At 39.8% G+C, this 109,807-nt stretch overlaps 2 protein-coding genes across 2 annotated transcripts; both read left to right on the top strand.

Moving 5' to 3' along the window:
• The first annotated feature begins 25,057 nt into the window (after window positions 1–25,057).
• eif2b3 (eukaryotic translation initiation factor 2B, subunit 3 gamma) lies at window positions 25,058–72,004 on the top strand. The gene is made up of 12 exons (XM_053479358.1): window positions 25,058–25,294; window positions 25,687–25,843; window positions 38,217–38,374; window positions 47,380–47,539; window positions 48,146–48,257; window positions 61,262–61,351; window positions 63,339–63,472; window positions 64,571–64,761; window positions 65,079–65,141; window positions 65,932–66,080; window positions 69,501–69,604; window positions 71,838–72,004. Exons 2-12 carry the CDS (start codon window positions 25,690–25,692, stop codon window positions 71,888–71,890), a joined length of 1,368 nt encoding a protein of 455 aa, XP_053335333.1. The 5' UTR covers window positions 25,058–25,294; window positions 25,687–25,689; the 3' UTR covers window positions 71,891–72,004.
• An 8,067-nt stretch (window positions 72,005–80,071) lies between these two features.
• ptch2 (patched 2) lies at window positions 80,072–104,876 on the top strand. Its single transcript, XM_053479055.1, has 22 exons — window positions 80,072–80,608; window positions 82,240–82,432; window positions 89,844–90,033; window positions 90,143–90,212; window positions 90,326–90,417; window positions 92,522–92,717; window positions 92,811–92,932; window positions 93,045–93,192; window positions 93,863–93,994; window positions 94,112–94,267; window positions 94,381–94,473; window positions 94,636–94,761; window positions 95,501–95,619; window positions 95,755–96,506; window positions 97,231–97,373; window positions 97,476–97,656; window positions 97,763–98,043; window positions 98,491–98,628; window positions 98,757–98,899; window positions 101,801–102,191; window positions 102,312–102,834; window positions 102,954–104,876. Exons 1-22 carry the CDS (start codon window positions 80,390–80,392, stop codon window positions 102,986–102,988), a joined length of 4,443 nt encoding a protein of 1,480 aa, XP_053335030.1. The 5' UTR covers window positions 80,072–80,389; the 3' UTR covers window positions 102,989–104,876.
• Window positions 104,877–109,807: the final 4,931 nt, after the last annotated feature.

The following is a 109,807-nucleotide window of genomic DNA, read 5'->3' as shown; positions in this document are numbered from 1 at the left end:
GTTATTTTAAAATGAATGAATTTGGAATTTGAAAGACAGCCTATTAAATAGGACTTAAAAACCAGATAATTTTAGGCATTTTTTGAATTATAATGTTTAATACATACTGTATAAACTGTATATATGGGTCAGGTTGGTGAAATATAGAGTGACATATCATTTTTTTCAGCACAACCTAGGCAATATGAGGAAAGAAATTTTATTCCAATTTAATCTAAAAAAATGGGAACATAACTGAGAAAAAATATATAAAAATATCTCTCACAGGCAACAAAATTTCAATGACACATGTGATCATGTGATTTTAACGTTGTTTTTGTTTCTTTCTGTTTCTTTCATTTCCAATCAAAATACTGTAATACGAGCATTCTGTGAGTTCAACATTTTTGTGACATCATTTTTATATTCTGGTAGCAGTAAAAAAAAAAAAAAAAAACAGCACACACTGCAGGATTTCTGTTTTATTAGTTTTATTTTTTTATTTTTTTTAATCGTTCATTAACCGGTGCTGTGTTCCTGGCACGGATCTGTAGAATTTGAGTTTTACGGATTAAATATTAGCGTTTATGTAACATTTCCCTTCATTAGCCTATAGCTGTGTTCATGTTAAACATTATCAACATTACCTCTATGTAAAGACAACTTAACATCCCTTACAGCACTGAGGAGGCTGTGCAATCAGCTACGAATTATCATAAGATGAAACTAAATACGAATGAAACTCTTATTCATTAATGGTATGTTCATGTTGGCGGCTAGATCAGGTTTACTCAAGAAATCAGTGCTGTCAGAAACCCGGGACTGGAAATCACCATCTTCTTCTGTTTTTCAATCAGGAGGTGGGAAACAGTTCATGACAAAGGCAGCACAGTGGTAATGTTGGAAAGGGCCATATAAAGCTCATTAACTCTGAACAGCTCATCTGGATTTGTCTGAACTCTAAAGCAGCTGCTGTATAAACTGAAGGCCAGAAATGTATAATAATAATAATTCCTTTTGCAATAAAAAAAAAACGCCGCTGTGTTATGTGGGAGTCGGCTGTGCTCGGGACTTGCAGTGTGCAGTGTGGTCTTTTAGGCTAATGAAAGAAACAACACACTGGGCATCTCAGAGAGCAGCTACAGGGTGGTCCTTTAGTGTGGCATGGGCACGGGAGCAGAGCCAGGGAGAAACCAGGGGTTGGTTAGCATGCAGGGGAGAGAGAGAGAGAGAGAGAGAGAGAGAGAGAGAGAGACTGGCACTCAGCAGAGACATTGTTTAGTATACCAAGCCCAGACTGGCATAACTGAGAAAAAAAATAAATCCGTCAATCTGTGGGTTGCATTTTTAGGATATTTTTAGATTTTTCGTTATTTTCTCTGCAATAAGCATGATAACAGACTCAAGATCATGAGAAATGATGTATAACACACCAGTAGCAGTCCAAGAGTTACATCATTCAGTTATGGAAAATGTATCCCCTTAAACCCACAACCTATTATAAAGTTATTCTTTATAAGTCTATGGAAACACTTTTTTTTTTTTATGAATCAGTTACTATATAATTGGTTATTATATAGTATTGATTTGGCGCATTTATATTTGAAATTAAATACTTGTTCAAAGTACAAATCAAATTTGCAAATCACAAAAGCTTCTTCTTTTCTTACTCATCCAAAAACAGCTGCGGCCAAAAGTGAAATTCAATGTTTTAATGACATTCTCAATCTTTGAATAATGAAAATAAAGATTATGAGAATAATTTGTTCTTTTTACGATAATCAATATTAAGAATGTAGTCCTTTATTCTTCATAACTTGCTGGATCCGGCTGGGCGTGGAGTCAAAGAGACGTCTGCAGTACTCTGGTGTCACTCGCGCAATCCGTGCCTGCTAGATTGCTTCCTGAAAACCGTGTACAGAAGACGGATTGTTGACTGCTACTGCGTTCTTCACCGGTGTCCAACAGTTTTCTATGGGGTTTAGGTCTGGAGATGATCCAGGCCATGGCTCCAGAAGCTGAATACCATTGTCACATAGCCAGGTTTTCAGTAGATTTTCTGTTACTAAGCACAACTCTTCAGCCAGATTGGCTAGAAATAATAAGGTGACATCACCCGTTTTGTACACAGGGAGAAGTACAGTATAATACATAGCATATGTTATTTTAATACTTTTGGTGACCCCTGTCAATTTGTCAGCTTCTTCCTTTTTCACTTTGAGGATTAGCACCCTGGCTCTACCTGTGTTTCAACATGATGGAGTAACCAATGACTGGAATGAAATGACCCATCTCAAGCGCATCTCTGGACGAAATGGATTCTGTTTAATATGAGGTTCGATTTCAGTTTAGCAGCACAGTGGTGTAGTGGTTAGCACTGTGGCCTCAAACCTTCAGGGTCAGGGTTCGATTCCCACCTCGGGTCTGTATGCATGGAGTTGGCATGTTCTTCCCGTGCCTGGTGGATTTCCTCCTAGAGTCCAAAGACATACAGATTAGATTCAAATTGACTCTGTACGCAGGATAAAGCGGGATTTAAATGAAAATGATTTTATTTAGTATTATAAAAAACATTATCAAATCATATATGTATAAAAACAAATTAAACACAATTCAGTCACATGGATCCGATGTAGGCATTTGAATTAAGTGCATTCAGTTACCTTTTTGACAGTGTATTTAGTTTTTTTTAAAAAAAGGATTGAGTCTTAAAACAGGATCTGGGACTAACGGATTAAATGCACTTGTTGTGAGGATTGCTACAGTGTCGTGTACATTAAATAAATGTAAAAATAAAAATTCACCCTCCAAATTTTAGAGGTTATTTTAGTTGGAAGACAACCTGCTTTTTGTGTCTTGCAGCATAAATTCAATTCAATTTAATTTGTATAGTAATGTAAAAAATACTATGTGTTAGGCAGCTGGAAGTTGAGTATAACAGGAGATGTGTTTAAGTTAAAATACTGTATAGTCTAGTACGTTTTTGGTGGCTCAGGTAGACTGTGAGAAATTCCAGTCCTGAACTATCGTGTGACTGCAGTCACAAGTCCTCAGAGAACAGCTGTCTGCATCAGGACCGTCTTCCTGGTAAAATGGAACCCGTCCCCAGTCACCACATGCATATATACAGTATGTGTTTAAATAACATAACATTTAATAACATTGACCTCATGGAATAAAGTTTTATTTATTTTGGCATGATATATACTGTACGTAACTGTATACCTATTTCAGTTTTTTTTTTTTTTTTTACTTTACCGCCAAACATTATATTGTTATATTGTAGCCTCATGAGACATGACTGTCCTTATATGAAGACATATTGTATATACTGTACATATATAATAATAATAACAGACTTATAATAATTCTTGTGCTGAAATATCATGTCTAACATATTGCTTATACAGTATGTACAGGAGGTTAAAATGGTGCATACTTTTGTGATTGTTTGGATTATAAACCAGGACCTGGCAAAGATTTTTTTCTATTTTTATTCATTGTTGGATTTTAAAAAGGTAACATAATACAGTATGACCGCAGCTTTCAAACAACAGCTTTTAAAGAATAACAGGCTTTGGTAGCTCCTAAACACAGTTTAGCCATTTTTTGTTTTGCAGTTCTTGTTTGTTTTTTTTTTCAGCACAACGTGGGCAATATGATAAACTGAATTTTAGTACATTCATATGACCGAAAAAATATTAATAATATGCCCAGTTTGAGAGTTCATTACAGAGTTCATTACAGAATTCATTACATCTTCGCGGCATCATTCCAATATTCTGGTGGCGGTAAAATGTACAAGTTCCGTGAGTAATAATAATTTTCATTCTACCTGACATACTGAAAAAACCCAATATGATGTCTGAAGCCTCCCACGTAACACAGCAAGGCTTTAATTTATATTCTGTATATATAAAAACTCACTGACCAATAACAGGGAGAACATGCAAACTCCATGCACACAGAGATGGGAATCAAAACCGTATCATGGAGGTGCAAGGCAACAGGGCTAACCACTAAGCCACCGGGCCCGATGTTTATCATGTCTGCATAATAATGTACAAAATCATTTAGTGTTTCCATATAAAGCTTAAAAATTAATAAATAAATTACATTACAGGAGATTATATGCATGGCTGTAAAGAAAAAAATTTAGTACAAGACAGACCAGTTTTTAAATGGAAACAAAAAACCTAATGTACGCTCCTGGGATTTGCAAAAAAATAGAAAGGAGCGAGTGTGAAAGTCACAAGAAGTCACAAGATGAACTCATATTCTCCAGCACCTAGACTTTTGCACAGTATATATATTTTATTATTATTATTATTATTATTATTATTATTATTATATTTATTTTATTATTATTATTTATTTATTTATTTATTTATTTAATTAATTATTTAATTAATTATTATTATTATTATTATTATTATTATTATTACTATTATTATTATTATTACTATTACTTTTATTTGGTCTTTTTGGTTTTTTAACATCACCTTTTTGTTATTGTCATTGACCCATGCTGTGTTGCCAGCATGTATCTGCGTGGCCTGAGTCTTATATTTAGTCTTGAGGAGCATGCTTGTATGCGCCCACTGCCCTCATCACATTTACGTCACATTTATTCCAAACTATATTATGAATATTTCTTGTAAGATAGTCCAATAGTTATGAGCTCCTGATAAACGGAAACAGTTAAAAGAAATTACAAGGCATGTGACATTGGAGTTTGGGAATCAAGTGGGAAAATCTTGTCATCTAAAACAAGGCCAATAATCTCAATAATGTAAATACTGTACAGAACTGACACGATAAAATGTCAAGCACATGTAAGGGGGCGAACGTACAGTATTAACTTCTCTGTGTCCTTAATTCAGCAAGATGGTAGAGCAGAAGGTGGGTGTGTTTATACGTATGTATGTGTGTGTGTGTGTGTGTGTGTGTGTGTGTACCTCAGCATGAACTGTAAGGATGATGGCAAGCTTTTGAAAACTACTAAAAATGTCTTCACCAATGTAACGTACATGTTATTTATCCCTTATGTGTGGGACTGTACCTTTGTCAGAGAGTGAGTGAGAGAGAGAGAGAGAGAGAGAGAGAGCATCTGGAGTAGTCTTTTCCCTCCCTGTTTCTGTGAATTACTTCTGCACAGGAGGGGAATATTGTCCCAGGGAGTAGAGTAAAAGATGGATCCAGCTGTGCACACAATCTCTAACACACACACACACACACACAAATCTGTAAGGCATGCCATACATGGGCACTCTGAGCGCACACTAAAGCACATACACAAAATCCGCTCAGAGTGATTAAGGCCTCTAGACATACACAGCTATGCACACACACACACACACACACACACAGACATGCACATATACACCACATGTGGTGTGCGAGGGGGCTAGTTAAGCATGATTTATCTGCACTCAGGGATTCACAGGATGGCTTCGGTTCAACCGATTTCCCAGAGCAAGCGGAAGCGGCTACCAGCCGTATCAGGCAGGAATTCTCATCCCTAAGCCCTCCTGGGTGAGAAGCCACATGAACTAAAGTAGAACCTAAAGAAATGTGCTAATCCTCGACATCCATGTCTGTTACTCATCACCCAGGTATTCGAAATGAGTTGGAGTTCATAACCTGACCACCAGGAGGCGCAGCACAAACAGGAAATCAGCAAAAACTCACACACATATATACACAAGACCATGACTGGGAAAAGTCTGAAAAGCAAGAACTCATGTCTAATTAGTGTTGCTGGAAAGAGAGCCATTTTAAGAAAATCTGAAGTAGAATCCATTCTGATGTGGTTTCATGGGAACGATGTTATTTTTCCGGCTAAGCAAATATGTATTCTTATAATGCAATACAGACAGACATCAAAGAGTGTCTGCAAATTCTTAAACAAATACTTAATTTGTTTAAAACTACTTATTAGGGCCAAAGCATGAGACATGTTTTGTTCTAAATTTTATACAATAGTGACAAGGAATTCTGATTCCAGACAGATATTATTATTATGATTATGATTATGATTATCATAAGTAACAAGAAATTTCTGGAATTATGACCGACACGCTGCATAACCTAAACCTACCATTAAACAGATGTGCTGTTAAAGTGTTATAACAAAGAAAAAGTGTATCAGTAATTTTTACAGGTGAGTTTTTTTGTAAGATGTTTATTCTGGAAGGAGTCTCCAGTGTCAGAGCTTTATACCTGTCAAAGGTAAAACAAATGTAAATCCGAAAAGTTTAAGAAGGAGGAAACATTATGGTTACTCAGTAACAAGCTGCCTTGTTTAGTCTCGTGAAATTGAAAAGAAAGTAAAAGAACAATTGTTTATAGCTGCTGTAATGTAAGTGATAACAGGAGCTTGCTTGCCTAGCAGACATTCCACAAGATCAAACGGAATGATAAACTCATGTAAAGCATTATGCCTCTTCTTTTTAATAAACACAAATTGAATTCATTAGCAACGTAAAGTGTTTGAAATGCTATCGCGTATGCATGAGATACAATTTGGTTCCATGTTTTGATTAACAAGATAATTGTTTATTGAGAGTCTGTTATTTTTTGCACATGATGTACAATTCATTTCTGTATGTAAGTATTTTCTGTGCATGTTTTTCTAGTTTATGCGCAGAATTTTGTAAAATGAGCAAATGAACTAAAAATAAAAATAAAAAACCCTGTAAGCAATAAAACACTTGGAACTGTTGGAAATAATCAGCTTCAGGAGGGTTTCAGTGCATCGGCTTTGTGTTTTTTTTGGGTTTTTTTTGTTGAATTAAATTTCTTTATGAACATGTCAATATGCATGATGGCTTTTAGTTAGCTTTGTAGTATGTGCTGGTGCTTGAGCCCTGTGATGGGTTGGCACCCCGTCGAGGGTCACCCAATGACCCTTCACAGAGGTTCAAGTTTAAAATGGCATAAACAGTTGTTTTCAGAAACTTCAGTAACGTGGATTTCACACATTTCCTGTTGCGCTTTTACAGCCTATAGCGTTACGACTTATAGCACACAGGTATAGAAGAGGTTTATTTATGGTCACACTATCTGGTATCACCCAAATAATGACGATAGGTTCCCTTTCAAGACTGGTTTCAAGTGTCTTCCTTATGTCATTTCAGGGGAGTTTCCTTGTCATCTTTGCCTCCAACTTGATTTTTAGGAAAGCTGTTAAATCTATAAGTTTGTACTTTATTATTATTATTATTATTATTATTATTATTATTATCGAACTTTTATTTCTGCAAAGCTGCTTTTGTGACAATCTCTGTATGTATATAACAATAGACTCGTCAAACACCAGTTCCACAGTGCAAAGACATGCTCAAAATGAGTGTGTGTGTGTGTGTGTGTGTGAATTGAATTGAATTGAATTGAATTGAATTGAATTGAATTGAATTTAGCATTGTCCCCTTGCACCTCCAGGGTCTGGGTTCATTTCCAAGCCAGGCTTGATTCCCGTCTCTGTGTGGATGCATGTTTTCTCTGTGCTTGGTGGGTTTCCTCTGGGTGCTCCGGTTTCCCCCTACAGTCCAAAAATATGCAGATTAGGCTGCAATTCCTGTTCCCAAATTGCCCGTAATGTGTGAATGAATGTGTGTGTGTTTTCCCTGCGATGGATTGGCACCGTGTCCAGGGTGTACCCTGCCTCGTGCCCTAAGCCTCCGGGGACAGGCTCCAGGTCCCCGTGACCCTGAATACAGGATAAAGCGGTATAGAAGATGAGTGAGTGAATTGAATTAAATGGAATTGAATTGAAGGCTAATAACAGGTTAGAACTTAATTTCAACATTTCTACAAAGTTCGACTTACATAAACCTTTAATTACAAATAATTACAAACACAAAAACATAAATGTAGTACTGTAGGTGTAAATGCTACTGTGTCTTGTGTATTTCTGCTCTAGCTCTGGCCGTATTGCCAAAATGTAGCACTATCCAACCACGACGCTATTGGCTAGTGAACTCACACGCTCGTGCAAAGTACTCATTTCCTTTCTAACAGTTTTTCTTTGTGACATGAGATCTAACCTTTTCTGACACGTGTTATTATAAGAAATCTTCTATCCAACATTAGATTAGCTTTTGGGAAACACCCGACATGGTGGGCCACCTTACACCAGGCCACATGTCTCTCTATTCTCACTGTCTCGCCTTTTCTCGCTCTTTTTTGGAGGTTACATTTAATAAAGTCTTCTTTATACATCCAACTGTTTCCACGGATTTTTATAATGTTTGCAGTTACAGTCTCAGAGGAAGTATTCTCTTTCCTGTGTGGCTACCTGGCCAACTGACCATGCGGAATAAATCTCTATTACTGATATCTCTCCAGCTGAGATTCTAGCATCGATATCTGCAATGAGAGCACAAATCAACTGCAGCGAAGCCTTGGATACTCCATGTTTTCATTTTCTCGTCTATACCCAGCTGACCGTTTGAAATATTTTGAAGACACATTGAGAAAAAAAAAAAAAAACTGGTGTTGAGCTTTTCAACAGATGGATCCTTATTGTAAGGAAACAGTCCGAACCTCATTTTGTAATATTGTCTTCGAATAGTAAAGGCTGTCAGGCTGCCAGCTTTGCTCAGGCCCCGGACATTTTCCCTTAAACACTGTACATATAAATATATTATGAAGATTTATGGCTTCATGGTTTAATGTCGCTTTTGGGACAGAAGTAAACTTCAGACTACACACAGCTGCACGCACAGACGCAGGCGCTTCCACAGCACACGCAGGTAAACCGAGCAGTGCACACACAAGACGCACACCTTTACAAGACATCGCCCCGTACTAGGTGCTGACAGGACCACACATATGGTCTCGTACAAAATGGCTGGAATGCTATAAACATTTATTTCAGCAGCGACCTTCATGGCTCCTTTTCAAACAGTCCTAGGGAAACATGCAAGTCTACCTGAGCACAATAATAAACACTGAAAGGCCGGATTCACACGAGAAAAAAAACAGACAAATATTTCTGGGGGGCCTTCGTTATGGCGTGCAGATGAATAGTTCATGATGCACAAGGGATTTTGGCTTTCACGTGCTTTAAATTCGTGGTATTGAAATAGGAATTAGCACCAATTAGTGTCTGGTTGAGTGAGAGTGAGTCAAGTGAAAGTATATAAAAAAAATATAAACCTTTTTTTCTTCATTAAAAAAAGAAGAAGAAAAAGAAGAAGAAAAAAAATATATATAAATTTTCTATATTAAAAAGTTTTAATTTGAAAATGTTTATAACATGTTATATGTTTATGTAACTATTTTATATGTTGTATGTTTTTAAGTAAAATTGAAAAAAATTTTTTTTTTACTAAATTACATTTTTATAAAAAAAAAGGTTTTAACCACTTCCAAGATTTATTATTTCACATTTTTATCATTTTTATTTTAAAAAATGGTTTATGATTCATTGTTTTGCTTTTACCAGAGTAAATTGTAATCTGAATCTATTATTATTATTATTATTATTATTATTATTATTATTATTATTGTTTTTGTTGTGGATTCTTAAACATTTTTGCTGCTTGTCTTGGCCAGGACACTCTTGAGAAAAAAAGTTATTTTCAATCAAAATAAGTAAAAAAACACATATATATATATATATATATATATATATATATATATATATACATATATATATATATATTATATAGCTATTGCCCAATGGGGAATTGTGTAGCATCTCAATGCACTTAAACATTTTTTTATTACTCTATTAAACTAAATAAATAAACTATATAATAATATATAATTTTAAAAATATATAATTTTAATTTAAATCTAATCTAATCTAAAAATATATAATTTGTTGTTTTTGATAAATATTCATATTTAGTATATACAGTATATATTACCATATGGCAATAGCTAGGTTATTGAAATTATTTAAGTTAAAATAATATATTTTTTAAGAGTGTCATGGCCAATGTTTAAATCATCTTTACATACAAATTATGCATTATGCGTGAAGGTCATGATGAGTTTCTAATGACCATGTTGAAAATAAAAACATTCATTTTCATTTTTTACTCATTATTTACTTTTACATAAATAACAATTCTATATTTTATTTTCTTATTAAATACAACCATTTCATTGTAGACTCATTTTAACTTGTACTTACTGTACGTATCATTTGGGTAGCTACAAATATTATTTATCTAGTAAAATAGGTTGAAATATTAAACTATTAAAGTATATAATACAGTAAAGTATATAATAATGTATTTACGGCATGTTTGTCTTTGTCACCTCTTGGCGTTTAGCTACAGTAAGATAATAAAGAAATCTGAAATGAGTGTACTGTTTCTTCGTCCAGGCAGGAAATATGCACAGATTAGCCATCTTTAAAACCAGATTTAAAACATTTTTATTCTCTTGGTGCTTTTGATTAAATCCTTATGCTACACACTGCACTCGGTTAAGTTTCCTTTGCTCATCTCTTCATTTCTGTGTAAAACACAACATGCATGAAATATCCTTTACCCATAAACATGGCTTTTGTAAAAGACTTGTTTTAAACAGCGCAGCCTGCTTTTTAAAGATCAAGCAAATTATTTTAAAATCATAAGAAACGTTTGATTGTTAAAAAAATTAAAAATAACGAAACATGTTTAAGCATTTATCTTTATCGTATATATGTATTGTATATGAAATTAAATGTTATCAGCCTTCATAATGCGAAAAGATAAAACGACACAATGTGACAAACTGGAAAGCACAACACTAGACTTATCATAATGTGAAGAGAATGAAATTTACGACTTTAATCGGCTTTTTGGGGTTCGTAGTTTTGGATTCCACTCTATTTAGTATCCATAGACCTAAAAACATTTAAAAGCTGATCAAGGATAACAAACGCCTCAAGCACTGACATGAAACATAACTCAAGACTATTATAAATAAAAGTGCCAGAGATGAGTCTTCTGCTCACACTCCTAATTAAATGAGAAATTAGGCAGAGGGAGATAACTGTGATGTTTAGAGGCAAAGCGTAAATTGCATTGAGTAAAAAGCATTGAGTTAAGACATGAGTGTGTCTGGGCCCTGCCTTCATTAGCCTACTAAACGCTAGTGTGGTTTGTGTGTGTGTGCTGGAAGTGTGTGTCTGTGTGTGGTGAGCGGTCCCACCCATGTTTGTTCTGCCAGCAGTCTGCTCTTGCTGCGAAGTCGGACCTCACACAGCGCTCAGCTCCTCTGAGCCACCAGACTCACACTGAGATCAGCATCTGCCGAACACGGCCTTTGCGTGTTAACCCTCATGTCCTGTTCGCTAGTTAGCAAAAGACGTCCCTAGAACAATAGAACAGGTCGTGTTCTAACCTGACGGGAAGATCATCTCTGTAATCCAAAGTGTTAACCGTATAAATAATTACTTTTTTGCTATTGAGTGCAAAGAAATGACATGTAAGAAATTCCAATATTGTATTGTACTTAAGGAAAAAAAAACATTCTTTTGAGTGGAACAAGAACATTCTGACCTTGCAGTCTGGGATTAGCATGTGTTGTCCATATTGCGCTAATGATTATGACATGATCATGGAATCAAAAGATCCATGGAGATCAGACAAAGACACGAGGGAGCTAAAATGAAAAACCATTATTCATGTAAAAGTACAATTTTTAGTCAACAAATTCTTGGGAAACAGTTAAAGTACAGCTTAAATTTGCCGAACGTCTGGAATTGGTGAATGTCTCAAATGTTTAGCTACAATAGCATACTAGAGCCGCTAATGAGATGGGAAATAAATTTATATGTTAAAAATGAAGATAATGAATAAAATAAAATGACTGTAAACAAAGTTGTATAAAAATTGAAATAATTGAACACAGAGAAGGCTGATTCTTTGTACATGCCCATCTTTGGCAGACGCTAATGAATATTAATGAAGATGCAAATACAATGGTCACATGACAAGGTGTCAAAGCAAATAAAATTTCATCACGTGATGTCAGTGACATGGAAGGGAGGTAGGGCCTAATTAGCATACTAAAAGTACAGGCTGCATAAAACATTTTTCATTATTTTTTTCATAGGCCAGGACAATAATGATATCACTCATAATTTTTATAAATATTCTTCTTATTTATTGTGTACTAGTATAGTCTTAATTAATCTTTAATAGAACATCTTCTATACCGCTTTATCCTGTATTCAGGGTCGCGGGGAACCTGGAGCCTATCCCAGGAGGCTAAGGGCACAAGGCGGGGTACACCCTGCACAGGGTGCCAATCCATCGCAGGGCACACACACATACACACACTACGGGCAATTTGGGAACGCCAATCATATCTTTGGACTGTGGGAGGAAACCGGAGTACCCTGAGGAAACCCACCAAGCATGGGGAGAACATGCAAACTCCATGCACACAGAGACGGGAATCAAGCCTGGCTGGGATTTGAACCCAGACCCTGGAGGTGCAAGGCGACAGTGCTAACCATCATTTTTGATATTAGATTTGTTTAGTTTTAAGTTAGGTTTAAGGTGGCACGGTAGCGTAGTGGTTAGCACTGTCAAGCCTGCACCTCCAGGGTTCGGGTTTGATTCATAAAACCCCGGTGCGATTCACCTTGGGGTATGTGTGTGTGGAGTTCGCATGATTGTTTTCCCTGCGCTTGGTGTTTTTCATCCGGGTTTCTTCTCACAGTCCAAAGACATGTAGATTAGGCTAACTGGTGTTCCCCGAATTGAACATGTGTGCCCTATGTCCCTTGGGATAGGCTCCAGGCCCCCCACGACCCTGTATACAGAATAAAGCTGTATAGGCGATGACTGAGTGAGTAAATTAGGTTTAGATTAGTTACAAATTGAGCTGCTTGATGTTAATCTATCACTTTAGAAATTTACGATTATGGGCAAATGTAGTGGTCCAGTTTAATCTAGTGAAAAAAACTGGAGTAAAAACAAGTAGAGATTTTTCTTTTGAAATGCACTTAGTAAATGCCAAAGGTACTGTAAAATAAAAAACAGATTTAACTACAAACAAAGTAGTGATTTGTGTCATTATTCTGTACCCACCTCTGCTTGTGGTTTCAGTGACACAAAGTATAACAAGTCCTTTGGTCTATTTATAAAGATATCGACCCAGGACTTAGTCCTTAAACACAATCACGGCAATACTGTAATTACTGAAGGACGGGGCATCATTACGGATGTCCGCATCGCTTTTAGCCTTCTTTCATCTCCAGAAGAGAAAGGAATGGAACGCCACATGGTGTTCGCTCCTGTTGCTTCGTCTTTCCGTTAATCATTTTATGCTGTTTAAATAAAACACAGCGCGCTCGCTCTTGTTGGGTTTGACAGGCATCGGTGTAGGAAGTACCTTTTCCTTAGCAGTACAGCGATGGTGGCTCTCTTACAGAGGGTTTTACACACATTAAATTTGATTCTAATCCAAACTGACACTACAGCAGGTTGCTCTATTGATACAATAAGATATGAATCACCCACCAAGCACTGATTCTGAAGCCACACAGGCATACCGTGAGTGAGGTTTGGCACAGACTCTGCGAGCTATTCCTTTCCTTGTCGACCGGGGATAAATCAAATCTTTATAAATCTGTTTAAGGATTTTTATATTTCCCTTTTTGGCTCCAAGCCTGGATTTCGGTCACTCTACTAGGCGGACCGGGGCCAGCTGGACGGCACTCTAGCAGCACCGCAGGGACAGACATGCTGCATAAGTCCTATCATTACAAATAAATATACACACTCATCACTCCAAGCTAGAAAACGTAGTCTTTGAAGGTTGAGGGCGAAGAAATTATATATTCTTTTAAATGAAAATTTCCTAACCATAAACAAGTTTTCGTAGGCCTACAGGTAGCACACATCTGCATCCAGAAAAATCCCAGAAAATTAATAAGAGTGTGGAAGTGATGAGTGCCCAAGGACAGACTCCCCACAGAGACAGACAGCATAAGCGTGAGACAGACAGAAAGACAACACAAGCTTTTTTTTTTTTTTTTTTTGTAGCAGCCAGGGGTCTAACCAGAGTGTGTGTGTGTGTGTGTGTGTGTGTGTGTGTGTGTGTGTGGTTAGAAGACCTCACAGTCAGATGGGTTTGGGGCAAACAGTCGGCACAGACACACACAAAGATCACAAGAACCAACCAACGTACGTACGTGTGTGTGTGTGTGTGGCATGCATGTAACCATTTTGTGCACTCCTGCGGCTTATCCTTCAGAATTCTCCAAAACACACTTTAGTCTCGGCAGTAAAACGGACAAACTTTCACACCTGTACGCCGTGCTGTGCGGATGTTCTTGCTGAATTAAAAGGAGTCCAGTATTCACGCTTTAATGCAAATGAGTGCCAGGAAATTAGCACACAGCAAACTGGAATGAGTGCAATGTTCTTGTTTAGGCGCTACAATAAGAAAAAGAAAGAAAGAAAGAATAAAAGAAGGAAAGAAACCACAACATAACTCCCATTTTCCACTCTCACAGCCATGTTTAGACGGATTTGTACTCAAACACCAGATACTACCTCCGGGCCGTTCTCCTCACTCTCTCGCTCTCTCGTTTACTTTACCATCTTTTCTATTTCATTATCCAATTTCTGGCCCAATATGCCCACTTGAATCTCTGCCACCATGCAAGTTATGGCAATCATTAACTAGGGGAGAGATGAGGAAAGCTAGGCTGAGCATGCGAAGCAGCCAGAGGCTGGGTTTGCAGAAGCACATACGCAGAGTATTGAGCGTCCATGTCTCCTGTCCAAGTGCGGCAAGGTCTACCGGTCTGCCTTTACAAGGCCACGAGCGAGTTTTATGAAGTGTCACCCTACAAAGCCTGTGTTTAAAGCTACAGGGGAGTAAATGGGAACTCTCAGAGCAGTTATCACAAATTACAAACCTCGAGGGGGCACGTTGGGTCTCCGCCCCCAACGCCAGCGCTGGTCAAGTCTCTAAAGCACTTCGGCTGCCTGACAAATGCAATCGGATTAAAAGTGTCTCTGAACGTTAGTGAGAAAAAAGAGATGGTTGTGAGAAATGCTGCATGAAGTTAATTTGTACACGAGTTTGCTGTTTCGTGAGATACATGGGCAAGGCTGGGCTTTAGTGTTGAGAAGGAAACATACTTCTAGGTCTCACAAGTTGGTTGCCAGGCATCTGTTCTTATGTGTGTAGTAAATCAAGTGCAAGAAAAATTGGCATGCATTAAAATAGAAAGGAGTAGGCCAATCTGTCTTTGTTTTGCATCTTAAATGGAGCAGAGAAAGGCAGGAAAATGAAAAATATTATGCATGTTATGCACTATTGAAGTATTCATGTGATCTAACTTGATGGAGCAACAAAATACTACGACGTACTGTATTCGCTTACTGGGAACTGAAAACTTGGAACTGGAGAATATTACTCAAGAATGATTGCAAATAAGCTGAACTGAATTTTCCAAATTTTTCTTTGATCTTCAGGGGTCCAAGCACCGCCAACATACTGGCAAATGATAACCGTTGGGATATCATAAGCCTGTAGTATGTTGCTGATAGATTAAAACTTTTAGAATTTTTGCATTACTCTGCATATTTTTAGGTAGATACAAAGTAGATCAAAGACATTAAATACTTGCATATCTTCATGCACAGAAAACACACTATATAATATGTTTCATTCGTCTTTATTATCCACTCCATCTTGGTCAGGGTCACAGTGCCTATCCCGGAGTTTTTGTTGTGAGGAAGGAAACCACCCTGGATCAAAAGCCAGTAGATCAAAAGCACTATGTGGAATTCATCCTCATCTAGGGGCATTTTACTATAGCCAGTTTGGACTCTCTACATTCTTTCTTATATACGATAACGGTAAACTTAATTCCTACATAGGTTTGCAGGAGAGCTTTATAAATTGATAAGATGATGATGATAGATAGATGGATAAATAGATAGATAGATAGATAGATAGATAGATAGATAGATAGATGCTCCTATAATCAGGATTGTGACAGATGGATATCACAGGCCAAGCTAAAATATTAATTTCCCATCACATACCTATTGGAAATCACGTCATCATGTCACTAGTAGAAATAAGACCTACATGATATATGCTGTAAGTGGTGAGATGGTAGCCTAGTGATTAGCAATGCTGCCTTGCACCTCCAGGTCTGGGGTTCGAGTCCCACGTCATGTCTGTGTGCATGGAGTTCGCATGTTCTCCCTGTGCTTGATGGGTTTCCTCTGGTTTCTTAAGAAATGCAAGTTAGGCTAATTAGTGTTCTCAAATTGCCTGTAGTGTGTGAATGTGCGTGTGAATGTTGACCAGAGGTCCTACCACGGTCGTAAAAACGGGAATAAATACAAAGGTCCTTATTGGCCTCCACGGTCCCTAGTTGGACTACAGATGTTCTTAGATGGGTAAATGAATGGATTTAAGTAGAAAATAAAAAGAATCATGCAACTCTAATGACACATATAGATCTAATCTCTAAATGCATTATAGTATGTTAAAAATCGTTTGGGAAATTGTGCATTTATGTGGATCAAACTTGAACGTGGTAACAATAACTTTGTGTATTGTGAATCAGTGAACAACTAGATCACTTTGCAGCTGGCAAATCATAAAACTCTGATGTATGAGACACACTGTTCTCTCTCTTAGACATTCACATACACACAATGTGTGTGACTCTGGCCAAGTGAATGTTGATGGGCTATTAAAAAAAAAAAAAAATTCTAATTGCTTGATTCATAAAACTAGGTCATAAATACTTTCCCATCCACACAAGACAGTTATTCAGCACTATTAGCCCTGAAGCTCTTCTCCATCATAACCTGATGACACTGAACACCTCCTCCATTACACGGTTTTGCCATTTAGGACGTTTATAAACAGAACAGTTGTGTGGTCTTGATTTATGCCTCTTTATCAGTTGCTAATGGCACTGCGAATGTGTATTCTTACAGCTCAGCCTTCATGTCAATGAACACTCACTGGGGGAGACCTGCCTTAATGGAAACCATGTGCTAAAACCTAGCCTAATTCCTTTTCCTTTCTCCTCCATGTAGGCGGAAACGCATCGGCTCTTCCTTCTTCTCGTTTTTCAAATATCCGACCTCTTGTGTAAGCAATGCTAAATCACTCTAAAACACTCGCGCTCGTTCTCCCCTTTCCGCAGACATTATTATGGGTATTTTTTTTATTCTGAATGAATTTTGTATGTCATAATTAAAAGTTCTTTATAAAAGCGTTTTCCGGATAAAAAGGTTAAACAGTTAGTTGCATCATCCAAATCTCTTAAAGATCGAACGAAGAAACGAACGAAGCCTACATTTTTAGATTGTTATGTGTTTGTCCTTGTGATTTTGACTATGACGTGAAAAAAAATTAAAGTAAGAAAATGAAAGAAATAACGTTTGTTTATTTGTTTCATGCTTATCCAACAACCGGTTTAATTCTCATAGAGACAATGCATTTAGTGAGATAGGAATCTACACTCTATCATCTACAGTTGGGAATGACAGTTCAAAGGATAGTGAGTCAGCAAAAACCAGTAGTGAGTCAGCAAAAAAACATCAAAAGGAGGTTTTCAAAGATGTTCATTACAAATGGTTTCAGTATATTGTAATTAAAACAAGTCTATTTGCATGAGGAGTGGGAGGCTTTGTTTTAGAAAACAAATGCTTTAATCCGGATATTGGGAGTTATTCCTTTTGACTCTGAGGAATCCAAAGTGCTTCATGTATTTCGTTACTGTTATGCTGCGTACAGTATGCAAACTTCTCTCTTCTACCGGGAATTTTTCGACGTCCTCATATTTTTCTTATACTTAATAGCTAAATTCTGAATGTAGTACATTATGAAATTGCCTTGATGTTTTTGTATCTTTAGCTTGGATGCTTTATCTGCATTTTGTGTATTAGCTACTGTAAATGAAACACTATTAATACAGTATAACTTTTACTCCTTTATAATAAAAATGAAGCTACGGTTAATAAAGGAATCTTATAAAAACAAAAAATATATATAAGAATTGTTTGTTTTTATATTATTTTGTTATTAACAAAGCACAAAATTAAGGTTTCTTTACTAGCAGCGGCTTAATTTTTCTTTTAAATGAGTCCTAGTTATACAAAACAGTGTTTAAATTAATAAGTTTATATATTATAAAAAAATATATACACATTAATCAATATATAAGTTTATATATTATAAAAACTAATTAAAAGAAAATAATATACCTAATTATTATACTGTAATGTAAATATATATATATATATATATATATATATATATATATATATATATATATATATATCTTGGGATCTTTTAACTAGTGCTACTAGTGCGCTGTTACTGTACATAAATGAACGAAACTTGGCTAAAGCCTGTTAAAGAGTAATGAAAGTGACATTTGTTCGCAGAGAATCTGCTTTAGCTGGCATGCCTTATGAAAGGAGCGATCCGTAAATCTTTGTAGAGTGGATTTGATCAGCTGTAGCTCTTTGATGCTTGACTTTGATTAGACGTTATTGCTAGCATTAAGGACATAGCCTATATCCGTGGAGCCATGTTAATGCCTGATATCATTTTCCACTTTTAGATAAAGTAAAAAGGAGTGTTTCGAGACATAGGAGGGCGTGTAGTCCTGCAGAGTTTGGTGTGTTTATCTATGTCACAGTCTATCAGCGGCTGACCGTGAATAAGGAGTGGGGGGGAGCTGTTTTTGTTTCCATGGCCCCCACTTTTCTGTCTCTTTCTCTATTTCCTTCACACACACACACACACACACACACACACACACAAACAAACCACACGAAGCATGTTGTGCTCTCGGCGGTCAGAGGGCTCCCTGTGGGTGGTCTGGCCCCGGCGCATGTTTATGATCTAAACCGACCTAATCCGGGTGGCTTGTTTAAGGGAATTGAGAATGATTTATAAGAGCTGCTTGGGCCAAGGCATAGGAAATCAGAAGGAAATCGAGCCCTGTGGTAGCTGTGCAACTTCTGTGGCTTGGTCCTTCCATCTCACTTTCCTGCTCTCCATCATGACAGTTGTACTGGCTTCCTTTCAAACTTATGCTTTTAGTGAATTTGTTACGGGTGCATTGGTCCACGTTTGCATAGTTATAATCATATTTCAGACTAGATTGGAGCAGTGGGAGATTTTGTAATGCCGAGCAAAAAGAAAAAAAAGGATTAGTAACTTGGACGTTCGGGTTCTGTGCAAATGACTGAGAAAATTGTGAGTGGAAATTCTAACACCGTCAAAGAGCCACTGTTTGGCCCCCTAAGCAAAGTCTAAAAGGTTTCTTTGGATAAAAAGCACCTGCGAAATAGAAAATGTAAACTGCCAGATATAATATAATCTTCCACACACACCACACAACTAGCATCCTACTGTATACACTGAAATGCACTTAAAAACTCAGGCATGTGTGTATCCAGCCAGACCTACTGCATAGGCTTTTTTTTTTTTTTTTTCAAAGACATTTGTCTAAATTAGGGACTAGTGCAAAAGACCGGCACAATCCCCCATGTTAGTGGTTCTCTTTAGACACTTCAGAGACTCTGGTTCATATTCCAGCACCTGGAGCACATTTCCTCCCCACGCCCCCACTGTTGCATGTCGTCATTAAGAGAATCAACGAGAACTTGTGTCTTTCTTTTCCTCCTGAGTCCTGCAGAGCATGTTGTGGCCACGGGGGTGAGTGTTTTAAAAGTGCAGCTAATCAGTGCAGGAGTGTCAGTGGCATGTGCTGACTTTTATGATGGCCCTGCTTCGAATCACAGTCCACCTTTAAATGGTCAAAAATGATGGCACCTGGTCAATAAAGAAGAATCGGAGGATATTCGAACACAAAGATTCTTATTGCGTGGTTGCACAGATGATGGTTGCCAGAACCGCAAGGCCTCACAAGCAGGGGTCAGTTTTTATTTAAAACCCACTTCTTCTTCTCCTGTTTTTATTCCAGACATTTTTTTAATTCTTTTCCTCACTAAAGTTTCCTAAAGAACACAGTTCCCGAAGGAGTCTTATGTATCAGTGAAGAAATAAAGATGTAATACAAGGGTTTTTTTTTTTGGTTTCTCTGTAATGTGACAAGTTGCATTTTTGTCTCATTAGCTTTAAAAGAGATTGAAAGTGAAAAATATAAGGTAAAGGCATAACTATATCTTTTATGTTTTTATGCAAATGAACATGAGCTTAGTTTTGTGGATGTTCCAGAACACTGAAACAACGTTAAATGTAAATATAAATGGATAAAAGTTATCGTTAGTCTTTCGCCTGCTTCTTTTGAGGGGTCACCAGAGCAGACCATCCGATCTGCACAATAATTTAGGACAGGTATTTATGCAGGAAGCACTTCCTGTTGCAACCCCCTATTTTATCCAGGCTTGGGACTGGCATGGCATCCAGTGGCTGGGGTTTGGGCATTGGATGAGAACTGAACCCAGGCCTTCCGCATCGCAGACAAGAAACTTACCACTGAGCCACCAAAGCCCATATGCACAAAAGTAATAATGCGGTTGTTTTTAACACTTATAAAGATTCTATATACTACTATTATTACTATGATTGCTGCAATTTTACTACTAGCTGCAGCTTCGACTACTACTGTAAAGCTAAAGCAAGTGAAATAATGGAGCTAAAGTCATTCGACAAGGAACAACTGTGACACGATCAGAGTATGACATCATCATCAGTATGTGTCACTTCCCAGTCACTCAATACAAGAGAGAAAGAGATCATAAGATGTTATGTTCTGATTGTTATTTGAGTGTTCACAAAGAATGTAATATGATGTGTTTGCTAAATGGTTTATGGAATACGGTAGTACATGTTAAGCTTATTTAAATAATTTTGTTGTATTGTTTATGTTTTATTTAAATAATGTTTATTAGAAGTAGTGTTTGAGCTATTATTTATTAGAAGTAATGATTTACCTATTATTTATCAGAAATAGTGGTGTACCTTTTTTGTGTGGTTTTTTTTTTTTCGTTTAAGATTATTGAACACTTAGTTGAATTTACTTTGAACAATTGTTGTGTAACCTGCAAAGCTGTCAGGCACAAGAATTAAAAAGTGATTCCAGGGTTGATCCTCATATCCCTTGTGGTGCTTTTTTCGAGTTTAAAGCAGAAGCTGATGTGAAAATTCCCAAATAATTAGACAATTACTACTATCACGATTACTATTACTACTGCTACTACTTTTAATTCCAGTATTCCTGTAGCTGCTACTTTTATAGTACTCCTGCTATTTGTTACTCTTACTACATAATAATAATAATAATAATAATAATAATAATAATAATAATAATAATAAAAAAAGAAGAAAAACTCAAAACAGGTCGAAAGAAATGTTCAATGAACTATATGAGCTATATGGCGGCATGGTGACTTAGTGGTTAACACTGTCGCCTTGCGGTTCCAGGTTCAATTCCCACCTCGGGTCTGTGTGCATGGAGATTGTATGTTTTTCCCATTATTAGTGGGTTTCCTCCCATAGTCCATACAGATTAAGCTGACTGGTGTTCCCAAAATGGTCCGTAGTGTGTGTGTGTATGTGTGTGCCCTGTGGTGGATTGGCACCCTGTCCAGGGTGTACCCCGCCTTAGGCCCAAAGTCTCCTGGGATAGGCTCCAGACCACCTGTGACCCTGCATACAGGATAAAGCGATATAAACGATGAGTGAATGAGTATAATCAATATGCACCTAAATCTAAAAAAACTATAGATCTATAAATATATATAATTATGCAAATGAGTTCCCAGTCTATGTGCTTCTGCCTTTAAATATTTTAACCTTATTCAACACAAACCACAGATAAACACAAGTTTAATTCAGTTCATGTGTGCCGTCAGAGATCAAACATTAGTCAAATGTCTGTAGCATGCAGGATTTAGGCCGTGACCAATATCACCCTAGGCAGCTAACCTGATAAATGCTTCCAGTTATTCTCCATTCATTTGTGTTTCGTCCAAAACCATACAGCTTATTCAGCAACACCTCTAACTGAACTCATATGTACTGTAGCTTTCCGCGAAATTTCTATTTATCCAATTCTAAACAATGCAATGATGTTCCTTAAGGCGACGCACCTCAATCAAGTAAAGTGACAAGGGAATTACATGTAATTGATGGAAGTGTAGCAAGTCATGACTGTGGCGTTAATGTGCCGTTAAAGTCCTGCTTGTTTTTGTGTACTACTACAGGATATTTTTGAACATGTGCATATCTGAACACTCGCCCTAACCGGTACACTTTCGCCTTCAGAACTATAGATAACATCTTGTATATTTTCAGTTCAAACTAGTACATTAGACTGTTTATTGTTTTTGGCTTGTCGACACGCACTCTGTTTGTAAAGACATACACCCAGCAGGCCGCCGCACACGTATCCGTAAACCCCTCGTGTGAGGTTTAATCTGATGCACGTCCTCGACATCATTTAACATCATTACCTTTGCATGGTTAAATGAAAAGCAAATTTATGTGTCAAGCTGGATATAACATGTAAATGATAGCTGTGCTTGTTTTTTTCCCCCCCATCCTCTCTCTTTGCTTACAATTATTAAATGCAATTCTACCGGCGAGATGTCTCTCGGCTACCCGTGGCGTGCATGTAACAGGCGCAGTGTGTTCCGTAAACTGTGGTTGCGACATCGTTGCAGGATTTTCCGGGTGGTCCAGAACGACTCTCACCGCAAACACACTGTTTTGTCTGTTCAAAGGAAGGAATGTCAAGGTGACCAAATAAACCTTTAGAAAGGCTGCTTTTCAGAAAGCGCGTCCTGCGTGTTATGGAAACACACACAAAGATACATGTTTGCACAACATATTGGACGGAGAATCCAAATGCTTTTCAGACTCTTCGTAAGCTCTATTCACGATCTTTTGACTTAATCTTTCAGTGTGGCTTAGCGTCTTTTTACAAAGGGGGTGCTGCAGCCTGCCCTGTTATTCCAGGGTTCCCTCTGCAGGCAGCGACCAACGAAGCTCATCTCCCGTCCAGAGAAAACAAAGCCGAGCCACATTCCCAGAGTTCAATTTGCTGTTACATTGGAGGGCTGTGGATTGGGGTTTGAGCCATGTCTGTTGACTGAAGGAGAGCTGTGTGAAGGGCGATGTGCAGAAGTTTCTCCTGCAATACCCACCATTTGCAATAAACCTAATGTAATATAGAAATGTTTTAAGAAGCCAAATAAATGGTTTTCTCTGCCACATATTAAATTTCTGAAACTTTATCCCATGACTATTGCTTTGCTACAAGTTAATGGTCTTGAAGGCATTAAAGACGAGCTGTCACGTATGCTCTTTTTTTTGCTGTACAATAACATCAACAATAAAAACAACATAATGCTATCACTATGAACACCAACATAACCAACAATAATGTAATTCAACATTTTGATTATGTTGTATTTTTCACCCTTTAACATGTTAATATATTGCATAATAATGATTACAAGTCTTGTCATTAACAATAGCAGTAATTGCGTCTTTGCTTTTAAGTCAATAGAGTTCACTGTTCAGAGTTCAATATTACACTTATAAGTGTATTATTATTATTAATTATTATTATTATAACAATGAAATAACCATCATGCATATGTATCACCTTTATGTATATGGCTTTAATCCGTTAATTCTGTTAATTGCTGATTTCTGAGGCTGGTAACTCTAATTGAACTTCTCTTCTGCAGCAGAGTTTTGGTCTCTCTTTCCTGGGAAGGTCACCATGAGAGCCAGTTTCATCATGGTGCTTGATGGGTTTTGCAAATGCACTTGACAATACTGTTCTTGCAAGAACTATTCCAGAAGGCTGACCTCAGTGTCTTAAAATAACAACTTAATGTTGTTGTTGTTGTTATTACATAATTATGTAATTCCACATGTGTTATTTCATAGTTTTGAAATCCCCAGTATTGTTGTAGAATGTAGAAAATAAATCACAAAACAAATAAAAAGAAATTTGAAAGTGATCCCAAACTTTTGAGCGGTATGCACAAATACACTAGAATTTCTTTTTTTTCTTGAAGTGTGCATATACTTATTTGGCTAACTTTGAACATGGTCTGTGTGCATGGAAGTTGCATGTTCTCCCAGTGCTTGGTGGGTTTCCTCCAACAGTCCAAAGACCTGCAGGTTGGACTGATTGCCATTCCCAAATTGGCCATAGTGTGTGAATAGTGTGTGAATGATGGAGTGGCACTCCTGGGATAGGCTCCAAGCCCCCCCGTGACCCTAAATACAGGATAAAGTGGTATAGAAGATGAGTAAGTGGTTTTATATATATAACCACTTACTCATCTTCTTTACCACTTTATATACACACACACTTTCTTTCAAATTTCTTTTTTTTTTGTTTATTGATTTATTTTTTATATTTTACAACAATACTGGGGATTTCAAAACTATAAAATAACACATATGGGATTAGTTAATTACGTAACAACAAGAAAAACAAAGAGAAGTTGTTATTTTAAGACACAGAGGTCAGCCCTTCTGTAATAGTTCTTGCAAGAACAGTATTGTCAAGTGCATTTGCAAAATCCGTCAAGCACCATAATGAAACTGGCTCTCATAAAGACCATCCCAGGATGGCGAGACCAAAACCTACCTCTGCCGCAGACGAGAAGTTCATTTGGAGTTATTAGCCTGAAAATTTACCAATTAACAGCACCTCAGATTAGAGGCATTATGAAGTCTTTACAGAGCATAAGTAGCAGACACATCTCAACATTAACTGTTCAAAGGAGATTAATGCATTTTTTGGACGCCTTCAGCATTCCTTTACAATGTAGAAAGAAATAAAAGAGTTAGAAAGTGACCCCAAACTTTTGAACGGTAGTGTGTGTATATATATGGTGTGAGTATATGTGTATGTGTATGTGTGTGTGTGTGTTTGATAAGTGTTACTTTAAATAATACATCATTGTTGCTATCTGTTACTTTAAAACTCTAAAAAAAAAAAATGTAATCACTCAAAAAAAAAATCACAAGACAAATATGTGACTGTTACCAGTAAAGCTCGCATATCGAGTCCTTTTTGTATCTAGGAACCAAAGTATCTGGTTGAAGTTTCCTTCCGGACTGTTTGAAAATAACGGCACTGGTGTCATCATGTTAGCAACTTGGCTAGCTAGTGAGATTTTCTGAACCTGCAAAAAAAAAAAAAAAAAATCATTTAAAGTAACTGTAGAGCTTTTGACCTTGGCTAAATATTTCCTAAACATCTTTCCTCCACCCTGCCTGCACGGTGTTATCACACACACTCGGTACTTATTTTATTCCGTCCGGTGATTCCTGAGAGCCGAATGCTAACAGCGCCATAGCTGAACAGGTGGGTTAGCCGGTTAGCACTAGCGCCTGTTAGTGTATATAGTTAAATATAACGGAGTATAAAGTGCTGAACGCTTGCTGACGTGTTTAAGTAATAACGTGTTATAAAGTTTAGTCTTTGTGCAGAACCCGAGCCTTTCTGAGAGCGGGTAGGGGTTTATTAGGCTGAGCTAGTTGCTATGTGACATGTGATGATGTAATGTTAGGAAAGCAGTCAGTGCTGTCACATGCAGTCTGATCACAGGACGTAAACAACCTGGGGTATATACAGCTGGTTATTTTTTTTGACGTGTAAAAATGTTCATTTGCAATAAATCTAAATCAATATACATGACATGTATTAATATGTAAATAAATAAGGTGTTTGTATGGGTGTATGGTTTTGCATGGCAGTTCATGAAGATGGAGCTGCAGGCGGTGATCATGGCCGCTGGTGGAGGGTCCCGCATGATGGACCTTACCTACAACACCCCTAAACCTCTACTGCCTGTGGGCAACAAGCCACTCATCTGGTACCCGCTCAGCCTGCTGGAGAGAGCCGGCTTTGAAGGTAAACCAACACCTACCAGTCTATGCACCATCACTATCACCCTGTATCAACACTGCGTAATCATTAGGTCATGGATCTAATTCCTACCTTCCTGCACGATTTAACTCCATCTATATTAATAAAAGATTTATTTTTTGCCTGTACATTGGTCAGAACTCACTCTTCTAATCATATATTTATGTTTCTTGCACTGTATGACCCAAAACCAGTCTCAGAAAATAGTTTATCTTTCCGTCTGTCTGTCCGTATATCTAGCCTGATTTTGTCACAGCATCATGCAAAACTGCCCAGACAGAATTTATTGAAACTTTTGCAGCACTTGGGTATCTGCCTTCATATATACACTACATGTCGTACGTTACATCCTGGACCATTGCACAAAGACACTTTAATAACTTTGCACACCTACCTTCACAACTACCCTACATTTTACAGTTTTACGTTTACATCCTGGACCAGTGCACAAAGACACTTTAATAACCTCTGCACTAAGACACTTTGTTCTATGCATATTTGCACACACCGTACAGTATATTTCAATTTGCACAGTATATTTCTATTTTGTACATCATATTTCTATTTTTATTTTTAGTTCTATTTTTTCCTAGCACATTTCTATTTTTATTTTTAGTTCTATTTTTCCTAGTTTAATTAAATTTTTTAATTTAATTTCTATCGTATTTCTTTTATTCATATTTATTTCTTATTTGTAAAATTTAACTCTCTTTTAGGGTCAATGGCAGTCGTATAATGCATTTCACTACATTTCGTACTGTGTATGTTTGTGTATGTGACAAATAAAATTTGAATTTGAATTTTGAATTTGAATAAAGGTTAACCTGCACCATACTGTAAATGAAAGTAAAATGTTGATTGGAAGTGAAGTTATCAGCAGTTATGTTCCAGATTATAAAAACGCAAGTTTTGACAGTATACTGCGCATACGTCAATTTTTTTTAATCTTGAAAATTTGGCAACACCTGCGTATATGTCTAAGGTTTAACCTGCACCACAAGTCAAATCAAAATGTTGAATAAATATTATGAACAGTTATGTGCTGGATTTAATAATCGACTTTAAAATAAGCTACTTGCTCAATAAAAACAAACTCCTGCACCAATAGATATTAATTGGAAATGCTAAACTTAAAATCTTTACTGCATGCTGTCTCCGCAGGTGACTGTTACTTTATTTATTTATTTTTTTTTTTTTGGGTTTTTTTTTCCAATTTTCTCCCCAATATTAGTTGTAGCCAATTCCTCCCCGTCACTAGGGGGCTCCCACCTTATGGCTACTACTACCACTCAGTCGGGAGGGCGAAGACTATCCCGTGTTTCCTCCGAACCGCGTGATGTCAGCCGACCGCATCTTTTTGAACTGCTTGCTCACGCACCATTAGGGGTGGAGTAACACACTCGGAGGAAAGCGCTAGCCCCTGATTGGCTGTAGAGCTGTGATTAATGTGGGAGCGCAAGTACCTTTCATCCCTCCCCCCCGAGAGAGCTCGGCCAATCAGCTCTCTCTGTGCCTCCGGCTGAGAGAGGAAAACACTATCACCCGGGGTTCGAAAACACTATCACCCGGGGTTCGAACCAGCGATCCCTGGATAATAGGGCGAGCGCTTTACCACTGCGCCACTCGAAGGCCCACTTTATTATTTTTTTTTTAGTAACAACAAAGATGCAGCTTTGCAACAGAGATGATTTAGGTTTGTCACAGCCGACAATGTAGCGAATAATAAATCAAATTGTGCTTACAAATCATGCGGAGATTCTTACATTTTAACTCTACGCAACGTAAAATCAACAAAAAACAAGCCGCATTCATGGCTTGTTACCCTGAAGTTGTGGACATCGTCCATGACGCGCACTAAAACAATCATAGTGGTCACTGACGAGGAGGCTTATGTAAACCAAAAACATTATCACAGCATCAATACTTAAGTGGTTATGGATGCAATATAATAAGAAATTCATTTCTTATTTACTAAATGCTATTAATACACAATTATTAATAAAACATATATATGCTTGGAATACATGCCCCTTTTATCTAAACATGTTCCATGATCCCGGTACTCTTAATTTATATAATCACCAGATTAGCATCCCGAGTTATCATACTTCAAGACCTGGCTTGAGAACCTGGATTTGCTCTAATGTCTTTTTTCTGTTTTATTACTTAAAGCATTGATTTATTACAACCCATGCCTAGTACATTTTTTGCTCGAGATGATTATAGGGCTTATGGTTTAAGGAAATACTGTACTTTTCAAAGATAATTGGAATGTCTCTTTTGTGTGACAGGAAGGTGATGGTTAGCATGTGCTCCTTCGGATACATGGATAGCCAGCTATTACATTTTTCGTTTTTTTAGTAGAGGATGAAAGTGCAATCCGACCTCTGCTTCTACATACATGAGGTGTGTTGCTGTAAATAATAAAGAAGAGAGTAATTCCATCTCTTTGACAAAGATAGACTGCGCAATTTTACTGTTTCAGTCACTAACACTATAAACCAAAGTAAAATCTATGATTTTATGTAGATAACAGTAAGGCAGAAAAGATCTACTTTCTAGAACAGTACTGGATTTTTTCTAAACTGTGAAATAACACATATGGCATTATGTAATTAAGCAACAACAACAGACAGTCAGTTGTTATTTTAGGATATCAAGGTCAGCTGTTCTGGAATAGTTCTTGTAAGAACAGTATTGTCAAGTTATTTTGCAAAACCCATCAAGCACCATGAAGAAACTAGTTCTCAGGAAGACTTTCCCAGGAAAGCAAGACCAAAACCTACCTCTGCTGCAAAGGAGAAGTTCATTTAGAGTTACCAGCCTCGGAAATCAACAATTAACAAACAGCACCTCAGATTAGGGCTATTATGAAGGATTTAGTCAAGTCAGGTCAAATTTATTTAAATTTAAATATATAGCATATTTAAAAACAAGTTGATCAAAGTGCTGTACATTGATAGAAATAAAATGACCAGAATTAAACAGCATGAAATTAAGGCAAATAAAATTAAATATAACTATAAAAATCAGTTAGTGACAGTTATTAAAACAGTAATCAAATGAAAACATGCATAAACAATTTAATAATATCTGCTCTAATATTAAACGGTAAACCATTACGTTTTATGAATTTTCGAAGCATAAGTAGCAGACACATCTCAGTATGAACTGTTCAAAGGGAATTATTGCGTGTTGTGGATGCCAATAGCAGTGTGGAAAGAAATAAAACTCAGAAAAGATAATGGAATTAGAAGGTGTGTCCAAACTTTTAACTGGTTTTGTGTATATAAAGTATAAATGAACAGAACCAGAAACCAAATCAAATCAGTATTTGGTGTAACCACCCTTTGCCACAGCTTCCATAAGTTCGTCTAGGTATTTTTTTTTTCTCCAAACAATATTATAATTTTTTTTAAAGTAAAAAAACATAGCATACAAAATTAACATGTGTGAGTTTCAAGTATATCAGATTCACACGGCTTATCAATAAAGCAGAGGCATACTTAATTTATCAACCCCTTACACACACTTCTACCCTGCTCTTCCCCAACTCCAAACCAGCCTTACTAGAAAAGTAATGGTTCTTAAAAAGGTGATAAGTAAATGTACATTGATCTGTATGTCCCAGAGTAGACAACAGGTATATTTTTTTTAAAAAAGAAGAGGAGAGACACAAACAGCGAAAAAAACAAGGAGCTGGAAATCTGGGTTTTTTATGCAAATAAATGAAAAAAAAGGAAAAAAATCCATACACAGGTGAAAACAAACAATTAAATAAAAGGACAGAATAAACTATAAATTTAACTTGAGATTATGAAAAAGATAAAGGAAGCCCCCCACACCTGGTCAAATTTTAAACCTGAATTCCAGATTATTGCACACAGTTCTTGAAGGAACTTGGCTGGCAGGTTGTCCCAAACATCTTCGAGAGCTACAGTAAGCACAGATCTTCTGTTGATCTTAGCTGCTTCAAATCCTTTTGTCCCTTCATGTAATCGCAGACAGACTTGATAATATTGAGGTCAAGGCTTTGTGGAGGCCAGACCATCACTTTCAGGTCTTCTTGTTCTTCTGTACTCTGAAGATGGTTCTTAATGATATTGGCTGTATGTTTGGGATCGTTGTCCTGCCGAATAAATTTGGGGCCAATTAGATGGTACTGCATGATGGATCCTAGGATCCTAGTTCCTATGTTTTTTGCATAGTTGCTTAGCCTTGTCTTGTCTCCTTTTGGGTGACAATTCTAGCATAAAGCCCACTTCTGGCCAGACTTCTCCAGACAGATGGGTATACCTGGGTCCCAGTGGTTTCTGTGAGTTCTTTTGCCAATGGTACTGCTGGGCATCTTCCCTAACATGATTTGTCTTTTATTTGCTGCCTTAAGCAAACTTGGCCGATATTACTTGGCCGATCACTGCATTTGTGGTCCTCAACATTGTCAGTTTCTTTGTGCTTCTTCAAAATAGATTGAACATCACATCTTGAAACCCCAGTCTGCTTGAAACCATTGTCTGGGAGAGACCTTGCTGATGCAGTATGTCTGTCCCTCACCAAGATTAAAGTGCCTGGCACCGCTCTTTCTGTAATGATTGTGTGTGTTGGTGAATCTTCTGATCCTATCCAGTGTTTCATGCCACCATCTGACACTTGGTATTGGATTAAAGGAATCATAGTAATTGTCATACTCCAAGTGTTATTATGTTCGTCATATAATGTATATCTAAATTCCATCCATCACAGACACCCACACCTCTTTCGCGCTGAGTTATGACTATTTATGTCTGCTGCTTTTTTGTCATGCTCTCACCTTGCTGTGATTGATGACCTGCCTCATTCAGTTTATCTTACACTTATTTCTGCTCACTGAGTGAAACCCAACAGCTAAATACTTATCTAAATGTATACATTCTGTATTGTCACATGAGTACTGTGCACACACTGAGACAGTGGAACTTGTGAACTTGTAATAGGCTTTTAAGCAGAAAGAGTGTAGCGTATCAAACCAGGGCACTGGACGAGGAAGCTTTTAAGGGGACCTGTTATGAAAATGATCACCGTTTGATTATTTTCTGGCAGTCTGATGAGGACAAATGCATCTGCTCCCTTTTTGTCTTTATAAACCCACAATACAGATTTGTGTGTTATTTTTGACGTTCACATTATTCCTGTGAAGGATCCTCCACTGACGTTGAGCTCAGCTCCACCCAGACACTGCCATTTTATTTTAGACATGAGAGAGACACTCTCATCGAAGTGACAACTTCCAAACAGGGAGCAGCGTAATGTAACGTGTTTTAAATTAAACTACAGGGAGATCCAGTAATACGTGTGAAACATTTAACACTGGACTGCTTTTGGAAACTAAGGGCATTTTCACGTTGGGGCCTTGGGATTGTTTACTTGACCTTGAAAACACTTGACCTTGGCTCAAAAACCAAGTACTTTCATACTGCCATCTGCTGTATCAGAGAGTGTAAATACGCAAGTGCGCCCGGGAACGGAGACCAAAAAGTGGTTTGTGCGATCGTGCTAAACGTGAAAATACTCAAGGAGTTTTTTTAACTTAAAAACTGTCATTAAATAGGATAAAAAAAACATCATACAGATTAAGTGCAGCTTTTCTATTATTATTAATACAGCTTCCTATCTAATACACAATAACCTCACTCCCTTATCATCTATATCACTTTATCCTGTATAGAGAGTTCGGAAAGGGGGCCTATCCAGGGAAACTTAGGGCACGGAGTGGGGTACACCCTGGACAGGATCCTAATCCATCACAGGGCACACACACATTCATACATACATACATACATACATATATTTACACACTCACATGCTTATTCACACACTTTGGGCAATTTAGGAACATGAAGCAGCCTTTTCTGCCTGTCTTATGACATGGCGGACCCAAGGCGGGAATCGAAAATAAATAGATAGCATAACTAGATAGTTTCGATTTTCACTCAATAAAATAAAGGGTTAGTATTTTAACCCTGAACAAATGAATACTAAAGATGTATTCACTTAAAAGGGCATGACTTGTTTTCACACACACTCGACAAGTCACACAAAAACGAGCGAGATTATAATCAATGAAAATTATAGTCACATTTTAGAGCAGTAATTACAAAACGGTTTAATCTGTTCCCTCGCAGAGATTTATGGTGCATTGGTGTGTGTGTGTATATATATATGTGTGTATATATATATATATATATATATATATATATATATATATATATGAGACCAGTAATGGTAATTACAATATTAGACACCTCGTAACAACAGACATGAAACATGGGTTTTATGGCTCCTAGGGAATAAATGAGCCAGAGACTGAGAAAAAGGGGTGAAGAAAAGCATCCAGTGAAAGATCTCACACAATGCTTTAGCTAATCATCATTGCAGTTTGTTAAATGGAGGCAGCGCTGACAGAACAGACAAGTACGGTATATAAAGACTGTTTATAGAACACCCACCATGTGAAGTCAAATATTTGGGCTGTAATTTTAAAAGTCGTTGCCTTGGGATGTATAGTGTGGCACTTGATATGCAGTATTAGACAATTTAAGCAGCCCACACACTGTTATCATTTCCCTCCTCATACTGTCACCAAGAAGTGACTGGCAGGCGAGTTTATACCCGTATATGTTCAGAGAGACTGTATGGTGCCGCCTGTGCGCCGTGCGAAAATCAAATGCGTCGAGATTACTTCAAGATTTTTAACGGTTACTTTAATTACTACCAGCCGCTTTCCGACTGGAGTTACACGCCCGTAACGAGGGATTAATAATGAAATTGTGCACAACAGCGTTCAGACCTCAGACCTGCGCACTAATGAGACAGTGGTGTTGGATTTTGTGCACTGCGGAGTTTGCTAAGAACAGAAAACCAGACGTAGAGGACACAAATTAAGTCAGATTGTGTCTGTGATGGAAAAAATTACGAAAAAACAAAGTTCGTCTTTTTATTTATCTATCTATTTATTTATTTATCTGGAAAGTGTAGCGGGTCAGCTTAACCATCAAATCGGGAAGATGCTTTCTTTAAAGGAGAACACATCAAATTATACAAAGCATTATCTTAACGATGTTATTAAATTAATTATTATAATTTGTTAACTATAGATTGCAATAAATTAGCAAAGAAAATTATTACATTTAGATCCTGATGTAATAGGCTTATACAGTTTAGTTTTGATTTACTTCTAAACAAAATTTATTATTTTTCCTTGTTTTTTCAGCCCCGTGTACACTTCAGGATTTTTGCTGCTGTTTTCTAAAACAAAGAATCACCCAGAATCAGTTTGGCTCAGTCCGCAGTCGCAGATTACGTACATGATAAAATTATTTAGTGCAACGTGGAGTGACGTCCAATCCTTTGCCGAGAAATGTAATCTGAACAAAACTGTGGTGAACAGAGTGCTACACCTTATAAACGATCATGCGGGCCCTTTTTTTATGCAATGCTTTTGCGCAAGTGAGCAGCGCAAAAAAACACCCCCAAAATTTATATTAAGTGCTGTACTCTTTTACGGAACTGTACTATTGAACATAAAATAAACAAATTACAGTAAATCAAAAGGTAAATATAGTTTATAGTGACAGAGATCGGATTAATTCCATTTACATGTATTCCTATGCAAAAAACTGAATCGGCCTACGACCAAATCGGGTTTGTGAACCGAGGTATATTCTAATTAAATGATCTAAGCATGTAAACAAATATCAAATATCAAATCTGGGTAAATTTAAATCCATAATGGATTTAGTCTGTGAACTAGCCACTGTTTAAAAAAATAAATAAATAAATCTGTGGCGCTCAGGAAAAACCTGGCAACGTCAGAAGAGGTTTTAATGATCTGATCAGGCCGCTGAACTGTAGAAAATCAGCTTAAGTATGTGTGTAAACCAACTCGAAACATAAACAGCGTTTCCTGAACTTGACCGTTAAATTAGGTTGCCAGTTCGAAATATGACTTTAACAGCTAAGGACTGAACATAAAATTTAATTCTCTAATGCCTAGGTGCTTAAATGCCAAAACAAACAAAATGTTTATGTTGGTTAAACCTGATTTGTGAATGTCACCATTTAATGAAATGTGAAATAGGACTTGTGTATATATATATATATACTGTATAATATTTTTTGCCAGTTAGAATCCCAGATTTGTTTCGGCTGTGTATTGTTTTCATGGCTGCAGTATTGATTCCATTGGGTCATGTGTTTTACCTTCTATTCTAACATTTTTTTCTCAGAGGGTGTTACAGGTTGTTCCTGGCGAATGCTGTGAGGGGGTCGAATTGATTTGTAAGGCACTATAAAGTATATGGTTAAACATCAATGTGGTCTAAACAACATAAATATTTTAAATGAAACACCTGGGATGTCTTTAAATTCAAACTCAAATACATAGCAGGAAGTCTTGCTAACTGCCAGAAAATGGTATCGGTGCTACAAATTGTCTCACCCAGGTGAAAAAGTGAATTTTCAGGTAGCCATATAACAATTTTTCATAATACTTTATCTGTGGGTTTTTTTTTTTTTTTTTGGATAAAAAGAAAGTCATTTGCTAAATATGATTTCATGCCCTTTCATGTAGTGTTCGTAACTTTTTTTTTTTTTTCAAATCTTTCATTGATCTTAATTGTTATTTAGATGAAACTTGGCCAATTTAGATTTCACATAAAAAGACATAAACCTGAAAAAGTGTAGTATTCTAAAATGTAAAATTGTTAAGATATTTTAACATAAATTTGACACTACAGATTTTTTACATTTTGCACTGGATGCTTTAATTTTAAAGTAACAATTTTTACAAGTCATACAGTATGCTTCTAGAAGCTCGCGCTAATTTTTGTATCAATACTCAAGGAAATTTAAATAATTTGCATTTTAAATTATTTTTGTTTGAAGCAAGACTGAAAAATGGGCCACGTATAAAATCATCTCCCCAAAAACGGCTTAAATTAGCAACTAGAAATTTTAAGGGGAAGCAAGATTGGTCACGTCCATATGTTGCTAAACTTCTAAAGCAGTTCTTTTGGCACACATCTTCTATATTATATGTATAACATAAAAAATAAAATAAAATCAGCACCAACACTGTGTTTTGGCCAACTGGCAGGTTTCATTTAAAGCTAAAATAAAGTAACAGTTTAAAAAAAAAAAAAAAGATCCTAATGGTTTACTCTGGAAGTAAACAGTTATGTTGACAGAGTCACTCAAACCTTCAAGAATTTCCTGATTTACTGTAGTATTGGAGACGGCCTGCACCAGGGGGAGTTATGAAGAAAGTAATGCTGCAGAGGAGAGACGCACCTGGTTATTCTCGCGCTGACACAGGCTCTCTTGATACCATTGTGTGATGATCCAGACCCACTGCATGACCCAGTTTACATGAGCTAATCCTGAACGTTCTGCTTTCAGTTCTGTTTCGACCCCCAAATATCAGGATTTTTTTCGACCGGAGTTACTGTTCACTAATGCTTTAATTGCAGAGCTGAAAGAAACTGCAGTCTAGATGAGGAAAGAAAAAAAAAAAACTTATTTTTAAAGCCAAGTCGGGATAAGGAGGCATACATGCTGGTGGACTGTGTGCATTTTTATGGTATTAATGATAATTAAATGTTTATTCTTTACACCTAGCTGATATTGACTAATCCTTCTGGTATGAAGTTTGTGGCCGTGGCCTTGTGCCTGCCAGGCAGCACAGTGTGAACCTTTATTTGTAGCACAGTATGCCCTGTTAACAGCCAACGGGCCAGCCAGCAAGATCCCGCGTTAGCTTTTACTCAAAACTAACTACAGTATGTAAGCAGCTTTGCAGGAAAATGTTTGTGCACTTAAGCAGTATTCTACGAAAGGCTTTTCCAGCTGGCTTGAGCTCAGGGTCTTTTGGCAAGTAATTAACAACGAATGTATTTAAAACGTGTCGGAGCATTTTTCTAATTAGCGACCAGCCCTGCCTCTGTTTGACTACATGTGTGCTTGTGTCTCTCTTAATCTTCAGCTTCAACTTGAAGTCTTTAATGATTAATGTTTAGTTTTCTAAAATATGTCCTGCTTGTATCGCTTTCGGGATTATTATCTTTGTGAAATATCCTTGGTAAGGTGCGATGTAGTAAATGAAACTTAAAGTAAATATGAACTGTACAATTCTTGTACAGTTAGTAATATTTGTGTTCCAGGTTATGGCTAAAACTTTAATAGTTCAGGCATGTGTTTGTACTCCCCGGTTTAATTAAGAGCCAGTGAAAGAAGAACTTTTTTCAAAGCTCATTAGTTAACTTTTAGCCTTACGGGTGCTTCAGATTGCACCGTTCCACAAGACCTTCATGGAAGAGTCAGCAGAAGAACCTTACTCTGCATCCCTATCATAAAATCCAACATCAGAAGTATGCAACAGAACATCTACAGAGGCCTGATGCGTTTTGGGAACAAGTGCTGTGGACTGATGAAGTTATAATTTGGCCACAGTCAGCAATGGCACACAATCAGCAACGGCATGTTTGGAGAAACAAAGGAGCAGCATTTCATGAAAAGAAAACCTTGTCAACTATTAAGCATGGGAAGCGTGGATCTATCATGCTTTAGGGTTGTGTTTCAGCCAGTGGCACAGGAAACATTGCACGGGTGGAGGGAAGAATGGATTCCACTAAATACCAGCAAATTCTGGAAGCAAACATTACACCATCTGTAAAAAGCTGAAGCTGAAAAGAGGATGGCTTCTACAACAGGACAATGATCCTGAACATACCCCAAAATCCACTATTGAAATGCCTCAAGAGACGCAAGCTGAAGGTTTTGGAATGGCAATCACAGTCACATGATTTAAACATCATTAAAAATTTGTGGGTAGATCTTGAAAGAGCTGTGCATGCAAGACGACCAAAGAATATTACAGAACTAGAAGCCTTTTGCAAGGAAGAATGAGAGAAAATCCCAGGTACAAAAATTGAAAGACTTTTAGCTGGCTGTAAAAAGTGTTAGCAAGCTGTGATATCTGAGCAAGTGTTACTAAGTACTGATTATGTAGGGTGCTCAATTTTTTACACAGTGCCACAATATTGTTTTTATTTTTTATCTTGGTTCAATTTATGACATAAAAAGTAACTATGCATCAATGTTTGCTGAAAATATTGTGCCTTTTTTTACATTTCCAAGAGAGACTGTGTTACCATCTTTTCAAGTAACATAAATCACCAAAATCTGTTATATATTGAGGGGTGCCCAAAGTTTTGCCTAATACTGTACATGCTGATTCATTTAAAATTGCAGTTCTGTAAATAACACGATAAATATATATTTACACGATAACACGATAAATTTATAAATATTCTAATTCGAGATTACATTTTTTACAGATTTTGTGAGCCATCACTGTTCCCATTTAAATGTGTTAAATCAACCTCTTTTCCTATAACATTAGTTTTCTCACATAAAAACCAAGTGCAGCATTTAAACAATAACAAACCAACTTCAAATACAAGAGTTTAACATTTTACTGAGCAGCTAATAATCTGTCCTCTGCCCTAACTATTATTATTGTTATAAGCAAACTTACAAGAAAAAATAAGGGTCTAAGGGTTTTGTCTAAGGGTAAACAGCTGATCAAACTGACAAAAAAAACAGCCAATTTTGGTCACTGGCTGATCGAAAGGTTCATCTCTATTATAAATGTAAAATGACTTAAACAAAAATCGATACATGAATTGCCGCACAGAAGAATTTAGATTTATGACTAAATTGATTATCCCCATTGGCAGTAGTATGTGATTGTGTATAGTAGTGTGTGTGTGTATGCTTTGTGCACTCCGATGCGTTAGCAACCCACCCAGGGTGTGCCCAACCTTATTCCCCGAGCTCCCCGGCACAGGCCCCACAGCAGCGCAGCAATTTAATTCATAATTTAACAGTATTATTTTTTGGAGTAGCTTTTCAGCTTGAACATAGTGTTTTTAGTTTGTTTTATTTATAGTTAGTTATTTTATGTCTGTGTTCACCTCATGACGTCGGCATTTGCGGTTGACGTGCAGTCACGCACCGTTGAAGTCAAATAGGTACAGCACTGTGTAATTGCCTGAGCAACTCACAACCATAATGTCGCAAAAGAAAATATCAGATTTTTCCAAGAGACCCAAAATTACTGCAGACAGGCCGTGATTCAGCTTCCACCAGTGCAGGTCATGCTGAATATGTACGCGCAAACCTGCGTTAAAATGCCTCGCTTTATTCACATATATGTCTCACAGTTAATTCCTGCATGAGGTGGTTGAAAGCGACTTAATGTTTGATGGTTTGAATTTTGGTCAGGTGTGAAATTTAATCCTGAATGTTGTCTCTGTCTCAGAGGTCATAGTGATCACCACAAAAGATGTGCAGAAAGCGCTGAGCGCAGAGCAGCGGGTCAAGCTGGACGTAAAGATGAAGCTGGACGTGGTGTGTATCCCGGAGGAGCCGGATATGGGGACCGCCGACGCCCTACGGCACATTCAGCAGAAGATCAAGGCAAGAGTTTTAGATGAGGAATAATGATAGTGATGATATAAGTAATATGGCTTTTCTATTAATAGAAAACATTTTGATATACTAGAAAAAATATAAAATAAAAAAAACACTTAAAAGGGGAAAGGGTCGTGCAGTTTATTCCTCCTACTGCGCAGCAGTCGTCCAAAGCTAATAATTTATTCTTCATTAAAGAGCAAGAGCATATGATGTATCTGTATCTATACTCTGTGGAATCTGTGCGTAGTCCCCGTGGAATCTGTTCCTCTGGAAACGGTAATTTAGCAGACAAGTGCATTAACACAAGCCCCACCATATGTCTTAAAGTCAGCAGTAGTGTCTAAGCTGCGGTTCTAGAAAGTTAATATACATCTCCTGACCAACAGAGTGGAGATTAGACCAGCTCTATGGTTTTAATGATCAAGACTGCGCATAGACACAGACATGCAGGAACATAGGTTTATGATTGTGCCCTAAAATATTAGATTTAGCTATTAAAACATTATTAATACATTATTAATCTTTTTTGTATATTTTGCTTTAGTGCCGTTAAAAACAGCGACTTGCCTAAGCACAGAACAAGAGTTTTTTTTTTTTTAACAGATAGACCAGGTCGAGACTCTTGAATCAAAATCTATTAAAGATAGAATGAGATTAGTCTCCGGGACAGTCCGCCGTCAGACTGGCTCCAGTCATCAAGCCATCACAATTTGTTTCTTCTCAGTTATAACGTCTTATTACAATGGCACCTGGAAGTGGGTGGGATATATTAGACATAAATTGAACCTTTTTCCCCTGAAGCCGATGTGTTGGAAGCAGAAAAAATGGGCAAGCGTAAGGATTTGAGTGACTTTGACAGGAGACAAATTATTATGGTTCAACCATTGGATAAGAGCAACTTAAAGACTTCAGTCTTCAGTCTGCAGTGGTCAGGACATACTGAAAGTGATCCAAGGAAGGAAAACTGGTAAACCAGCGACGGGGTCATGGCCAGCTGAGGCTTACTGATACACATGGGGCCCGAAAGCTGGCCTGTGTTGTACGATCCAACAGGAAAACTACTGTAGGTCAAACGGCTGAAACGGTTAATTCTGGTTCTGATAGAAAGGCGTTAGAACATAGTGCATTGCATATACGTACACATATATATGTTTAACTATAAAATTAAAACCAATTATGTTTGGAGAGCTGTGGGCTCTGCAGGGCCTCTTAAGCTATGCTGTGGTGTCTCGTGCCAGCAAGCAGGATTCTTTGGGTCTTGTGGGTTGTACTGTTGGGCCTCCATGGATTGGACTTGTTTGTCCAGTGCATCCCATGGGTGCTCTGTCTTATTGGGATGTGAAGATTGGGGGCTGTGCCAGTGGTGTTGGGCTTTTTTTTGCTTGGCCCCGTATGTGATGGGCTGTGGTTAGATGCCTATCTGTCATGGCCAGGATTGACTTTTTGGCTTTTCTGTGGGATTGGAACCAGACTGGCTGGACTTTGGTCCCTGTCGGCCTTGGGTGAGCCTTGGGTGCCCATGATCCAGTTTGCTGGTGTATAGTTAGCAAAGAATGTTCCTGGGGATTTGAAGTGGATATATGAACTGTAAGTATATAAATCACCCCTCACTGTATTTGGAAAGTATGCCAAGCCCACATTGAACTCCGAGGGAGTGTGTACATGCCTCGAGTGCACACTCGGGAGAAAATTCGGTCGGAAAGCCAAATCCTGGCTTTCAATCCTGGCATTATGGCTTTTTATTATTTCTGCTGTTATTGCTCGCTTTCTCAAAAATAGTTTGAATCCAAATCAGGCAAGACGTTGCTGTGCTAGTATTTTTATTTATTTTTTTTAAATTGCTTCTTTTGGAAGGTATAGCTTCAGCAGGAACGGGTCCAGTAATGCAACGGTGTTGATATTTTTAGTAAGAGTGTTGAAGGTTTAGCTAGATGTAGCTCATAACAATCTACGTACCAAAACAATGTACATACTTTAGTTTCTGTGGGTGTAAACGTCACCAGGAATATTTGTAGACATTTATGAATGCCTCACCAGGTGGCCACGTGACCTGTGGTCCTCTTCTTACCTCATGTTCCGTGACATAACACTCCCCCTCTTTTCACCTGCTGAAAGCCAGCATGATTTCTGGCCCCTCGAGCCCGCCTCCCGAGTCTCAGACCGGACAGTCCACGTGTGTGACAGTTTCCATGTAAACAGACAGGCTCGTGTAGGTTACAGTCATGTGTTATGAGTTTTAAGGGAGTAGGGAGGTGTCATTACATCTGGACCGGCCAGATTTTCTTAAAAAAAAACTAAATAATTCTCTGCTTTTGTAATTCCAGGATCAGGATAACATATCATTTACAGCCCATCTCTGTGTATGTGTGTGTCCTAAGGTCCATTTCATTTCTCGCCGTGCATGGCTTGCGTGAAAATGTGGGAGTTTGAGGGGAGGGATGGTAAAAACATGTGCGGCCTCACAGGAGATTAACTCCGCCATAATAAACCCTGATGCACTGAAAAAGGGAACGTTCCTGAGAAGGGCCTGCTCTAGCACGCTAGCCCGCGCAGATGCGTTTATTGCTAATCCCAAGGAGAAAAACGAGAGATTAAATGCATTGAGTGGCAGAGGCGTCCACTGCACGAACAGTCCGCCGAGTGTTGAGAGACGGCAGCTGGCAGCAGGGGTTTGAAATCCCTACTCATTGTGCGGACAATACGTCGGCGTTCTCGTCCTCCTTTAGCAAATAACACGCATGTAGCGGTGGAATTCGACAATGTCGTCGTTCTTTCATTATCCAGTGTTTGGGTTCATAGTGACGCCTTAAGTCAATGTTTAGGGAGAAACGGAATAATCTTGTCTTGTGCAGAATTCTGCCAGGTCTTGTCAGGAATGGGGCTAGAGGTTCACATCGTATACACAATGCCTGTAGACAACCGCAAGACGAAACATTAAGACGTTCTGGCGCTGCCGTCGATGTACTGTATAACGTGTGTTAATGAAGCTGACTGACTTTAAAAGTCGTGTACTGTACATCCATTACCAGGTTTAAAGGTGGTGTCCTTATTAATGTTCCTAGTTGTACAGTAGACTAGATTTTTCTCATGATCTTTTATTTCAAGAAATTCCAAGCCGAGAATATCTAAAAGATGGAGAAAGCGTGCGATCAGAACATTACGCAGTCTTTAAGCGATCACAGGGTTTATCTATCAGTCAGACTAATTCCAATACTAATACTGTTGATGTTGGAACATGGCTTGTGAACACCTGGAGTTTCTTTTGTTTTATTACAGTTTAATCAGTAGAATTGAAACAGACTAAACAAAACAGAATCGCAGTTCAAATCAGGAAACCTAAATCTTTCTGGAGCGATTTAAACGGCTCGTCCTCGGATAACTAATAAGTCTCTAAACGAGTGCTGTTAAGCGTATAGATAAGACGGTGCTGGTATCAGTTTGCCAAACATTAATATTTGGCGTGCTGAGTGCCCATTAGGGCAGTAAATGTTTGTACGCTGTTTTGTATGGTGTTATATTCAGTATTAAGGCATCTTTTTCCAGGTCATAGGTCGAAACTCTCATTCGGTTAAACATGCTCACAAATAAAATTTTTGTTCGATCAAATAATAGTGTTAAATAATAATGTTATTCTTAACTTCATGACCAATTTTCCATTACGATTTCCATTTCTAGGGCAACCTAATATACTGTACATTGTGAAGTTTAAAAACTGTACAATTTATTTAACATATTTTTATTTATTGGAAAAAACATTAACATCACCATCTGTAGCAAATTGTGCAGATACATTTATAAAAAAAAATAGGAGATCTTAAAAATATATATATATATATTATTTCCACATTTTGCCATAGATCATTGGCAAAAAACCATGAGAAACCACCGATGCCCCTGATTTCCCATAGATTGTATTACTATTATTTCTGGACAGCTTTCTCAATTATTTATTTATTTAGTTTTATTTGTAACATGAAATGCCATGATTCACAAATCTGAGTACCTTCCCTGTTCATGGAGTGACGTCTTGACATTCTAAGAACAGCATCAGAAATAAACAAAGTAAAATTTTATTATATGAATATTATTTTACTGTATCATTCTATTGTCTTTAAATGAATCCACACACAGATATGTACGTTTATTAAATCTCAAACAGCCGCCTAGCTCGTTTCTAACAAAATACAAACGTGAGCGTGTCTAGTTTCTCTCTTCCTCGGGATCGAAACGTACATTATGCTGACTGGCGTGCTGCTCAGGATTATATTTTAAATAAATATGTTCGTTACACTTTTCCTCACACGTTTTCCTGCCCGTTTATCTGGCCTTTTTTTCTAGATTTTTTTCTCGTATTGGTTTAACTTTTACATAGCATTTGTGTATGTTTTATGGGCCAGGGGTAGCTCAGTATTTAAGGTGTTAAACCTCAGCATCACAGAGCTGACAGTATTGCACCCTTGAGCCAGATCCCTCACCTTAAACTGCTCAGATACAATCGGTTGTCGAGCTCACAACCCGGCCCTATAAGAAACTCCTACTGAAATGACGGATATCTCACCAGAGGTGGAAATTAATTGTCGCCCCAGTGGCACATGGATGGAGCCTTTAATCCCAAGCCAAATGTATGTTTTGATAAATAATAATAAATAACTAATAGAACATTTTAGAGCAGTTAGACGATTGTTAAAAATTTACACTGACCCAAAACCCCTATACTTTTACAGTATTCGATCTCTGTACTGTAACTGAATTACAGAAGTTTCATTACTTTTACACTGAAATTACCCGAGGTTATTTATTTATTTATTTATTTATTTATTTATTACCCAATCAAGGCACATTTTTCCAGCCACAAGGTTATACATTTTCAAATGACTGCAAAATTGTCTCAATCTGGCAACGAGGGTAAATTCTCAGATTGACAGTTTCATATTGAAAGGGAAACATTTCAGTTCTTTGCTTTAAAGTGTTTTAAAAAAAAAATATTTGAAGTTATATTTGTCTTATGACATCGGACATCAGATAATCGTTATGTGCTTTAAATAATAATAATAATTGTAATAATCTCTCATGTCTGCTGTCATTCCTTCTTTTTGAATAATTTCCCTTCTGATCATTAATCAGATCATTTCCACTCAAAGACGTACTGTAATAAAAAAAAAAGTACTTTTTCCCAAAGTTGGTTTTGTCTCCTTTTTACTCGCCGCCTCTTTCACTTGTCTTACGCCTCTCAGTCTCCACCCTTTTCCTCTCTCTCTCTCCTCTCCTTCTGGGTGGTCTCACCTGGCAGTGCCCTGGAGGGGGGGTTTAGTCAGGCAGAACTACAGCAGTGTGTGGGTGGCCTGACCTCCTACCCCCTCTTTCCTCTCCACTCCTCTCCCCATCCCCCTTTCCTCTCCCCCCCCCCCCTCTCTGTCTCTCAGAGACATGTTCCGAGTCTCACAGCGGTGTCCCGAGTATGAATAGTTCCAGTCTCTGATTCCTGCTGCCTTGTGTCCCCATGACCAAGGCACGGTACTCCGAAGGACGATTCACCCCTGCGTGTCCACCCGTTCCCTCCTGCAGAGCGAGGGGACACGGGCGCCACTCAGGCATCCGGCAGTTGTCGCGTCCCGGAGATACGAAGCCACGACGAGTGGTCATTTCTTTCATGACATTGATTGAGTGGATTCACATTTGTTGCATATTCGTGGCCTTTCTAGCGCACATGTGTGCTCCTGTCTACAGGCAGGATCGCGTGTCATTCGTCATGCGCAGGTTTTTTTTTTTCCTGCACATTATGTCTTTCAGCATATTGAAATTGTTGCATAAATAAATTTTTTACTCAAAGCCATAAACGTATACATTTTATACTGGAATAAATTAGTTTTGACTCGTAGTTTTATTTCTTCCTTTACCTCATGCTCCTCGGGTGCTGTCCCCATTGACCTGTTGGGACATTTTTTATTTATTTATTAATTTTTTTTACCGTCTTTGTCTTTGCTAATTCTAATAAGAAATTGCGTATGTTGTTGTTGTTTTTTTTTTTTTAAAGTGTGCAGAAGTTATTTCATGAACACCCCCAAGCAGTGGTTCGAATCAGCTTGGATACAGTTTGTTATAATATGTAATGTATAAACACACATGTGCAGAGCATTGGACACACACATGGACACACACACACACACACAGTAGCAGAACTGTTCCAAGTTTGAAATACGGAGGCCCTAGGCACAAATGAACAATATGACTGATTATGTAAAGAGTGAAGGAGCGTGCTGTTACAGGCCAGAGTTCATACCACGTTTTTTTTTTTTTTTTCAGATAAAAAAATTCATCGTTCCTTCTATCTCGCTCTCTCTATAGTTACATTTAATCTGTTCAGGTTCTGTTATCACTTGCGTTATCGCTGCTATAAACATCTCATCAGCGTCTCTTTTTGTCTTTCAAGAGGCTCGTACTGGTTTCCACAGAAATGACCGATGTTTGATTGTTGATTTTATCATAACCGTATGGAGGTTCTGGATCGTGTTGCCGGACATGCGACAGTAATCAGTTATAGGATTCGGTTTTTCGCCACTTTATGATGCACACACAAACACACACAAGCTGTTTACTTCAAGGGACTCTGCTTAGATGGACAGCGTATACTTTTCATTTTTTCAAATTTATTTTAAATACTCAAGGATCCAGGTTTTTATTACTTCAGAATTACTCATAATAACTCAGTTATTATGCAAGAATTATAAATGGTGCCTGAAAAATTAGTTTTTTTTCTTTTTCTTTTTTTTTTATTTGCTTGTTTTTGAGGTTCCTCACGGCAATGACCCCGACGTGTGGCTAAAGACGTCGTATCAGACGCGCCGTAGCTGTTTCGTAGCAAGCTCGAGCTCCCTCTGGATAGTCAGGCTTCTGTCCGTCTTTATCTGTTGAGCATGTGTCCCGAGGTCGGCGGTTTGCCCAGAGGGAGAAAGAGAGGAGGGAGAAATCCGGAGCTGGAGCGTTACGGCAGGGCCTCCCCAATGAGGCATGCAGCTCTCACAGAGCCGTGCGCTCGCTCATAGGCCCTTTTTTTCGCCGCTCGCGCTCCCCCGTTTATTTATCCACAGGCTCGAGATGGGCAGACCAGATGGGAACCAGACAACTTAAACAGAAACAATGGCAAAGGCGAGCAGGATTTATCGCCGGGTTCCCCTGCGTGCCTGCGCTCGCTCACACACATATACAAATATGCACGCACAGATGAAGGCTAGGCCAGAGCAAAGTGTTTATGGAGGCAGCTCGACCAACCCCCCCCTAACTCCCATATCATCCGCGCTGTAACGTTATAAACCCGTCTTTTGTTGTGACCTGTCGTCAAGAGAAATACAGGGGGGGGGCTTTTCATACAGAGAGCAGTCTTCACGAAGCATCAGAACTGGCGTGAAAGCACGCGGACGTGCACACCGACCTGCTCAACAGGCTCAAGGAGCATCATAATGTAAACTGTATGAAATAAAAAGTCTCGGAGTTCTTAATAGCACTGCGGACCTACACTGAACAGACATTGTCTCTGATCTGCATGTATGCATTCAGGGGGGAAAAAAAGCGCTGCGCTCTTTCTCCACTGTCCAACAGTTTTCATACATCATCCAGATTGGCGGGGGTGTTACTTTACTAATGCATCCGCAAATTGTGGGGGAAAAAAAAACAGGATTTTGGCCGTGGTCAAAAAACTGTCTAGAAATGCCTATTTTTATTGTTTAGACCCTAGATACTTTAATTTCATTTCAAAATTCGCTTAATACATTAACCTTAAAAAAACAAAAGAATGTAAATGTAAACCTTTATACTGTACTGCTGTGTCTAGAATGTAAAATACAGTGTGGATGTGACCCCTATACTGTATGTACTGTAATTCATGCAAGTTTTTTTTTTTTGTTTGTTTTTTTTGTTATAAGTCGAGTAAATACGGTAATAATTCACCATCCCAAGCCGTGTTTTCCTCGACGGTTGTTTTGGGTTCTGTCTACAGTACTTAAAAATGTATACAGTATTATATTTTATATGGAAATTTAGCAGAATTTGTGTTAATATTTATGTTACCAAAGGAGTAAATTATATTGTTCTTTATAGCTTAGCGTTAAAAAGCATGGAAAATTATATATTGCTGCAAAAAAGCTATAAAAAATCACGGAGGATATTTGCGGTTTCCACGATTTTGTTCTCTGCTATAGAAACTCTTAAGCCTCTCTACTCCTAACAATCTTTACCTACTTTAATCTGTTTAAGCCTTAAGATGTTCCGTAAATAATTTTCATTTTTACTACAATTCAGTCCTAAACTTGAGGGGAAAATTTAAGTAAATGTCATAATTCTAAAAAGTTTCTTAGAATTTCGGCACTAGGAGCAACTTTTAGGCTTAAGAAGCTTTGCGAATACGGGTCCAGATCTCTTTATATGCAGTCATTGTCATTGGCAAGTCTATATAAAAAAAGGAAATAAAAAATTTCCAAAGCATTTCAATAATAGTTATTGTAAATTTGTGGACGAATTTGTACAACCGAAGCTTGGGTCGTCTGTACTACAAGTTAGCTTCACTAAGATTGGGCTTATATCAGGTAACACGTTTAACACACACCACTTGTCACTGGTAGAAATGGACCAGGATACGATGATTATTCTCGTTTGATCCAGTAGTTTGACGTCAAAGTGATACAGATAGTAAAGCTTGGTGTGTATAGATTTTCCATTTATATTGAGGTGGTATGTGTTCCCTGCTCCATTTCTTTGGAAGTTTTTTCCATCACTTACACTCGCTGAGGTCGATAATTAAAGATTATTAATTAATCAGATATAATCTATAATTAATAGATCAGAAAGAAGTATTTCATCACATTTATTAACCAGGAAGACCAAATGACAGTTTTTTTCCCCTCTACCTGTATACCTGTTGTGTTTAATCCAGGATTGTTTTTAACCCGACTGGAGCTGAGCAGCCTTTACAGTCTTCTACAACACACTCACACGTTGCTGCTGTTTGCTTTCAGACGGACATCCTGGTGGTGAGCTGTGACCTGATCACGGACGTGGCGCTGCATGAGGTGGTGGATCTTTTCCGAGCCCACAATGCCACGCTTTCCATGCTTATGAGCAAAGTGCATGAATTCACAGAGACCGTCCCGGGGCAGAAAGGAAAAAATAAAGCAGGTACTGTTCCTCGTGCTGTGCTGTACAAGCTAAATGTAGCTAGTGTTTTTTTTTTTTTTTTTGTGGGAAGGAGTCGGGTGTTATTTAAAAATAATAATTTTTTTAGTAATAATCGTTTTTTCCCTTTATCGTCTCCTCCCTTTTGGATATATTCGGATTAGACGATGGGAGGTTTGGAGAAGACTGCGCTGTGAAAGAATTTGTTTTACACAGTCATTTAAACTTTGGGATTTTCATACTTTGTTATTCTGCAGTTGGATGAACTTTTCTTAATCCAGACTTTTACAATTATTTTGACACGCACAAACGCAGTCAGAACTCACCAACTTTCACAGAAAGAACTGATTAAGAAGCAGATTCCATGTTCCTGTAGTCTGTCAGCAAACATCACCTAGTGTTTAACTCAAAACTATTTGATATTTTCACCACCTTACTGAAAAGTACGCCGTGTGCAGGGAGCTGGTCCGATCACAAATCTTGTGTCATGTAGATGCTGAACAATGTTGCACTGTTACACTGTGATTACATGAAAAAAGAAACATATGAAAAACAACACAACACTGCGTGATGTATACTGAGCAAGCGTGTGGTGTTGTGTTGCATCAGGAGAGCAGCGGGACTTTGTGGGAGTGGATGATACGGGGAAGCGGCTCCTCTTCATGGCTAACGAAGCGGACCTGGACGAAGGGCTCGTCATCAGGAAGGCCATCATGCGCAAGTACGTTTTGTACCGGTGGTGTTTTCAGTACTTGTTGTTTTTTTCCCCCCTCATGTAAGCATCACACATGTTAGGATTTTCTCAGAGAGCTCCTATCGTAGCTTAAAAAGTCCTAGCTGGGAGTCCTAGACTAAAAGTGATTTAGAAAACTTCTCAGAGCAACTCTGAGTAAGGAAAGTGCAAAATCTTAGTGAGGAGGTGTGGTTGACCCCGTTGCTAGGGATGACGCACCAATGTGATTGGTTGATAAAAAATCTGTAAAGGTCTTTAAATGTGTTCTTTGTGAAAATAGATTATATGATAATAGAATAGAGAGTGAAATCATAATGTTTGTATATGAATAAATTGTATAATCATGACTACAGGCTACTTTATGCAATGTTTCTGTTATAGGCTAAATATCTTAAAGCTAATTAGAACCAGATGTTAAAAATGTATCTATTTTTGAAGTAACCAATTTCCACACAGTAGTTACCATATTTAAGTACTTATATTTATTTACACTGCTGATTTTATCACAGTATTTATAGGACAGTCTATTTACGTTGCACTTTTGGATGGTATGTAGTCAACAATCCAAAAGAGATGGAAGAAAGTAAAAGAATAAGAAAACCAAATTGGACAGAACAGTGTTTACTTTCAGCTTTACGTTTAGTGTTTGGAGAATATTTCTTCTTTTCGCCATTTTGTCCTCTGCTATAGAGACTCTTAAACCTCTTAAAAGTCCTCCTCTCTACTCTTAACAATCTTTACCTTAGGAGCTGTTTTTAGGGCTAAGATGTTTCTTGAATCATTTTTATCTTTACTAAGATTTAGTCCTAAATTTAAGGGGAAATTTGAAGAAAATGACATAATTCTAGAATTTCGTCACTAAGAGCAACTTTTAGGCCTAAGAAGCTTTGTGAATACAGGCCCGGGTCTCTATATTCGCAGTCGTTGTCATTGGCAAGTCTATAAAAAAGAAAGGAAGTTTTAAATTTCCAAAGCATTTCAATAATAGTTTTTGTAAATTTTTAGTAACTATGTTAAACAACTTATATGGCCGCAACAACAATCTTTAATCAGTCTTTAGAACATGAATCTTTATGTTCACGCTGCTGTGTTGTAAATGAAATTCGAAAGGACTCTGCTGTTGCTCTGTCAGCTCTCAGTTCGAGTGTTTTACACGCCCTCACCTCAGACTGCTGCGGATGTGTTTGCCCGAACGGCCCGTGTTTTATTTCATAGTGACTGTATCTCATAGTGGCTTCACATTACTGCTTTTTGTTAGTGCCACGGTCCATTCATTTTTGAAGGTTTAGTTTTCATAGTTTATTTTTTTTAAAGTCGCTTGAAGGTGCATTACCATCGTTTCTGTTTCTTCCACACACTCTGTCTGTACACGTTAAACTGTGGCGTTGATTGACGTGTATAGTTATGACCAACTCGGTAGTAAATACGCTAGATTACCGGTATATTAATTATTTTCATTTATTAGAAAACCATCAGGGTCGGGATAAAACGTTCATGGACGATACCTGTCCCTATAGTAGCACCTCTTTCACAGCAATTCATATATTTTTGTAGATTAAAAGGTTGTTAGAGTAAATAAAAAAATTAAAAGTACAAATCATCAGGAAATTAGAGACCATCCGAGATGCGCGTGAATGCAGCAGCTAACGTTACACTTGATCTGACGGCAGCAGGAGGTCTACCGCTATCTTAGCTTGCTTAATTCGTTAAAATGCCTAAAACTAAACAGTCAAAAGTGTGGCTATATTTCACAAGAAGGGATTCCAACACCGCAACGTGCAGCAAATATTTTACAGCAGTTGTGTGTAAAGAGGGAAACACGTCAAATCTAATGAAACATTTGAGGGCATACGGAATAAACATAAAAGCGGAGGATGCACCATTTTTGACAGCTTGTGGACAACAGCTGGCACTATCGGTGTGGATGACCCCAGCCTCAGTCATACCAACAGTAGCAAAAATGAGTCCACCGATTATAATGACGACAGCAGCCTTTCCGCAGGTTAGTAGTGGGCTAATGTAATGTTAATTGCAGGATGCGAATCTTGCATTCATGCTAACAAATGGTCAAACGATTTGTAAAATACTAATGTAACATGGATTCTGCTTATAGTTATGGCTTTCCAGCTAGTACTAGTAGTACTACAACAGTACTTTTAATATATTGTTACATTTTAAGCATTACATTTTTTGTTTAATAAAAATCTATTCTTGAGTCATCCACCATCATTTTGTGGCTTTTGTAAAGTATCGGTTTAGGCACCCTTTTGGCACCAGAACCGTTTTAAAAGTATCGATTTAGCACCGATATCAAAAAAAAAAAAACAATGCCCAACCCTAATTAAAACGGAATATCACTGACCTAAATCACTGACTTGTCTGTGTCTTTACATTTCACCCTAACTCTGCCTTAGAACTTTGTAGGTACGCTATAGATGATAACGTCAGATCACTTCAGGGCCACGGATTTGTATTAGGGATCCGCTGAAATTTCAGGAAAGTGGGAACACGTCTTGTGGACGTTTCATAATACTGGAATCACTGGAATTACAAATGATTCAAATGTGTGATGTGTCTTTATTAATACATTTAAACCGCACAGCTCTGAGTTTTAAATTTTATCATGTTTCTATCAGTGCACTCACCGTAAAACATTTTAGTTTCCATAGTAACAATTGACACTTGGATTTGTATACAGAATAAACATGCACTGAATAAAATTGTGTCTAATTAGTATTGACATGGTTGAATTTCTTTATGAAGTGTTGATTTTAAAAAAAGCATTTGAAAGGAGTCTCCAGTGTCAGTCAGTTCTTTGTATTTTTGTCCTCTTCGTGTCCATCTGTACAACCCTGTTGTTCAATACTTTCCTGTAACATCCTGTTTTCTTTTTATTTTTTGTGTAAATGATTTTTTGTTCATTTTGACATTTCTATTTGTGCTATCTTGGTTTCTTTTTTGTTTTAGAAAAGCACATAAACCATGCAAAGCACATGTTTGACAACATGCTCAGCAGCCCTGAATTGTTCTTTGGACATGATTTGGGGCAAAATACGAACATGTGCGCTTCCTTTGGCCTGGCTGATCTCTTATTGTCGTCCTGCATGCTGTACTAAATCCTCCAGCTGAGCGCAGGTTGGCAGCGTGAGCGTTTCCATGCCGGTTTCACCAGCAGGGGAGAGTGTCGCCTGTTGCTTTTCAGTCGTGCTAAAAGCTCTGCTGATGAGTGTGGTGAGAATTATACCACCTACAGTACCGGGAACGCCGATAAGCAGTCAAAGCGGATCAGCTTTTTTTTTCTTCTTGCACAGGAGCTGTAGTTTGAGGTGGGGGTGCAGAACAAAACTGGTCCTCGCAGGACTCTGACCCTGTGTTTGTGTGGGACGGCTAATAAAAACAAGAGGCCTCCTCGGCTGCTGGCCCTTCACAAGAGCTGCCTGTTAAGCGGGCCTCATCGGGCCCCACTTTTCCACTGTCCCTCCCTCCTTGGCCCACTCTAAAGTCTTTCTCTCCTTTTCTTCTCTCTTTTCTTTGAGCAAGCGTTCCGTCTGTGGGTTTGAAGGAGCGCTGACGATTTGGACTTTTCTAAAAAGGAAAGCCTACTCATCTAATGAACATGTGAATATTTGATTTACAAAGCGCTTTCTTGGGTTTTGGGCAAGCTATTCTGCTTCGAGGTTTTGGGATGGAAACTCACAGAATGGATACTGTTCTCTCTCTCTCTCTCTCTCACTCTCTCTCGCATTAGAGATTGTATGCGTAGTACAGTGAAGGTTCCTTACGTTTAATAAATAGTTGTACGTTGTGTGATCCAGCTTAGCCATGAATTGAGATAATCTGATTATCAGCTCTCCTGTATTAACAGATTCCTTGGTGCACTACATGATAAACCCAAGTGCCATTTGATGAGCTTGACGACTCGCCAAGAGAAAAAGCCAGGCTTTGTAGCTTTGTCATCAGCTGGTAATAAGTCACATAGTTTTCCACACTGGTGTTTGTGCTGAGCTTTAAATTAAAGCACAAGAGCGTTGATTTTTTTTCTTCCCTCCATCACATCGTATGCACAAAATATCTTATTGCATGTTATAAAAGGCGTTATTGAAGAAATAGTTGCATGTTTTGACCAAAATAATCAATTTCATGGCTCACATGGCTTTAAGGAAGGAAAAAAAACTTAGTAGTTATTTGTTATAAGTCAGTTATTCACTTTTAATAGGATGGGCTGAGAATTGTGGACACCAACGATACCAGATCTTCTCATAAATAAATTAAGATGTGAGAAGACACAGCTGTCATACTAAAGAGAAAAAAAAACATGCATGCTACATAAACCGCATTTTAAACAATCATTTTTATAAGCGCTCGTTCTAAAGCATGTGGCAGGCAAAGTGCTCGGGGGGGGGGGGGGGGGGGGGGGGGGGGGGGGGAAGTAGGTCGTATGACTTTTGAATTTGTCACTTCTCAGACATGTCCTTTTAAATGTCGTTTACATTTTATTAGTATTAAGTTAAGGTTTCAATTTAATTTCAGCCTGAGCCAAAAAAAAAAAAAACATGCGAGTGCTTCTTGGAGTGTCTTTACACTAAAAAGAAAGTGCTGGACCACTTTTCCCCATGGAATCTTTACTAACATGTCAGTTTGAACACTGCAGGCTGTATATTACTTGGGGGTTATTTCTACTAGTCATTTAATAGAAGGTAAAATACAGCATAATCTTTCCAGATGTTGGAAAAGTTAAGGTCCTTTAAAAAAGAAAGAAAGAAGTGACATGATGGATTTAGACTCGAATAAACCCCTAAAGAAATACTGGAAGGTAATAAACGCATTACCACATCTTCTTGTGTAGAATTAGTTCACTCCGAATTGGACTTTACTATCAATATCAAGGTAAAATGGAAAGTTGTAATGAAAAGTACTGTCTTTTTGGAGAAACTGTTTCTTTGGCTTGGAGGAGTAACTAAGTCCAATTTTATTTGTACAGCCCTTTAACTATTGACGAAAATAAAAAGCAGCTTTGCAGAAATCTGAAAGTAAATTTAATAAGTGTAAATAATAATAATAATAATAATAATACTTTTATAACACTGTCCATGTGTCCCTAATGTGCAAACCAGAGGTGTCAGTGGAAAGGGAAAAACTCCCTGAGATGACATGCGGAAGAAACCTTGAGAGGAACCAGACTCCAAAGGGAACTCATCCTCGTTTGCATTTGGTTGAAACCAGACAGCGCAACCGTACCTAAATCCCCTCTATAACGCTGTACTCTCTGGTCCAAAGTGCAAAAGTAAAACAGGAAATGTACTTGAGCTCACATGATGTCTGCTTCATGGTCTAACAAACTGGCACAGGGCTTCGTTGAGGTTACCCACTGTTCACTGATGGAAACAAAATTGTACAGTCCTAAAACTATTTAAATAATTGCAGTCACAAGCCATAACGTTCATGAAAGTTTGGCTAAATGCTGTCCAAAACCGTCTTTATGTTCTCTAAGCGGTCATTATTCATCACATCTGTCTTTAAGTAGACCATATGGGGCAGTTAGTGGTCTCCATGTGATGCTAAGGGTCTTACTAACTGGCACAGGGCGTAGTTAACACCTGTGCTTGGTGCTTGTAAATAATCCACTCTTAAGCCCCATTCACACAGCAGGTTAAAGGCAGGATGATCACGTCGTCATTGCGCTTCAGCTTTCTATAATGAAAGGAACGGAGACGGAATCTGGGGTCAGTTTTGACTCGCCTTTAAACCAGGTGAAAACGGGGGCCGAGACAAAATCCGTCTCAAAAGAGGGAACCTCGCATCACAGAAAGGTGAGCGGACGATTTAAGAAGTGTGATGTGTGTCTCAGATTTCTTTATAGAGTAAATAGATCAGAGGAACACACTGCACTTACAGTAATTAGTGCAAAAGCTACAGTGCGTTCAGAGCAAGGAACTTGTAAATCAGCTGAGGGCCAGGGCTTATTTTAATTTTTTTTCTTATTACATTAAATATACTAAAGTGTTTGAGAGTGCAGAAGACATCGCTGCGCTCGTTCTTTGCGGACAAGTTCCACATTCTGTGTTTACAAGAATTCAGCTTTGTCTATGGTCGGTTATGTCACCAGGTAGGACTTGAAGTTAGCGCGGTGTCAGTAACGAAGACATAGGAGTGAATTTGGTAGGCTGTGAGCGGAAAGACAAGGTGTCTTAGAGCCAAATTGTGTGAAGTACAAAACGCAGTATTAAGGGGGCCTTACTATAACCCTTGTAGACAGATTTCTTAGTGAAAAAGGTTATTTCCACATTACCAGCCTGTTGTAACTCGTAATTCACTTCTTTTTATTGTTTGTTTTTACCCTAATGTGACACGGATCTGATTTATTATTTATATTCAATGTAAAAAAAATTTAGGATTGTCTAAACGCACAAATCTGAGTCACTTTACAAATCAAATACGCCGTCCTGTGACTTGAATGAGAACAGGCATCTTGCGTATTTCCTCTACGCATGCATAGCGCACTGACGTCATTGTTAGCGCGGGTATTTTACAGCAGTGCTAGCAATAACTGCTAAAGCGAGACGTCTGGCTTTCTTCCTTCTTCTGGACCTTAACGCATACCGCCGACTGACTGCTTTCCGTCCTCCAGTGCAAAATTCCAAGCATACAGTAATTTTGTTCAAGCCACATGACGGTGTTTGAAATGAACTAGTGGTCGCACACACACATATGACGTTTAAACTGAGATAATGTGAGCGAAGAAGTATCGACGTGCCAGATACGTCCACATTAGAGTCAGATAGAAATAACTTATAGGTTTAAATGTGAGCCATCATGACATGCAAATTCGAAAAAAATAGGAATGTGAACGTACCCGATGGTTATTATGGTTCCTCTGCTTTAACAGACACTCCAGAAGACGAATCCTCCCTAAAGACTGCATTTGCACTCATCCAGAGTGTATTAATGAAAGCGAATGTATATTTACTTAAAATAAGACAACAATGTAGTTCATTTTGCATCATGTAGTTCATTTTGCACCAACACCTCTAGCATGTTTGATTGTGCATCAAATGCAAATTTTATTTCTCACACACAATCGAAAGCAGTGCAGTTGTACAGCAAAAGTTTTAGGCACCATATTGTCAGCTGTACCAATTTTGTTGTCAATGTTTATTATGTCTGCATAAAAAAAAAACTACTGGAATTTGCATAAAAATAGAAAGGAGCGAGTGTGACAAAGTTACCAGAAGAACTCATATTTTCCAGCAAGCTCAGTAAAACCTAACAGATGTTTTACTTAGAGTACTGTGCAAAAGTCTTGGGCACATAGAAAAATATGGCATAAGCAAAAGATGCTTTTGAAAAATGTCTGCATAAAAGAAACTTCTATAAAGAACAACAAAGAGTAATAAAATAAACAGTGAATGGAGTGAAAACTTATTGCTTAAAATCAGGAGTTTTAGACACAGATTTGTGCTGTTTTATAAGAAAACAGCTGTTGGGTTTTACTGAGCTTGCTGGAGAATATGAGGTCTTCTGGTAACTTTGTCACACTCGTTCCTTTCTATTTTTATGCAAATTCCAGGATTTTTTGTTTCCATATAAAAACTGATCTGCCTTATACTATAATTTTATCCTTATGGCCATGCATATATTCTCCTGTAATGCTATTTATTTATGCATTTTTAAATTATATATGGAAATACTGAATGATTTTGTACATAATTATGCAGACATGATAAACATATATAACAAAATTGGTACAGCATATAATATGGTGCCTAAGACTTTTGCACAGTACTGTATATTATGTGGAAGGTGCATATTAAGGCTGTCAGTGACCTTAAAAAAAAAAAAAAAGCATGTGTATTAAGAGGAATGTAGGGTGTGTGAGTGAGTGAGTGGAAAACCCAGCTGAAGTCTCATTGATGATTTAATTCATTTCCTGATGTTGGCTGTTAATAATAATCATGCGTCTTGTGCAGAGTGACCCTACGCTTTTATAGTACTCTCTTTGTAAGTGTAATTACTGTAACTATAACATATTTGGCACTGATTAATACCGAGAGGTGAAAATCAGTGTCAATGCTAAAACATGGTTTTTTGTTTTGTTTTGTTTTTAAGTTGTGAGTGAAGACGTCTGAGAGACGTCTGTGAGAGTCAAACACTGGCTTACGTAGTGTTTGTGCAAGCGCTGTCTGAGGCTGTCTGTATATACATCACTCCGTCCCTGCCAACCCAGACGGAGTATTTTTTTTTCTCTCCATACAGTATGTCGAGAAACGATCCCATGCTGAGTGTCTCATGCCAAATTTAGTAGTAGAAACCACTCCGACTAAAGTGCTGTCAGGATATGTGACATGTAACTACACCTATGTTAATCGGTTATGCAGTTATCATCTTATACACTTAGGCTTGCGCGGTCTTTGCACGTGCTGAGAGCCTAAAATGCGCCGCGTTTTCCCACACGTGCTGTTAATTGACCCCTGAATTGATTTTACAGTTCGAGAATGTCTTACACATTCCTCTCGTCTACACCCTAACTTTTTTTCCCGCCGCAAATTGATGACAGGTGAGAAGTAAGGTTATGCTCTCTCTCTCTCTTTCTTTAGTATGAGAAACCTCCATGAGCCAATTTTTTTTTTTTAATGATCTTCAGACCAGTCCCTCTTAAGTTCTTCTTTCTAACCACGCTACCATGTGGATCCAAACGATTCGTATGTTGACACAGACAGCGGGCGCTGTCTCTGCTCGGTGATGCTCGTGAGCTCATCACACCACCAAGCTGCCCAGCAAGACTTCAGAAAGCCGTTAAAGCCATTAGCGCGAGTCAGCTGCCAGCTCCGGGGCTTTTCCTGCCACTTGTGTCGCATCTGGACAGAGCGGAGAGGAAACGCAGGGGCTGTAGAGGAATGAATCACTGGCCTGAACTATTACAAACACCTCCAGAGCAGGAGCGCGCCAAACTCCTCACTATCAGTTACTGTAAAACTGTTAGAAGAACACAGTGCTGTAATTTAGATTTCCACTTCACCAGGGGTCGTTCTGAGTCCATGTTCCCCTAAATGGTTTAGACTGTCTCTTCCCACCAAACGCACTGTATTTGCCCGGCGTTCAAAGCTTCTGAGATATTAGAAACGTCCATGTTTTATCAATAACACACGCATTTATGCTTGAAGCACAGGCCTTTGTGTTTAAGCTGTTTTCACATCTAGTTCTTGTGTTACAGCTTGTACCAGAATTATTTTTATTGACATTTTCTTTTTTTTTTTTTCTAATCTAACACTAAGTAACAGTAAAAGGTTACAAGGCGATCAGGTTGTTTTACTTTCTAAATAATGATGATGTAATGAAGTGTTCTGTTTACACGAAGGCTGTTCGAGTCAAACTGGGACTTGTGATGGAACAACATCACGACTGAAATAAAATTTCTTGTCATGTATTAGAGCGTAAAACCGTTCTTGGCCGTATGTCCGTGAATGATGATCCCGGCTGAGATGTGGCTCAGGGCCCACTGCTATCGTTCCTGTGAACATTCAGCGCCTGATCCTTGAAAACACTCAGTGCATAGTTAATATGCAGACTGAATAGGCAGAGGATGTGCATAATTGGATATCAAGACACTTTTAAGTTCCTTTTCTGTTTTTATTAGTACAAATGATATCTACTAAATACTAAATCGCACCTGGTTTTCCATATGAGTCTGTTTGACCGCTCCTGCTTGCCTGTTGTTTTTCTCTTAACTAATTTCCCCTTGTTGTTACGCTTCTCTTCCTTGTTGCCTCTGCACCGGCCCCCAGGTGTTGCGTCGTCTTTGCCACACGCTGCAAGCTTGGCATAAATCAGGGTTGTCCTTTTTTAATTCCTTCCTCTGGCTCTGCGAAATCTCCACCTTGCATAAATGACACCAAGTTAGCACGCGTGGGAGCTGTGCACACTGGGACCAGATGTGGTCATGGACACACATACACACACATTTATCACTGCTTTTCACAGTGCCTCCTCCCTACTAACTAATTCAGCTATGCTGTGTTATCATAGTGTGCTGTATCTTCCATCTTAGACAAAGTACACACACACACTGATTAATGTGTGCGCGTGTCTTTTCCAATTCGCAGTGAATACATAGAGCCGTGTTTGTGACGCTGGTTGTTATGATAAGTTTGGAGATGCTTTTTGTACACTCTCTCTCTCCCTTTATACATGCCATTCTGAGAGGAGGAAGATGCGGCACACTGTAACACATTGACACACACACACACATTCTTACACATAATTTTACGTTGCGTCAGAGAAACCTATCCACATTCACCTGATTCCTGATTCTCGTTTTTTCAAATTCCCAGATTGAAAAGATTCCCATGGTCTTGGCCAAGTTCCCAATCATGTTTGTATTATTTAAAGAGCTCCCACACGGCGTGTTTGATAACTTCCTGGCACTTTCTCAACAGTTGTGTGTGGTTCTGAATCTGGATTCAAGTCCAGTTTTCTTGCGCAATATCAACTTGAATAAAGAGCATCATTAAATCACTTAACACTATCTAACAGTTTGTCGTCACCACAATATGTCCAGGTGAAATTTTTGCTCTGGGCTGGAATTACTCAAACTATGGAAAGCCATTTGAGTCCAAATTTAAATACAGTGAAACCTTGGATTACGAGCAGAATTCGTTCCAGAAGCAGACTTGTATTCCAAAACACTCGTAAACCAAATTAAATTTTCTCGTAAGAAATAATGAAAACTCAAATTATTTGTTCCAATGTAACAGTATTGTTACATTATTATTATTATCATTTTTTTAAGCCTTCATGTTCTCTGACATGTCTCATGAAAGAAAATGAAGTCCATTGTAATGCCAAAAACAAAAGTGTAATTTTAGAAAGGTAAAATTAAAACGATTTAAATTAAAAGATTGTTGAAATTATTGGTATTAAATTAAGAACTGTACAATGCATTATTTAAACCGGGAAAGAAACCATGCTGAACCATTACCCTCGTGGAAGAAACATGGTCAGTAAAATTTAATAGAATAATGGTAAAGTAAGAACATTTCCACATGGATAATGCATCGAGAACTCACAGGACTGGGACTAAACAGTCATGTGTCCACAGGAAAACAGCGTGTTAATAAAGATGATGATGATAATAATAATAATAATAATAATAGTAAAAGCCTTTGGTTTGCTAGAGAGCATAAAGGTTCGACTTTGGGGCAATGGAAAAAGGCCATGTGGTCTGATGAGCCTGATTGACCCTATTCCAGAGCGATGATGTATACATATATATATGATATATATTAAGATTACATGATGTATGTACTGTATGTAAAGTGAAGTCAGCTATCACAGCTATCTTGTTTCCTGATGACATCAGATCTCCCAGTGGTTCTCCCAGATCCACTCTGTTAATTCTGGTCATTCAGGTCATCAGCTGACTTCATTTCATTCCCATAACATAACATTGCGTAACCTATACAAACTGGCTATTGAATAAAATATTAGTTTATTTATCTTTGTTTCCTGTTTATGGACCGGCAGTGTATTCATAAATTATTATAAATTATTTCAGCATCATTTAAAAATAATTAAATGTTAAACTGGTGCATTCAAGGTGTATTATTTGACACTTGTTTAAATGTTTAATAAATAAATACACCTACATTAACTATTTAATCCGTTACTAAAGTTAGGTCCAGGTATAAGTACTGGAACTTGCTGTTCAGCTTCGATTTGAAACAGGGATCGTGTTGTTTTGGTTCACATCGGCCCTGATCTCAACCCCTGTGAACACCTTTGGGATGAACAGCAGAGCTGCACCCCAGTCCTCCTTACCTCCCGACATCAGCGCCTGACCTCACTAATTCTCTTATGGCTATATACAGACAAATTTCCACAGCTACGCTCTAGTATCTTGTGGAAGATGGAAAAGAATTCCAAGTTAATTTTATTTTTTATGAGGTTTTCAATAAGCAAATGGTGGTGTAATGCAGATTGTGTTACTCCTGTGTGTTTGAAAGCCAAACAGCAGTCCATTTGGATTTAATTGTTAGCTGTAGAAATAAACTTTTTGGGAAACTCTGATCACTCTGAAGACCAGTACCGCAACAACAATAATAAAAAAAATAAATACTTACATGGAGTTGTAATCAAGTCTTGTAAAAATTTTAATAGCAGTGAGTAATAGTCATGATTTCACCTCTCATTTAAAGACTTTGCAGTTACGTTAAATTAATTCTTGCTTCATAAGCTTCATAATGATCTTATTACCATAATTAAAAAAACATAACTTTTTCAACAGTTGACCTGCAACTTCATGAGCTGACTTTCTTGTGATGTAATTTGCGATCTTCCTCTGATCTGAGTCAGCCGTCATTACGAGGCACCATAACCTACAGGCGGCCATTTTGTTGCGCCCTTGGTCTTGGCCTCTAAACATCCAGGAAAGTCGTCATCTCAGCAGCAAGCTTTAAAACGTTTGGGGGGTCTGCGTGAGCACGCAGCAGCATGAAGTCAGCCTGGACTGACTCTTTACACGCGCCTTGGTGCAGGGCTGAGGTTTTAAGCATCGAGGGAAGTTTGTGTAGTGTTCAGGACAATACACAGATGCAACTCCTTTTATGTCACCTCCCAGTTCCCCCCATTCCCCTCCCCTTCTGTTGCCTTTATTTTTGGGGCCTGTTAAGCCTGTCCCCTCATACGCTACCTCAAAGAGACCAATTAAGAGTGGAAGCGAAAGGAAAATGAAAGGCCATGTGCAGCATAAAGACAAGTTCTGCAGTCTAATTATACTGTATCCGACCCAAGCTGGGTGGGAGACGGTGCCAGCCAAATGTTTCTGCTAAAGTCTACCGCACGAGACCCAAGTGCGACGTTTTAACACCGACATGGCCTCCCAGATTTGTTAAAAATTTGGATCTTTATGGTTTATTTGCACACTTGTTTTTCTGCACTTGAGTCTCATTCTCTTCTCGCCCACTCTGTCTGTCTGTCTGTCTGTCTCTCTCTCTCAGACATCCCAGGATGCACATCAGGACAGGCCTCCTGGACGCCCACCTGTACTGCTTTAAGAGATCCGTGGTTGACTTTCTAGTCGACAACAAGTAAGTCTGGGGAATTTCCCCCACCATGAATTATGACCTTTCACGCCTCTTTTGGCTTGTTTACTCGACTCCTCCGTCTCTCTTAATGGTTATTACAAAGTAAGTAAGAAGGAATGCGTGTGAAAACGTGACTATATTATTAGACTGCACAACTTAATTTCACAGCGTTCTCAAACAAGCATTGACTCACTTTCTTCCTCCCGTGAGCTGTGCGTGTGTGTTGTCTGTCCCTGGGCTAGTTGATAGTTCCTGTAAAGTGGTGGTGGTAAGCACATTTACAACACCTGAGAGCAGTGTTTAATGTAGTGTAAGCTCTTAGAATCTAACAAAGAGTAAGAGATAGGAACATTATTTTTATTTTACACAGTTTGAATGGATGTAGAAACAATGAAACATTTTTCTTCATGTTCTTCCTCTCCTTTGACCCTCCCTTCACCTTGGCAAGTCTTTTCCAAACTTCTGCCACTTGTAAGGTGTAATTCACCCCTGATATAAATATCATTTCAAATAATCTTCCTTCATCATCCATCCTGGTTCCTCCTGCTCTCCTTTTCTCTCTCCTTAAACCAGGCTGACATTTCGTTGCCTGCCTTTCCTCCCTCTCTTTTGCTTTGTTCGGTACCATTTCCCTCTCTCTTTTGCTTCTTCCATTTCTCTCACTCTCTTTCACTCTTGAGGCTGCTGAGGCACAGAGTAGCGAAGGAGCGAAATGGACAGAGTAACTGTTGTTTCTCTCACGGCATTCAGATGGAAATGCTAATCTTGGCCGGGAGGAAAAAAAAAAAAGGAACCAAAGCGTTAGAGGGTTAGAGTGGGGAGCCTGAGGAGGAGCGATGGTTAGGGACCCACTGAAACTTGGCCCCAGGCTTACATAGGGTGCTTTTTACAAACCGTGCTTCATCCTGATCCCTTTAAACCTGCGAGATGCCCATGAACTAGAATCCACACTGTGGTGACATAGTAGTCCTTTTCTGTCCCCCCATTGTGCTTTTGTTTGAACCTTTATAAGAATGAAGAAAAGATTCCTTAAATAGTCGTCCCCTATTCAGACCTGAAGCAGTGCATTGATATGATGAATGTGAAAGCAGGATATAGATCTAAGACCTTTCTCGCTGCAATCATGAAATAACAATTTGATTTGTTTCATATATATATATATATATATATATATATATATATAGAAAGAAGAAAAATAGTAGGATGTATATTATATTAATATTATTATATTATTTATATATTATCATATACATCAATATATATTGTGTAGCAATAGATTTAGTATTAAAATATTTACACAAGTTTTTCTTTTCCTGAAGTGTGTATACATTATTGTTGTTTGTGTCTGTGTGCCACTCAAAAGTTTGGGATCACTTCAGATTTCTTTGTTTTTGTTTATTGATTTTTTTTTCTACATTTTACAACAATGTAGATTTTAAAACTATGAAATAACACATTGAATGGAATTAAGTAATTATGTAACAACAAAAGTGTTAGTTGTTATTTGAAGACAAGGAGGTCAGCCTTTCTGGAATAGTTCTTGCAAGAACAGTATTGTCGAGTTTATTTGCAAAACTCATTAAGCACTATGATGAAACTGTCTCTTATAAAGACCATCCCAGGAAAGAGAGACCAAGACTTACCTCTGCTGCAGAGGAGAAGTTCAATTAGAGTTACCAGCCTCAGGAATCACCAATTAACGAACAACGCCTCAGATTAGAGCCGTTATGAAGACTTTACAGACCATGAGTAGCATAAACATCTTAATAACATCTATTCAAAGTAGATTTTTGCATATTTTGTATGTCATTAGCATTGCTTTACAATGTGGAAAGAAATCAAAATCAGGAACGCCCATGGATTTAAAAAGTGATCCCAAAATATTTGGGTGGTAGTGTGTATATAGCTTGTAAAATGCTGTATCCTGTACAGCATGTATCTAACCTGTATCTAACTTTCTGAATTCTAAGATGAATTTCTTTTGCCCCAGGTCCATCTCTTCTCTGCGGGGGGAACTCGTGCCATATCTGGTGCATAAGCAGTTCGCTAAAGTCTTAAACATCCAGACGGACGACAAGCGTACAGAACAAAACCCGAGGAAAAAAGATGCGAACGCATCCCTAGGTGAATTTCTGTCGCTTAATAAGATTTATATTCCAGATCATGGTTAAGCCCAAATAAAGATCAGTGCTACTTAATTTTATCCAACTAGTTGATGGCATAGTTGGCAAAGAATGCTAAAAGCATGTACAGAATCACACTGTTGGAGGGTCAATATCAGGACAGGGGTAGAGGAGAATTTATTTTTTAAAAATATTTGATTCGCCATGGAATGGTTTAACTAGTAGATAAATTGGGATACCACACTAACATCACCAAGAACATGACATCTGAGAAGTGAGATGATGAAGACATCACATGGTCGCCAAGGGAATTATAGCATCATACTATTAAAGGTGCTGCAGGACACTTTAGCAAATTCTTGTCACTTCCTCATATTACTTTTTAAGATAAGATCGATCTTTATACATGCTAAGGGAAACTGCAGTTCTACATCAGCACTGAATAACACGGTGACACAGATGAGACCGAGAACAGCAGTAAAGCTAAAACAGGCACAAAAAAAGTGCAAAAGTAGAGACTAATTAGATATACAGAAGGAAATGTATACACATGGTAAAATCAACCAGTTTGCATAAGTGTTTAAGGAGGTAGTGTATATTGAGAAGACGTTTAGTACAATATTGTCCAGACTTTGTGTGCACAATTCTAAAAGTTCAAATAATGTTTCTTGCGAAAGAAAGCGAGACAGGACAGCTAACCACACAAGGAAGACGTGACTCCGTGCTGAAGCATGGTGATGGCTGCATCCTGATGTAGACCTCCTTCTCTTCAGCTAAAACTGTAGCTCTGTGTAAGATGGAAATCTCTAAATACTAGTTTATTTTGTCAGATTGACTTGCAGTGCGCTGTGTACAGAAGATCCCGCTTGAAATTTGATCCATTTGTCATTTACTGTTTTTTCCTCAAAGCATTATTTGTTTTTGTTTTTATTTTATTTTTTTATTTATTGCTTTAACAGTTGTTTAGTTTGTGTTTAGTAAGGTGATTTCTTGGTCATGTAACATGACCCTATGGGTTAATAACTTAATGCAGTTTTAGTCCTGACTGAACCCTAAAAGAAAAAAAAGAAATCACTAACACACACATGCTGATCAACAGAGATCTTGAGCACCTCGAAAGATGACGGACTCCTGGAGCTCGCACGTGACCGCTCCTGCTGGAACGATCATCGCGGCGACATGAGCGAGGCGTACCACGGCGGAAAGCTCCGCTGCTACGTACACGTCATGGAGGACGGTTTGTGTTACCGTGTCAACACGCTGGCCGCATACGTGGAGGCCAATCGCGTAGTGAGTGTTACAATTACACGTTTATCACAGCAGTGTTTTTTTAGTAGTAGACCTGACTGCATGTAGAATACTTTCATGTTTATTATTAGTGTACGTCATAACTTAATACTTAACATCAGACACATGACCAAGCTACATGTAACCATGTGGACCGTCCGGTACTCTCCTAACAAATAGAAAGGAAAAAATGATTGTTTTGAAATATCCAGGAAAACACAGCTGTGCTTTCTGATAATCAAAATATTTATCATCTGAATGTGTGCCTTGTTTGATTTTCTACTGATTTTTATTTTTTTTTATTTTTTCTTCCTCCTCAGGCTCCCAAACTGGTTGAAGAGCCTCCAGTTCACCCGTCCGCTGTAGTTTCTGAGAGAAGTCTCGTGAGTACCTCAATCCCACTCCTCTTAGTTTTCAGTACAGGTAAAGTCGCTAGTACGAAGATAAGTCAAAAATGGTTCGCACTCTGTCAACAATCCTCAGCACTTCAATAAGCATCTCACTGTAGCGAGCACTGTTGATTTCTGAATAGTTTTTTTAAAAAATCCCAGAAAATTGTAAGCATCAATTTTCCAGCTGGTGGTCAACTTTTGAACTTTTGCCTGTTCGCCGATTGAGGATGTTTCCGTTCCGTACTCTACTCCCAGACTCTCAGTAGTGATGAATCCGTGTCTCATCGCCAGTAATGATTCTCTGTAAGAAACTTTCATCTTCCTTAGAGTATCGCTCCAAATTTTGTTTGCAGATTTCTAAACGCCCCTGTTTATGCTCTTCCATGAGTTGTTTCAGCACCAGATACACACTCAGGCCACACACAAAAAAACTAATCACTGCGCGCTATTCTTCTTTCATGCAAATCATTACAAATTAAAATGAACTGATGTGACACATTCACACCTGCACTGCAGTGACTTGAGACAGAGCCCTTCTACGGAAAGCGCTAATAAGAGAGTGCAGCCAACAGAAGTATTAATACATTCAGTATAGTGCGGATCATTTTTGACTGACCCTCGTACTGTAAATGCACAAATGAGTATATGGCTCGGGTTCATGCTTCAGCTAGATGAAGGTGAGTTGTGGATTACTCTGTCTACTTTAGAGGACTCTGCACATTTTTGTAATATTTCGAAGGTTATATGCAGCAGGAGTAAGAGGTGTGCTATCTCTCTAAAGGTCGGAGGTGACAGCATCATCGGCGCATCAAGCCAAATAGCAGACAAAACATCCATCAAGCGCTCAACCATCGGCGCGTCCACCACAGTCAAGGAGAAAGTCAAGATAACGAACTCGATCATCATGAACGGCGTCACTATTGAAGAAGGGTTAGTGCTTTGCATTACGTTTTAAGTGACTGTTCAGTTTCTTACAAATCGTCCCACAGTGCTTATTTATTTTCTCTTTCTGCTTATTTAATTGCTCGCTAATTGATGCCCTGTACCGCTTATAATCACACCTGCTAAAGGCATTGCTTCATTAAGCGCCGTGTTAAGGAAAAGCCGGTGTAGTACAGTTTTAGGATTAAGTGATTACTGTCCAGAGACAAAGCGTTTCTGTTGTTCTATTTCGACACAAGTCTGGTTCTGGAAAGTTGAGACAGAGGACAGAACATTCAGCATGATCAGACCGTCCTGCTCTGAGTAAGAAGGAAGATGGGGGGGAGGGAGGAAAAGTCTTCGTGTGCTGCGTTTTTATTGTTTGAGAAAAAACAGAAACTTCTGTTGTCAAACTGTTGAAGGTGCTCGCTGACCCTGAACAGGCCGCGCGATGCAGTCGAGCACCCAGAAAAGTGATGAATGTCGATGTAATGATTGCCAGAGAGACAAGTGCATCGGCACGCAGGTTGCTCGACACAAAAACGCCGAAAGGACGTGTTCTTGCGAAACGTCCTATAGAGCCAGCTGAAGACCCGCGCCAGGGACCGAATGAATTGCAGATTTCCTTTTAGTGAAAGCAGTTCAGATTTAAGCTGATTTAGTTAAACGATGAGCTTTCAGGACATTGAAAACGTAGTAGATAACATGGAGCTCTGCGAGAAAGTGGAAGTGAAACAAGTGCGTTTTTGTCCAAATCCAAGGAAAAAGCTTGTGCAGGGTTTTCTTTTTTCTTTTCTTTCTTTTTTTTTTTCCTTCCCCTGTGCGATTTTTCTCCTTAAGCAGTTGAGGTTGGTGCCAGCACGGGGACCCTTACATCCGTATTAAAGCTTTACATGAAAGCAGTGGGTGAAAGACATGAGAGAGAGAGAGAGAGAGAAAGAGAGAGAGATAGCAATTCTTTCAGATTGATAAAAAAAAATGTAAGAGGGGATTAGCAACGTTAAAGTAGGCACTTGCATTTTTGGTCTCTTTGTTTGCATGGAGGAGTGGTTGTTTACAAAGCTCTGGGGGTTTCGGGCTTGTGGGGGGGTTATGGAGCAAGGGATGAGAGGAGTTGAGGGCAAAGGAGAGAGAGGGAGGGGTCGCCGTGAGGAGGAACACAGTGTCAGTAATTAGTGGTATTTCAGCACTGCTACTTTGGTGGTCTCTCGGTTTAATTCTCCAATCCTTGTAATCTCTCATCACTACCAAACCTCCCCCTTCCTCTCTCTCTCTCTCTCTCTCTCTCTCGCTCTCTCACACACGCGCCCTTTTTTTTTTTATATATACAGTACTGTGCAAAAGTCTTAGGCACCATGTTATATGCTGTACCAATTTGTTATCTATGTTTATCATGTCTGCATAATTATGTACAAAATCATTCAGTATTTCCATATATAACAAAAAAAAATTTAATTGATAAATAACATTACAGGAGAATATATGCATGGCTGTAAAGGAAAAAAATATAGTACAAGACAGACCGGTTTTCAGATGGAAATAGAAAGGAACGAGTGTGACAGTTACCAGACGAACTCATATTCTCCAGCAAGCTCAGTAAAACCTAACAGCTGTTTACTTATAAAACTGATTTTAAGTTTTCACTCCAAATATTTACTGTTTATTTTATTACTCTTTATTGCTCTTTATAGAAGTTTCTTTTATGTAGAAATCTTTTGCTTATGCCATATTTTTGTATGTACCCAAGACTTTTGCACAGTACTATAAGTAAAACAGTTGTTGCTGGAGAATACGAGTTCTTCCATAAGTCATATATGGAAATACTGAATGATTTTGTACATAATTATGCAGACATGATAAACATGTAAAACAAAATTGGTACAGCATATAATATGGTGCCTAAAACTTTTGCACTATATATATATATTTTTTTTTCATTATTTTTTCTGTTATACACTCTTCATAGCACTTTACATGAATATAAAACTTCGATCCTTTGGATCTCATCCTTTGGCGTTCGATTTAAGACGAGAAGGATCGTAGCCCTCTAACACAGGGTCGAGTTCCTAACCCAGAGAATAGAAGAACAACAGCGGAACAACAGCTTTTTCGATCAGGTGAAAAGCGCTAATTCTCAGGAGTGTGTAACATCCTGAAGAAGAATCTCAGGGCAGCACCGATGTTCACTTCCTAAAGAAAAAAACAAACTGGACGAGCGAACACGCCTCGAACCTGCAGCACAGGTCACGTGCTTATATATTTTGGCTACCGACAGCGCAGCGTGCCGCCTCACACATCAGCCATCGCCGTTGTTTTTAATACACGTGCTAATGGGTGCGTACAGGGAATAAAATAAACTGGCAGAAAGCAGGGCAGGATCGGGTTTCCCCTGCAGGGGGAGGGCGGCAGCGTTCCGGGCGCACAAAGGACAAGACCCTCAGCTGTGCAATTAGTGCGAAGACATGAAAGTGGAAGACTGGTGTGTTTCTGAAATCTATTCCTGCACCCGAGAGCGTGAGAGAAGAAAGCCAGGCTTGGCTCAATCAAACATCAAACTGTGCAAATACAATTTTATGGTGCCAAAGCGAGCCTAGGAAAATATTATTCTTTGTGTGGTGTAAACAGGGAGCAGCTTAGAGTGCTGTGTGGTGTGTGTGTGTGTGTGTGTACACGTGTCATGGCATGCATATTTTAAAGCACTGACCAGTAATCATGAAACGACCAGCTGAAGAAGTCAGACACAATCATAAAAATAATAATAATAATAATAATAATAATAATAATTATACCCCCTGTGAATACTATTTATTTTCTTTCATTATAATTTTTTACCAAAAAAAAAAAAAAGAAATATTTGAGTTGACATCGATATAATTTGCACCACTGCATTCGAAAAATACTTGGAACCCAAACCAGGAAGACATGGTTTGGCCATGACCCTCTTGATCTCCAGACATGATGTGCAGAAGGCAGCGTATGACATCTGGCAGAGATAGAACAGATGTGAAAACGAATCGGCGGAGACGGAGTGGGTCACGCGGAGTCGAATGTTAGAAATGAGGACACGAGCGAAGCTGAAGGGAGATTTATAAAGATGTGTCTTTTGGATTATATATATATCATAGAGAACATAATGTATACGTTTCCTATCTCAGTGGTTATGTAGCTCAGTAGGGTGAACATGTGGCTGTGTGGGGTAATAGAGTTGTAATAAGGTTGTAATGACATAAGTGCTGAGCTCATTAACATATGCATAGCTGGGCAATTAATCATGTGCAAAACAAACTACAGCAGCAATGAATCATGAAGTGGCTTTAGTGTGTGGGCGTGTTAGTGTGTGTGTGTGTGTGTGTGTGTGTGTGTGTGTGTTTGAGTAAAGCAACAAAGTGTAAGCCCCAAACTGATATGAAGTCCTGTTGATATCCTTAGGTGTAACATTCAAGGCAGCGTGATCTGTAACAACGCCACCATCGGACGAGGTGCCGACATTAAATACTGTCTGGTGGGAAGTAGCCAGCGCATCGAGCCGGAGGGTGAGCGTACACACACACACACACACACACACACACATACACACATCAAGTCAGGGCTTTGTGTTTGTTTCTGTGTGCTGCCTTTTTCAGCTTCAGTGTCCGTCTCTTTCTCTTTCTGTGTGTGTGTGTGTGTGTGGCTTGTCTGTTAATCTGTTTCAATAGTGCATTAAAACTTAAGCTTGTGTGAACAATTGCGCTTTATTTTTTAATATTGTTAATCCCTTCAGTGGTGGATCATACTGTGAGGTTTGTGTGTGTGTGTGTGCATGTTTGTGTGTGTGTGTGTGTGGCTCCAGGCTGTTGTATTGCGGGTGGTCTGTACTCGCTCTCCAGCCTCTCCATCAATGACTGTGCCTAAGGCGGCCTTAAGATGTCCGGAGGCTTCCTGGCCTAATTGACTGAACAACAGGGTGTTGCTGCCTCAGCAACCCCCCCGCGCAACACACACACTTTTTTTTTTTTTTCCTTTTTTTTTTTCCACCCATCGCGCACACACACCCAAACTGCAACATTTCTCCCACCCCCCACCACGCTCTCCTTTCCCCTAGTCACTCGTGAGCTGGACCCGATTAGTCAGCCATAACCTCCTAAAAGACAGGGGCTTATTGAAGTGCTCCCAGAAATCCCAAATTACAAGCTACACCCCTGTACTTCACAAAGCATGGGCACATACACACACACACACACACACACGCACACTGCTTAAAGCGCAGCGAGTGACCACAAGCGAACCAAGAGCAGACTCAATGTAGCCTATTATTGTTTAAAAATCGTTTACTTTAATACTCGCCTGCCCTCCATAACATATAATTCCTTTAACAGTAACCCATGAAAGTAGCAAACCGCTACCCGTGTCTCTTATTGGTGCAAAGACGATCCTATACATTTTTCAAACGGCTGCGCACGTCTCTGTCGGTACGTACAAACAAAGTAAGCAACACAGGGCGCTCTTTATTTCTCTCGCCTCAGTGGCCTGTAGAATTGTATTTTTTATTTTTTTTTTCACTCGCCACCTGTGACCCTGACGTTAACACACGCACCACAGGCTTATCACACCAGTAAGCCTATCTAACTAGCTGCTGAGTGATTAGAAGCCAGGAGACTCCACTCAAGATCTTCCACGGTGGTCTCCTACAGTCGGCGTCCATTAGCCTTACACTTCAACCTGACAACTTCCACACACTTGTTCAGACTCTGCATGCGTCGTCGTCATCGTCATCCCCCTGAAGTGAAGCTATAGGCATCTCGTAAAGTGTCTCAACAGTTGTGCTTTATAAACTTCGAGCACAAGCAAAGCATGCTCGGGGTAATGCCTGGAAAATTCATTACAGATTATTTCTCTGCTTATGCACCAGAGCTCAGCGTGTATGTGTGAGTTTGTGTGCGTACGTGCCAGACCACCTGCGTGCTCCGGGCTTGCCATCAGGTGTTAGAGCCCGTCAAAAGGTGGCTCCCAGTCTGATGACACAAGTTGTTCTTCTTCAGACTGTATGTTTCCACTCCAGTCTATTTCTGTCCCCGTCAGCCCTGGATGTCCATCATGATGGCATGCTCTATTTGTCTTTGTAGAGATTCCTTTTCACTAAAATGCATCGTTTATATGCAACATCAATCAAAGAAACGTTGCCGAGGTTTAGCTTAGACTTGCTGCATTTTCAGTAAAAGGATATCGACCTTCAGCGTATTTATCTGCCTGGATGACACGTATTTATAAACCGGGGCCTCGTCTGTCAGGCCAGGTCCATTTCCTTCGTCAATACACAAAAGGAGCGGAGATAAACTTTGGAGGCGTATGCGCAGACTTCCAAAGACATGTTTTGCTCTTTTTGATTGAAAACATAGGGGAAAGCTTGCTAGAGTCAACATTTCTGACCGCCTAATTGAGCGACCCTCAAATAAAACAGATTGAAAAAAAAAAGTTTTTTTTTATATCAGTATTTGCATGCGTGTCCTTGACAGCAGTATAAATAAACTAGTTAGCCCTCTTGACTTCCTTTTTTTTTTTTTGCAGCGATCAACACACAGGCAGATGGTAGATTCCTATGCGTCGGTATAGGCAATAGTAGACATTAATATTTTGTCCTTAAGTCCGAGGTATGCCTCCTTGTGATAAGATCTCCAGCGCTGAAACACGCCCTTATCTCAGAATATCACAGTTTAATCTTCAAGATATGGATGGCCAGGTGCCTGCCAGCTCTTTCTCAACATTGTGTTTCTTTTCTTTCTGTTTTAGCTGAAAGGACCAATGATGTCATCATCGGACTAGATCAGTTCATGGAGATCTAGAACCGAGGAGAAGACGGCTCATGGGCATGGCGGACGTTTGAAGCTTCCTCTTGGACATCTCATATATATTTTTTTTTTTACTGATCATGTCCAAATAAACAATTATTTATATCAGCTAACGGTGTCATTCTGTTAAGTTTTTTTTTCTCTTTTTTCACTGAGTCACGAGTTTCTTATACTTTAGAACACGAACGATCTTGAACATTGTTTTTTATACCGCATCATGTATAAATGAGAAATGTAAAGGAGGTGTGTAGTTGTATTATTTTTGTCCAACTTGTGCAATTAACTGTTGTGTACCTTATAAAGGCCTGCCGCGAAGTGCTGTCCTGTTTTATACGAAGTACGATGGATGTTCAAGTCAAACCAGGAATTATGATGTTATTTCTGGTGAATGAAGGCGTAAAATCCATTGACATTTACAGAGACGTCAAGCGCGGAACGGTGACGAGACTCTTAGCCGCTTTAAAGGCGGCCTTATGTTCGTAAATGACGTATAACTTTTCCCCAGTCTGTCTATGGGAACTGTACACACCATCATTCATAAAAACTACATATCCCCTGTACAGTCCTGACCTCACTCCAAGCTATTTCTACTTGTATGGTCCGTTTAAATGAGTTCCTGGGAGGCCAGCGTTTCATATGTCAAGCAGGCATTGCGTTCTACCCTGATGGTAGATAGTGTAGCAGGAATTTATACAAACAAAAAAATGTAACTTTTTTGCGCTGTTATTCTGCGCAATCAAAAGTCCCGCTTTGACTCGAACGCCCTTTGTACTATTCAGCGGTGTGGGTTCTACAGCTGTCCACATGACCACCATGAGTGAGCGACTACATGCTCCGCTGTCAGAAGAAATGGATCAGCACAATAGGGTTAACTTTATTTGTACACAGAAAGCCAGAGCAATGGACCACCCAGTGAGAACATAACAGCTAATCGTCATACCCCCCACCCCCACTCCTCCCCTACCCCCACTCTTCCACCCAACTCGGAAGATGCTATAAAGGACTACTCTTAAAGATTTTTCTCTCTTTGCTGTCAAGATTTATGACATTCCATTGCAGCTCCCAAATTACAGGCTTGAAGTTAGTTCCTCAGTCACGAAGGCCGATGAGCCTCTGGAAGATTCTCCGCGATGATTTATCGTGCCTTGCTCCGTCTCCGCGGCCAAACCGAGTCATTTAGTGTCACTAATGAAATGATCATGAGTTCTTTGTCTTTGCAGCCTTCGCCTCCCTGCACTTTGTACTTTTTCTTCTTCTTCTTCTTTTTTTTTTAGGACATGCTGAAATAATTTCCCCTGCCTTCCTAATGGCCCTCTCTAAATCCATAAACTAATATGTGTATTTATGAGGATATTGCTGAGCGTTTTGTTCTCTCTCTTTCCTCTCCGGCTGAGTTCTGTCCAATTCAAGACCTTCAGCAGTTCATCACGTCGCCAAGCCGCAGTAGTAGGGATTGGTATTTTTCGCCGAATGTATAATTTATTTGCCCTGCCGTGGCCCAAAAGCTTCTTTTTTTTTTTTTTTTTACGTACCAGTAAGAAACGAAGAAGAGACTGAAATCAAGACGTCAAACTCGACTCTAATGCTTCCTTTGGTTCTGTACTTACAGATAATATGTACCACATGTTTACTTGTGATAGCTAATCAGAAGCTGTGCCCTCTGCCCTCTCTCCGCATCATCCGTGGCCAGACCTCCAGGCTGTGCTTACGAGTCACTGCATGGGTCATTTGGGGAAAAGGTTTGTATATTTAGGCAGAGCCTCCTGGAACCCCGAGAGTCCCAACAGCTAAACTGGGATCGGAGCCCACCGGGGATGTGTTCAATGTCAGTCCCCACCCTCCGAGGTTGAACGTGACAGATGCTTGTGTTTTCCAGCGCCCAGGTTCAGATGTCAGCCGACAGATCGTACATCAGGCCCGGCTTACTGTCTCTGGGCAGCTTCCAAGCCCGTGCTGCATCGTTGGGAAAAGCAAAGGAATGGGATGGGAAGGGGTGAAATCGACTGGAATTAGACATGACAGAAGAAAGTGTGATTTCTGAGTCAGAGTCATTACGCTGGTTTATCTAAGACCAGTTCCACTGTGGCGCTGGGTCCTTCTACAGGTGATGGTGGTGTTTCGGAATGTCAACACATTAGTGAATTAATAGGCATGATTTAGGCTGGTACAGTAAGTGGTAAGCTCGGATGGCTATAAATCATTAAGAGTGACATAATTTGACTGTGGAATAGGTCCAGATATCTCAACCGGCCAAGTCCCAGGCAATTAGGGCCCAGCTAAACGAGAGGAGGAACGACTGACCAAATGACCGGACTGAGTGGTCAGTGCTTCTTCTCTAAGGAGATCCTCTGTCTCTGTGTGTGTGTGTGTGGTTACAGGGCGTTGGGGGTTGCTAGTCTCCAGGACCGAGTGTAGTGCAGGGTGTGAGACTGCCCTGGCCACCCAAGTGGCAGAAAACCTGCGTGTTTGCTCCTGGCCCCTACACATTAACAGAACACTTCCTCAATTTGTCTTCTGTGTTCTTGAGGCCCAAACGAATTTCCTCTCTTTCGCCGCCACCTTTTGAGACGCCGCGTCCCCCGCAAGCCACCCTCGAAATCACGCCCACCTCCAGCACACACACACACACACACTCACTTAACAATTAGTACTTTCTTACTGACGAACAAAGACAGTATGCAGGCTGTGTGGCCTGTAAAGGCGTATAACCTGAAAGACGCACGAGGCAGCGCGCTGCTTTGAAATGAATACACAGGCTACGCTACAACGATCCTAAAGACATTAACGCTGTTCTTAATGCTGTTGGTTAACTGCCGCGATGAGATGTGCACCCTCTGTAGAGTGAACAAACCAACGTTGAGAGATTTATTGATGGAGTTTTTAATTAGTGTTTGGAATATCATGAATTATTTCACTTGATTGATGATGATGATGATATAAACAGCCACATCATCATACAGCTCTGTATAATACTTGATATAATAGATTTGACTATATGAATTAGTAATTGTGTTTGTTATGTGTTGCCTAATAATTGATGATAATCGTTTGCTGTTTGATTTGGGAATAACCAGGTCTCTTATCACCTTTGTCAAATCACCTGAAAAGCCCCCCCGCCTCCCCCGTTCTCTCTCTCTCTTCCCCCTCTCTTCCTTTCATGCTCAAAGTGTGCAGATATTTTTATATTCCTCTAAAGCGAGGAAAACAAAGAGCTCTGATTTCTTGCCACCTGCTAACTCTGCCCTCAACAATACCACCGTTAAAGGAGCGCAAACAAAGACGCCTCAAGAAAAGTTTGGGGGGGCCATTCATTACTCTGACAAAAGAGACAGAAATATATTATCATAATTAATCTTATCTGTGACTGTGGGTGGCAAGGCTTTCCCATTGGCGACTGATGGCCCTTTACAATGCCAACATGTACACATCAGTGTGTCACAATGCACGCTGGGGCCTAAGAATATTTTAAGCATTGTAAACATTCACTAAACAAGTCCTGCATGTTAGCAGGAGACCAGTGTCACCCCATGCCTTTTACCAACTAAAATAGCCTGTTTCTGCCTTTTTGGGTACAAATGTGGCTTGTTTTTTCTAAGGTGACGTCTGGGCAGAATGGCTGATCTGAATATAAACGTATTGTAAAAATTCATTATGGTCTGTGCGAGAGTTTAGACATAAAACTTCAAAAGAAATTATGTCTGGAGGATTCTGTGATAGTGGTAGATTCATTTATCCCACTGATTTACAAATTGAACATTTGTTCAGGTCTAACCGGGACATTTATGAGAGGCAAAACTCCCTTTATCACCTGCTACACTAATGCACTTTTCCAAGCGTTTCACTAGTGCTTGGGTACCATCAAGGTGAAAAACATTTCTTTAGTACCCGGACAAGCTGCTTCGCATCTGAAACGCTGGCCTCCCAGGAACTCCTTAAATGACCCAAACATGTGGAAATGTCTTGGAGCGAGGTCAGGACTATACAGGCGATGAGGCAATAACTCCCAGTCGAGTTCCTGCAAAGTTCAAATGGTGTTTGTGAACGATTGTGTGTACAGTTCCCTCGGACAGATAAGTTGGTGACAACTTAGTTATTGATTTTCAACGATTGCAACCACTGCAGTGGGTTCCTAGCCGCCTCCACCTCATTCATGGATATGCAATCTTCTTAAAAAAAAACTGTTGCACTGTTCAAATGTTTTACTGCAGCTCAGAGTCCCACCACCATACTGTACTGTACTGTACTGTAAATGTCAATCAGTTTTTCGCCTTCATTCACAGCAGAAATTTCATCACGAATCCCACTTTGACTTGAACACCTGTATTTGTGCTTAAAACCCAGGTAAAGTGTCCTTCACAACAACGATGCACTAGTTTTAGACAAATGCCTCAAAATCGTTTTTGCCTGTTTCAGTTCACTTGTCTTTGAAATGTAAACACTAAAATGCTTTTAAAAAGTCGTATTATTATTGCATTCATGTGTTGCATCATCTCATCCTTGAAACATCCTTTTCCATCAGTCATCCATTATGAGTTATGAAACATGTACGTTTTAGTTCCAGCCACATTCATTCACCCTGAACACCTTCCCTCTACGACGTTCAACAAGAAGTTACATCATCAGAATTTTCTGAGGATCATGCATGGCGAGAAGGAAAGTATGTTATTTTTTTTTTTTACTTTCAAGTATAATGGAATTGACTTATAAGGTCATGTTTAAAATACAATTTGACCAAAATTACAGATTAGTAATAAATAATTAACCCCTCATAATTAGTTCCTTAATGTCCCCACGCTGTGACCATAGATGGAAACAAATTTCGTTTCTTCGTTAGTTGTAAGAGCTTTAAAAAACAAAAACCTCAACTCTATTACTTACACACTCACTTATTGTCTTCACCGCTTCTCCTGTACAGAGTCATTGGAGGCCTGGAGCCTATCCCAGGGTACTAGTGGCGTAAGGTGGGGTACACCCTGGACGGAAAGTCAGTCCATTACAGAGCACTGGCACACACACTCCCAGCAAGCATGGAGAAAACATGCAAACTCCATGCATAGAGACCTGAGGTGGGACATGCACCGTCAATCCTGGAGGTGTGAGGCCACAGTGCTGCCAGACAATTAGCCATATAAGTGCAAAATGCAGTTAATGTGAGACAGGAAACCTACATCAGACTACGATCGTGGAAACAAAATTGAGGTCCATTTTATGTGTTCTTCCTTTTCCCATTAACCTCTAACCCTATAACAATAGGTGTTAAAGCAGCACATTCCTGTCCACTACTTCCAGCTACTTCTTTTATTGCTGATCTCTCAGAATTATCTTTGTATCAGTCAGTCGTTTTTTAACAAGTATACCAAATAACCAGCAGGAAATAAAAAGTGTGGATGGGACCTTGTCTACGGTTTTGTTTGGTGTGTATGTGTGTGTCAGGTGGCTAAGACATATAAAATTTATACAGCTTTTTCATTTTGAATTTAAACTATTCATAAAAACTTAAGCAGCAAGGAAGTTTATATATGAAAACATTTGCATTACAGGGTGTAGAGTCACTATTACCAGTCTGGAGTGGTTTATTCCTCTTATACCACAGTAACTGGGCAATAATTTAAGTTTTATTATTATTATTAATAATAATAATAATATTGTTATTATTATTATTATTTATTTATTTTAATAAATGTGCCTTTACATCACATTTAAATATTTATAAAACAGCGTAGTTTGTCTTATCCCATACATAGAAGTCTCTCAGAAGTTAATTAGCAAGAAAAAGGGTAAAAAAAAAAACTCTGTCCTGAAGACCCACATGAGCATGATTAAAAAAAATGTGTGTGCATATATATATATATATATATATATATATATATATATATGTATATATATATAAATATAAACAAGATGTTATTGTAAAATGATGTATCAAGTTAATACATACCTATTAATGTGTATGTGTGTGTCGGTGGGGGGGGGGTGTTAATTAAATACACAGTTGCATTAATATAAACACTTTACAATAAAGTTAGAATGTGCTAAATATTTTGTCGTTCAAAGTGTGAATATTCTTGCCAATAAAGGGAATACACAACAGCGAAGCGCTAATATCGTCAGCTGTTAGCTAAGCATATTAGCACAAACTAGGCACATGCCTGTGGCTGTTTTTTTACATTGTGGGGGTGCATGATGGCAGCTTTCTGGAGAGTACATGGTCATCTCCTGAGTTTATTTATCCAAGGCCTGCAGACGTCAGGCCGGACCTCCCTCAGTTTGTTAGCCTTAAAGGGGCCCTGACCACACGGAGCAATTCCTCGCATTCCACATGAGCCCTCATCGAATTAAATAAAAAAATGTAAGAAAGAGAAAAAAAACCCCATAATTGTCTTTCTCACCATTGCTGGAGCAAACGCACATGCTTCATAACCCTGCATAAGAGTGTGTTATATTTCATGCGTGTGATTGACACCCACCTCCTCTCCTGCTGCCTACAGTTCCAGCACCATCTGGTGTGGTAGGAAATCAGCATATTGGGTTTGAAATAAGGCTACACTAGCTTGTCATTTACTTGCATTTGTAAATAGTGCCTAAGATTGAGTCGGAGTAACCCAGCCCTTTAATATCATGATGTGTTTTTACAAACTAATAAAATGATTCCTAGGTGATATCACAGCTAGGCCCATTGTTATGAATGATGCAATCTCGCACCTTCAGTCTGAGGAAACATGTTCACCTCAGCTCAACCCACCACCCCTCTAATTTAAGACTAGGCCTGATACTAGCACTACAGGAAAAGGGAGTCAGTTATCAGTGCTATCACTTAACTCAAAGGAGGAATTCATGGTTAAATTCATTATCATTTCTCCTCACTGGCAATGAATGGAGGTTGGGATTACTCCAGCCCTGAAGACTGAACAAGGGACCTGATTGGACTGTACAGATGACTAAGCTTTTCTGTAGATGCATCAAAATCAGCGAAACCCTACAGTTTATCATTTCATCGCAAATGACATCTTGTGCAGAAGGGTGGGGCTTTTACAATACCAAAAGTACTAGGTCAAGCAGCTATGATTAAGATCAATGTAACAAAAACATTATTGCTATAACATTAACTATATATATATATATATATACAGAGGAAGCCATAAAATGTATACACAGTTAAGAACGAAAAATATACGCCTCTCATCTGACGATCACATGATAGCATTAGCAATATATATAAAATTCTTTGATGGTGTATATAGCAACCCTTTTCAGAAGCATGTCAATTTTTTTTACATCATCATAATTGAAATAAATCACACAAAAATAAATGAATCATAAACTTCAGGAATTCACTAAGGACGTAAATTAAGTATTAAATACAATTCTTATATTATTAGTTAGATTTCTCTTTAAGCATTTTACATTTTGGACTTTCAGGACAGAGATATAAGAGAGAGGGGGAAAAATCAATGTATTCAATGTTTTTTTTTATGTACCCCTGTCTCTGAAAGCTTAGTCTTTCAACCTATTTATGATTTTCTGTATAAAACTATGAATCACAAAAAATGTCTTTTTACAGACAGGGTCACAAATATTCTGGGTTATGTTCGCTTTCTCAGGTAAATAAAAAGTAAGGCATAAGATTAACACCACCTTAGTGACAAGCATTCAGACCCAAAAGGTACTCCAGCCCCCCCCCCTCCCCCCTCTACTATGTAGGTGTTGGAGCTGAAAAGGATTTCAGATTCAAATCACAGAAACAGGGTCAATTATTCCAAAGCTATAAAGAGGTGAAGAAAAAAAATGTGAATGGGATTTGTTTCTTCATGCCTCTTTATTCATAAATGTAGTATGTAATTATGTAACAGATGGTAGTACTAGTCTGTGTGGTGATTTATTTCTTTAATAGGTAACTTGTGACAGTGTTTGGTGATATAAGAGACAATAAAACTCAGTTCTTCTTATCAATAGTGTGATTGCGCCTGAACTCCCAGTGCTGGATTACTGAAAGAGCTCTCTCTCTCTCTCTCTCTCTCTCTCTCTCGCCCCTCCCGCCTCTGGGGTTTTTGGAGGGCTCTGCCTGGGTGGTCTCTCTCCCTCTCTCTCTCTCTCCCTCTCTCTCTCTCTCTCTCCGCTCCGGCGAGCTGTTGCTTAGCAGCTAATAATAGGCGATGTTTGCAAAGTAATTTGCCTCTTCCTTCGGCCAATGAGAACCAGAGCGCAGCTCCATCAAAACCAAAGCGCTTTTTTTTCCTTCCAGGCTTGCCTTCCTCCAAATGTTGAAGTGCTCTGAGAGCGCGGACACAGTCTCCGGACAGAGCCGCTCAGGACGCACTGTCTCTCGTCTCTTAAGTGATTAAGAAGGAAAGGAAAAAGCAAAGCGCGCCGGGACCGAATGAAGACCGAAGGATCTACCCGGATTCGAGCCCATGATGTTGGCATGGTGCTGGAGGAGCTCGGCTCAGCGGAACACCACTAGCACGCAGAGATCTCCGGAGCCGCGCGCGGCGGATGCTCTCCGCGCTCCCGCACACGGATTACCGCGGCGCCGCGCTCTCGTTTTGTTCGCCCCGTCGACGTCTCGCTTGGACTATGGCCGCGGCTCCCAGAGTGCCGGGGCCCGACGGGTTTGGAGTTTCGCCCCCGAGCTACACGCGCTCCGGTAACCCGGACCTCACGCGCAGACCCAGCTACTGCCACGCCGCTTTTGCGCTCAAACAGATCGCCAAGGTGACCGAAAACCCCCTTCCTCCGGCGCTCGGGGTTGTGCTCGTATTATTTATGATTATTATTATTGTTATTATTATTATTATTATTACTGGGACACCTATAGTTTAGACATCTTTAGTATAGAAGTGTGTTTTTTGTTTTGTTTTTTTTCATCATCGACAAGAAAGTAACGTGTGAACGCGCTCACACAGGACGCGCAGTTGAATTAACGGAACCGGCTGCTACTATGTTGCGCTTTTTCTCCTTTGATATTGTTCTGTTTTCTTTGATGCAGGGATCTTTTAATTTTTTTAAGCAGAAGCGCGCTCTGAGCATCTGAGCACTAGCTCTAGGGGAGAATGATCCAAGGTCCAGCTTCATTCCTGTACACAGTTTACCTAAAGGAGTTGTGTCGAGGTTTCATGCTGTTCACGCAAACTTTACTCTATCAGCAGCCATGAGGATTAATGAATAGATTAAAAGAAAGCCTTCCTCTGATTGATGTTCAGATTTTTGTGCAGTGTTGTTTATCACTTTAATCTGGATGTTAGTTAGGCTATATATAGTATAGACTATATCCTATATTGTTTACATTCTATAAGTTTATAGTTGTTACATTGTAATATGTTCAAACAGAGATCAAAGTTGTCTCAGTGAAAAAGATTTAAGACTGATTCAAGCTTGCCCTACAAGCAAAGCAGAAATCATGGTCTAACAAATATAGGTTATCTCAAATAACACTTATACATACATATATACATGCGTTATTACATACAGACATGCTTTTTTCTATGTTTCTTTTTAGACAGTTTTTTGCTTTCAAGAAATATTTTAGGAAATGCAATACCTAAAAACAAAAATGAAGCTCGCTCCCACATAGCGTCTGCCTTGCATGTGTGTGGTCCACATCAAGCTGTGACGTTCGAATTGCTTGGCACATGAAACTAGATAGTTCAGAATCACCATTTCCGTTTCCTCGAAGCCAAACAGTCTCTCACACAGGCGCTGATTACTGGCTGGTTAAAAAGAAATAAGAATGCCGGTCCCGCAAGGTGGTTCTCCAGAGAGAAGCGTTCAGTTTGTCCTGTGGTTCACTGACATAATGTTTTATTCATTGGGCAGTTTAGTCAGCGTTCCACTTATCAAAGTTATGCAATAGCATTTCGCTCATGGAGGGCTTTGAACGTTTAACCCAGGTCAGATGGATTCATGAGAAAATAAGTCTATGTTTAGTCTTGAGTGTGAACTGATCAGATGGTGTAAATAACTATAGAAACAAGACAGGAAAGATACAGTTTGCAAGGAGTGTCGAGAATATAAAAGTACATTTAGTAGAATTCTAGTTTTGTGCCACCTTTTCTGCTATGCCATTGATAAGTTTGTTATAGTTTAACACCAGCAAAATGGCACTGTTGCTTATAGTAGAAGTTTTATTAGCAGAGATCAGACTCTTTCAAATGAGTTAAATGTTTGACTTGTATTTGGGAAAAAAAATCTTTATAAACTCACTTTTATAAACTAAATGGCTCTAAAATAAAATCCTCACAGTGTTGATGCATGTTTCACAGATCCAGGCTTTGTGTGGCATTGCTGTAAATCTGAAATAATTGTCTATGGACCAAGTGACTAAGTGTCCCTCTCTTGTGTCACAGGGGAAGGCTGCGGGTCAGAAAGCTCCGCTGTGGCTCCGGGCAAGGTTCCAGGCTCTCCTCTTTACTCTGGGTTGTCATATTCAGCGACACTGTGGAAAAGTGCTTTTTATTGGACTCCTCGTGTTTGGAGCTTTCTCAGTTGGCCTGCGAGTGGCCACCATTGAAACGGACATCGAACAGCTATGGGTGGAAGGTGAGTCCATGCTTTTGTATTGTTTTTTCTCGTTTTTTTTGCTTTGTTTTTTTTTTCTGGCTGGGATGTTTGTGGATTGTATTTGTGAGCCAAATGAACTTGTTTGTGAGTGTTACATTCTGGTGTCAAGTCGTGGGGGGTCTTGGAAAAGAGAGAGACAGCACCATCTGACCATGCACACCATTCCTTTTGCTTCACTGCCTATTTTTGGAGAAGCTTCCCTATTTTACTGCTCTACAAACAAGCAGACAGACAGCGGGGTACTGAAAATTAGATTTTGCTTCTAGCTGTACAGTTCTTGAGTGTTTTTTTTTTTTGTTATTTTTTTTTTCACCAGCCACTCAGTGTGTGTGATTGCAGTGTGTAGTAGCTAGGTCTTTGAACACGGGCTGTGGGCTCAGGAATTCCATATCTTCTGTCACGCACAAGTAGTGTTCTTTTTTTTCTCTTTCCAGCGCATGCAAGCCTTCTCTTGTTCTCTCCCCATCAGGCAGTATTGTTTGCCTTTGCGCTGTTTTTTTTCCCCCTTCCTCATTTGACGTCTTTTCTGCACGCCTCACTTATCTCTGCGTTTTTCGGGGCATCTTTATTTGGTTTTTTCACACTGCCAAATTCCTTCTAAGCCCCCTAGGCTTTCGCAGTGGTGCTGATCCCCTGCACAGATGGGCTGTGTGAATTGTTAGCCATCTTGGAGGCACTGACCCCTCCCCCCCTCCGGCTCTCTGTGTGGTCCTTAACTATTCTTGGATTCCGTTCAACAATAAAGGCACCCTTTTCCTCCAGCGACAGGGGAAAAAGTGATTACAGCTGAAGTTTACCCACCTGTTACACACATAAGGACATAAACACATACACTGACATGTGCACTCACCATAGCCATATTATAAATCTAGTTTTAGTAACTTCTTAGCGCGTGACTCCGTAAATGGGAAATATGAGTTCCAGTGAAGTTTAGGTCTAGGCAGTGGAGCTGATTTAATTTTATGTATTTTTTTTATTATTCAGCTATTCGCACTCCTTTTTTAAAATGCAGAACGCTCTCATATATATTTCCACACATGTATATGTTACATTTTTTTTTATTGCATACTAAGTGATGTATGCGGGCCATGCACAGGGACTTGTCAAAGTTTGTCACGAAATTAGAGTGGCTATGGAAAGCAGACATGAAGCACAAGGCTCACCGAGAGAGGGACAGATGCTGTGCCTTTGAGAGCACTGTGCCTTTAAGAGGCAGGGCCCATGTTACTAAAGTTTCTGCTTGCGTTGTTTCCCCCAATAGCCCATTGACAAAGCTGCTCACTACTGAATGGAGAGTAAGTGGTTTGGTAACAAGGAGAGGTTAGTTCTCACACACACAAACACAAAAGTCATACGCACAAAGGAAAGGCATTTTTAATGAATCTTGGGATAGCACTGTTTGCATGTGTTTATCCGAAAGTTTTGTCATGTTGTAGGACAAGAGTAGTGAATCAGTAAAACAGAATCTAAAATGAAAAAAACGGACACACACAGGGTTCACTCTCACTCAAAGCTCTTTACATGAAAGCGAGAGCGTAAAAGGGAAAATTGTCTGGCTGGGCGTTTAAAATCATCTGCCACATTGTCTTATACCCTAAGGCTGTCACAGCTGCACCATCAACGCAACCTCTGCCCCCCACCCAAATGTCATCCTGGCCACCAGGACCACCCGGGTATCTGTGATTGCTTCCGCCTTCCTTTCCTTAAGTGATGCGCAACGGGCGATCACAGGACGCAAAGGAGTTTTCCGACTCGAGAATGTCGTCATGTGCCGTGTTTTGTAAATCTTCAGATGCATGCTTTAAGCCTAGTGTCTCGTTCTTTCTGAAATGTAATGAAGACGTGGAGAAGAACCAGACTCATAAGGGACAGTGCTACAGTGCGTCAGTCCCTACAGCGTGTTTATATACACGTTTCATTCAGCTCCGGGTTTGTTATTTCAGCAGTGTTTTATAATTGGTAAACACAATTTTGTGCTTATATTATTACCATCTGCTATGCATTATTTTAATAGTTTTTTAATGAAAAATAAAAATAGTCTGGCTTGGTTAAAGAGGGCTGAGGTCTTTGCTGGAAGCTTGGGAAAGTGTGAGCTGGTCCCCATTGTCAGTAAGAAGAAAAGAGGGGTAATAAAGTAGAATGTGGGGTGAAGGGTTGGGGGCAGGGGAGAGCAGTGTTTTATCAGAGCGATCTTTACGTGTGCTACACTGGGCAACTTTTTAGCTCCATGTGTTTTGCACAAGGTAATTTGTTAGGAGAATGAAGTAGGAGTCATTTCAGCCTGACTCTCTGAGGTGGCCACCATCTTGTTTCAATCATATAGGAACCCACGAGAGAATGTACGTTTCTCTTGCAGAAGGAAGAATAAACAACAGCTTGTTATTTACAAGCCATACCATTGCAGTGGGTTGGGTAGACCAAAGTGTAATGGTTCATGCACGGTCACACGGTTGACAGGAAACCCCTTGGAATGGACCGGTCAATGCTAGAAACCTACAAAAATGTCCACGGATTTAAAGGACAGCACCGTTTGCCAAAAGAGAAAAAGATGTTTGTGTACTCGTGCACAAGCCGAGGTTAATTCATCTCATCTGTCCTGACACAGTTTTGGTGTGCTTGACAGACGTGGGCAACACGAGCAAGCTGTGCAAACATTATGGGAGAAAAAAAACGAGCGAGCAAGGCTTTCTGGGTAGCCGGCTTGGCGGAGATTTTTAAAGTCACCACACACTGAGAAAGAGCATGGATGCTGGGAAAACAAACCTCTCCACGTTAGCATGAGTGACCTTCTCGAGGTGCGATCCGAAGACCTTGCACAATTCATGGAAGATGCTCAGCATCCTGGAACCGTCATGTAAACAAATTGAAAAGAAAAAGAAGAAGAAAAAACCCTAGGTAAATGTAACTCGAAGAAATAATAGTCATCTAGTGGCTAGTTTGGAGAGAAAGAGCGCTCTGTGAAGTATTATTGGACGTGAATTGCAGGTCGCAGCAGCCCAGCTACATAAATAAACTCATACTGCTGAAACTCGGACCTCACCAGTCGAAAGAACAAACAAGGCCAGAGTCAACCTGGGTCATTTGAAAATGTTTATTTCAGCCCACCCCCCTTCCATTTCCCAACCCCCTCCATGCATCCACCACAGCCCTCCATCCTCAAGAAGAGCTTAGGAGTTGAATACTCAATTCAGCAGGCCTCCCTTTTCCCTAGTACTGCTCTGTTAATCACCTTCAAAGCACAGAGCTGGTCCCGAGCGCTTCCTTCAGGTCTCGTACCACGATCAATGCGTTTGGTTAAACAAGATACCAAATCGCGGACAAAATACAACAATTTAGAGAATCGCCTGGTACCTATTGAAAACGCTTGCATGATAAAACCCTGTTTAAAAGAAGCTGAAAAATCTGAAGTTCTGAATGCTTATATTTTTGCAGGGTTGTGAGCTCTAGCTTTCCTTGTCTACAGTACGTCCTCATATATTAGGCTGCTCAGAGGTTTTCTACGTTTCTATATATGTTTTATGTAGACAACGTACAGAGGTCTTTTTATGTTTCCTTCTTTGGTTTAGAGAAAAAAAATCTTAGAACTTGAGTAGAATAAAAAATGGCTCTTGGGCTTAGTAAATTCATTTCCAGTCTGAATAAGACCAGCAATGTGGAAAAATTTTGCTTTTCAGCATGGGATGAATGTATGTTTCAACTACACATTAAGCTGCATTAGCAGCCACTGGAGTGCCTAATGTGGGCATTTTTCCACAGCAGCCAACACTAGGGATGATTAGCATAATTAGTACAGACTTGGCTATACATATGGAAATGGCCAGGGCCTAAATGCCAGCGCTAGTGGAAATTTATGTCAATGCTGACAGAAGCATCAGGATTAAATAGATTGTAACAGGAGCTTAAATTTTGTAATCTGTCTTGAGTTTTTTTTTTTTTTTTGGTTCTATTTTATTCACCTAAATTTTTTTTTGATCAAAGTGTTATTTAAGAACTAACTCTTAGCGAACAAAGCGTTTGACAGAACCACGCTCGACATAGGCAGTGTTTCTTTAGGTAAAGTGAATCCATCCCTCTCTTTTCTTACACATTGTTTCAGCTGCCTGGGAAAAGTCTCGATCCATTTGTTTTTGTTGAGTGGGTCTCTCTCTCTCTCTCTCTTTAGTTTTTTCGCTGTTTGTTGGGTAACATATAAAAAGGGTTGGAAACGAGAGTGACAAAGACGTGCACTGAATCTCTCCATGCCCTTGCCTCAGGTCTGGGTGAGCCAGAGGTGGAGCCGCCTCCATCTCGCCCAGGGCCAGTAGACACTGGCACAAATGCTCCTTCAGGGATGCCCCCATTCATAGAGTCTGTGATTGAGAGTTGCACTCGAGCTGCAACTTCTAAAAACATTTGTACTTTGGCCAAAAACTACCCTTTTGTTACCATAGTGTGGCCTCAATAAGAGAAGCAAAGAGCCTGGATGGATAAGATGAATCAAAGGCGAAAGAGCGGAGATGGCGAACAGATGCGGTCTGTGCTTGGTGGTTTTCTATGCTGCTGTACGTGTTCGTGTTTCTGCTGGCACTCAGTTGTGTGTCAGGATTCTGGTCTTTTACTTGGGTGGCAGAGCCAGGTAAAAATGTCTCTTTCAGCACTCTTCCTTTTGGGACTTCCTCCAAATCAGCATGGGTCTTTTCAGTGGCCTCCTAATCCCACTAATCTGGTCCACAACACTTTGAAGGTGGCCTGGTATAATGGAGTGAGGACTCGGTGCCAGCAACTCCACACTACAGCACCATTTGCAACTGTTACAAACACACACACACACACACACATACCCACACACCAGAAGCCACTTAGAATGATCCTGGAGTGAGATCCTTATTGCATTCTCCTGGTCGAATCAATTTCTTTGTTTTTTTTTTGCAGGAAAATCCGCAAAAAGTTTCTTCTTTATGCAACAGTGATGAGTGTTTATTTTTTCGAATCATTCTGGATGTTTATCAGGATATTCTACGTTGTGATATTTAACAGCTGTGTAAGCGTGAAGTATTATGTTTGTGTCATGCCCGGTGTCCTTGTCTAACTGGGTCGGGTACAGTTTAAGGCTTCCTGGGTGGGCAGAAATGGGCGTGTAGGAGAAAGCTGCTGAGAGGGTCCAGCAGAGGGCTGACCCATGAAGGAAGAGGGCTTCTTCTCCATGCTTAATTACGTGTCAATTTCCAGACTGCCTGCTGGGAATGCAGGCCCTCACACCAGTCCTGTTCATAGTCGTATAAAAAGCTGTCCTAGAGACCAGGATGGATTTTGCATTGGTTGTTTCATCTACAGGGGAGAAAATGTGGGGGCAGTAGATAAGCAAATGATTCGTTTACAAGATACTGAGGTTAGTTTGTTTTTTCTGGTTGGGAGCGGTGGTCGGACCCTCCTGGTAGATAATTGGCCTGTGGTGGTGATGTCACTCCCAGGGCTGTGAAAAATGATGGGCGAAACAAAAGGGGGGTTCAGCCGAAGCCAGAGAGAAAGAGAGTGAGATGGGCTGCTAATGGATCAATAGCCTACATGCCACCACTTTATAGGATGTGAACAGAGTTTTATTTTTCCTGCCTCAAATGAACTATCTGTCTATTAAATATGTGTATAGTCCGCCCTCAAGCCTGAAGTGATTTGTAAAGGGAAGCCAGATAAACCCCCTTTAGAGCAAAGCAAAGTTCTCTTGAAAACCTATCACTGAAAAACAGCATAGCACCGGCGCACTCGAAACCTCTCCATTCTCAAATCCGTATTCCAGCTCCTATGCCCATTTCCTCTCATTCCCTGCGGCTGTATTTCTGGCTGTGAAAGTATTTGTGCTTCTGTCTCTTTAAGCGCACAGCAGTGGTGGGTGGAAAGAGAGAGAGAGAGAGAGAGTGAGAGAGGAGCAGAGCAGAGCTCCCATCTGGAGACTGGCTGAGCAACAGCTCTCACTCGGCCCTCTATCTGGGTGGTCCAGATGGGAGGAACCAGACACAAATAGCTATAATTTACTTCAGGAGCCCCTGTAATTACAGGCCCAAGGACTGCAGCTCGATTCCTGCAGATGTCTGAATGTATTAAATGTGAACATGGCATCAGAACAGCAAGACAAAAAGAAAAAAAAGAAGAAAAAAAAAACAAGCACACATTTCTGTGTTGCAAAGAGATCAGTACATGGAAAGCGCTATGGAAAAAGTTCGAAGCAATGTCGCCCAACTGCGGGAGAATGTCAATGAACACTAAATGTTTTTGTGCAGGTAATCAATCGCCATGTAAGATAAAATCACCTGTGTAAGTAAGTAAGTTATACACCGTGCCTATAAGACTGGTCATGCAAGTAGTTCTTATAGTCACCTGAATCTGCTTCAGAATGCAGAATAAATGAGAATTGTACTCAGTTACCGAACCCTGAGTGATATGCGCGAGGCAAAAACATAGCTTGTCAATCAGTCGGTGCAGTCTTGTCATCATGTACTTGGATGTGCAAAGGCACACAGACAGGCTCTGATCTGGGCCACCCTTTTGGCACAGCCACTGCTACCCCATGCACCCTTTTCACCACTGCGTCCGTTAATTAGGGGGTTGGACCCTAGATCTCCCTGTACTCCCTTTGATGTCTTTTCAATTCAGCTCTGTGTACCACATGAACAGTGTTTTGGCCTCGTCCATTCTTTCTTCTTTTTCCTCCAAGTCCAACCATCAACTTTTGTTGTATAAGCCCATAGCTCATACACACATTCACACACATTCACACACATCCATACACACTCGTTCTAGTTCTGAAGGGCCATATCTGCTTTCAATGCATATCTGTCTTGGTGCCATTTTCACATGAGGACCTGCGGATTCACATACTCCCCTGTATTAGGAGTATACATCCGGGATCGATTGACAACCACTTGATGTAGGGCTTTTGTTGATAACACACACCTTAGCTCACCTTCGTTCAAGCCCTTCTCAGGCTGCTTACTGTGTTCAAAGCTGTGTCTTCCTATCTTTGTTGGACAGCACTAGAGGTGTCATAATTTACACAGTTCTGCCTTACTTTTCCAGCTAAAGTGTCTCATGTGACCCTCACATCTGTTTCTGGGATTGGTTGGATGTGGTATACATGTGGGAATTACAACTGCAGAGCCTAATTAAGCCAGACACGCTTACTGAGAATTCAGATTTCTATCTACTGTTGCACTGTTAAACTTGAAAAATCGTTCTGTACCTGATTATTATTATTTTTTATCACAATGCATTACCAATTACTGGACTTGTCATTAAGGGTATAGTGAATAAAAACAAGCTACCCTAGCATAATTGTCCATTTGTCTGTTGTACCGAATATCCCTAGTGATTTTTAGTCTCACCTTTCCTCTCTTTTTTCCCCTTTCCACTCTTTTAGCTGGCAGTAGGGTGAGCAGGGAATTGCGTTACACAAAGGAGAAGCAAGGAGAAGAGGCGGTGTTCACCTCGCAGATGCTCATACAGACACCCAAACAGGAAGGAACCAATCTTCTTACCCAGGAATCTTTGTTGCTCCACCTGGAGGCAGCTGTGTCTGCTAGCAAAGTCCAGGTGTCTCTTTATGGAAAGTGAGTGCAACCTCCAGAAACATTCTTTTCGAAAAATCGCAGACCTGAGGCATTGCTACAATAGCGACATAACATAATGTCTAACAATTTAAATGATGTCTTTCCACAGATCCTGGGATCTTAACAAAATCTGCTTCAAATCTGGAGTCCCAATAATAGAAAATGTCATGATCGAGAGGGTACGTTACCAATATAGCTAATACTAACCGCTACTCCGAGCTTTGTTGTGATATAGATTTTTATATTGATGAAAATGGTTTCTTACCAAAATTGCTCTGTTCGTTCATTATAGATGATTGACAAGCTGTTCCCCTGCATGATTGTGACCCCACTGGACTGCTTCTGGGACGGCTCCAAACTGCAGGGAGGCTCTGCCTACTTACCGTAAGTGTGACCCTCTTATCTGACACACACATATACGTGCACATAGTGACACATACTAGCCATGCCTAGCATATCTCAGTTCACGCAGCTAAAGTTAACCTGGCCCAGACATACTTGACCTCCCTGGATGTTACATATGCTCTGTTAACAAGAGCGCCCCCCAAAAGGGTAGACAAACTACAACATCAAGTTCCAAGCAAAAGCGCCATTTAGATTGTTGATAAGCTGAGACTTGCTTCTATCATCACCTGGACTAGTGCTGTCATCAGACATGTGCTGGGGCTCCTTCCATTTTTTTTCCACCCATCCTTGCATTGAAAGCTAAGGGAAAAGAAGCCCTCATGGGTAGTGGACAGAGGGAGGAACATAAGAGATGGTTGCTGCTGGGTGGGGAGGAGGCGGGGGTGGGTGTCCAGGCGGGTGGAGGGGGTATGCTTTTGGTCAAACAATGGTAAGCATTCTCTGGGTTTACGACTGAGTGTCCATCAGTGAGGGGGCCCCAGCTTTGTCAGCACTGGGTAACACTGTGCATTCTCATGGTAATCGCTCGGGTTCTGAGCTGTAAGTTGTCCAACAAATAAAATGGGCATTATTCAAGTCTAGGGCACAGAGACATAAAGAGAGAAGCATGCAAGAAATTTACAGCAAACTTTGATCTATGTCTTTCAAGTTATCAAAATATGCCACGTCCGTTCTGTCTGATTTTTTTTTTTTATCGATATCTATAGCATAACAAATATATATGTTTTAAAATCAGTTTATACAGTGATGAACATGCAATAGATGGGTATGTGATTTTGCTATTTTTAGCTCACTCAAGAGGCCTTTGCAAATTTCAGAGCTCCAACCACTGCCTCAAAATTTCAGGGCTTAGTGTTTTCCCTTTACCAAACAAATGATTTTCTCCTTTCCTCTGTCTTTCACCATGTGTGCATGAAGCCAGGGGTGAAGCTAATGTCTTTTTTCTTGCTTTCACTTCGGTAAATTTGAGGGTTTTTAAAAGCAGAGTGAGCAGAGAGAGAGGGAGAGAGAGAAAGAGAGAGAGAGAGAGAGAGGAAAAACTTGACAGAACAAAGAGCAGCAATCTATGGAAAAACAAAAGGACCTAGGCCAGTTCACTCAAGCAAAAAATAGGAGATAAAGGAGGCTCTCTTTGCAGGCAGGAGCAAAGGCGCTTGGTATGTGGGAATGGGAGAGGCACAGCTTTATTCGAAGCTTCTCTTCATGAGTTATTGGAGATTGGGCCCAGTGTTAGGACACTATTCCCGCTCTCTCTCTCTCTCTCTCTCTTCTACAGCCAGGACTGGCCACTGTGAAAGACCCCCCACTCTCCTTGGTGCATATATCAACCTGAGTTTACATCATTTTAATGGATATAAACAGAACAATGACTAGCCTGAAAGTATCACTTTCTCCCAGTAATTCTCACTTGCTTCATCCTGACCACTTTTAAAGACTTGATGCTGTGGCACAATGATAAGATTAACCGCAACTCTGCATCAAATTGTGCAAGCGATTGTGTCCATGTTGTCATCTCCGAATGGCAAGAAAAATGATTTCATCACAGTGGCCATGATGAGGTGTTTTCCCATTCGTTAAACATGGAACCTGGAAATATAGCCCTCAGACATCTCAATAGGGCATGGTGCTTTGCCATCATTTCAGATGTAGATTCGAGTGGGGCTCTGTGGTATTGAAGGGCTGTGGATTAGAGTCTTTAGCCAGAGGCCCAGCAAGCATGAGTTTCGAGCTATAGGGTATTGAATGGGTAAGTGCAGAGATCGACCCACCGCGACTGCTCCTGGCACCTTATCAAGATGTTTGGGAGGCAGAGGTAATTGTTATGACTCTATATACAGGGGTTAAGATACTGGAGTCCATGGCCTGCCAGCGCTTTATGCCCTAGCCGTGTAATAGGATAATAAACGCTACTTTATGCTGTTGCTGTGGCCCAAATGAAACCAGCCAGAATCTAGTGCTGTCCTGCCTAGAGACCAGGCAACGGCGAATAATGATGACGGGAAGGCAGAGGTGGGGCAGCATTTGAGCTGGGATGTTGATATTGTCATTGATATACGTCATTCATGTTGTCTGTTTTCTCCAGAGGGATGCCTGATATTCAGTGGATGAATCTGGATCCTCTGAAGCTCATGGAGGAGTTAAGCCAGTTCACTTCATTAGAAGGTTTCAAGGAAATGCTGGACAAGGCTCAAGTAGGCCATGCCTACATGAACCGGCCATGTCTCGATCCCAATGACCCCGACTGCCCACTCAGTGCTCCCAACAAGGACCTGCGTCAGGTGGGCATGGACCTTCAATGATGAATGTCACATTGTTATGCATGCTTTGTAGATTTGAGGTGTTTAAATTCAATTTGTTGCTATCCCATTCAGAGTCCAGATATTGCTGCGGAACTACAGGGTGGCTGCCATGGTTTCTCAAAGAAGTTCATGCACTGGCAGGAGGAGCTGATCCTCGGGGAACGCATGAAGAACTCGCAGGGGTTTTTGCAAAGGTGAGAGACGAAGATCATGAGACAGACTGTGCATGCAGAGAGAAATATGGTTGTCCATGTAAAGTCATTTTCATTCTTGTGACTCACCTGCCACTTTCTTTTCCTCTTGCAGTGCAGAGGCTTTGCAAACCATGTTTCTTCTCATGAGCCCCAAGCAGCTATATGAACACTTTAAGGATGACTATGAAATCCATGACATCAACTGGAATGAGGACAAGGCCACTGCCATCCTGGAGTCTTGGCAGAGAAAGTTTGTTGAGGTATTTATTTCTGTCCCTGTACCCTTTAAATAATAAATGAGCATCACTAAATCTCTGGATTTACCTGCCATATAGGTCAGGGGACGGTTTATGGAAAAAAATAAAAATGGAGGTGGGGAGGAGGATGTTCTGTCTATTATTCAAGTATGGCAGCGTTGGCCTGCATTCCATCCATCTCAGCCATGTAGTAATGTTAGGCTTTTTGTTATAGGAGCAAACTGTTTTTTAGGCAACCCACATCATACTGAGCTAATGAGAGAACCAAGTGAAAAAGAGATAAAAAGAAAAAAAAATGGTGTGCTGGGGTATTTAGTTCCCCTTTAGGTTGTTGGCGCATCATAGAACTGATGGAGTTGCCTGAAGGGTAATCTCATCTGATCCATTCGACCCCTGACCCTGGCATCTGTGCTCGTTATTCCACGCTTATCAAACTTCCTGTGGGTTCAGTTTATGCTGTGTGTGTATGTTATTAACTTTTTGTTATTAAATCTTTTTTGTCGTCACACTATACAAGCAAATAACAATGATATAAAACGCAAACGGACGATTATACAAATACTGTATATATAAAATATTTTAATAGTACTATATTTTTATATATAGTTTTTGTTTGTGTAATCGGTTCTAGTAGTTGTCTCGAATGGTTTGTGATCATGGGTTCTCTCGCTAGGTGGTCCACGAAAGCCTTCCTCAGAACTCGTCCTCTAATGTCCACGCTTTTTCTACCACCACACTCAATGACATCATGAAGTCCTTTTCTGATGTCAGTGTCATCAGGGTAGCAGGAGGATACCTGCTCATGGTAAACTTACTTTTGTAAACACTTACAATCACTAAGATACAGTCTAAATACTGCTGTTTTATGTGTTAAGCCGTTGCATAACCCAGTATTTTTTTGCCTCTGTACTTTTGTGTGTAGCTGGCCTATGCGTGTGTGACCATGCTCCGGTGGGACTGTGCTAAGAGCCAGGGGGCAGTAGGGCTGGCTGGAGTGCTGCTGGTGGCTCTGTCTGTAGCTGCAGGTTTAGGATTATGCTCTCTGATGGGGTTGTCTTTCAACGCTGCCACTACACAGGTACACACACACACACACACACACACACACACACACATGTGGCGATTCATAGCACTGATTCTCATAACTGTTTTTGGACAGATTCTAAGACAGAACGATGTAATTCCTTACAGGTGCTGCCTTTTTTGGCGCTGGGAATAGGGGTGGATGACATGTTCCTTCTGGCTCATTCTTTCACAGAGAGTGGCTCCACCATCCCCTTTAAGGCATGAGACTTTCTTATACCCTTTAACACAATCCTGCTGTGTCAATCATTCTAATATATATATTAGAACCATTGATTTATATCAAATATATGTTTATTTCTTCTGGTGCATGTAGACTGTGTGTTTAACTTTCTCCTTTGCTACCTCTGTATGTGTCTGTAGGAAAGGACTGGTGACTGTCTCAGAAGGACTGGCACTAGTGTGGCTCTCACCTCTATTAACAACATGATCGCCTTCTTCATGGCAGCCCTAGTGCCCATTCCTGCTCTTCGGGCTTTCTCGTTGCAGGTATAAATGGGACGGAGTGAGTGTGCATGTGTGTATGAATTTATGAGTAAGAACCCTGAAACATTTGCACCCTGTACTAGCTATTCAGGAGGCTGGCAGGAACAGTAGCACTTTGAAAAGGTCAATAAAGGGTAGGCATAATAAACGACAGACTGCTTTTGTTAGGTTTTTTTTTTTTTCTTTTGCCATCCCTTTTTCGCGCTCTTGATGTTTATGGCTGCTCCCCCTCTGTCTGCTTAAAAACGAAGCCTGTCTCTCAGATTCTTATACAGAGTAAGGAAGAGAGATAGAGAAGAGAGAGAGAGAGAGAGAGTAATAGGATGAGTGAATACTCAGTATATCACCAAGCTGTCAACCCACATTTCTCTGATCTCTCTAAGCGAGCACTGGGTGGTCCTGCTCTTTAGTGATATGGAGTATAATGTCTGCCCCAGGCAGGCAGGTTGGGGGTGTGTGTTGGGGGGAATACTGCTCAGGCTAGTCGTATCCTTGGGAGTCCGCTTTCACTAGCTTGTTGACTATGTTTGGAGTAGAAGGAGGAAGGAGGGGGTAAAGTTGTTTGATTTAGGATGCATATTTCACTTTCCAGGATTCAGTCTCAAGGCACTAAAACAGTAAGGGAGCTTGAATGCGAAGAGTGTTTTTTATCAAGTTGAGACAGCGACTGTGGAGTTGGGTGTTGTAAATGAAAGCCTTGTGCCTTTCTTCTAATCGCTCTTGCACTTTCCACTGTCTCCAGGCTGCTGTTGTGGTGGTATTTAATTTTGCCATGGTCCTGCTCATCTTCCCCGCAATTCTGAGTCTGGATTTGCATAGACGCAAGGACAAAAGACTGGACATCCTCTGTTGCTTCTACAGGTAGCCATCAGAGAAGGCACTATAGCCAAGTCTGCTTAATACCTAATCAGTCAGTTACGCTAATGTATTTGAAAATATTTGAACAATCATAAAGGGTCACACATTAATGTTGTTTATGCATCTACCTCTTTGCAGCCCATGTTCCTCCCGAGTGATCCAAATCCAGAGTCAGGAGTTCTCTGATGCCAATGATAACCACACTCTCCCTCATGGCCCACCCACCCCCACTTTTGCTGGTTCCACAATCACCACCAGCACCCACATCACCACCACGGTGCAAGCTTTCACCCAGTGTGATGCTGCTGGTCAGCACATTGTCACCATTCTGCCTCCAACTTCTCAGATCTCCACCAGCCCTCCCTCAGTTGTGTTGTCACCCCCAGACCCCAGACCAGCTGCTGATCCCTATGGCTCTCAGCTATTCATGCCATCCAGCTCCACCCGGGACCTGCTGGCCCAAGCAGAAGAACCTCGACTGGAACGGGAGTGTGTACCTCTGCCATTTTTGCAATGGAACCTTCCCCGCTTTGCCCGTGAGAAGTATGCACCGCTGCTGCTTAAGACTGAAACAAAGACAGTGGTGGTGGTGTTATTTGTGGCACTGCTTAGTCTTAGCCTCTATGGTACAACCATGGTCCACGATGGCCTCTATTTAACAGATGTTGTGCCGAGAGACACAAAGGAGTATGATTTCATTTCTGCCCAGTTTAAGTACTTCTCCTTCTACAACATGTACTTGGTTACGATGGATGGGTTTGACTATGCCCAGTCACAGCGCGAGCTCCTGCAGCTTCACAATGCATTCAACTCGGTCAAGTACGTTGTGAGAGACAGTAATCAAAAACTGCCCCGCATGTGGCTCCACTACTTCCACGACTGGCTTCGAGGTAAGAGCTCATCTCACTGCTTGGGTCATTTGGGGGGAAGATGTGGGTGGGGGTTATTACTTAAGTACTTATTACCAATTTGAACCATGTATCTAGTTTTGGACTGGGTATTTCTCCACATATGAAAGTAAAATTCTGCTAGACCACAGGTAAAGGAAAGAGTTCAGTAAGAGTTCAAGCCTCTTTGTCATTTCTCCCCCTCCCACTTTAGCCTTAGGGAGGAAGATCAAGAAGGGTCAGAGGTTATCTCTGCCTGCTTATGACCTCTCCACCTGGCCAGAGACTAGAAAAAAACAGAATCTGCTGGAAGGATGAGCTAGAAGTGGTTCAGAAAAAAAATTTGATTAGAGTGAAAGGATGAAATGTATTTTGAAAAGCAGTGGAAACTGGAGGCAGTTCAAAGTGTTTCTCTCTGCACTGTCTACTGCCCCTATGCCATTTGCTTTTTTTTTTATGTGTGGAGATCTCTGTAATTAAAGAATGTTTGAGGAAATTGTTTTTCTGCTGTTGCCAAACTTTGTAATTTGAAGGGCATGAAAGACTTTTTGGTGGGTGGTTCCTTTAGATCCCACACACTCCCCAATTTGGGGAGTGGGGACAGTTTATTTTTCTTGTCAGTTTGTGTGGATTGGTATTAACGCATCCAGTTTCCTTAAGAAAGTGAATTTGTTTCTGTGCTTGTAGATTGAACTCAAGAATGTATTTTCTACTTTCTTGTTAACAGGGCTGCAAGCTGCATTTGATGCCGACTGGGAAGCAGGCAGGATCACCTATGACAGTTACCGCAATGGTACTGAGGATGGAGCATTGGCTTACAAACTTCTCATTCAGACTGGATCAAAGAAAGAGCCATTCAATTACAGTCAGGTATGTGTACAATGTTTGCAATGTAAGATTGTTCAAAAGTTTGTCTTATATCTCAATTAACGTTCTGAAGCCGGTATTTATTCAGACTTGTTTCTTTTTCAGCTGACATCTCGTCGTCTGGTAGATAATGATGGTCTGATTCCTCAAGAGGTCTTCTACATCTACCTGACTGTGTGGGTCAGTAATGATCCACTAGGCTATGCTGCATCCCAGGCCAATTTCTATCCCCACCCTCATGAGTGGATTCATGACAAATATGATACCACTGGAGAGAACCTACGTAGTAAGTATCCTCCTTAAACATTTTGTCATTTAGCATTACCTAGAGGAACCATTCTACATCTTCACACACATTTATACATCTTAACGGCCTTGTCTTTTTCTCCCAGTCCCAGCTGCAGAGCCTCTGGAATTTGCTCAGTTCCCCTTCTACCTGAATGGACTTCGGCAGGCTTCAGACTTCATTGAGGCCATTGAGAGTGTGCGCTCCATCTGTGAAGAATTTATGCGTAAGGGCATCCCGAACTACCCCAATGGATACCCGTTCCTTTTCTGGGAGCAGTACATTGGCCTGCGCCACTGGTTCCTGCTATCTGTCAGTGTTGTCCTGGCCTGTACCTTCCTGGTGTGTGCCATCTTGCTACTCAACCCCTGGACAGCAGGCATTATTGTAAGTCCACTTTTTCTTCCGCTCCTGCTTATGTTTGAGGCCATAGAAAGAGCTTTGGTAGCTGTTAGCTTAGAAATTTAGCATATGGTGAGTTCAAATCCCAACAATGCCATAGCAATCCCTGGCCAGAAGTCCAAGAGAGTAAAATTGCCCATGATTTGGCAAGGAAGGTATGGCATTACTTTCTTTCCCGCCGAGCAAATGCAAAGTTGTGTCAGAGATCTCCTAAAATCTTTTTACCTCGAGCTACCTTTGTCCAAATTTTTGGAAACTAGACAGATCTATGCATTTGTGACCTTGGTCTGCTAAGCCCATCAATCAGTGCTGAGTTTGAGGTGGGGGTTTATGTGGGAAGATGGGGGTGGTTGTAAGTTTGGTGACTTGAGTATGGCTCAAGATTGTTTGTATGCTACAAGTTTAATAAGACTGTCTTAATTTCTTCCCCAGGTTTTTATCTTGGCTATGATGACCGTAGAGCTGTTTGGCATTATGGGCCTGATCGGTATCAAGTTGAGTGCCATCCCTGTGGTTATCCTGATTGCTTCTGTTGGCATTGGAGTGGAGTTTACTGTGCATGTTGCACTGGTAAGGAAGTTCACATTAGCATTTTTACAATGATTGGAATTTAGCTTAAAAACTGAGAGTTTCATTTCTAAATGAGTAAGCAGGAAATATGCAATTGGTCTTAATTGTTTTGCTACGTGTCTTTGCAGGGCTTCCTGACTGCTATCGGGAATAGAAACACACGCTCAAGTGTTGCTCTGGAGCACATGTTTGCACCTGTGATAGATGGTGCCATCTCCACTCTACTTGGAGTGCTCATGCTGGCTGGTTCCGAATTTGACTTCATCATGAGGTGAGTGATTACCAGTCTAACATATGCTAATGACAATCTCTGCCCTGATTTTTTGGCCTTGTCACTCTTGGTCAAGTGGCCATGCTTCCCTGTGCCTTAGTGTTGCTTCATCAAAAGGACAAATGTAGAAAACATCAAGGGTGCGTAACAGCTGCTCGTAAACACGTAAATGCCCAGTGGGTGGTGACACACACATTCTCAACCCTTGAGTATGAGGATATGTCAAATGTCAAATGTCCAATCATACGGTTGAGAGCTTCTGTGCCTGAAGAGGCCACCACATAAGAGAGATGTTTGCCCTATCCATCAATGGGTTCAGTTGGTCAGGAATGCTTCAACCAAAACTCAGAAAGCCTCTGAGCACTGCCTTTGGCTTACTGTCTCGCTTAAATGTTTGGCTTAGAAAAAAAAGAGCAAATAGCAGTGTTTTTCTGATGGATCTGGGCTCTGCTGGATTCTGACCACAACCTTGAGAGCAGACTCAAACAGACCCACAACATAAAAATGGCTTAGTTAGAGAAGAGAGTAGAAGAGTGAAGAAGTATATTGAAAAAAAAATCTAAATACCCCCAGGGTGGCTTCTTGGCACCACAACTATTCAGACATTCTCCAAGAGTTTGAATGAAGTCAGATGGTGAATGGATTTTTTTTTTCCTTTTTCTCTTTACCCTAAAGATTAAGACAAAGCTGTATAAAGAGGAGGTGGAGAGAAGGAAGAACGGTGTAGCCTGATGGTTGTTGGGAAAGGGGGTTCCTTTTAGGACAGTAGTGAAGTAGAAAGAGTTTGGGGAGGGAAATGGAGTGGGGGCAGGGTAGTCAGAGCAAACCATTTGGAGGGTGCTGTATGCCAGCATTGGGGCATTCACACTGGGAGGTCTTGTTTAGATGTTGGGAGAGAGAATGGGTGGAGGAGAGACAGCACGAGTAAGCAGGCCCTCTAGCTGGGGAGTAGCATAAATACAGTCCTGTAAACATCTCCTGGCGGTGGGACACTGAATAAACACCAGAACAAGCTCAGTGGCCCCTCTCAGAAGGAGCCACCCCTTCCAACCCCTGACTCGGAATGGAAAAGATTACAGTTTATATAAACAACAGAATTCCTAACACTAGGTCTACTCTGGAGGTCTAACCCAAGTGGGGCCCATGGATGGTTTCTCACTTTTTTCACTTTTCCTTCCTCTTTATTTTTTTTTTTTTCAGTCTTAATAAATTACACTCAACTTTCAGAATGTTGACTTAGTAAAATAAACAATTATCCTTTTCCAGTCTTTTCATGTATACAAGAAAGTGGGGGGGTCAGAATGCCTTTCACAAACAAAAGGTGGACTCTAATACAGCCAGAAACAGTTGGCTTTTAAACTTCTCAACAGCTCATGTTGTTTCTAGAAATATTACAAGCATTCTGAAAATACGAATTTCCTGAATAGTCAGATCACAAGTGAATAGCACCAGATAACACGACAATTCTGCCTGAAAGAGGCAACACAGAATGGGAAAAGCCATTGAGAGCTCTTTGCTTTTCTGGCCTTGTAATATTCCTGATATAGTCTTTTATTTATTGGCTCGAAAGTCCATAGCGAGCCGAGACTTACAAACTTATTGGAAGAGACGAGTCAATGGATAGCAGCTATCACGCTCAAACATGAACGCTCCATGCAGATGTTCTAGCGGTTAACGTTTTTAGTCCGGTTCTGTTGGGTGTGACATAAGGGAAGATGTTGGTTGTGCGGTACGGATTGTTAAAAAGGAACACTTTAAATTCCCCGAATCCACATCCTTATTTTTCCAGACTCTGTTTTTCTCTTTCTTACCTCCAGATATCTGAACCACAGTTACATTGTCTATGTATATTTGAGCTTTTAACTGAGGCACTCTCTAATTTTCTCAAGCTCTCTTTCTTGTGGTGAGGGGCGAGCCTTCCTTTGGTGCCATGAGCTGAAACCCAGAGATGTAAATTCTTCTAGTTCTGCAGCCCATTATTCCTGCCTCTTCACTAGCACGCCAGCCAGGGCACATAGTATAATGACAGCCGCTCTTCTTAAAGCTTCATTCAACCTGCCTAGAGCAACACCCTTGTAGGGCTTCATACTTTACCACCATGTTGTGAAGCATTATGCCTCCTTATACTGGACCTCCATACATGCATGCTGCCAGAGTTACTTACAGCTATCTTTGGCTTTGGGGTGATAAGTGTTAGCTTTGTGTCTGTAGAGAAACAAAAAGTGTTCACATTCAGGTTTATTATGGACCAGATTCCTCAACAAAAAAAAAAGAGTCAGTGCTACAATTTTGGGACCACACTGGATTTGGTGACTAGTGAAACAATGTAATGTTGCAAGATTACCGATGAGGAGATATAAGAGGTGATTGGCCTGCCGGGCATAAACCCAGAGCAGATGTAGGTTGCTCAAGGTGAAATGGGATCTCAGTGAGATGGGATATTAAGTTGTTGAGAGGAAAATTACATAAGCACCAGGAGCAGCAGCACCAGCTTGGTGGCCATGAAATAAAGGGAGTTAATAAGAGTATGCTACAAGAGAGAGAGCGAGCTTTTTGGAACGAGGTGAGTGTTTCTGACGTGTAGAATCCGCCCACTAATGTAAACACACTTATTCAGGAAGTGCCAGTGCAGTCGTGATAGATGAGGGTTCCCAGAGGGAGCAAAAGAGAGTGCTTGCGCCAAAGACGGAGCATAGGAATTTCTCCCCAGCTTTGTCAGTTTGCCAGGAGAGAAGACATGGCAAGAGGAAATGGTGGGAGGAGACGTTAGAGGGCAGAAGCTTAGAACTTAGAACCTACTGTTTCTTTTTTTCATCATGTCACTTTTAAATTGCATATGTTGATTTTTGGTGTAGTTCTTGTTAAGTAAAAATATGCATTGCACTTTTGTTTCCTCTAAAGGTACTTTTTCGCAGTGCTGGCCATATTGACATTGCTGGGAATTCTCAATGGCTTGGTACTGCTGCCTGTTCTGCTATCAATTGTGGGCCCTCCAGCCGAAGTCGTTCTTGGGAATAATGCCAGTGCTGTCTCCAGTCCCTCACCCGAGCCCATACCCAGGATTATGAACAACCATGGCTACTATGCTGGGCACATCCCCAGAGCACCACAACAGGCCTTCACTGAGATCTCAGACTCTGAGTACTATTCAGAAACAACCAACACTTCTGGGATTGGGGATGAGGACTACATGCACTCTGAGAGAAATGCGTATATAACCGCACCTACGCAGCCACCAACCTCCCACATACTGCTGGAGGCCAGCAAGAACCCTTCATTTCCGAAGCTCACAGTAAGTTTCTTATACTCTTATATATTGATTATATATTGATATTGAAGTGATAACACTGCTGTCTCCAGGCTTTACTCCTTGTTAATTGTATTCACTAAGCTGATGTTTTGCATTTCCTAGGTGGTAAAACCTTATAATGAAATTCCATCAGCAACAAATCCAAAAGATCCCCCCAGCGAGGAAACCCAGAACGCAGTCAATTCCATCAGTTCACAGATCACACGGTGGGATGGCAAACCGGAATACCAGGGATCTAGGCGACACCCTTTACCTAACGACGGTGCATACTCTCATGGAAGGACTACACACTGTGGTCCCAGGTTACAGCAAGGCAGAGGGCCACAGCTGAACAGGACTAAAGCTCTGCCCCATGGTTGCAATGCACTGCAGCAGCCCAACAACACTGTCACCATGGTTACCGCCACTGCCTCAGTAACCGTGTCAGTGCACCCCAATCTGCCGGGGTCGTATCAGGGTACCATGCACGAGGTCTTTGAGGATAGTGTATCAGACTCTTTCGAGAACTCTAAAAGGACTTCACAAACTTATGGGAGAGCTAATCAGCCTTCCAAGAGAGACTCTTTACAACTACAAGATCTGGAATCCCTAGATAACAACCAGCATCAAGCTAAACAGGGTCTAGGTGAGCTAACTAACATTAGTTTGCATAACCTTTGCATTTCATTGTACATCGTTTTCCATATGATTAAAAGCCACAAAAATGGTTTAAAATTTCTAATTGTGGGTTTTTTTGTGTTGCAGGTGGAACACGGACCCAAACGGCCAAAGATTGCTAGACAGCACACATCGTCACGCCAACAACCCCTTAAACCCCTTTTGTCTGGAATCTATCACTGGCTGTTTTGGGACGTCCCAATATGCTCTGTCTTTCCGAACTGTAAATAAGCCTCACAGATAAGAGGATTTATTTTAAAAGATATTCAAATTATACATTTATAAATATATATTTTAATACTAAAAGAGGGCAAAACTATTTAAGAGTACTGTATCATGTTTGTATTCTCTTATGTAAAAGTCAGATATATGAGAGGATTCATGGGCTTTGTTTCCTCTTTTGTAAAGATTAAGAAATGTTTTTTATGTAAAAATTCAGAGAAGTTGAATATTAGGTTATTGAAAAATGAAAGGTCAGTGTTCTTTTTTTTGCTGCTATACATCATATATGATGAGATGATTTGCCTTGAAAATGCGCAGTACCCCCTCCCCGATGTAAGCTGTAACATGACATTAACACGTTCTTACACTGCAAATTTCTTCTGCTTGTTCTCAGAGTGCTTAACCTTTATACAGTAATGTGTTCATTTTGCAAACGCTTGTATTCAGTGTGACTTAAATGAAAGACATCAAGGCTTAAACGACTTGCTCAAAGACCCAACAGTGGGCGTCTAGGAGTGCTGGGATTTGATCTCCCTGCACTGTGTCCCCTGATGGTGTCTCGTCTTTGATTGCACTGTGACATGTAGACACGTAATCGAGAGATTTCATCCATTTTAAACTCATTTCTTTAAAACTAAAATTTCTCCCTAGCTTCATTTAATTGACAGCAACTTCTGTGCCTTTGTCGCTTCACATACTATTGGATTTGGATATTTGACATTGCTGTAGTTCTCTGCTAATTACACAGCGATGAAAAATGACCCACTTTCCAATATGGTGATAAACTTGACCCCAAAGTTTCCTCCACCTGAAATTTCTATTTGCAGTTATAATCCAATGTTCCTGAGACATATAGTCAATACTGAATTATCATCTTATTTAAGTACATTATGAGGTCAGGCTTTTTCTTTCTTTGTTTCTTTGTTTTTTGGCCGTTTAGAGGCAATACATAGCTCTAGTCCTGTGCAATGCTAGATTAAGTCGTTCTCACGCAGGTTCCTCCAGCTAGGCCAGTGTATCACTCATGGAGCTCATTCAAGCCAGTATTTCTTCTTTTCTTCTCTTCTCATTTTGAGTTTTTCAATACTGGTCACAACACTGCCAGGTTAAACCCAGGGAAACATTAGATTTAAGTGGCAGCTTTTTTTGTGTGTGACAGAACTAGAAACAGAACAATATGTAGCTACTGAATCTAAACAACAACGACAATAAAAAAAAAAAAAATAAAAAAAATAACATAACACAAAAGTCAAGCAAGCAATCCACGGTATACATGTACATGAAGTACGTGCATGGTGAGATAGCGGAAAGGAAAGATTAGGGGATGGGGGTCCTGTACTTCTATTTGAAATGTATGTCATGCCATATGAATTATTTATATGAAAAAAAGTTTTATTTTTGTAGTTTGTACAGATGTTAGTCACTAGACTGATGTTATATTTTTAAAGAGTAAATATATTACAAATGCAAATATATATATATAATTATATCTATTTGTTGCTTTTTTTTGGGGTGGGTCGGGTGTAAAATCGGTTGGAGTGGAGGTTTTCATTTTTTTTTATTTGCTGTTAGATGAGGAGAAATTCTGTTTGGAAAATGAAGGAGGGGGGTGCGGTTGTCGCTGTCCACCTTGTGTTGCCTTTCTTCCTTCAAATATCTATTTGTTGTCTAAAACACTGACTTCATAAATCCATGTGCAAGAGAAAAAAAAATATACACACAACTTTTGTGTGACCATCATTTCCCTTCACCCTTAATAAGAATACAACTAACAAAATAAATGTTTAAAAAAAATCTACTTGAATGTGGTTCTGTTTTTTCCTTCAACTTCTTCTTCTGAAAAGCCTTTGTCGGTTGTTCTATACGAGGCGTGTAACTGAAATACAGGAGATGTAGATTGTCACCCAGACGTGATATTCTGTACAAGACGGAGGGATTTTTGCTTTCAGGGCTCAACAGGATGTATATTGTGTGTGCCTGGCTGGGCTGAGGTGTTAGGCGATTTGACTGAACAAGCTGCTCAGGTGCGGTGGGGGAGGGTATGGCGTAACAACCTGGCTTCACATTTCCTGTTTGATTGTTATGAGTCCGGAGGCGAGCGTTCCCGTGTGCACTGAGCCCACCTATGCAGATGAAAGGCGTGCACTGTAAATTCCTCCACCTCCCACAATACTGCCTCACATGTCTGAATCTGATACACCTCTGGCTTTTCAAGTTACAGTACTTTCCAAGTTATGCATTTTGTGTGCTTAAAAAAAAAAAAAAAAAAAACATGCTTTCTTGGGCATATATTTAAGAGGATTGGTATTTTTTATTTTTTGGAAATGCACACACATATTTATCAAACTAAACAATGTATAATTAAAAAAAAAAATTCTATGCCCTGATATACCCCCCAAAAAATTGTTGTGGTTTAAGAGAAAGTAAACACTTCCATATGTATTATTGGAAAATAATGAAGTGTGGCATGGTCATTATTGATTATTTGCCTTATTTTTCGGGTTTGGTTATTACATTTCTAAAAATGATCTGTACATTTAATTAGGAGATATTTGAGAGAGTGATATTTCATTATTATTATTATAATTATTATTATCATTATTATTAAATAAAAATTTAAACCGACAGGAAATAAGGAGCTAAAGATTCCCATCCAGTTTGTCTCCGAATACTTAAGATAGTGGTGCTTGATATTTCCCTCCTGACTCTGATACGAAATATGACTTCAGCGATGACTTCCCTATAGGCTTCATGAGAATCGCTCTTATCAGGAAAGATTAGGCTTGAGATTGGAAAAGACAGGAAGTCAGCACAGCAGAAGTGTGGGTGTCGGTTTGAGGGAGATGAGTAAGTTTGTGTGCGTGTGTGTGTAAATTGGGCTGGTGGAAATGTTTAAAACCAAACCAAACAAAACTAAAAAAAAAAAAAAACTAGAGCATGACATCTGGCACCCAGTGAAAGATGCTCTAAATAGCCTAAACCTACAGGCAGCTGGCATCTTTAACAATTGATCGCTGTGCGTAGGTGGCAGGAATCACAGGCAAAGCAAGTGCTAAAGAAAGAGGTGTGTGTGTGTGTGTGTGTGTGTGGCAAGAAGGAGGAAGTTAAAATCAGATCAGTGTTAAGATCAAAAGAGTCAACCTATGATCTGTTTAACTTCTTGGGTGGTCAAAAAGATGACTGGATGGAGTTGTATAAATTTTTATTTATTTTTTTTTTTTTTTGCATTTTCTGACCTAATTGTTTTGCTTTTATAAGTTTTTTTTTTATTTTATATAGTTTACTTTTTTTTTAGGGAAAGTTTGACCGGACCGAGTTATAGTGCATGTTGCGATGTGCTCTTTTCATTACAATGAGACCAAGCCAAAGTGCATATCTGACGACTATATAATGAAAGGCAGTCTTCGGTAAAACGCCTCAAGTGCGGTGCTGTGGAAATGAACACACTAATGATGAAATAGTCTTCTGTGAGTTGCATATTTCAGCTCTGAGCTATACATCCAAGACGCCTAATTACAATCAATCCCACCATCAATATTTATACAACTCGCTTCGAACTAACAAATGTGTTTGCAATCTCTCATCTCTCCTCCTCTTGAGCGGGAACAATATGAATTCGCAGACAGGCCCCTTGCCGCGTAAACATGTTTAAATAAACAGGAACCCACGGAATGCCTGTTTAATTGATTCATTCTGGCCCTGTGTTGTTTGCAGAAGGGCCCAAATGTGTGCTTGTAATGCAAACCCAGTGTTTAGAAGTGGTATGCTCGGTTAAGACAATAATGGCTCGAATGCCAGTCATGTCAGGGTTCTGCTTTAGACTGCTCCATGGGCTGCTGCCTACAAATTGTGCGCCACAGCACACAGCACACAGCACACAGCAGAGTCTCGGGTTCTAAAACGAAACGGGTAATAATCATACGGCGGTGTGCACTGTATGGCACTCTGGTTTAAAAGACTCCCCTCCCCCCCGGATTATAATTAAACACATGCAAGTGGTAATAAAACGTAATGAAGGGAGAGAGGAGACTGGCAATGCCGTTTCATGTGGCCAGGCGCAGCATGTTGAGGGGCGTTGAGAGCGGGGCCACATGTGTCCTGGGGTGCTCTGGGTTTAAGTTTCTGCCCATATATGGGCACTGAAAGGAATGTGCAAATGCAGGCTCAGGACTGTGATGTTAGACTGTGAAGATTGTATGCTTAAATAAGGAGTAGAAGTGGGAAGAATTATGTCTAATCACCAGTAGAGGGAAGAAACAGTACTGCAGTCTGGTACTTATATGAGACAGAAAAAAAAAAAAAATCACACTGGAACAAAATAGAACATAATTGCAATTAACCACCAGGTGGTGCTGTTTAGGCTGAAAACTTTAAATTCATTAACCATGGTTGTACTGTACATACAATATGTGTGTGCTATTACTTAGAGTCAGCACCAGAAAAAAAATGAAACAAAGTCTTTGTGGTTTGTTAACTTTATGTCTTATGAAATGTATGAGTGAATTTTACATTTTAGTTTTATTTCAGTAGTCATGCAACACCTTTGGGAAGATTAACGAACGCACAAACCAAATGAAACAAAATTGTGTAGTCCACCTTAAATCCTAATAGCAATAATTAAATTAAGTTTTATTAATGTTTACTAACAGTTGCAGTTGTGAGGAACCTGCTCGGGAAAGAATGCAGGTCTATTTTTTATTTTTTATTTTTTTGAGGATGATTATAGTGGCAAATATTTATTTTCTCAAGGATCATAGTTAGAGATTTGCAGAAGGTAGCAGCATTTTGAGGTCACCAAGTCTCCAAATCTATAATTAAATGCAAACTCAATGCCAAAAAAAAAAAAAAATTAGAAGGCGTGTCAGGAAGAAAGCCTTTTCTTTCATCTAACCACAAAAGTAAGTGGCTTGAGCTCACTAGACACTACTGCAACTGATTAGAACCAGGTCCAATGCTCAGATTAGACAAAAACAGAGCTGTTTGGCAACAAGATGGGTTTGGCATAAATAAGCAAGGGTTATAAATAAAAGAATGTACTGTTTAGCATGGCGGATCTGTGATGGTGTGATTCGTTTCCTCCAATGCACCTCATGAAGCAGCGAGAGATTTTACAAATTATGAAAATTTGGCTGCCTCTGTCCCCGAAGCTGTGGTTGGTTTGTGGTTGGATAGTCTTGTTATGACATGAATCCAAACAATATGTCCGAATCCAAAAAAATCAAGCGCTTGTCATGTCTTGTCTTTTTCCCTGACCTAAACTTTATTCAAAACATTCGGGAAAAGTAAAAAGGATGGAGGCTCATGGAGGATCTGGAGAGATGGAAGAGCCTGTTATATTTCTTTCTCTGCTTTCTTCAATCTCATCTAGCATTACAGGTGATGATGATGATGATGATGATGATGATGATGATGTCGCAGTGCTGCTACGTTGCCAAAACAGCTCACTAAATTAATGGGTGCCAATAATTCTAGAATAAGGCTACTTATAGGTTAATGAATAGTACAAATTATTATATTTCTTTCACAAGCTGTTTTTTTTTCGCTATGATTAAACCAACAAAGTTCAAGGATAAATGACTGTGCCAAACTGATTAGTTATGCTTTTTAAAGAGTCTGTCGAACTTGGACAAAACAGGAAGTGACCAAATATTCAAATTATTATGGCTTACATCGCTGAAATCCATCACAGTGGATATATCAAACCTGTCCTAATATATCACCCTGATCAAACCCTCAGCTGACCCTTCCTTGGAAACCGAGGAAACTAAGAATCCAGAGGGCATCGAACCCAGAACCTACCTGGAGGTGCAAGGCGACAGTGTTAATCACCAGGCCGCATAACTGGCATTAGCACAAAAAAAAAAAAAAAAAAAAAAAGGAAGCATGGACATCCCCTACATACGCTGACTTGCTGCGTATCACATGGCTCAATGTACTTGGCCCATGCCAGGCCAAATAAAGACAGTCTGCGTCAGAAGGACTACAAATAGCAATGAAAACTGGCCGTTCATTTGTGTGTTTAATAAACCGCTGCCTCAGTGAGTAGCTGTGGTTGCACACCTGTGTTGACAAGTGTGCCGTCCATGTAGCGTTGAGGATTTGAAATGGTCCTAAACAGTGCTGCCTGACAGGCAGGAGTGCTGCCAACGCCTGCTACATATCACCCGCCTGTAACACCCAACACTGCCAAGTGTGTGGGGCGCACCTCATTCCTTCGCACAAAGCAGCTCAAAAGAGAATACAGTAGATGAATTCATTCACACTAAAGGCATTTTGCACTCGGATATATGAATGTGGTAGTGGAAACGAAGCTAACTAAATATTTGCTAAATATTTCTGCCTCTGGTAGCTTATCTGCACTTTTCAGTCTGCAGTTTTGCTCCGCTACAGTTCCTTTTATGTTAAGGCCAAGTAATTAAGCGCTCTAGGATGCTGGTTACATTTTTTTTTTTTCAGATGTGCCAGGATTTCAAATATAAAAAAATAAAATAAATAATAATACTGAATGTGCCTCAATAAAAGCCCTGAATGGATTTACACAGTTTGACTGCCCCCTAATGGCTGGAGAAGCATGTTACATGCTTGCATATGAATTTAAAAAGTCTCACTTACTAAAGTTGTCTTGTCCGGGTTTGATTCCTACCTCAGGGTCTGTGTGCATGGAGTTTGAATGTTCTCCCCGTGCTTGCTGGGTTTCCTCTGTGTACTCTGGTTTCCTC

The sequence above is a fragment of the Clarias gariepinus genome, chromosome 1 (assembly GCF_024256425.1).
Source record: "Clarias gariepinus isolate MV-2021 ecotype Netherlands chromosome 1, CGAR_prim_01v2, whole genome shotgun sequence".
NCBI lineage: Eukaryota > Metazoa > Chordata > Actinopteri > Siluriformes > Clariidae > Clarias > Clarias gariepinus.
Note: the sequence above shows the minus strand (reverse complement) of the source record. Positions and strands in the feature narration are given on the sequence as shown.

Excerpts from the sequence above, each read along its gene's own strand:
- ptch2 (XM_053479055.1), top strand. The coding sequence starts at position 80,390 with ATGCTCTCCGCGCTCCCGCACACGGATTACCGCGGCGCCGCGCTCTCG. Across the intron at positions 90,418-92,521 it reads GGAGGCTCTGCCTACTTACC|AGGGATGCCTGATATTCAGT; the intron begins GTAAGTGTGACC and ends TGTTTTCTCCAG. Across the intron at positions 98,900-101,800 it reads GAATTTGACTTCATCATGAG|GTACTTTTTCGCAGTGCTGG; the intron begins GTGAGTGATTAC and ends TTTCCTCTAAAG.
- eif2b3 (XM_053479358.1), top strand. The coding sequence starts at position 25,690 with ATGAAGATGGAGCTGCAGGCGGTGATCATGGCCGCTGGTGGAGGGTCC. Across the intron at positions 38,375-47,379 it reads ACATTCAGCAGAAGATCAAG|ACGGACATCCTGGTGGTGAG; the intron begins GCAAGAGTTTTA and ends GTTTGCTTTCAG. Across the intron at positions 61,352-63,338 it reads GACTTTCTAGTCGACAACAA|GTCCATCTCTTCTCTGCGGG; the intron begins GTAAGTCTGGGG and ends CTTTTGCCCCAG.